The sequence below is a fragment of the Musa acuminata genome, chromosome BXJ2-11, assembly GCF_036884655.1.
Source record: "Musa acuminata AAA Group cultivar baxijiao chromosome BXJ2-11, Cavendish_Baxijiao_AAA, whole genome shotgun sequence".
NCBI lineage: Eukaryota > Viridiplantae > Streptophyta > Magnoliopsida > Zingiberales > Musaceae > Musa > Musa acuminata.
Window position 1 is genome coordinate 7,334,781 of NC_088348.1, and position 121,039 is coordinate 7,455,819.

At 38.5% G+C, this 121,039-nt stretch overlaps 12 protein-coding genes, 1 long non-coding RNA gene and 1 pseudogene across 20 annotated transcripts in view; 5 read left to right on the forward strand and 9 right to left on the reverse strand.

Moving 5' to 3' along the window:
• The window catches only part of LOC135627919 (transcription factor CSA-like), a 5,351-nt gene extending 1,299 nt beyond the window's left edge, over positions 1 to 4,052 (reverse strand). Inside the window, exons 1-6 of one of the 2 annotated variants that reach the window (XM_065134379.1) lie at positions 3,094 to 4,052; positions 2,783 to 2,884; positions 2,043 to 2,239; positions 731 to 1,935; positions 330 to 629; positions 1 to 15 (exon numbers count right to left, since the gene is read on the reverse strand). The exon at positions 1 to 15 is cut by the window's left edge and continues 1,299 nt beyond it. In XM_065134379.1, coding sequence (XP_064990451.1) covers positions 1 to 15; positions 330 to 629; positions 731 to 992 — 577 coding nt within the window. In that variant the 5' untranslated portion in view covers positions 993 to 1,935; positions 2,043 to 2,239; positions 2,783 to 2,884; positions 3,094 to 4,052. Of the gene's footprint in view, positions 16 to 329; positions 630 to 730; positions 1,936 to 2,042; positions 2,240 to 2,782; positions 2,885 to 3,020 lie in introns of both variants that reach the window. The other variant, XM_065134380.1, reaches the window with a different exon arrangement.
• Positions 4,053 to 9,775: 5,723 nt separating this feature from the next.
• On the reverse strand, positions 9,776 to 16,884 carry LOC135627918 (polypyrimidine tract-binding protein homolog 1-like). Of its 4 annotated transcripts, XM_065134376.1 has the most exons (12): positions 16,508 to 16,622; positions 15,861 to 15,875; positions 15,666 to 15,774; positions 15,399 to 15,456; positions 14,803 to 14,865; positions 14,652 to 14,725; positions 14,433 to 14,528; positions 13,605 to 13,662; positions 13,425 to 13,529; positions 13,269 to 13,350; positions 10,699 to 10,811; positions 9,776 to 10,309 (listed from the first exon to the last, which is right to left on the reverse strand). In XM_065134376.1, the coding sequence occupies exons 3-12, from the start codon at positions 15,689 to 15,691 to the stop codon at positions 9,911 to 9,913; spliced, it is 1,074 nt and encodes a 357-aa protein (XP_064990448.1). In that variant the 5' UTR covers positions 15,692 to 15,774; positions 15,861 to 15,875; positions 16,508 to 16,622; the 3' UTR covers positions 9,776 to 9,910. The 4 variants fall into 4 exon arrangements, with proteins under 4 accessions (XP_064990448.1, XP_064990446.1, XP_064990447.1 ...); XM_065134374.1 differs by lacking the exon at positions 15,399 to 15,456 and having other exon boundaries at positions 15,666 to 15,875; positions 16,508 to 16,884; XM_065134375.1 differs by lacking the exons at positions 15,861 to 15,875; positions 16,508 to 16,622 and having other exon boundaries at positions 15,666 to 15,830.
• Positions 16,885 to 26,932: 10,048 nt separating this feature from the next.
• LOC135627923 (proteasome subunit alpha type-5-like) lies at positions 26,933 to 32,564 on the forward strand (annotated as a pseudogene).
• Positions 32,565 to 33,062: 498 nt separating this feature from the next.
• Positions 33,063 to 39,222, reverse strand: LOC135627920 (alanine aminotransferase 2). Its single transcript, XM_065134381.1, has 15 exons — positions 38,674 to 39,222; positions 37,890 to 37,940; positions 37,021 to 37,071; positions 36,766 to 36,831; positions 36,630 to 36,691; positions 35,742 to 35,820; positions 35,557 to 35,661; positions 35,352 to 35,462; positions 34,954 to 35,091; positions 34,402 to 34,476; positions 34,119 to 34,239; positions 33,872 to 34,026; positions 33,711 to 33,785; positions 33,408 to 33,611; positions 33,063 to 33,327 (listed from the first exon to the last, which is right to left on the reverse strand). Exons 1-15 carry the CDS (start codon positions 38,830 to 38,832, stop codon positions 33,211 to 33,213), a joined length of 1,569 nt encoding a protein of 522 aa, XP_064990453.1. The 5' UTR covers positions 38,833 to 39,222; the 3' UTR covers positions 33,063 to 33,210.
• A 578-nt stretch (positions 39,223 to 39,800) lies between these two features.
• On the forward strand, positions 39,801 to 43,628 carry LOC135627922 (RING-H2 finger protein ATL3-like). The gene is made up of 2 exons (XM_065134383.1): positions 39,801 to 40,945; positions 42,768 to 43,628. Exon 1 carries the CDS (start codon positions 40,041 to 40,043, stop codon positions 40,530 to 40,532), a length of 492 nt encoding a protein of 163 aa, XP_064990455.1. The 5' UTR covers positions 39,801 to 40,040; the 3' UTR covers positions 40,533 to 40,945; positions 42,768 to 43,628.
• LOC135627921 (RING-H2 finger protein ATL3-like) lies at positions 43,277 to 45,864 on the reverse strand. The gene is made up of 2 exons (XM_065134382.1): positions 44,688 to 45,864; positions 43,277 to 43,416 (listed from the first exon to the last, which is right to left on the reverse strand). The coding sequence occupies exon 1, from the start codon at positions 45,518 to 45,520 to the stop codon at positions 44,732 to 44,734; it is 789 nt and encodes a 262-aa protein (XP_064990454.1). The 5' UTR covers positions 45,521 to 45,864; the 3' UTR covers positions 43,277 to 43,416; positions 44,688 to 44,731.
• Positions 45,865 to 46,575: 711 nt separating this feature from the next.
• LOC135626219 (uncharacterized) lies at positions 46,576 to 51,084 on the forward strand. Its single transcript, XM_065131381.1, has 5 exons — positions 46,576 to 46,982; positions 48,412 to 48,564; positions 48,641 to 48,782; positions 48,873 to 49,114; positions 50,552 to 51,084. The coding sequence occupies exons 1-5, from the start codon at positions 46,659 to 46,661 to the stop codon at positions 50,756 to 50,758; spliced, it is 1,068 nt and encodes a 355-aa protein (XP_064987453.1). The 5' UTR covers positions 46,576 to 46,658; the 3' UTR covers positions 50,759 to 51,084.
• Positions 51,085 to 51,454: 370 nt separating this feature from the next.
• LOC135626220 (uncharacterized) lies at positions 51,455 to 54,027 on the reverse strand. The gene is made up of 2 exons (XR_010492296.1): positions 53,829 to 54,027; positions 51,455 to 51,810 (listed from the first exon to the last, which is right to left on the reverse strand). It is a non-coding gene; the product is annotated as an uncharacterized LOC135626220 (long non-coding RNA).
• A 224-nt stretch (positions 54,028 to 54,251) lies between these two features.
• On the forward strand, positions 54,252 to 68,180 carry LOC135627378 (AT-rich interactive domain-containing protein 4-like). The gene is made up of 15 exons (XM_065133461.1): positions 54,252 to 55,231; positions 55,321 to 55,512; positions 56,245 to 56,298; positions 56,522 to 56,610; positions 56,688 to 56,964; positions 57,048 to 57,104; positions 57,865 to 57,896; positions 65,090 to 65,222; positions 65,299 to 65,472; positions 65,789 to 66,379; positions 66,455 to 66,592; positions 66,695 to 66,793; positions 67,255 to 67,355; positions 67,435 to 67,525; positions 67,725 to 68,180. Exons 1-15 carry the CDS (start codon positions 55,088 to 55,090, stop codon positions 67,812 to 67,814), a joined length of 2,262 nt encoding a protein of 753 aa, XP_064989533.1. The 5' UTR covers positions 54,252 to 55,087; the 3' UTR covers positions 67,815 to 68,180.
• Positions 68,181 to 70,771: 2,591 nt separating this feature from the next.
• On the forward strand, positions 70,772 to 81,951 carry LOC135627924 (protein PHYTOCHROME-DEPENDENT LATE-FLOWERING-like). Its single transcript, XM_065134384.1, has 12 exons — positions 70,772 to 71,095; positions 72,542 to 72,587; positions 72,673 to 72,737; positions 72,854 to 72,931; positions 73,996 to 74,076; positions 77,466 to 77,627; positions 77,707 to 77,805; positions 77,882 to 79,242; positions 79,576 to 79,796; positions 79,906 to 80,018; positions 80,104 to 80,142; positions 80,235 to 81,951. The coding sequence occupies exons 1-12, from the start codon at positions 70,967 to 70,969 to the stop codon at positions 81,663 to 81,665; spliced, it is 3,825 nt and encodes a 1,274-aa protein (XP_064990456.1). The 5' UTR covers positions 70,772 to 70,966; the 3' UTR covers positions 81,666 to 81,951.
• A 9,935-nt stretch (positions 81,952 to 91,886) lies between these two features.
• On the reverse strand, positions 91,887 to 95,985 carry LOC135627927 (20 kDa chaperonin, chloroplastic-like). 2 transcript variants are annotated; one of them, XM_065134387.1, is made up of 6 exons: positions 95,771 to 95,985; positions 95,343 to 95,585; positions 93,906 to 94,085; positions 93,219 to 93,374; positions 92,391 to 92,468; positions 91,887 to 92,213 (listed from the first exon to the last, which is right to left on the reverse strand). In XM_065134387.1, exons 2-6 carry the CDS (start codon positions 95,550 to 95,552, stop codon positions 92,034 to 92,036), a joined length of 804 nt encoding a protein of 267 aa, XP_064990459.1. In that variant the 5' UTR covers positions 95,553 to 95,585; positions 95,771 to 95,985; the 3' UTR covers positions 91,887 to 92,033. The 2 variants fall into 2 exon arrangements, with proteins under 2 accessions (XP_064990459.1, XP_064990460.1); XM_065134388.1 differs by having other exon boundaries at positions 95,720 to 95,924.
• Positions 95,986 to 96,397: 412 nt separating this feature from the next.
• LOC135627925 (oligouridylate-binding protein 1-like) lies at positions 96,398 to 104,513 on the reverse strand. Of its 2 annotated transcripts, none has more exons than XM_065134386.1 (12): positions 104,149 to 104,513; positions 103,117 to 103,178; positions 102,564 to 102,666; positions 100,883 to 100,959; positions 100,743 to 100,804; positions 100,558 to 100,645; positions 100,284 to 100,359; positions 100,168 to 100,198; positions 99,728 to 99,847; positions 99,294 to 99,376; positions 98,784 to 98,957; positions 96,398 to 96,897 (listed from the first exon to the last, which is right to left on the reverse strand). In XM_065134386.1, the coding sequence occupies exons 1-12, from the start codon at positions 104,281 to 104,283 to the stop codon at positions 96,619 to 96,621; spliced, it is 1,290 nt and encodes a 429-aa protein (XP_064990458.1). In that variant the 5' UTR covers positions 104,284 to 104,513; the 3' UTR covers positions 96,398 to 96,618. The 2 variants fall into 2 exon arrangements, with proteins under 2 accessions (XP_064990458.1, XP_064990457.1); XM_065134385.1 differs by having other exon boundaries at positions 99,294 to 99,379.
• Positions 104,514 to 105,623: 1,110 nt separating this feature from the next.
• LOC135627929 (protein TIFY 10a-like) lies at positions 105,624 to 107,571 on the reverse strand. The gene is made up of 5 exons (XM_065134391.1): positions 107,304 to 107,571; positions 106,849 to 106,984; positions 106,327 to 106,574; positions 106,158 to 106,215; positions 105,624 to 106,076 (listed from the first exon to the last, which is right to left on the reverse strand). The coding sequence occupies exons 1-5, from the start codon at positions 107,431 to 107,433 to the stop codon at positions 105,938 to 105,940; spliced, it is 711 nt and encodes a 236-aa protein (XP_064990463.1). The 5' UTR covers positions 107,434 to 107,571; the 3' UTR covers positions 105,624 to 105,937.
• Positions 107,572 to 108,546: 975 nt separating this feature from the next.
• Positions 108,547 to 116,949, reverse strand: LOC135627928 (probable polygalacturonase). Of its 2 annotated transcripts, XR_010492726.1 has the most exons (10): positions 116,843 to 116,949; positions 116,691 to 116,769; positions 112,966 to 113,203; positions 112,129 to 112,771; positions 111,772 to 111,892; positions 110,829 to 111,077; positions 110,135 to 110,288; positions 109,246 to 109,698; positions 108,922 to 109,065; positions 108,547 to 108,641 (listed from the first exon to the last, which is right to left on the reverse strand). XR_010492726.1 is itself a non-coding variant. In XM_065134390.1 (8 exons), exons 4-8 carry the CDS (start codon positions 112,549 to 112,551, stop codon positions 109,170 to 109,172), a joined length of 1,476 nt encoding a protein of 491 aa, XP_064990462.1. In that variant the 5' UTR covers positions 112,552 to 112,771; positions 112,966 to 113,203; positions 116,691 to 116,769; positions 116,843 to 116,948; the 3' UTR covers positions 109,103 to 109,169. The 2 variants fall into 2 exon arrangements, 1 of the variants encoding a protein (XP_064990462.1); XM_065134390.1 differs by lacking the exons at positions 108,547 to 108,641; positions 108,922 to 109,065 and having other exon boundaries at positions 109,103 to 109,698; positions 116,843 to 116,948.
• Positions 116,950 to 121,039: the final 4,090 nt, after the last annotated feature.

Genomic DNA, 121,039 nt, shown 5'->3' on the forward strand with positions numbered 1-121,039 from the left:
CATTGCTTCCTGCAACTGAGCCAACCAAACAAGGGAGAAGATTATTAGTACTAGCCAAAATGTTCTCCCAGCTGATATTGGAGTCACTTATATCATTTATCTTTTCTCTTCAAGAAAACTATACTTGATAGGAGTTGCTGGCTGAGAAGTGAAATCATGGGCATCTATCACTAAGAGAGAGAAAAAAAAAAAGGCATAGAAGCATCAGTTTCAGCTTCTCATTTCGAGCCAAGCATATCGATAGGACTTGGCTTCTCATCAATTATTCTCATCTTAAGACAAGGAAATGCTGATGTAGACGATGATGATAGTACTGAGACATAACTCACCTAAAAGGAAATCGTAAGACCCTTCCTCCCCACTGGTGTTCAGTGTGGCTTCCTCCATTCTTTTGAGCCTCCTCTTCCTGCAAGCACTTGACTGCTCCCTGTACTTTCTGGCCATGAGCACATGCCAATGGTTCTTCACGGCGTTGTCAGTTCTACCAGGGAAGAACCTGGCAATCATAGCCCATTTGTTCCCGTACAGTCTGTGAGCAGCCATCAGCTTCTCCTCCTCCTCCTCGCTGAAGGCCCTCCTGTTGATCCTGGGGTCCAACTGGTTGAACCACCTCAGCCGACAGCTCTTCCCTTGAGCCACACCAAGCAAGAAAAGCACAAAGCAGCAGATCAGCACAAGCCATCGCCATAGTTTTGACTAATGCGGAAAAGGCAACTTCCATGGAGCTTACCTGATCTACCATGTAACTTGGCAGCTATGAGCTTCCAGTTCTGGGGGCCATGGAGGGCTACCAGTTCTCTCAGCTTGCAGTCCTCTTCGGGTCTCCAGTGACTCCTAGCACAAAAGCTCGACTGACCACCGCCCTCATTTGCGGTCTCTCCCGATGCGTTGCCTTCTGCAGTGGCTTCAGCGTGGCTGTCACCCACTTCATGTGGTGAACGGCTATCCACCGCAGAAGAAGGATTCATGGAGAGAGAGCTCATGAACAGCATATAAGACTCAGCACAGCACGAGTGTTATATATAGGAGATGGTCACATTGGCTTCTCCACTGTCCCAACAGTTTTAGCAGTTACCTCCTCTTCAACGAGCTTGCAGACTCCGTGGCGCACGTGTGGATGTCCTACTACCGCACGCTCGAGTTGAAGGCCTGAATCCAGCTATATCGATACTTGTCTGTGTCTTCCTTGGAAGCGGTAGGTGTCTGGTAGTAGGAGCTCTGCAGAGGCCTACGCCCACATTTCTTGTCAATGGCACGGCCTGTCTCCTGTTTCAGAAAACCTCAACTGGGACAATATATTTGCACGCCAAATATTCATCCCAAGAAATTTACCGTCCCATGTGGTTCTCTCGTAAAGCTGACCTGTCTATCCACAGCAGCAGCAACAACGAGATGCATCTTTCTGCCAGAACAAATAATGGAAGGTACCCTGTGGAAGATAAGTATCGATCAGGTCCACTTCCATTCACCTTTCATGTTCTTTCCCTTGGTGCAAGCTCCATAAATGACATCTGTTGTATATGGATGATCAGGAGCTCCAATCATGTCCAGAAATTAAAAGGAGGCACCATTTCTTTCTCCTGCCCCTTTACCTTTGTTATATTGTGTACTTTGTTAGAAAAAGTCCCAAGTACCCACCAAGAAACTCGAATGCATCCTTTTCCTTCCAAAACCCTAGCAGTCACTTGTAAGTTGTCAATCCATGTGTGTTGCTTATCAAATGTAAAGCAACCTTGCAAACATTGTACTTGCTTGTTAGTAGTTAACAATATTCCCATCAGTGCAGCTTAGCCAAGAACTGGTGACATTTTCAACCATGGCCCAAGCAACAGCCTGCGTGACAATAACTTGACTCTTGATTCCAAATCCCTGCTTCTTCCTCTTCAGTTGCTTCAGTAACCTGGAGCACCAAGTTTTGCATTCTGGAGCCTAAAACTGTACATGGATTGTCAACAGTGGAAAGCATTGAAAGGTTGTACGGTGTCAATATATCCGGAAAGGAACACTACAACAATAGCCAGCTGAAGAAAACAAAAACTTACAGCTTAACAAGTCCATGATGGAGCATTGACTGTAGAATTATAGGAAGAAGACACAAATTTGTGGAAGGATTTTGGAGCTCGAGCAAACGAAGCCAAATGTACATCTGTTTAGGCTGCACAAACCTATGCCGAACAGTAAATGTACAAGGCTTCCATGCAGAAGTTGGCAAAACGTAGGCCACAGTTGATGGAGAAGCCTGCATTGCAGCATGCATGGGAGCACAAAAGATCATACATCCAGTAACAACCACAACACCAATTAAAATTCACTGTTACATCTCTGTTTTCTTTTTTTTTCAAAAAATAATAAAGAAGTGTAATCCTAAACAGAAAATGATCAGTTTCAAATACTTAGGACCACCTTCACAAGAATTTGAACTTCACAACATATTGTTTATCTGAATTTATCAGTTGTCTATTTGTTTTCTCTTCTTCGTCCATAACATTTTTTTATATCTGGGCATACTTCAGACCAAGGCTTTCATTTTCATGCATGCAAAATTGTCAGCCTTGGTGTTTAATGTGAAAATGCCTGATTCCAGCAGAACTTGTCACAAGCGATGTTTGAATTAATATCCAGCTAAGAAATGGAAATAGTGATGCAACTTCGCACAATCCACACCACTAATGTGTTAACAGTACAGTTGAATGCGTGGCCGAACAGGAGAAGAATAAGAATGGTCCAGGACTGACATATGAGGTGGAAGTGGCATGCATAGAAGATAACAACCGTGACAAACCTGTTCTTTTGGGTAGAATACTAATTCGTGTGAGCACCTCTCCATCAGTTATGCTTCCATGCTAACAAACTTTCAAGTAATGATGTTGTAGAGCATTATCACCTACCAAAAACCAAAATATAGAAGCACACATAAGGCCCAGTTAACAGCTTCTGCAATAATTTCACTCAAATCACTTCACTGCTCAAGTCCATAGCAAACTAATACTACTAGGGAAGCATGGTTTTAACAATCCTACCTGTGAGACTTGGCATCACCATCTTTTTAGCCCTGGATCAGATATAAACAGAAGGATGGGAAAAACGTCTCACCGTTTGAAGAACATCAACTGTGACAGCATATTGCATATTCTCTATGGATGCACGAAGCACATTACTCTCAGGCTCCTTCATTTTCGAGTCAGGACCAAGAACAGGCTGAAGATGAATAATCATTAGTTATGAAAACTGACCAGAAACATAATGTGGAAATTTTGAAATGTGGAAACAAACCTGTAAAGTACCCTCCATTGCAGAAGGATTCACAGGAAGGTAATCCGTGCATGATATTGTAAATTTTACAATCCACACCACTAATGTATTAACAGTTGTGTTTCCGTGCTAACATAACTGCACAGTTGCATCAGTATTTACAATATCTAGTATATCAAATTTTACAGTTGTAAATTTTTTTTATGAATATATGCTAAAGTTTTAAAACAAATACAAGATTAATACAATAAAAAAATTAAAGTTCAAAATACATAGAACAGAGTAAAAGTTCTGATTGCTAGCTGCAGACTTGGTCTGCCAAAACTACTGAACAGTCAGTGGCACCATGAATAACTAACGCGTTGTCGAGGAGCCTACAAAGCTCGAGGACAATTTTCTTTATCATTTTTTGTTCATTTGTAATTTACGAATATTGTTTCGTTGCAAGGTTCACACTTTTCATGTTTGATTCTTAACTATATAAAGAAATGAGGGATACATAACATTTTATCATTTTTACATTGGCGTGATATACTTTTTTCATTTGTTTATTTTTTTTATTTTATTTCCTTCGTACAATGTTGCAGCATAATAATGTGATTCAAAAGAGTGTTGAAGATGATTTATACCACCTCGTCGCAGTACATTTGTGCATCATATGTCTCGAGGACTTCGAACAAGGAGAAAAAGAATGTTACCATGCGGTCACCTCTACTACACGGACTATCAGCCCGAAGCTGCCCTACTTGTAGGTTCTACATGTAATATATGTGAAAGTTAATTAGATATTTTGGGCTAAAAGAATTAGATATAGAGACTGCATGTAATTCTTTTAACTATAAGAGATTACATGCAGTCTCTATATCTAATTCTTTTAATCGAAACATCTAATTAACTTTCATATATTTTACGTGAAGAACCTACAAGTAAGATAGTTTCAGGCTTCGACGACGTCCCACCACCTGCAAAAGCAGTCCATGTGATAGAGGTGACCACATGGTAACATTCTTATTTCTCCTTGTTCGAAGTCCTCGAAACATATGATGCACAAAGTACCCCGAGATAAGGTAGTATAAATCATCTGTTGCACTCCTCGAATCACATCATTATGCTACAACCATGCACGAAGGAAATAAAATTAAAAAAATTAAATAAATGAAAAAACTAAGAAAAAAAGTAAATCATGCCATTGTGAAAATGATAGAATGTTATGTATCACTTCTTTATTTATACAGTTATGAAACAAACATGAGAAATATGAACCTTGCAACAGAACAATATTTATAAATTATAAATAAATAAAAAATGATAAAAAAATTATCGTTGAGCTTTGCAGGCTCCTTAGCGACACGTCAGTTATTCATTGTGCCACTGACGACCCAATAACTTTGGTAGATCAAATCTACAACTAGCAATCACAATTTTCACTTTGTTCAATGTATTTTAGACTTTAATTTTTTATTGTGTCAATCTTTTATTTGTTTTAAAACTTTAGCATATATTCATGGAAAAATTTACAACTATAAAATTTGATATGATGCTAGATATCTTATAATCCATATAAGCACCTCTCCATCAGTTATGTTTCCATGCTAACAAGCTTTCAAGTAATGATGTAGTAGAGCATTACCAATTACCAAAAACCAAAATATAGAAGCACACATATGTCCTAGTAAACAGCTTCTGCAATAATTTCACTCTAATCACTTCACCGTTCAAGTCCATAGGCAATTAATACCACTAGGGAAGCATGGTCTTAGCAGTCCTATCTGCGACTTGGCTTCACCATCTTTTTAGCCCTGGACCAGATATATAGGTCTGGTGGACCTGAATGGAGACAGTTATTAGAAATCGTGGAACCAACCATATGGTTTTGTCTTTCACCTCCACAAAAGTGGTCTGGAATAGAGGATGAATGGGCTCTGACATGAAAGGACACAGGATCGAGAAGCTGCAGTGGCAGAAACATGACATTTATATAGGCTCATACTAACTGCCATGTGAATTGGAGGAACTGGTAAAGGATGAAAGCCCTAGACTTCCATGGAGAACCAAAGAAAAGTCAGTCCAAATTGTAGCATAAAAGCAGATGAATATATCCTTTGTACTCATGACATTGCAGTTGAGGCACCTCCACTAACCATGATGAGATCAGGGTGCAGATGATGAATCTGGTAATTCAGCCCAAAAGGTCCATGTAGAATCAGAGCAAAGTCAGTCTAAATTGTAGTACAAAAGTAGATGAACATATTCTTTGTACTCATGACACTACAGTTCAGATACCTTCACTAATCATGATGAGACCAGGGGTCCAGAAGCATAATCTGGTAATTCACTGAAACAACTCTCTAGTTGATGATATCAGAACATATTTCACTAACATCACTGGTTTGTCAGATGGTATGTATCCGGATCCCTAAAGATTCTTTAGGTTCCAGATTCAAATTCTCATTATGGAACCTCATGCGCCCATTGCTTCTTAACCCTTGTGACAGTTTCTTTTCCATCATCTAGGATCTAATCCATCATGTTGTGCCTTAAAAGAAAAAGGAAAGAAAATACATAAACACAATACAAACTTACATGGTTAGTATAAGCACATATATATGCTCTTATGTTGTATTTGATATGCTCATGCAAAGTTGCAAAAGTAAAATGTTATCAGTTAGCCAACTAATTCTTGAATTACAACAAAAATAACCAAAAACACATCTTTCGTCCATTTCTTTCCCTCTTACTATTTAGAAAGTCTAGAAACCTAGAGGGGAAAAAAAAATCACATCAGGCGGATTAACTACAAATACTCATGTACTTGGAAAACACCAACAAGCTTATGTTTCAAGCACCTGCAAAATAACAGTATAAGAAAGAAAAAGAAACATGCTAATGAAAGCTCAATATCAACATGCCCATTCACCATCCCAGCCAACTAAATGTCAATCAAACAATAAAGTGAGACTAGAATGCTCAGCAGCCCACGTGACTAGAAAGCTGGTTTAACATAATTTAGTGCAAACGAAAGCGAACACTTGTTAGGACCGTTTCGGCACTAAGAGGGGCGGGTGAATTAATGTTTTCGATAAAATCGTCAGTTTTGAAAAACTTTCGTTCGATGCAAAAATCGTATCGGAAATATGCTTGACTTGGAGTAAGTGAACTAAGCAATTAACTCAGAGAGTAATAGCAATGAAAAGCAGAATGTAAATACAAACCGAGTTTATAGTGGTTCGGTCGTCGTGACCTACGTCCACTCCCGATTCCTCTTCTGTCGAGGCCATCGACGTACACTAATGATCTTCTTTCAATTGGCAAAGACCAACTGCCCTCTTACAACTCTTTCTTCTTTTCACAGGTTTAGGAGATAACCTTTACAAGTCTCACACCTCCCTTAGAATAATTACAAAACTTAAGGAAGAGGAGGAAGACACTTAGCACTTTTTCAAGACTTTTACAACTCAAAATCTCAAGACTTTTGTTCTCAATTTCATGCATTGGCAAGCAGGAAAGTGTAGAGTATTTATAAGCTCCAAATGACTTCAAAATGGAGCTAAAAAGTGTTTCATCCTGGGTTTCCGGGGTACTGGCGATACCACCGCTAGTTCTGGGCGGTACCACCGCCTGCTCCCCTGACAACTGGCGCTACTACCGCTAGTCTGAGCGGTACGACCGCCTGACAAAGCCTCGAAGACTGGGCTCTGGCGGTACCACCGCCTGACGGTATTAATTGCCGACGGTACCACCGCCCAGACAAGTTCTGAGAGGCCGAGCCTCAGGCAGTTCCACCGCCTGACGTGGCTCCGGGTCACTGAATGGGCCAAACAGCAGGCTCAATTCAACCCTAATTCATGCCCAGTTGGCCCCTAATTGAGTTAATAGGGTTACACCCAAACCTACCTCAAATTAAGACCTAACTACGATGATTAAGACTTAAACAATAACAAAACAAGAAGCTAAGTTGTCCGGCACATCATTTGTTCATTCGAACTCTTGACGAACCTCCGACGCATCGTCTGAACCTTCGACGTATCGCCTGATCCATCGACATATTGACTCCCACAACATCCAATCATAATGCAACATCCGATTCTTCCGACTCGATGCTCGTTTTTTGACTCCAGCCCAACGTCTGATTCTTCTTACTTCAATTGTTTTGCCTTTTCATTATCGTGGTTAGTCCTGCATCATTTTTCTCAAAACATGGATTAGATCATAAACTCATCAATTGATTTCATCATCAAAATCCGAGATTCAACAACACCAAGACAAACTTGCAAAGCAAAATGAATAGAAATTTCCATAAAGAAATGTGACAAATGCATCCTCAAATTTGCTTGATTTTCCTTTTCCAAAGAATGCCATATATCTCCCTACATCATTTCCTGACTCTGTATCTAATTGTCCTTATGATCGTCCAAACATGCTGCGGAGTTTCAAACACCTTAGTGTCTCTCCTGGACATAAGTTTGCTAATATAGATGCCTAAGTTTATATATCTACTAACTTTCTTTTTAAACTCGATGTTAAAAGAAATTGTCATACTTACCTATGCTGAAAGCACTCTATATTGAGAATTTGAATTCATTAAAGAAGCCATGGTTGGGGTGACAAGATAACATAGTCATGAGCAAACATCAAAATGCACAATTAAAAGAACAAAAATGAGTCTAGGTTGCAGCTTAAATCTGAGGTACTCTTCAATTTGGTCTCTTGCATAGGAAGTGGTGTCAATTGATGATTCTAAAAACTACCAGAGGGCCTACCGATAGATGAGACAGAACCATCAGAGGCAGCAAAGTGATGGCTCTCAAGGGATTCACCTCTCTCTCTCTACTCCTGCTACTTGTACTATGCGATGAAGGAAATGATCCATTACATGCAATTCTACCATCACCATGAGACCCAAAAGAGACAATACTTGTGATCAGAAACCGAAGTCCCATCTTGTCAACAAGAGCAGCGAGAAGCTTGAGTTCGTTGGCAAAAATGGCTCGTTGGATTGAGGCCCTACATGCAATTACCTAAAAGGCCCCTCAGAAATCAATATTCTCTGCTTCTTGTCCATTTACAGCAAACAGAAGCAGAAGAGGGTGATATCAAAATAGCCTCTTGAAATTGCAACACGTAGAAATGAAGCAATCAAAACCCTCGATGTTGGCTGCTCTAACGCCAACACCAACAACTGCAGCTTAGCAACCAAAGAAATGGTGCAGTTTCCTGGATATATCCAAAATCAAGAAGAGAGGGACAAAGAATAATCCTAGACATACCCCGAAAGATTAATCTAGCATAAACAGGAACTCGAAACCAACCAAACAGATGAAAACGAAGACATTAACAGAAACCCCTTATGCCGATCTCGATTCTTTGAGTTCCCTAAGCTCTAACAAAAATTCAAAATCAAGTAATCTATACAAGTCCAGAAAACATCAAAATCAGTATATATATATATATATATGTATATATATATATATGTATATATATATATATGTATATATATATATATGTATATATATATATATGTATATATATATATATATACTTTTTTCCATTCTGAGGGGAAGAACTTACACAGGATGTCGACGGAGAGAATGGAGCAGTGAAGGAGTGAGACAGCGAACGGAATCGGAATTAGTAGGGGAACAGAAACGAATCGCGTGGGAGTATATAAACAGCGCCAGGTTCGGAATGGGATGGAGGGCAAAAGAAATATTCTTCCACTAATACCCTCCAAGGAAGGGTGAAATACCAGTAATATAATAATTTATGGTATAAAAATTAATAATTATTTGATAATAGATTTTGTTGTAAACAAAATTGATTAATTAATATCGTATTAAATGCGTCATTCAACTTCAAGACATTACTTCATAATAACGAATGTCATGGGGAGAGCATATGGTAAATTGCTTGAGGTGGATTTGAGGGTGAGGAGGCGCCATTTATTATTGATTAGAATAACTTTCTCTTTATCATCAACAACCGTATAATTGTGCAGTTTGCATCTCAACATTAATGTATGTGATTACCAGTGATCACATACAAACACCTGACCAAACACCAATTAAATTAGCGAGGATGCCGATAACACTTGCATCTCAACTTCATCATCAGCATTTCAAATATTTTTTACTAACCTTTCCCTAAACCCAAGTGTTTGATAAAGTAGAACGAAAAAGCGCTTGTCATTGAGCTAACAGCAATTAGTCAAGCTAACAGAGAAGTTACTAGGATGACCGTTGAGCTAATTTTGCAAGGGCATTAGTTCGTTTTTGGTGATGATTACCAGAATTTTTCAGTCATCGCGGGCGAACGCTCTGCGAGCAAGAAAGATATCAATCTAAACAACTCTTCCATCAGGAGAGAACATGGGGCGGCCATCTAACAAACAATTGGTTTCACTGGAGGAATTTGCACGACCTTGAACATGTTGTTCAAGCCATTTAATGTGTGCAATCTAAAGGACGTCCTCTTGCAAGAGGAACCAAACCACTGTGTACTATATATACCATTGCTGAAAACCACATTAAAAGATTTGGACCCATTTAGCTCAGAACAATCTAGTGCAATCAAATAACAAAGTTGCAGAATCTCCAAACAGTGGGTTGAGACAGCAGAACAAAATAGGGAGTGCCAGGGTGGATTTAACTGAGTAGCAAACTTAGAAATACCTAGGAGGATGTCCGATGAATGGTGCGCCCCTGGCCGCAGCAGGCCTTGGCTGAATACCATACTGGGGCATCTGTTGTGAAGCTTGGACATAACCAGCTGATGCAGTGGGACGGGCAGCTGAGGCTGGGTACGGTGCACCAGCAGATGGACCAAATGGCTGGCCGGGGAACGTCCCACCCATCGACGCATAGTTGGCCTTATTTGGATCCCAAGAAGGCATCTGTCTGTTTGGAAATGCCTGTTGCATGCCCACGTTGCTAACAAAGGTTCCTGCCACATGAGGATTAGCTTGCAAACCAGTGGAAACAATAGTCATGGAGGAACCTTGTGGCGCTGCAAGTATCCCTGTGTCAGCAACCGTGTAGTCCCTGCTCTTGTCACTATATGCCTGAAAGTAATGCACATAGAAAGTTCATGTTAACATTAGAGAAGAATAGAATATGAGATTATGTCGTATGGATTAATGGCGGAGAACAAAGGGTGTTTGCTGATGGTACAAAGATTAAATATGATAAATTGATTTTACAAGGAACCGAACATTCTATAAGCAATCTAGTTTGGAAGATACGACAAGTAACAAATAAAGAAACCATATTAATGTTTTCATATTTTGTTTCTGGACTTCCCAAAAGGAAATGAATAAATATTACACAAATGTCTCAATTTCCAAGTTTCTTGCTTGATAGAGCAAATTGAATGAAATAAGAGCCAAAGAGAGTCTTTAAATGATATCCTCAGTTTTTTACTCTATATAACCCATAAACATTATAGATGTACCTTCACGTTGAGATCCGTATGACGAGAGTATGACAGATGAAGCTTACAATAGCCACCATCATAAATGCAATGTCCCTCCAAAGCCTCTTTGGCAACTGTTGCAGTGGTCACATCTGATAAAAAATGAAAAGTGATATCAATTTCTCTAGCAGACAAATCCTTCTGCTATTTTCAGGAAGTCACAGCATTTAAGTGTTAAAGTGAAACTACATGCTTGATGTCCAAGGTGAATTCAAGCATAGAGAGAGAGGATGCAAGATTAGTACGGTTCATAAATAAAATCAGAAGCTAAACTAAAGATTACAAAAAGCACAAAGGTGAAATCAAACCTCGAGGGACGAGGACACCATAAGATGAATATGGTCCATATCTAGAATCAGAACATAAACTACGACATAAACAGAGCATAGTATCCAAAAGAAGGGAGAATTTTTAAAAAGGATATGGATGAATTAACCAACAAGCATGGTTATTTTTAATGTGATAATAACTTGGTAACTCATGCGATAGGGAAAAGTGATCCTATCTAGTGAGAAGAGAATGGGCAAACAAAAACTTCAAAACAATCATAGAAGACTTTTTTTCAACTATTGTTAATTGTCACATCCTTTCACAAAAGAACTAAGGAATTTCAGGTCCATTCATCTCCTACCATAGCTTCCTACGGCATCTTCCAGCTTATAGTGAACAACCACAAACTCCAAACTAGTTGTCTATAAGATAAGCTATCTTGACTGCATACACTCAGCAGGTTCCTGACATACATCTAAGTCATCACCATCTTCCACACAGTCGTAAACCATGAAAAGTGTTCCAACTCTATCCAATATGGGATTAGGCATCCTCAACCGACTCTATCCTCACCATTTGAGAGTCTAAGACCTCTTCGCTCCATCCATCTCAAACTCCCACAACCAGTATAATTAGCAAGAAAACGTCCTTTTTTTCATTTTTCTTTCCTGTTAAAATTGCCAGCAGCCTCTGCATCACATGCCCCGCTTTCTATATTTCAGTATTGACCCTATTTCCACCTCTACTCCAGCTCCTAAAGTATCCATTGCTGCACTACCCAATAGGTGCGAGAGGATGGTGATGGTTATTCCATATAAACTCCTACAAGATCAAAGGGCCAAAGGGCAAAAGAAACTAGACCATGTTTTGCCATATTTATCTGATCTGGATTACAAACAGACACAGTCAACTCAATTCTCGCCCAGATCAATAGATCACCAGAAAAATCATTCAAAGTCAGCCAGGAGAAACTAATTCAAACCATTCGAGCCCAAAATAGGTAATCATGGAGAGGCAAGAGAGAAGCAGCTACCAGTGTCATCAACAACCAGCAAAAGTGCAAGAACATAACAGAATTGAACATAAGTCCAGTGCCACCGCCACTGCACCCGGAGATGAGAAACAGCAAGGAGAGAAGACAAAGAGGGGGACATGGAAGTGACTTCTGTGACTTAAGCACAACTCCTTTGATTCTGTATTTTCAGATTTTTGACTATGCAATATTTCAAAAAAAAACACACATAAATTTGATGGGTAAGCAAAATATTTCAGGACATATTCTTTTATTATTTATAATTTACCTTTATGTTATAAGAAAAAGCAAGTTTTGCTTTTGTTATCTAAAATTTAGAACATGAACAAGTCCACTCGATCCCCATGGTCTCAAACGGCTCAAATCTTGCTTCATACCAGTCGAGAGCTCATAGGAAGTACAGGGAATATGAAGCTGATCCCAATCATAGGAACCTTTGATATGAAGAAAAAACAAGTAAACAAAACAGGTCTTCAAAGATAAAAACAGAAAAATTTGGAGCTGATGTTTCGAAGGCGAGAAAATTTGAAGTCAATTGAAAGAACTACTGAAGTATGCAGCACACTAGAGGAAGTAGAAATCCATAGTTTAGGAATTTTGAGAACGAAAAAAAAGAAAATTTTGAGAGACGATAAAAGGGAAAAAAGATATAGGTATTGGAAATCCAGAGGAGAATGGAGAGAAAGGCACATTAACCAAGAGAAAAATTATTCTTTTTTTCAATTCCCAACATCCAACCCTAACAAGGGCCACATAATAACAGTTCATATTATTCTATTCTCATTAGGACTCTTGAAAGAGAAAACATATTAGCATGAAAGGAAAATAACCAAAGAACACAGCCAATTACGGTGATATTAGAGAGTTCGAGCTTTGGCAGTCTAACAAGATTATGTTAAAGTGCCAATATTGAACCAAAATTTTCTTTTTTAGACTCTTGCAAGACTACTGGTAGGCCAATACAGGAAAATATGGATGAAAATAGAAACAAAATGGATGAAAGGGTTAGCTTAAGTCTAACACTTTGAACCTCGACTGCATCTGGTTCTAAGCCAGGGACAGTGGGGGAAATTGGAAATCATAAGGGGTAGTGGAAGTGAAGGCGCTGGAAAGAGGTGTACATTTTTTGTTTAAAGGTCCTGGTGCCAAACATCTCCTACATCTTTAAAATATAAAACCATTTAATAAAGGAACTTTCCTTTTGCAAAACTAAATAAGGGCATATAGTTCAGCAGAAACCTCCTACCTGGATACTGAATTAATGCCTGAGTTCCACCATTTTTCTCAAATATTGCAATTTTCTGGACAGTACCAAAAGCTGAAAACACCTGAATGAAAAGCTCGAGTAAACTTCGCATTGTTATTTGACACATAAAACAGAGCGATAGGAGAAATGTCTCACTGTGTGAAGAACATCAACTGTGACAGCATATTGCATATTCTCTATGGACGCAAGCAGCACATTACTCTCAGGCTCCTTCATTTTCCCGTCAGGACCAAGAACAGGCTGAAGATGAATAATCATTAGTTATGAAAACTCACCACAAACATAATGTGGAAATTTTGAAATGCGGAACCAAACCTGTAAAGTACCCTCGATTGCAGAAGGATTCACAGGAAGGTAAGGGTTAGTGAAATCCCTGCATGATATTATCTAGCATCAGATCAAATTTTACAATTGTAAATTTGTCCATGACTATACGCTAAAGTTTTAAAACAAATAAAAGATTAACACACTAAAAAGTTGAAGTCCAAAATACATAGAACAAAGTGAAAACTGCAAAATATAATATTTGATGGATTGATAAGAGCTTCATTTAGATAGCACGTCATAAAGATAAACGAAAATTACAACAACAATGACAAGCCATAATGTCCCAAAGATTTGTGACAATCTAAATAATGATGATGCAGGTAGGTACAACAGACTTCCAAGAATAAGCAGTGCACATCAATAGAAACAATCTAGGACTTCACATGATACAAATTGAGTGGGAAAGTAAATCACCATACAACTGTTTCAGTTAAGAGATTCCAGACCTCCATCAAACATAAATATATGCCATAAACTGCAAGAATGTGCCGAAGCCAACTGATATAGAACTTTTTAGCCTGATACTTACGATGGTGTTTCACATTGGCCATTGTCATCTAGCTGCTAAAGGTCACAATTAGGACTTTGTTATATAATTTGTCATATACTGTTAAGAAGTATGTCAAGTTAGAGAGACTAACAACAAAACTGTTTCAGATAACATACAAGACCTAACTTGCCTTTGTATTATGCTAAATCTAAATTAGTAAAACATAAACATCCAAGTCTACAAATATTACATGTCCATCATGGTCTAATGGGTCAAAAAAAACAACAAAACAAAAATTGTCCAGTGTGGTTGCGGCATGTAGATACCTGCTCCGATGGGACTGGAATTTGATATTTAAATCTGTATGTGCAGAAAAAGAAATCCGCAAGTGGCAAGATGTAACATGCTCTGGAAGCAAGTACCTGCAGTTCATGAAAACACAATATGCTCAGCAAAAAAGCGGGAATGGTGAGGAGAGAGTGTGACAGAGGGAGAGAATGTATTGCTTCTTCCAAATGTGTTCAACTGACAGAAACTGAGACAACCTTGGGATACTTCTTCCATCCAAGGCATTTCTAGCTTCTGAAGCAGTTGCTGCATCAGTGTACTGGATCAGAGCCTAAGAAAAAAAAGGGAAGCATAACAATGAGTTGCAGTCCTAAATTCATGTCCAGAATAGTGAGCAAAATACACTACCTGAAAACCAGCAGCCTTTTCAAAAGTAGCAATTTTGTGAACATATCCGAATGCAGAGAACACCTGAGAAAGAAGATGAATCAATACTCCTAGAAAATAAAGGAATGATGCTATGGTAATCAAATGACATCAGGTCAGATGGAAAATGAAGCGATCTCATTTGTAAGTGCAGAATGGCACCTGTGGCACAATGGCCTTCATCATGACTCCAGTGGCAACATATATGAGCAAATTTTTACTTAATGATATGAACATCATGCATGGACCAAATTATTACTCGCTGCTTCGACAAAAGAAAGACAAATATAACTATCCTCCTTATGCAGAATAATTAGCAAATTACATCATTAGTAGAAGAAAATCTTGATATCTAACAACATAAAAGAATCATATCAACCAATAAGAAAATATTAAAAGTTTTTGAGAAATCCTAGGGAGTGGAAGTTTAACCTCCAAAAACAGCTTCACACACAAGGTGAGTGTAACCTACAACTTAACGATGATGGGAAAAAGCAGTTAGAGATTAACATTCATCAAACAGTAAGATTCAGAGACTCATAACAAAATAGTCAAAAGAATGAGATAGTAAAACAAACATGGTATCTCTCCGAATGTAGATGCTGATAACGAGATATACTCCGTGTTAAAATGGACCTGGTAACCCATTCAGAGCATGTTACAAGAAGTCAAAGAAGTAAAACAAGATTAGCTTCGAGACATATCACATCAAAAAAAAAAATCCCCTATATCATTTCAACTTTAAGACCATCCAAATTACTAGAACTGCTTAAAGCGTACACAAATTTTTATCTTAAATGCAATGACAAGATTTTAAATTAAAAAAAGTAAGTCACTGGACTCACCAAATGAATAACTTCGATGCTGACATCACCAGCTTCCACGCCCTCTATGGTAACGAGCAAAACATTCCCAACAACCTCACCGGAGGCCTTGTTGTTTACAATTTCTTGCCTGTTTGAATATTGTATGTAAACAGTTTTGCCACGAACTTGTGCAGGTTCAGATGAAGATGCATAATATGAGATCATCGAGATTGCCTGATTAAGTTCCGCCTGAAAGAAGGTGTCAATAACCAGTTTGGGCTATCATGTTCCGAAGACAATGCAATATCTAAATGCTCTTTCTAACAAAGCAACAAATATGTGGAGGGGGAAAGGCAACAAGTACCACAAGAACGACAAGAACCTCATATAAACAGGTAATCTTTATCCTTCTTCTAGAAAAGGAGTGCGAAAACCAAATCAAGAAAAGGAAAACAAAAGCATAAGGAAGAAACTACATATATCTCCTATAATGAAATATGTTATTTCCTACCAAACCGAGTATAGAATGCTTTAGATCAGTTGGAGCTAAAAATGTCAACCAGGCCACTGCGATATCATAATCCCAAGTACAAAAAAGCATGATTATAGCCCACCAGAATATGGCAGCAAGAAAAAATTCTCAAGCATGTCTTGTGGTTCCAACTTTGGCTCATCCCCATCCTTTCGACAACCCATATACCGTGATAGCATTCGATATGATCCATCAAGCACACATCAATTCAGTATCAGAAACCCTTAAAAGCAATCTCAAGTTTGCGATATTCACCGAAACATCCAAGAAATGGATCCAAGAAGACCAGTTTGCGATCTTCACCAAAAGTCTCAAGAAACGCATCGAACAATCAGGCTCCGGCACTTACAAACTCAACAAAGGCCTGGTTGTGATTGGCGCCGACGTTGCATTTGGTGTTGACGATCTTGCCGAAGGGCTTGCAGAGCTCGACTAGTTCCTCCTCCGTGCACTCCCACGGCAGATTCCGGAGGTGGAGCACCTTCGACGGCGTCTGCGTGTACCGGAACTGCGGCTGCCCCGAGGAGGACATCTCCGAGCAAAAGGTTGCGGAGACGCCTCTCCGATCTGCCTCTACGACGATCAGATTTCGACGGACGTCAACACGAAATCGGAGAAATCGGCAGGATTTTCTTTGAGGAATGTCCAGCCAGGTTAGGGCAGGGATCGGGGAAGAAGAACCGATCGATAAAGATATCGAACCTGAGTCGGGGCTTTTATCTGTGTTGGGGGCGTAATCGCGAGTCCCGACTTATTTATCGGATGACGTTTTACCTGTCTCTTCTTACGAAGGTAGATAATTTAAGTGCAAATTTTCCAAATAAAAAATAAAATAAAAGAATTTATTGGAATAATAAGATTAAATATTTTATTTTTACAAATATAAAAAATCTCAATTTAATTTTTAAAAGTATAAAGATCTAACTAATTATAAGGATAATATGTAATTACGCATCATTTATAGCGTAACCAAAACTAAATCCTATATTTCACAAAGAAATATAGGTAGATAATTTAAGTGCAAATTTTCCAAATAAAAAAGAAAAATAAAAGATTTTATTGGAATAATAAGATTACATATTTTATTTTTACAAATATAAAAATCTCAATTTAATTTTTAAAAGTATAAAGATCTAACTAATTATAAGGATAATATGTAATTACGGATGATTTATAGCTTAACCAAAACTAAATCCTATATTTCACAAAGAAAGATTAATTTTTTGTTCCACGTTAATGTTTATGGTTGGTGTACGGGCCCCATTGGGCCTGCGGTAGCAGTAACCCGACATGCCCCCATTGATTCCTAAGATTAAGATTGGAACTTGATAATATGAACCTAATCACAAAAATCTTTCTTATTTAATTAGGATAGCATTATACATTAGGATTCCAAATCAAATCATCTATCTTATACAATACACTTCTTAACCCAAACTTGTCTTACATTTAAATCTCATATTCAAAATTATTTATTTATTTATTTATTTTTTCTACGATTCTCCTTTTTTTTTCTCTCTCTCAGTATTATTATTATTTTTCTATCTTCCTTGGTTCACTCCACCTCTCTTTGTCTAGGAATCATAAGGATACAAAGTTTAACTCGATAAAATTGATTATCCATCGTCACCGCACGTCGACTAATTATTATATTATATTTATTATCAAATTATATATTTATCTTTGATAATAGCTCAAAAGATATTTGTTGTTTTATTTTAGATTACCCAAAAAATGTCAACACATTTTACTTTCAAATTCATATTTTAAAACTATTGATTTAACTCAAAAGTACATTATTTTTGTTTAACCTTAATAGTTCCTAACATCTCTTTTTTGGCTTTTTAAATTACATTACAATACTCATTCTTAAATACTATCAACCAAAACATTAACATCCTAAAACTTTTGATTAATGAGATAATCATAGTTTGAGGGTGGAGGGGTAGAATCACTAAAAGTAAAACACATTGATCAAATCATCATAAGCATTCATAGGTTTGAAAAAGAATTTTAGGATATTGACATGTAAGAGGTAAGTCCAAAAGAAGGAGATCTCCACATCATCATTTGAAGATATAAAAAATAAAAGATTTGGATTCTTACATTGTTTACCTTTTTTAAAAAAAACACCTTAATAGTTCTCAACCTTCTTTGCTTGTAAAATTACTTGTGAATCATTGTTAAATATAATCAATCAAAAAATTAATATTCTAAAATTTTTGATTAATTAGATAATCATAATTTGAGGGTCAAAAGAGTATAATATTGATCACTATAAGTAAAATATATTGGTCAAGTAATTGTAAGCTATGTATTGATGAATTAAGTAAATCTAAGTTGAATCTATCGATGAATTAAGTAAATCTGAGTTGAGTATCAGATATCGATGATGAAATCAATTGATGAATTAATGATATAATCTATGCATTAAGAAAAGTGATGTAGGACTATTTACGATCGTGAAAATATAAAATAATCAAAGAAGAATTGAACGTTGGGTCGGAGTCAATGATTGGGCATCGGGTCAGAAGAATCGGGGGATACACCGAAAGTTCGAATGATGCGTTAGAAGCTCATCGGGAGTTCGTTGAAAGCTTGTTGGAACATCGTCGGGAGTGCGCCGGAAGTTTCGTCGGGATTTCGGATGAACAATTGACGTGCCAGACAACTAGGATTGCTTGCATTATAATTATTTAACCTTAATTATCATAGTTAGGCATTAATTTGAGTTAGTTTAAGGAGTAATCCTACTAACTTAATTAGGGGCTAACTAGGCCCGAATTAGGGCTGAATTGGGCCTGTTGTTTGACTCATTCAGTGACCCTTACTTGGCTCAAGTGGTAGCACCGCTTGAGGCTCGACCTCCCAGGCAATCTGGGTAGTGGTATCGCCAACAATTAATGTTACCAAGTGGTGGTACAGCTAGAGTCTAATCTCCGAGGCTTTATCAGGCGATCGTACTGCCCAAACTGGGCGGTAGTACCGCCAATACCTCGAAAACCTAGGATGAGACCATTTTGTCTTCAAATTTGAATCCATTTGGAGGCCTATAAATACTCCACTCCTCCCTACTCGGTTAGCACATCAACTGAAAACAAAAATTGAGGAAAACACTATTGTAATCTTGTGAGAATTCTCCTCTAGCTCTAAGTGTTAATTTCAACTTAAGAGAGGGGTGAGTGGCTCGTAAAGATTATCTCCTAAACCTGTGAAAAAGAAAAAAAGATTATAAAAGGGTAATTGATCTTCGTTCATTGAAAAAATATCGATAATGAATGTTGATGGCCTTGACAAAGGAGGAATCGAGAGTGGATATAGATCATGATGACTAAACTATTATAAAATTGGTGTGCCTTCTCTTCTTTGTCTTTTTCCTTTATATTGCTTATTGATTTGGCTACTCACTCCACTTCACACTTTCTCTAAGTTCAAACACATTTCTTTTACAATTTTATCGAAATGATTTTTCTAAATACTCTATATTTTTATATAAGTACTAATTCACCCCCCCTTTTAATGTCGATTTAATCCTAACAGTCAGTATCAAAGCCAAGTTTTTCTTATTTGGTTTAACACCCATGAGAAATAACTTTTACCGATAATCAAGAAGGTTTTTTTATCACTCGTCCTCCTATATTTAATGGGATATACTACACGTTTTGGAAAATTAGAATAATAATTTTATTGCTTTCTATGAATTTTAATTTATAGAACATTGTTGAAAGCGATTTTGAAAAGTCTTCCAAACCAATAAACGAATAGAATGATTTGAAGAAGAAGACTTTTTCTTTGAATGCTAAAGCGATGAACGCTTTGTTTTGTACTCTTAATAAAAATGAATTTAATCGGATTTTTATATACGAAAGTGTACACGAGATTTGACACGCACTCAAAAGCACACATGAAGGTATAAATAGGGTTAAAGAGTCAAAAATTTATCTTTTGGTTCATAGCTATGAGTTGTTTCATATGAAACCAAACAAGACTATTGGAGACATGTACACCCGTTTTACGAGTGTCATCAATGATCTAAAAGTTTTTGGTAAAATTTTTTCTAATTTTAAACTTATTAATAAAATACTAAGATCCTTTCTAAAAAGTTGAGATCCTAAAGTTATGGTAATACAAGAAGCAAAGGACGTGAACAATTTTTTGATCGAAAAACTTATTGGGTCTTTGATGACATATGAAATGATATGTATTGCATATGATGAACTTAAGAACAACCTTTTAAAGAATAAAAAGGACTTGACACTTAGAATCAAAGAAGACCACTTGAGAGAAAACTCAAGTGACGATGATAATGATGACTTAGCGCTTCTTACAAAATTTTTTTTTTAATTTTTAAAAAGGAACAAAATAAAACAATGATACTAAGGACAAAAGTGAACTAAAAAAAGATCAAATAATTTGCTATGAATGTAAAAAGCCAGGATACTTCAAAAATAAATATCCCAAAGTAAAGAAGAAACTATCAAAGAAAAAAAAACACTCAAAACTACTTGGGATAGTTGAAGTGCATCCTAAGGCAAGAGCCTACTAATAAATAAGAAGTTGTAAATTACACATTAATGATATTTAGTAATGAGGTATGTAATTCAAACAAATCTTCTTTATCTTATGATGAATTATTTAATACCTTTAATAATTTTAATTTAGATAGTAAAAAGTATAAACTATTAAAAAAAAGAGCATACTTCTCTTGTTAGTGAATTTGATAAATTAAAAAATGATGATAGTACGTTAACTCTTTCCACTAAGTGTGAAGAGATATATTCACTTAAGAAAGAAAATATTTTACTACAAGAAATATTAAAAAAAATTAATATAAGTAATAAATCTCTAACCATGATCCTTATTAATAATGATCATGTTCATAGAAAAGAAGAAATTGACTTTATGAGTAACACTAGCAAAAGCTAACTATCTTCGTTAAAGGACCTATATTACATGTTTCACCCGGAAATAAATATAATTTTTGTGGTAGATTTGGACATTATGTATATAGATGTTCATTTAAAAAGTATAATCTATATAAATTAGTTTGGGTTCCTAAAAGAGCCATGAATAACTTAATGCTAATAGTTAAGATAGGTAGATCTATTAACGAGAGACCCAAAGTCAAATAGGTACCTAAAAGAAACTCACATTTCTTATAGACATCTCTACAATCGAAAGCTAAGAGCAAAAATAAATTTTTGATAGTAGATGCTCAAGGCTTATAACCAGAGATCCAACACACTTCACAAAGCTCACTAATCAAAACAAAATAATTTTAATTGAAGATGATTTATATTCAATGAAATTATACTTAGATGATTTTATATTATGCATGAGGATTTGAAGTAATGATGATTTAAAATCTTATGTTTTAGAAATATATGTTATACTTTTGATCTTGATGATTTTTTGATAAATATTGTCTTTCGATTTTAAATGATGATGCATAGTTTTTGTATGGAATACTAGAGTATACTAGGTATCAAAATGAATTAAAGCTAAAGAACCTTACCTATTTTTAATCTTATAGGAAACTATCTATATTGCTTTCTTGGATTTCTCAAAAAGTAATTTTAATGATGAATTTGAATTTATTTTCATATAAGATGATATGTTGGTGTTTACAACTTCAGATGTACCATACATGAAATAATTTTCTTGATTCTCGAGAATATTTCTCTAAACAAATCTTGATTCTTTTACCTAATATTTTTTTAATTTATTTCTAAGTTTTTTATTAATTATTCTCCTATGATTTTTCCCTATATTGATTAAGGAAATGATTTAGCCAAATAAATCATAGGATATCACTAGACTTTTTGATGTTTTTGACTTGAATCGTATTATAAATTTTTTTATATTTATGATTTATATGTCTCATGATATGATTTAATCATTGATGTATAAGGATAGAAAATTATTAGCCTGCACATCTCAAAAGTACTGTGAAGCTTGTTCTTTCGATAAGTAAAAAGTGATTACTTGAATGTTAAATATAAGATGGGTATCATCCGCTTAAACACGGTTAAATGTTAGCTTGAATATTATTGATATTGACTTAAATGTTAAATGTTAGTACTACTGAAATGTTAAATATGGTTGTTGGATCGTTAAAAGCCAAATGTGGATGAAAAAAAAGGGAAAACTCTGATGTGTTGTACTCCTTGACATGTTGTACTCCTTAACCTTATATGATATACTTTTTAACGTTGCGTGCTTTTCAATATTATGATGTACTTCTTAATGATATTATAATACATGTAATTCTTTAAGAATTAGGCATGTAAAATCTTCCGAATGCATGAGTTCCCCTTATACATTTTTCAGATTTTTTGATTTTTAAAAATTAAGTTTTTCTTTTTAAATTGAGATAGTTTCCTATCATTCATTTTGTAATTTACAGAAGTAAAAAATTTATTCATAGACTTTTGGTATACTTGATCTTTTATAAGATCGATCATTTCTATATGAATCATTCCTCTTTTTATTTATAAAAGTAGAATCTTGATTCATGGACTTTCAATACTTATGACTTTCAATACAAAGGGGAGAAAGAAACTTGCTAGCAACTCAAGAAACCAAAAAATATTAGTTTGCACATCTAAAGAAGAATCAAAAGTGCTTGCACATCTAAAGAGAAGTGCTAACTTGCTCATTTCAAAAAGCAAGTTATTTTGCTATCTTACACATCTCAAAAGTTACTATTTTGATCAACTTCATTTGCTAGCTTGCATGTCCTAAAATAACTTAAAACTTAAGTACATTATCCAAATATTTATTGAATCTTTCTTCTTTTTATTGATGATAAAGGGGGAGAAATAATGAATATTTGATATCATGAAATGATTGATAATATCATGCCCAAAATAATATTAATTTTGGTATGAAGTAATAAATAGTTAAAATTTTAATATTTTAGTATCATGTATGTTATGCCTAAAATGATATTAATTTTGGTATCATACATGAAATGATGAATGATTTAGTATCATGTATGTTATGCCCAAAGTGATGTTAATTTATTTTTGGTATCATGCATAAAGTAATGATGAATTATAATATTTTAAAATTATGCATGTTACATTTTGATAATTTCAAACTATAATGATGCACAATGTATGAAATTTTAATATGATATATTGTATTTGATCACTATGATCAAAATTGTTTCACTTGAATTTAAAAATTATAATTTTTTTTAAAGATAAGTTTGGCTTATCTCAATATGACATATAGATAGGGAGAGTTAAGGTTAACTCCGTCATCAATTGGTTGCCATCATAAAAAAGGGAGAGATTGTTGAATCTCATATTTTGATGATGAAATCAATTGATGAATTAATGATCTAATTCATGTATTGAGAAAAGTGATACAGGACTAATTACGATCGTGAAAAAGCAAAATAATTAAAGAAGAATCGAATATTGGGTCGGAGTCAAAGATCGGGCATCGGGCCGAAAGAATCTGGGGATACGTCGAATGTTCAGATGATGCATCGAAAGCTCATCGGGAGTTCGCCGAAAGCTCGTCGGGATCTCGGATGAACAATTGACATGTCAGACATCTAAGATTGATTGCATTGTAATTGTTTAGCCTTAAATACTATAGTTAGGTATCAATTTGAGTTAGTTTAGGGAGCAATCATACTAACTCAATTAGGGACCAACTGGGCTCAAATTACAGTTAAATTGGGCATGTTGTTAGGCTCATTTAGTGACCCTTCGTTGGCCCAAGTGGCCGCTAGGGCTAGTAGTGGCATTGCCTGAGGCTCGGCCTCCCAAACAATCTGGGCGATGGTACCGTCCAGACTAGGCGATAGTACCGCTCAGACTAGGTGGTGGTACCGCTAGAGCCCAATCTCTCAGACTTTGTCAGACGATCATATCACCCAAATTAGGCGGTGGTACCACCTAGTTTCAGTCTACAAGCGGTGCTACCGCTAGTACCCAAAAATCCAAAATGAGATTGTTTTGTCTTCAATTTTGAATCCATTTGAGGCCTATAAATACTTCACTCGTCCCTGCTCGGTTAACACATCAACCAAGAATAAAAATTGAGAAAAAATTATTGTAATCTTGTGAGAACTCCTCTCCTCTAGCTTTAAGTAAGTATTGATTTTAGTATAAGTGAAAGGTGAGTGGCTTGTAAAGGTTATCTCTTAAACTTGTGAAAGAGAGAAAAGGATTATAAGAGAGTAGTTAATCTTTGTCCATTGAAAGAAGATCGATAATGAATACTGATGGCCTCGACAGAGGAGGAATCAGGAGTGGACGTAGGTCACGATAACCGAACCGTTGTAAAATTGGCGTGCCTTCTTTTTTTTTATATTTTTCCTTTATATTGCTTATAGATTTGGCTGCTCACTCCGCTTCACATTTTCTCTAAGTTCAAATACATTTTCGATATGATTTTATCGGAACGATTTTTCTAAATACTCGACATTTTTACCTAAACACTAACTCAACGATTTTTTTAAATACTCTTAGTGTCTATTTAGTTAACAAAGAGGTTTCAGAATATTAATATTCAAGAGATCTACTAAAAGAGGCGAGGATCCCTATATCATAATATATATTATTCTATAAAAGATATGAAAGAAAAATATTCAAATCCCTACCTTTCTCTATCACGGTAATACCCTAACATAGTCTTTTACTCTTTTTTTGTTTTAAGTCATGCTTTCAATTACAATGAAGGAAGAGTAGATGATGGATGAGAATATAAATAGAGGGGTGCTACGCCTTAAAGATCTCCCTCATAAATTTATCTTAATTATATATAATATACCATCTCTTCTTATAATCCCCCATAATTAAGATATATTACACTACCTCTCCTAAAAATCTCCTTCACGATCCTTTCTCATTAAAATATATTACATTACATCACTTAAAATCTCCCTCATGTTCCTCTTAGCTAATTAAATAATTTTTGATATTTTCAGTTTGTGAATATTATGAATTGGTTTAATTTCTTCAAAATTTGATGTTTCCATGTATTGTTTTGTCACATATAAGCTTATAAATTAGTCTGAAACTTATTTTGAAAGCTTGATCTAAAAAAACACTAAGATTTAGACCAATTTGCATTATTTTTGGTTATTCAAAAATAATGTAACTACCCCTATACATGGTCAAACAAATTAAAATTTCATAGAATGCTTTGAATTAGTCTGGACAGAAATATAATTTTATTATATTTTTAAGATTTGAATTAAATTTTTTTCTGATGTTTTTAGCTTGTGAATAGTCTATTTAAAAAAAAAAAAATCAAATTTTGACAAAATTTGATGCTTCCATACAATGCTTTGTAATATTTGGTTATCTAAATTGTATTATGAAAGTTTGGTCCAAAAATAATCAAGATTTAAACCTATGAATTGAATTGGGTCTGAACCTTATCAAAACAAGCCCAAAATTTCACCAAACCTATGAATTGGTCCTATTAGGATAAAAATATTTTTTTTTTCTATTTATGATATTTTAAATGATAATTTTATGATATTTATAGCTTGTGAATCATCTAAAAATTTTAAATTTCTCGATATTTTGGCAAAATTTGATGCTTTCATGAGGTTTCAATCATATTTGAAATTCTTGGTACAAAAACATCAAGATTTAGGTCTAATTATATTATTCTAAAAATATTTAAAAAATGACATAAATGAGTCTAAACCTGGTCAAAATAAGCTTAAAATTTTAGCAAACATTTGAATTGGTCGCAGGTAAATAAAAATATTTTTTTCCATTAAAATTTAATTTTCAGTATATTTTGGATAAATTTAACATTTAAGGATAAAAATTATTTTTAAAACCATCTTTAAAGGCTTAAAAATAAAAAAAATAATGGTCATATAGACATTTAAATGTATTTTGAATATTTAATAATTTTATGCTTTGCTTTGATTTTAAAAAAAATTATAAACATTGTTATTATATTATTTTTTACTTGGTAGTCAATAAGATTTTTTTTTAATTTATTATTTATATTTTTTGTTTACTTTTAATAATTTAAAATAATTATATATAATTTTTTTTATTAATATAAATTGATATACACTAATAAAATATTTATTTATTTATTTTAAATCAGTCTACGTTTTATGTGTTGGTTCAATGGATGTGATGCAAATTTTCAAGAGGAAGACAAAATGTGTTGAGGTTTATTTTTTGCCATTTCGAGAATTTGGAATTCTTTATGATTTTTCTTTTTTTTTTTAAAGAGGGCACTAACTGGAAATTTCACAAAATATAACATTTTTTTCTACCGAATTTTCCTGTTATTATGTGATGTTTTTTATCTATCCATTCTTACAAAAGATAACTTAAATACCCTTATAATGTTTAACATAGCAATATATATTTCCTAAATCCTCCATTTATATTTATATTAGTCAGTACATTATGCCAAGTCCGATCTTACTTCGACGAATGGCTTAAATCAAATGCTACTCACAAACGTAAATGTCAAATTTGCTCAATTCCACGAACATATGATTCATTTCGAGAGGGAATTTGAACTCAAAAAAGATCAATGTTAGATATCATGATCATAAATAATAATAACAAAAAAGACATCAATTATTATGTAATTACTATATATTAACAAAAAGAACTACTAACAAAATTGTTTCATATGAGAACAAAATAATGCTCAATCAATATGGCAAGTTAATTTTATGAAAAAATAAGCACGTGCAAGTCACGTTCGTTAAACGTTTACTTTGACTAAAATGCCCTCACCATTCATCAATTTCCCGTGGAACTCCTCGCTGCGGCCTCTGCCTTGCATCGCAAGAAGCTCGAGTCGCGAGCCTTTTATAGTCGCACCGGCGGACCCAAAGAACCCAACGAAGCGTCCGCCGTCGCTGCCCGCTCTTACTCTTGTTTCTTCCCGGCCCTCTCAGATCCGTTGAGATGTTCCTCACCAGGTGAGTCTCCTCTCCCTCGCTTGTCCTTCGAGCAGTTTTTTCCACTAGTAGTTGATCGATCGCTTGTTCCTTCTTTTCCCTTTCGGGGTTTTTGAATCGAAGGACCGAGTACGATCGAGGAGTCAACACCTTCTCCCCCGAGGGAAGGTTGTTCCAGGTCGAGTACGCCATCGAGGCCATCAAGGTTGGACCTAAATTCTTCTTCTGCTTTTCCTTTTGTCCTTCTTCCTGTCGTTCCTTTTGGGATCTCGGAGCCGATGGCTCCTGGATCTTGGGGGTGAGAGCTCCTGGGATGAAATGAGTTTGATTCTGATGGCAGTTGGGCTCGACCGCCATCGGGTTGAGGACGAAGGAAGGCGTTGTGCTCGCGGTGGAGAAGCGTGTGACATCGCCCTTGCTGGTTCGTTGATTACCCTTCATTTTTCGTTCGGGTGTTCCGCTATGGACTTCAGTAATTTCTCTTTGCTAATCGTTAATTTGTGTAACTAGGGTTTAAATGTGTGTAGGTTTTGGTTACTTTTCCTTGTTGAATAAGATTGACTTGCAACTTATGCGAATGTCTTGTTCAGATTAGTGCTCTTAGAACTATAAATATTAAGGTACTCTGCTTCCATGAATTTTCTTCTTTTTTTTTGTTATTTGATAAATTTCTTTCCTTAGAGGTGGCCGGTAGGAGCACAATAACTCTTTAGGTCCTGATCTCAGTTAGTGATGTAAGTCAACGGGCTCTTGGTTGGTAAAGCAACTTGGTCTTGCTTAGATCAAACCACAAGTGAAGACATTAAAGGGGTGAGGGGAAATGAAGTTCTAGTCCTTGAAGGCGCAAGGATGAGATAAATGGGTACTGTGAATATCATGCAGAGATTAGTCTCTGGTTTTCTGTGTTCTTGACTTGGAGGGACATCCTTCTTTATGGTGATTCGGCTGCAGGTTGGGGCAAAGCAAAGAAAGAGGTCATCGTGTCAAACATTACAGATGAGAGACATATGGGAGGGCAGGTGGGGAAGGGTGTTTTCAAGATACTGAAGAAAATGGATGTGTTGGGATTGTAAAGTTGAATTTGCAATTTTTTATTAATTGTCTAGACTATCTAGTTAGTAGGTGACTAAAACTTTGATATCTCTGCTCTGATATTGGTAAAAACCTGGCTTGTTCTCTCAGTATACAAGATACAAGTTGTTTTTTGGATCATAATGAAGAAAAAAAATCTAAATCATGTTTATAGACAAATAATATTAGGTCCAGTTTTGATATATCAAATTGGACCGGATTGATCTGATCAGTCAAACAATCTCTTGTTCCTAATTTCACTATCACAAAAATGGAATAATAATTATTTTGTCCATAAAAAATTAATGGTACAAAAATGAGGTAGAAATGAATTAATCGCTTAAGGTGTTATCCAGAGATGCTCGTTAGATGAGATGTGACTATTAAATAATCTGAACCCTAATGGTTGTGATTTGTTGCCTAAGAAAATTTTATTTGAAAAGACTTGAAAAGAGACTTAGTGGTTCCTACTTTGAATAGTGCTAGTTCCCTCAATGGAACTCGGTGGGGAGGGAAAACCATGTACCTGTGCACTAATGGTTGTGTTTTATTGCTTCTTGTTATTTTATGCTGGCAGTCAACCGATTCATTCTTTGCAGGACAGGAGTTATTTCTTCAACTATATTTTATTATGAATTGAAAGCTTAAAGTTGCTCTTTTCTGAAGCCTTGGCAAGAGAAATAGTTGTGATGTTGAGTTTCTTGAGTCATGATCTGTATAAGTTTTTAATTTCCTATTTTGCCCTCTCGGATCATGTACAGTTTACACAATGTTCGGTCTTGTATCTACTGTTATTCAAGCTCTTGCTTTTTTTAGTTTGTGATTTCGGGACAGTTGTCATCTTGGAAGTAACTAAAAGTGCCTAACAATGACAAGAACTCCAATTTGATGTATCCAACTTAGTGAGGAAATTAATTATTAACTACTGAGGCCCATTGGCTGATTTTAGTAGATCTGCTCTTTGTTGAAAAAATTCAAGGACCTAGATTCAAGCAGCAAGAAAGAATTTATTATAAACTACGATATTTATGACCTTTTGTTTTTTTTTACCATTGACCTTGTATCTTATTTTTAATCCATTTTACTTTGAAGGAACCAAGCAGTGTTGAGAAGATTATGGAGATTGATGAGCACATTGGTTGTGCAATGAGTGGATTGATAGCTGATGCACGGACTCTTGTAGAACATGCTCGTGTTGAAACTCAGGTCTCATTTTCTTCCCCCCTTTTTGATGGCATCTAAGGCACAGATGATATGACCTATTGTTACTGATTGAATGACTTTGTATTACCAGAATCACAGGTTTTCATATGGTGAGCCAATGACGGTCGAGTCAACTACCCAAGCACTGTGTGATCTTGCTCTTCGATTTGGTGAAGGAGATGAAGAATCCATGGTTGGCATCATTAATTCTTTTTCCACCAATTAATTTCCTAGCAGTCTTGATTTGGAGATGCAATATGTTTTTTTTTTTCCTGGCATTCCTGCTATGTTTCTGCAAGTGAAAACTTCTTGGGTTGACATAACCAGTTGAAATCACCTTTGAATTAAGTTTTCCTGCTAACCCAATTGAGAACCTGTCATGGCTGTCAATGTACTGTAAAGCAGCTTCTTATGCGGGCAGTCAATGTGCTATGCAATTTATAAGTCATAGGCATTCACTGGATTGGCACGTGTTTGATGATCATTTTAGCCTTCCCTATCTTTGTAGGTGCCCATTCAAGATAGTTGGTTGTCCCTTATTGCCTAACAAAGATTCCAATCATGTTTTTCTGTTGCTTGTTTGGTCCGCAATTGTGTACATCATGTACAGTACTTCTGGTGCACTCACTTGTTGGTCAAGTTTCTTTTCTTCTACAGGTGCTATGACACCTTGCAAGATTTAAAAGTCAGCTAACTCCCTGCTGGCAGGTAGTATGGGAGTGTCATATGATTTGGTGAAATATCTGGGTCTGTGGTGATATATATGCAGCTGCATATGTGGTTTGTTTTCAAACATTCTAAATCAAACATAATTGAGCACTGACAAAAATATATACTACTGACTACTGAGTTTATACAATCAGCACACAAACATATGTTAAGATCAAATTAAGAATTTATGGGATTCTACTCGTACTCATTTCAAAAGCTGTTTAAGTGATAAATTATAATAATTAATGTTATATTATAATGGATCACTTTGTTAGTATTAAATAGTAGTAATAGCAGACACAATAATAATTATGCAATGTTGTTCTTATGTAGGTGAGCATATGCAGTAATGCAACCAATTGAAACTATATAGGCCTCATGTGAGGTGGTAATATAATGGTATCTACTATCTACATATGTGGCCTTATAGATATGTTTCTAGAAATATTGATGAATGTCACTGTTGCTATTATCTTGTTATGCTAACCTGTATAAAAATTAATTTTAAACTTTGATAAGCTTTTAAAGCTGCTTAGTTTATGAAATAGCAGCTACACCCTCTTTATCAACTAGCTTTTTATTCATTACTAGGAGTCCCTGTCTAGGCTTACATGATGTTGAAGGTGTCAATATCTAGTTAGAGAGTTCTTTGTGTATCTGCAAACCTGTGTAAGTATATTTAATATTGTAGATAGTATACTCTTGTCATTTTATATCAACCAGCCAAACTTTGAACTGATACTAGTAAGCTTTTCTGCAGTCACGACCTTTGGAGTCTCTCTTCTGATTGCTGGTCATGATGAGAATGGACCCAGCTTGTAAGTTCATTTTACTTGTAAAGGTTTTGCAACGAAAGTTTTCATGAATGCTTGGAAAATGAGACCATCCTGTGTGGTTATTTTCTGACAATTTTTGTTCTATCTAGCAATAGAATTTATTCTTTAAACATTTTTGGCTTCTCATTATGTCTGTTGGTCTGTTAATAGTGACTAGCTGACATTTTCATTTATGTTAGAAATGCATGGCTCTTTATTCTTTATCTTTAGGAAACATGATAAATGCTCTATTACTCATAAATTTTCGCTTTGGGAGATACAATGGATATTTTGCAGTGGATTTCCTGCTGGTATTCAAATTAGGCTTCCATTCAATATGATGGCAACCACAAAATAATTCTGATCCAAGGGTGTTTTCTTGTTAAACATAAACAGAATAAGGATACCAGGAATTTGATCATGTCCTGTTTTACTCCACAATTTTTTTTCGACATCGAAATTCAACCAGAGAATGTGTATTTGAACTAAGGAAAGTTTCATAACTGGAAGTCTGAAATCAAGCAATTAGTTTTACATATAGCATGGAATATTGTCTGTTTAGGGGATCTACCTTTTATTCAAGGTGAGGGATGCCAATCAGCTCAGAGAAGCTTGATAGATTTACCCGTAAAGCGAAGTTGTTATGTAAGTAAGCTGATGTTTCTAACAAAAATAGTAATCTTTCAAATAGTGGTAGAATTAAATTTGATTATATCTAGAAAGAAGTTGACTTTAATCTGGACCTCCTATGGTTTGAGATGCTTTATTTTCCAAGAACAATCAAGTGGATAACTCAGAACAGATGCTCCATTAAAATTGCAAAAATCCATACGTGATTTGTTTTTGGGTGTAAGATATGGCTTATTTAGTTGCACAAGTTCCTTTTATTTATTTAATTTTATATTTAGTTTATATTAGGTGGGATGGTGTTACATGCATTTTTTTTCTATTCAGTGCTATTCCTTTGTCCAAATTCTGAAGATTATGCTTGTAGAAAGAACAGCTTGCCTGCCTTCTATGAATACTTGCAGTTGAACAAGGATTAGACCTGTATTAGGAGAGAGCTTTGAACTTGTCATGAATTGCAGGTACTACACAGATCCGTCTGGTACATTCTGGCAGTGTAATGCAAAAGCAATCGGGTCAGGATCCGAAGGAGCTGATAGCTCTCTACAAGAGCAGTACAACAAGGTATCAGAAATCAGATTTATCTATATCTAGTTTGGTTGACTATTTTTCAGACATTTACTAGCTAAGTGTAGCACATAATTTTTGTGTCTTGAGTTTGAATAACCTGTTTGTGCAGGACTTAACCCTTCAAGAAGCTGAAACTATTGCTCTTTCCATCTTGAAGCAAGTCATGGAGGAAAAGGTGCCCTATCTTTGGTGTTTTCTTTGGCTAATCTCTTTCCTTCATTACTTGATAATTCTTATGTACTAAAGATAATTTGCATGAACAGGTGACCCCAAACAACGTTGACATTGCAAAGGTTTCTCCGACTTATCATCTGTACACACCCTCTGAGGTTGAAGCTGTAATTGCTCGCTTATGAATGCGGTGCTTGTCATCCATACACACCTTCTGAGCTCGGGGTTGTCGATCACTTGCTTATGAATGTTTTGAATACTCTGTTAATTCTATTTAGCATTTAAACGATAACTTAGTCGGACCTCAACTCGAATTTTCTACTTTATCTTCTCTCTTATTTTCTAAACTGCCCAGCCATTCTGAGTTGGAACACATTGATCGGGAAAGATCAAAGCTAATTCTCGTGCTTAAGCAATTAAGCAGCATTTGTCTATTATACATAACACTAGAAGCTAGGAGTCATGTTTTGACTAGTAACGTTAATTCACTGCTCATGGTTTGTTATCTTTAGGATTTCACTGCTTAGCCAAATTTCATGCTCATACTTGGGGTCTCTTCGGCCTACTTTGAGGTATCATTTCGGTCTTGATTAAGTTCTTTATCTGGTTTATTATTTTCATTTTTTGCGCTCAACAATTGTTGACCGAGTCAACGGGAGTCTTCATTTTTAACTAGAAAAACTGTCGTCTATGGTTATGTGCTCTAGTGATGATAGATACTACCTATAGGAAAGAAAGATAGTTAGGGAATTTGATTTCTCTTCATCTAAATCCTAAATTATTTTTACCTGTCCTCTGATATCATTTGCATCTTACCTAAGAAATTCCGTAACATTTCATATTATTTAGTTTATGAGACCGAAAAGCACAAACATTCCAAGAACAAGAAGGATGTCTAGTTATTCTGCCTTGTTGCAGCACAAGAAAGCCATGGAATGGGATACTCTTACTTAGTTCTAGCGAGGTTAACCTTTAGCCACGGAACTCTTCCATGAAAGCTTCATGGAACGCCTTGAGCCGGGATATGATGGCGGGGATTTTGTCCTCCTGCGGCAGGATCGTGCATCTGACATGCCATGTTCCAGGAACCTATAAAAGAGAAGAAGACCAAGCTCAATGACACCCAAACGACAACTATTAAAGTCGAGCCGAGCTGGAAACAAGCTCACCTGCCCAAAGCCGGATCCAGGAACGACGACGATGCCGGTGGCGTCGAGAAGACGTCGAGCGTAGAATGCATCTGGTGCTGCATTAACTGCTTTGGCAGCTGCGATAGCCTTCTGCGGTAGGCGCAGGCGAGGAAAGAGATACATTGCGCCCTCTGCTTTGTTGCAGCTCACGCCCTCTAAGCTGTTGAATGCATCTTCCAATGCCTGTACTATAACACAGACGGAGAATAATCTTCAGAAACTTGAAACCAACAAGCTATTCTAACCAGGTTTGATAAGAACTAAGGATCAACACGATACGACCTTGGCACGTCTAGCTAGAGACGAAAGAATCCCATTTTTCTCCGCATTGAAAGATTCATATGATTCGTCTCCGACCTGCAGGCTCATCATCCAAGTCATTACGTATGATTGCAACCTTATAGCTGCCATAAACAAGATGGAAAGAAACTAAGAACACTCACCTTTGGTGGATTCATAACAAGACTGGCAAGGATTTGGCCGGAGATGTTGGAGCAAAGGTTTACGGATGCCACCTTGTAGATTTGTTCTCTCACTCCGGCATTAAAGCCAGTGACCTCCATGTACCCGCCCCTTTTTCCGCATTCTCCATAGTAACCTGATGCAGACAAAACAAAAGAGAGAGAAAGACAATTAGTCTTGAGAAAATACACTGAAGAATGTTCACTTGGAAAAAGAATACGTGCTTACCTTTAGAAACAGATTGAAATGATACCAAAGGGATCTCATCATCGCTATATCCCATGGATCTTGTGATCTTCTTGAAAGAGTTGAATTTCTTATCATCGACATATATATTTTCTTGATATACCTGCAACATTTTGGTGCATTGTGGCCAGGATCACTCCAATAAGGAAAATTTTATTTCTACAATCCCATCTGATACCTATTAAAATTCTGCCAAAACTTTATAAGAAAAGAACAGAATTCATGATAAGCGTGTAATGAAAATGATCTGCGACACTGAACTCACCTCATCTGCCAGAAGGACCAGCCCTTCATTCTTGCAAAAGTTGACTATCTCCCTTTGGTTTTCCTCTGCAAGAACCTGAAAACACCAGAAGATCTACTAAATGAAGAGATATATCTCAACAAAAACCTTTTCCTGATGGTACTACAAAGAGTAGTCCAAACAATCAGTAGAATAACCTAGTAAAAGTCCACCATTATCCAATGAAGAGCCTCAAGAAAAGATAAGAAATGATAATTTGGACAGTAGAGAAATTTGTGTTTGCTGTTACGGATTAGGGGATAAAAATTTGCATTTAGGGCAATGAGTCCTTGATCATGTCATTGCTGGTATAATCACAGAAACTTTCTTGGACCTCTGGCCAAAAGATAAAAGCATCATACTGTTATTAGCTTCACTGTTATTAGAATCATACAGTCTTTTTTAAATTTATTTCCTATGTTGTATGTGATATGAAATCTTTCACATGATGAGAAAAAGGAAAAAGTAAGATGCTACCCAAAAGGCATCCAGTAATGTTGCATGGTTTATAACAAAATATGAAGAGAAACAAACCTGTCCGGTGGGATTGCCTGGATTTATCACGACTAATGCCCTCACTGTGATCCCCTTGGATCGAGCATCTTCCAGTTGTTTCTTAAGCTCTGAAATCTCCAATCCCCATCCTGTTGATTCATCAAGGTAATACGGAACCTGACCATAGCAATTCTATCATTAACTAACTTTAACTAGATTACCAAAAATATAACTTGCTTCGAAAATATGAGTAATTACAAATTAAACTTTCTGACAAACATCAACAGGAATCTTATAGAGTTTGCATCACTCCATATTTGCCTATGAACCATAAAAATATAGCTTATTGAAGAAAAATTTTGGGAATGTGTTTTTCTTATCATTATAACATAGTAGAAAATATAGCAACTGATTCAAGACTATATGAATGAACATACAAGAGAGCCACCATGAAGGGCAATGGAAGCAGAATACAAAGGGTACTGAGGAATGGGGCACAAAATGCCGTCTTTCTCAGATCTTATTAACAACTGCATCATCATGTGCACCTGAAGTGAAAAAAAAAAGAGTAATCAGCATGAACAGCAATACCTCCCATCTTTATCATGTAAACAACTGAAAGATAAAAGCTCAAGCAAATACCGCAGGACTTGCTCCATCTGTTAGGAAAATATCATCTGGATTGGCAGGAAAACCATCCCGATCAGCAATTCCAGCAGCAATTGCATCTCGTAAACCTTTGATACCCTGTCTAATTAATAGTTCTTAGGACCATGCAGTGAATAGAGATGAGAATATTTCTGCAAGAAATAAAAGCATGTTCTTGCCTGACTATGGCTATATGCTCCTGTAGCCCTACCAGGAATCACATCTAAAATCTGCCATGCTCTTGCTATTGCATCAGCACTGCAGTAATGTAAATATTGCATTACGTAAATATTTTACCCATGTATCCGTACGTTAACTTAAAGCATACATCTAATGATCTGAGTTGTAAGTTGCATACCTAGGCAGAAAGCAAGTTTTACTTAATTAGTTAGTTTCCAACATGCATAGGAGGTAGGTAATAGATATCAGCCCCAGTATTTTAAAGCAGACTACCATACATAATGTTGACGCTAACAAGAACCTTAGCAAATTAGTGTTCTAGGAGAAGATTTTCTGACACGTGTAGTTCTTCAGAATTATGTGCATATCAGGTTGCACGACTTGGATATATGGTCGAATATATCCAGGAGAAGATTTTCTGACTTGTGTAGTTCAATATAAATAAAGCTGGAAATTTCATTGTGTTATACCATTGTAATAAGAGATACCTGTATTTACAAATTAGTAGAACCGGGAATTCTGCAAGATGCTACTCAAGTTGCTTGGAACAAAGAATAGCATGGTGTGAACTGTTATAGGCAGACTGACGTAAGGCAAACCACTAAAGCACTAATTTATGACTCCTGTGCACATTGAATGAACTGTTTGGAAAAAAGCAAAAAAATAATACTGCATTACTTCTGGCATAATGACTCCAGAGGGAAGTTTGTTCCATCTCAGAGAATATTCAATGGAAACAGAGACAAAATACAATAGCCATAGCCAAAGACTAAAGTTCTGGCATAGCATCGACAGCACATGACACACAAAAGGGAATGTTGCATTCCAGTGGACTTAGAATGATTTCGTAGAATATTAGTACATGCAAAAGTACTGTTCAAATATACCTGAACAAGGCGTGAGTTTCACTTTTGTCCAAAAGAGATGGATGGTCACACAGCGCAAGAACCTGAAATAGGAAAATTAAGTACCAGGGACAAACTAAAGCCAACTAAATTAGTCAAAAGAGTTGTGTACAAACACCTCACGGAAAAAGGTAACAGGCTGCTGACCAAGAGACTGAGGATTCCCAATATTGCAGTACAGTATCTGCCAATTCAATTTGGAAATTTCAACGATATTAAGAGAAAACAAATTAACAAGTACTAAACAAAAAATTAGAATAAGAATCACTCCATAACAATATAAATAGAAAAACATCAAATGTATTGGAGATTAAGATGAAATCATGCTGAATATTTATAAATGAATAACACGGGGACTGAAAATTATGCGCACCTCATCGAAGGGATGGGACCCTGGTTTGTCTTGCAGCTCCTGTTGTAAGCGCTGGAATTGGAACGAGAAACAGATACATCAGTTCTTTAGGCAATATAATTGCAGCAGATCAACATACTTCACGGATTATCATCTGCACCATGTCCTTGTCGAGATTCATCTTTAGAATTGAATATAATAGCAAATTGTCCTAGTATAAGTGTGTTCTGACCACCACAACATAAGAGAGAAATTTTGAAACCAATTTAAGCCACTTTGTCAAAAATAAATTATGCATCGTGTTTGCTACAAATATGCCAATATCACAAATCAACTCAAATGCCATTGTCCACCTTAGCTTGTTTTTAGAAGACCAAGCGGGTTATGGTCCTAGCTCAAGGAAAGTTTAATGTTTAGTCAGATAAAGGTCTAGTAGCATTACATGCAAAAGTGAACAACCCTACCGAAACAAGTATCATTTCTTTCTGCATATATAATTTAAAACGCCACTAATACGAGAGTTTAAAGAAACTAGAAGGTAATCATCAAGAATCTCCCATCAACAAATGATGGATGGTTGCACATACAACGTCATGTATAAGTTAATGACCTTCATCGTGACAAAATCTACTCAGGTATTATTAAATGGCAAGACATCGGAATGCATAGTTGTTTGCTAAAGTAGAAACAAAACAGGCATTCAGGAGGCCTTCGAAATGTCATCAAGCAACCGGAAGGAAGATATGGCAAAAGCTGTATGCTCGGTCGCCCAAATTCATCATACGATTACAGAAATGAGATAGCATAATACATACAACACTATCTTTTATTTATGACTAGGAAAAAAATAAGTGAAGATATGGAATGAACATCAAAGAGAAATGAAGTACCTGCGCATGGCTAACAATCTCACCACGAACAGCATACTCACATTTTAAAACCTGAAATAAAAGAAATATATGACTTGATTTATGTTACCGAGACACATACCACCTATTAAAAGTTGCAAACTGCAAAGTATAACCATCCAGAGAGCAAAAGGTATAGACAAATTTTAACATGGAGATTGCAAAATGTGTGGGCATTATCACATGAGTACATCTAAAGATAATAATAATAACCTGTAACTGCTGCTGCAGTTCGCACTCACATCAGTCAAAAACCAAAGAAAGAGAGATAATAAATAACCTGCTATTGCTACTGCAGTGGAACCAAAAATTTCTTAAACAACAGAAGGAATAGATTAATAAAATCCACCAAATGGGAAGCACAGATCACTTTCGCACTCGCATCAAACATCTGAAGAAACACCTACAGTTGTTGCGTATCACTTTTGAGTCGAGGAGTTGAACAGTAACACAGTGAACAGCCAGAAGCAACCAAAGAACGAGGTCCTGCCATACCACTTACAAGAGGAGGAGAATCTTGTGGGTGTTGGAGGGGGTGGAGGGCCTCATCAAACAGAAGAGTCCACTTAAGGGAATAGTCAAAGCTGACTCTTTTAGAACCACAATAACAAGCAGTTCACTCGAAAAATCATAACACAAAACCAACTTTACCTAACCAGCACGAAAACTGGGCGACGATCAAATTTTAGCTGCGAAATCGACGGATGAAGTGATCGAATCGACTCAAGAAGGCATCTTTACCGATCAAATCGACGAAATAACCAACCTTTGGGTTGATCGTGTCGACAGTGACAACACCAGCAGCGGGATCCATGGCGGCGGCGGCGGGGGGTGAAGAACAGAGGAAAGCAGAAGGCGGAGACCGCGAGGCGAGGAGCGAACCAAAGAGCAGCCTTTTCGCTCTCTCAGTGGCAAATCGACGCATTTTAAGGACTCCGCCCTCCGCACACTTGCCCTCCCTCCCGCTTGTAAGAGTCCCGCCCACAGAATAACCATCAAACCAAACAAAAAGGTGGCACCAAGAATTGTTTGATTTACCCGAGAGGATGAGCGTTCCAAGAACGCCCACAGAGTCTAAAGTGGTATCTTTACGCGAGAACAAACGGGCACGCCAAGTGTTGGCTAAAATGCCAACAAGTCCCGATACTTTAATTACCTGCACTGGTTCAGCTCTTTGTGCACTGTCTACCCAGCCCTAGATTTTGGGGCAAAAGCTACATGGCCAGTCTGCAACTCGAGTCGGTGATCTGCCTGCTCTGTAAACCTATCGCATTGGATCAACAATGCAGGTTGACGTTGGAGCTCTCCCCGGGTTATCTTCCAGCCCTAGATCGGCCCAAAGTTGCATGGACAATCTGCAATGATCTGCTTGCTTTGTAAACCTATCAGATTGGAGGAATCAATAATAGTAGATGTCTGTGGATTATTATTATTATTTGATCTTAAAATAAGTAATAATAGCAATCTATTGTTCATTCTTAGGAAGATCCAAATAATAAGTAGTAAAAGGAAAATAGGGTGTCATCTGCTGCTCATTTTCAGGGAGCTGCAACCAAACAGATGTTAGTGATGCTCACATAAACAAATGTCATCACAATCACCACCATGAAACTTTGCTGATGCTACAAAGACCATAGTTGTACCTGTTTGACCAACCCATCATGGAAGGAAGTGCATTAGCTCCACTTACCAAACAATGCCACTTCCAACCAATCTCTCTCCACATCACTATTTTCTTCCATTAAATTTCCTCTATTTCCTGCACAGTGTGAGGTACAAAGATGTCATTTCACTATATTAGATTTAATTATAGTTATAATATTAAAGTTATATTTATTCCAACTGATATTTATATTACTTGTCTTTGATACCTTTCTTCTAACGAATGATAGATTTATAGAAAATTAAAGAAAAATAATCTCTCTCTCTCTCTCTCTCTCTCTCTCTCTCTCGAGTGACAGTATATGAGACGACGACACACACGCAGGACTTGCACTTCCTCATATCATCCTCCTTCCATTGCTCTGCTGATTCTCTCAAAAAGAGACTGCTTTACTTGCCATTTCTGTCATTACTGAGCTCCTTCGAAACTACAATTTGCGCAGGAATCTTACGAGGAGAGTCACAAGACGGATGTCCGGAACAGAGCAGTCGACGGGAGGCGTTGGACGGTTGTCCCCGATGACGACCACCGGGATCATGGTCGCAGCGGTGGTCGCCTTCTTCGTGCTCTTTGTCCTCGCCTTCTTCCTGTACCTCCGCGCCAAGTGCTACTGGGGCGCCATCCCCGTCTCCGCTGGCACCCGCTTGGCCTCCTTCGCCGCCACGCGGCCGGGTGGCCTCGACGCTGCTGCCGTCGCGGCGCTTCCTTCGGTGGTGGTCTCCGCTGGGGCCTTGAAGGAGAGCCTGGAGTGCGCGGTCTGCATCTGCGAGCTGTCAGAGGGCGACGCCGCACGGTTGCTGCCCAAGTGCGGCCACGCCTTCCATCTCGAGTGCATCGACATGTGGTTCTGCTCCCACTCCACCTGCCCGCTCTGCCGGACCTCGGCGGAGCTCGTGAAGCCCGAGAGTGCTGTTCCCGGCGCTGAATCGGTTCCCGGCGATAGTCACTCCGTCGAACCGTAGCTGAATTCTGCGGCAAATGTGCTGTCTTACACGTCAGAGGGTCGGGTCGCCAGTGGAAGTTTCGGCGGACCGGAAGGGAGCTCGAGCACTTCTGGCTCTTCTTATGTGAGGTCAGAGGACGCATTGGTGACTGAGATGCCGAGGACAGCGGTGGATGGCTTCCAAACTCCGTGCTCGCCATTGCCTGTGGAGAGGACTCCTGAGGAAGAGATCAGGTCGCCGACAACACCAGCGTTGAGGTCATTGCGGAGGCTTCTGATCCGTGGTAGCAGGATGGCTGATGCTTCCTGTAGTCCTCGAAGATGTGATATCGAGCAGGGAAGACGTCCGCCGAGTCCTAAAACAGCGACGAGTTCATGAAAGGCGGCCTGATGCAGAAAAAGAGCGTTCTTCCCCCACTGGAACAACTGAAGGTTTAGCATCTAAATTTCCACTAGATTTGTACAGGATTTAGTGCATATTAAGTGTTTGCAGCTGAGGATTCTTTTCGTGTTTACTTTTGTATGTTGTTTTGTTTATTTACTTCAATCCATGTTGAAAGTTTAAAATTTGGGTTTTCTGCCTAACAAGATCTTTGCTATCTATTGCTCACTAATTCTATTTGTTCCTTCCTGCATCGTTACCGATCTTAGTTCTGCAATATTATTGAATCTTGTCGATTGTACACTGGGAAGATGAATTTGGTTCTCTTGCTCTGTTGTGGCTTTTGTGGATTGTTGACTGATCACTGTTCTTGCCCAGAATGCTCCTGAAATCTACAAAAGTCTAGCAGTCTTTGTTTCACTGCATCTTACAACCATCAAGTTCATGTTTCAACTTAGATATGGAATATGCTTCTGCAAAAATAGACTTAGATTTTTTATGTGTGTAAGCCAAATTATACTGCTGGGTTTGAATCAAACGTTAGTACTTGTTCGTGTTCTGATTTCTGGTGAATCCGAATTGCACGTCGCCGGGAATGCTAAAGGTCGATTTTGAACCAGGAGAGAATTGTTCTGATGCTCTAACTTGCATATGTAATTTATGTAAAAGCCATAGAATTAGTCCGAACTCTGTAGCTAATTTTTTTATCTCTGTGGAAATACATTGAACTACTGTTTGATAGTATAAATCAAACTAATCGAAATCGCAAACAAGAATGAAAGAGATAAGTAGCTTGAATGAGACTTGACAATCGGATAAGGAAGGCGAGAGGGATATGTAAGCAAGGGACCCTTCTTTCCTCATTACTGGTACTTCAATTGATCTGGATAATGGATAGGAACTGGAAGCATTCATTGCGAAATCAGCTCCTTTAGGAAAATGTGCATCCATCTTTTAGTTTTGCATCTGAGAGGTGTTTGGTCTTCAGAGATGACTGCTGCTTGATGTTAATTCTGAGACAACCGCCATTTAGCAAATGTAAACAGTTCTATCATAGTTAGCTCACTTATTCTCATTAGCATATTACATGATTTGATGTTGATCGGTTGCCGCGGATGGTTTCTGTCTGATGATTTTTCGCTTTCATGGCTGATGTTGCGTGAACCTAATTTCTGTAGTCATCCGTTGAGCAACCAATCTTCATCACCAGTTGTAGATACTGCTGCAGGTAGGAGGGAGGCTGGTGATGGCTTCTTCTATCGACAATGACTGTCGTCTTTGCTTCTTTGTTTGTAGCGAACCTCCTTATTCCTTTTTCCTATGAAATTCCTAGGATCTTTATGGGTGCAGCCCTTAGTAAAGGGTATGTGGCCGCGGTCTAACTGCTCTTTATCGCTCGTCGTAGTGGTCTTCGTATTTTCGACTCATTGTTCAGCTCTTGTCTTCGTTTATCCGATTGCAGCTTGTTTCGCTTCATCATTTTGTCTAATTCATTCAGCAGCTATCAGACTTGTATCATTTGGTTACATCAATTGTTCAGATTCTTTTTGCTCAACCGAGTCTGCTACAAGTTCTTGATTAGCGGCATTGCAAATTCTTGATTAGCTGCATTTTCACAATTGGCCACAAACATTTTTCCAACTTGTGCTTTTAAGATCTGATGCATGCTTATGCCTGATCTGGACAATGAACAAGCACCTTTTTCTTATCCAAACTGCTTTAGATCACAGATTGCTGTTCTCTTAAACCCTTAGCTTTCTGAATTAGCATGTTGTGTTCCAAAATTCTTGCTCCTTTTCCTCTTTCTAGAAATCTAATACATTCCAATTGTACTTGTGTATGAGCAACTGACATCATTGTTCTCGTGTGCAGATTCTCATATGTTTCTGAAGCTCTCTCAGATTCTTCTGTGCCAACGGGGGGATTAAGATGGAAGATGTATGTCCACTCTGAAGCAGAATCTGTTCCCACCTAAAAAAGGTGTTCCATTCTCTCCAAGATATCACTCTTGGAATATATCCAAAGTGAATGCTGAGGAATGTAGGTCCACTTGCAACACATGAGCTGGAGGACATATCCAGGGAAAAGAAAGATAAGAATTTGCTGTCTCCCGACAGTGACTGTTCTGTGTTGCAGAGAGAGAGAGAGAGGCACTCGAGCAGTGCAGAAGATTACAGTCTCTTGATGATAGAAACTTCACCATGCACCATGTGTATGGCAAGTTCATGAACTCCACAACCTTGCAGCAAAATATCTCCAGTGGAAGTAGACATCTCCAGAAAGACCAAAAACAAAGGACAAGCACAGAGCAGGGAAACATCTCTCGAGTGTCTTGTTGAAGCACAGAGCACAAGAACTGGTCCAGATCAAAAGAGGCTCCTCCCAAATTGGTGCCCACTGACAAAGATCTCTCTTTCAGTGGGCAACAGTCCATTCCCTCCCAGGGAACACTGCAAGATGGGCATGGAAGGCAGCTGCCCACCATTAAGTTCATTCTTGACCAAGGATTCGATTCATCTGACTGAAACCAGACGGGAAATTGTGTTAGTGTTTTCTAAGAAATTACAAATAGTTATTGCTTAATAATGAGACATTGAGGTTTCTGTAAGATCTGTGTTTATTTTACTTGAAGAAATAGTAGATGAGAGTTTCTACATTGCCTATGTTTTTAGTTAGGAATTAAGTGATCATCTGACATTTCTCATTTTCAAGGAGTGAAATCATTCTTTCATATGTGATTCGGCATGATTTCTAAATCTTATTCTTTCTATTTTTGTTAATTGGGTTGGAATTTTTTTTTTTGTTTTGAGTTTTTACACCAACAAATTGTCAGCTACAAAGAGAAAGAACATAAAATATTGTGAGTTGTTTTGGAAAAACACATCAATTTCCAATGTTTTGAATCACAGAAATAATCCATTCGACCTATTTATCCTAATCAAATTGATTATTTTTTTTCTAATATTCATAAGTAATTTTATGTTCTACAAATGGGATATATATATATATATATATATATATATATATATATATATATAATATAGTGAGAAAAAAAACTTGATGTATGTCACTTTAGTTAATCTTTATTAATTGACTTTTATTTTACTATTAGAGTGACATTAATATCCTTTACAAGTCCAAATAATGGTAAGAATTCTAAGAGTCCTTTATTTATATATATATATACATTAAATTATAAATAATAATTTATTTAACCATGAGATATATGTTATATACTACAATTTGTATGGGCAAATATGCTAATTTCTAAGTTTTTGCAAGGATAGATATGTAAAACTGTCTAAACTAAATTCTAAATGTGAAGAAAGAAATTACTATTTACAATCTTATTTAAATTTTTTTAATATTTCAAAACTATTTTTTCTAAATGAATGTAAATTATTTTTTTCTCTCTCTCTCGTGACGAGCAAAGTTTGGATAATAAATGAGTAATGTCATGACAACCCATGTCGATAATAAATGATATCATTTTCAACTGCACTTACAACAAGCATCGAGGGGTTATTATTTACGCGTCGATAACAAACGAAGAGATAATAATTATAATAGTAAAAAAATAATATTTTAACTGTAATTGTAAAAAAAAAAAACATTTATTATTTTTTAAAGCGATAGTAAAAGTAGAAAAAGTTCGTAAACAGTAAGCTTCGATGAACAATGAAACTCCAATTCAGAAATCTCAACGTGATTGAGCTAAATCAACAAAATAACACAAAAATCACATCAGAAATAATCATCTTCTCCACGAATTCCTTTCTATACAAATCTTACTGTATTCCATGTGCTAAATCTTCATCTGCGTCATTTTAGCTCATTCATGAACTCGGCGGCGGCTTGGGGACCGGAAGACATCCCTGCTCGACATCACCAGCCATCCTGCTTCCGCAGCTCAGAAGCCTTCGCAGCGATCTCAACGCTGCTGCCGTCGGCGACCTGAGGTCTTCCTCAGGGAGCCTACTCGGAGCTTGGAACCCATCCACTTCTCCCCTTGTTATCTCTATCGCCAATGCCCCCTCCAACCTGCTTGCAGAAGAGACTGAAGCAGAGCCCGAGCCTCCAACACTGGCCCGAGACAAATTCGCCGGGGAGTGAGACGATGACCCCCCCGCACGCGCATCGGAAGCAATGGCTGCGGTGCTGTTATCAGCGGTCTCGGGCTCGTGGAGCACGACCGGGCTCCGGCAGAGCGGACAGGTGGAGTGGGAGTAGAACCACATGTCGATGCACTCCCGGTGGAAGGCATGGTTGCATTTGGGCAGCAGGCGCGTGGCCTCGCCTTCCGCCAGCTTGCAGAGGCAGACGGCGCACTCCACGGCCTCCTCGAAGTCCTCGGGTCGGAACGACACCGACGGGAGCGCCTCGATGACGGCCGCATCGAGGCCGCGTTGCTGCGGGCCGGCGGCAGGCTCCGCGACGAAGACCAGGCGGGCGCGGCCGCGGCCGGAGACTGGGTTGGCGCCGTTCCACCGCTTGGCGTTGAGGTACAGAACGAACACAAAGATCAAGAGTATGAAGATGACGAGCACTGCTGCGACCATGAACCCGGTGGTCGTCGCCAGCGACAGCCCACCGACGACGGCCGTCGACTGCACCGTATCGGACATCGTGCTTCGTCTTCGATCGACGGAACAGGAGGAAGAAGCTTGTACGAATCAAGAAGAGACGAATGGGGGTCGTGAGGCTTGGCATAGTGTGGATAAGTAGGCAAAGGAGGAAGTAACCCAACCGGAGCATGTGGGTGTAGGTGGGAAGGTCTGACCTCGCAGTCGCGGCCGCCGCAAGGTACATGAACGGGAAAGCCGGTGGGCGATTTCCTGCTTGTCCTGTGTGCGGTCAATGAGACATGTGACGGTTGGTGTCCTTTGACCAACACCCTGTATCATCCGACATGTACATCTCTGACTCCAGAGTTCATACAGTGGCATCTGTGACTGGAAGAAGATGAGCACAAGCTCGTCAACTTCATCAAGCTTTTATGGTACTGACAAAATCGGAGAATGACTCCTTCGAGCTTCCAAGCTTCTTGGCTTGTTCTCCTCGATTCTGCAGAACCTGCCCTGATCAAATTGTGCACTTTATATTTCGAGCTTTTGATGATTGTGTTTCTTGATATTTGAAGTCATTATGAATATGCTCGAATATCATTTGTCATTGGATTAATAGTGATTGGACTATGTAAAAATAAATTATTATTTTTAAATTTTTTTATGAACGATATACTATCGATAATATATTTTAGAAGAATATTTACTACTTAAAATACATAATAATTTTCTTAAAATTATAATATCTAATCACATATAATTTTTTTCTCATAATTCAGGTGTGATTAGTGTGCCCAATTAGATAAGAATATTTCTTTTTATTTTTTTTTCAAGATGATCAGAATATCCCTTGTAAAAGTAAATTTGTTACTTTAAATCAAAATGAAATTATATATTATTTTTAAAAGAATATATTTTAAGCTTTTAGATGCAAGCAATTGTTTCTCTAATAGTCGATTCGGACATTTAAGATCCTCAATTTATGCCATTGTTGTTAATGTTAATCTAAAACGTTAGATTAATACATTTTTAATAACAGTTAAATTTATTTTGTTTGTATTTAAAATATAAAATATAGAAAATACATATATCATCGAATCAAAAGAGGAAAGGAAGAAGGGAGATTCGTTTCTTTCGTTGCGGAGGAGCAACTTCGAGACCAAACGCAGACGCTCCGACCTCCTCTCCCGACTCCATCATGGAGCCTAACCCTAAACCTAATCACGGGATCTCCGCCTACTACCAGACGCGGGCGGAGCACCACGCCATCATCAGCGGCGACTGGCTGTCACAGGCCCAGGCTGCGGCCGCCGCTGGTCACCCTCCCGAGGGACCGCCTGCCTCGGCCGCCGCCTCGAAGCCCTTCAGCGTCATCGATGAGTTCAACCACTGGCGTAGGAAGCCCGACCTCGCCGAGGCCGTCGCCGCCATCATGGCCCTCGTCGCCGGTATCCGCTCCAGCGACGCGACCACCATGATGGAGCTCGAGATTGAACTTAAGAAGGCGTCAGACGCGCTTAAGGTTCGACATCCGCCCCTCTCTTCAGTTTATGAACCATTTTTTTGGTTTCTTTTCACTATCTTTGGAGTTTCGCTACAAAATTTGGTCGGGATGGTTGATTTGATTCATAGAACTCTCGCCGGTTTTCGGATAATTATGATAACCGTTCGCTATATGTTAATGCTGATATATAATTCGCTTGTAAATGTGGAAGTGGGATCAGTGCTGATATATGATTCGCTTATAAGCCGTCCTGCTTTATGTTTTCTTCCTATTCACCCATTTTTGTACTTCTTTTGCTAGATTGTGCATGTCTGGAATTCTTGAATCGTATAATGAGTACCTGTTGGAACAATTTCTGATAGCCTAGTCATGACTTCCACGCAATCATGTGGAATTGAAAGGCCTACTTTAGATTTTGCTTTAGGTGTAAAATTACAATAAAAAGAGTAAATAAATGGCCGATCTATATAGTATTCACTATTCAGGACGCTATGAAAAAGATTGAAAACAGATTATCGAACAAGTAGATGCACCGCATTTGGTACCAGTTGACTCAGGCTCAAGTTCCATTTAGGTTTATATTTACTGTAGTTCATGTGTAGGGTTAGGTCATCTTAAGTCTATGATTAGGAAGTCATCCCACCATCTCTCTCGAATATATTCTTTTGTTTATTATTATGATGTGTAACAAGGTTCCTAGTTAGGAATGTAACGTGAAGAACTTTAGATGACAACCAACCATAAGGCACTTAAGATGTTACAGAATATTGTCCTTTATAATATTTGAGATATGCATGAAACTTCAAAGAATTTTTTCTATCAAGATTTAGCTCAAAATAAATTGAGGGTATTTACTACTAGAGATTGTAGTTGACTAAATTCTTTATCTAGGAAAAACCTTAGTTTAGACTAATTCATGGCCAAGGATTATATAGATGTTCATATAATCTGAGTACGAGATTAGTGGTGACAGTGATTTTGGATACCTGATCCAATAAGTTTAAGATTTGATGGAGGTAAAGTTAAGAATGTAGGAGTTGAACTTTGCCTGGTTCAGTTTTTCTTTTTTTTCTTTTTTGTTATTCTTGTGGCATCTTTTGTCATAATTTTATGGAGTCTTCCAAAATTGCTTTAGCAGTTAGCTTGCCATTTTTTTGGTTGATATTCTCGTAGCTTATTTTTTGCTTGTTCTTCCTAAAAGGATTACCAAAATTTCCAGATATGGAGCATGTATGTCGAGCAAGAAGCAGACATTTTTATGTACATATAAATACTCATGGTTTTAGAATGATAAATCAATGGACACAGATTTTTTTTTTCTGAGTAACTTGGCGACAAAATGCTTAATTTTCTTCTCACTTTGCCTAATTTAAATTGTAATTGTTGTTGGTTTCATTGCAGTATCTCTTGACATTGAATTTTACCAAACTACATGCTTATTTTACAGTCGTGGGACACAACTTCTATATCATTATCAGCTGGTTGTGATCTGTTCATGCGGTACGTAACCCGAACTTCCGCTCTTGAATATGATGACTTTCATGCTGCAAAGCTTCGGTTGATTGAGCGAGGGGAGAAATTTGGAGAGATTTCCTTGAAGGTACATGATTTCTATGTGTTGTCTTCTATTTTAATCCTTGCTCAGTTGAAGCTTAATTTGACATGAACCTTGCAAGGCACGCCGGACGATTGCAATGCTTGGTCAAGATTTTATATTTGATGGTTGCACAATTTTAGTTCATGGCTTTTCAAGAGTAGTCTTGGAAGTTCTGAAGCTGGCAGCATCAAATAGAAAACTCTTCAGAGTCTTTTGCACAGGTCCATCTCGAAGAAGCATTTTGACTATATGATTATTCACTGGAAGCCTTAACTTCAACAAAAGAAATTCACATGTTTGTTCTGTTTCAGAGGGAAGGCCGGATAAAACAGGATTAAGGTTATCGAAAGAACTTGCAACACTAGGAATTCCTGTTAAGCTTCTAATTGATTCAGCGGTGGCCTATGCAATGGATGAGGTTGACATGGTACTTGTTGGGGCTGATGGAGTTGTTGAAAGTGGTGGCATTATCAACATGATGGGAACATATCAAACTGCATTAGTTGCTCACAGCATGAACAAACCTGTTTATGTGGCTGCTGAAAGTTACAAGGTCTGTTTTTCATCTATATCAACTTTTTAATTTTTTTATGACCAGTAATTGCATACTTCAAGTTGAAACCAGGTCTTGGTTTTTTTCATATTTTGGTTTCCTGATTATACTAAATTGCTTTTGTCAAACAACTGTACGTTTTCCCACTATAATGTTGGATATAAGCAAGATAGAACGAACTATTCTGGAGTTAGAAATGGGATACCAAACATTTTATAATGTATGATGCTTATGTTGAGGACTAGATGGTCAAATTTGGAGCCATACTTGTGCTTTCCTAATTGTGTCATGTGTAAAAGCTCTAGTCATACCCCACGCTTTTCATGATCAAGGTACCAGGACAGTTTCAAATGTTGTACATAAATAATATGGATTTTCTTGAAGGTTATAATTGTGGATGTTTGTGAAGAATTTATGATATACGAATGTTCATCTTCCACTCCATGTTGGAGTGGACATCATTGGGATTTAGCTTGCGGTTGTCATTTTCCTGTGTATTACACAGGAATATAGGAAAATTTGTTTCTGTGGCTTTTATATATTATCGAATTTTCAATTGTTGTGTGAAGTCTTGAAGTTTCCTCCTGTGTTAGACCACTTATCTAGATTACTGGGTATGTTATGTTTCTTCATCTCTAAGTAATTAGCTTTATAAGGACGGTTTTTGGATAGCTCTGTTTTCATTCTCGTGGTTGTTAATTTCTTACAGATCTCAATGACAACAAAAGATCCATATAGTTGACCTCAGATAGTTGGGACTTACGGTTTTATTATTATTGTTGTTGATGATTGTTAATTTCTTAAAATGTTTTCAGGTTTTTTTTACTTTATAGTACAAGTGAAGAGCATTTAAGGAATATAATTGAGTAAAAGGAAAGATTATTGCATGCCTAGTGCAAACTAGCTTATGCTAAAAAATTTTGGCTTCGTAACTCCATTTAACTTCTGCTGTTGCAAATTACACGAAACTCTTATTCTAGTTAGTAGAAATTTATATTTATGTAAACCTACTGGTGTACTGGGATATGGGGTACTATAAACCAAGTTCTGTTCCCACCAACATAGGAGAGGAGTTGCTCCAATGTGGTACCTAATATGATAATTAAATGACCTTTTTATTTTCATTTCTATAATTTCAGACCACATGGTAGAAGGATCCATGTCTGTTTGTTCTAGTGATCATACAAAGACTTCCATTTTGTTGGAAAGCAAATAAGTAATTTCTCATGCTTCTTTTTTTTTTAATTTCCAAGTGACATTAATTACTCTTTTGAAGACTCTTAAGTGGTTATATTATTTAATCTTCTTTATTATTTAAAGGATGCCAATTAGTTTCTTTTCCCTCCTTTCTTGACATTAAATTAGAAATCGTGTTCTTCCAAGGTGACAAAAACATTGCTGAACTTTTTTTTTTTTTTTGGTTATGATGATGTGCAGTTTGCGCGGTTATATCCCTTGGATCAGAAGGACCTAGAACCTGCTCTGCGCCCGATAGAATTTGGTGTTCCCATCCCAGCAGGTGTTGAGATCGAAAAATCCGCAAGGGATTACACCCCACCTCAGTACCTTACGCTGCTTTTCACTGACCTCGGAGTTCTGACACCGTCTGTCGTGAGCGATGAACTTATTCAACTATACCTCTGACTTCTGCTCAATTGATTATTTGGTTGAGCTAAGCCTAAGCAATAATACTTCAAGCTGCTGAAGAAAAGGGCAAATCTACCTGTTCATCCTCCAATTAACTATAGTAACTTCACTGGGAATGCAGGTTTAAAGACTCCTATATGCTCTTTCTGAGCAAAAGGAGATTCACTGATTTTATAGTTCCAAGTTTTGAATTTTTGTTTTCTTCAGCATTCATGCCATTATGATAACTTGTTGCCTGTTGTGACTTCATGATGGTAGAAATTGAGAATAATTTGTGGAAATGCTTCTGAGAAATGCAAAACTAATTCTTTCTTGAAGCATTACATTAAATTGCCTGTATAGATGTTCCTCTCTCCCCTCAGAAGACACCTTCGAGGTCTTCAATTAGTCTCTGCATCCCTCTAAATTGGCAGCAACAAGGGCCCGTAGATGGACCAGACACAATGCCTTTGAAAGAAGGAATGTTGGACGGCGAAGCTCAAGGGGCGAGCGGCTCGTTCTAACTTCACATTCACGGTGGTGGACGCAAAGCTTAGATCAAAGGCTTCCCCAAAGAGATGTATGTCTGTCTGAGGAGATATTCCCCGTGAATACTGCTCCCCTCCTTTATACCTCACCATCTTCCTTAGGAGAGGGCATTATTGGAGTTCGATATCTCAGCGACACATGACACAGAAACAACACATGAAAGAGTTCAACTAAGTGGATCTTCAGAACCAATCTTCTTTTATCCAACTGATACAAGAGGAACATGTTGGAGTCTTTCGATAGAGGTACTATCTCTATGGAAAAATGTCTAACGAGCAATTGGTGAAAAGAATTTAAGCTCCATCCATTTCATCAGTAGCCAATGTCTCCAGAAGTTTGCAACAACATTGCTAGCCATCCAAGAAGGCAAAGATGAGTTCTGAGCTTGCTACATCTCCAAATTCAATGACAAGATTCTGATCCTCATCGCTTTATGGTCATCCATACTTTTTACCAACTGCTTAATATTACCATCATTCCTCTGGTTGATAGCCAAAAAGTCTTCGGTGAAGCTCCCAAACCTACTTCAAAGGGCGATACAAGACTTAGTAATTGAAGACCTCGTGTTGAGACAAAAAAAAAAGACAATTCTAAGAAGTGACATGAAAATAAATAGTCTTCTTGAGTTCAACCTCCATCATCTCTTGAGGCCCGGACATCTTGGCTGTATGCCCAAGGTTGGATCTTATTTTAAATTCAAAATATACTCACATCACTACTCACCAAGTTAACAACCGTCAGAATGATTGCACCCTCAAGGCGTTTGCATTCTTCGAAATGACTATATATTTAAGATGATCATATGCTTAAGTCAATTACATCCTAAAAAATAATTGTTATTTGAAACGAGCAAAGTCCATTGATCACATCTTCAAGAAGGTCATATCCTCATCGTGTCATTGAGTTGGTTGCATTGTTAAGTCAAGTTTGCCCTAAAGACTATTACACCATCAGAACAACTATGCTCTCAAAATGTTGCTTCCTTAAAATGATCACTTTCTCAAGTTATGCTCTTAAGTCGAATGCATCAAGTTGATCGTGCCTTTGAGATGCCTAAAAATCGGTCTCTCCTTCAAATCATCCTCAAATTAGTCCCAAGTTGATCACAACTTCGCATTAGCTAAGTGCCTTTATGTCGATATCAATAACTAAACCACAATAATCTAAGGTTACATAGAATCACTCGAACTTGTCTTCATATGATTTAAAAAAAATCTGAAGTATTCGATGTGATCAAAGTGTCCCCCTGAATGTGATATGTCGACATGGGACAAAAGAGATGTTGAAGAGCCTAAGGTAACTATAATGTAACTTTGCACATGCTAGATAAATAAGTATATGAAGTAATCTATACAACCAAACTTTTGCTTAGAAAAGAATGAAAAAATTAAAGTACCTAATATGTCTTAACCAAGCAAAACACTTCTATGCACTCGATACGTCCACTGAAGACATAAGCATCAAAACACTCGTGCATCCTAATTAGTCCAAACATCCCTTATGCCTAATATATTCATCCTGGATGAAGGTATTTAGAGTACCCTCTAATTATTTTTTATGTAAGCAATAATCGTCAAGATCCCAAAATAGATTTTGCACTTTGGCCAGGACAATCTTAATCTCAAAGTGCAATGTTTTCATTCCGAACTGACTAAATTCAATTCAAACGCTAAACACCGTAGGAGTTTTTTTCACTCGTAATAAACCAAGATTAATTTAACTATCAGAATGATCTTGTCAAATACACTCTAGCGTAATATTTTGAAAAAATTAACTGAAACAAGATATAGGAAGTTAGACACAAGCATTTTTTATTTTCCTATTTGTCTTGACTCCCACATCGCACCCCATTAAGAATAACTTCTTAACTCTTCTGTATGAGACAATAATCGAAAAAGATGATCAGATTACATAAATTTCATCATATTGGATTGATGATCAAAATTGATAATAACATGTGCATTCTACATTTCGACCCGACTAAATTCAATTCAAATGCTAAACACCTTATGACTAAATTCAATTAAACTGTTAAAATTATCTTGTCAAACACACCCCATTGTAATCATTTTGAGAAATTAACTAAAACACGATATAGGATTTTAGATATCCCGAGTGAACTTATGTCTCCGACTCCCGAATCGCATTTCTTTATAGGATTACTTTCTTAACTCTTTAAAGGATAATTAAAAAAATAAATAAATTTATCAATTTTACCGTATTGGGTTGATCATCAAAATTAATGATAATGGGTGCACTATACATGCATAGATCAAAAAGGCAAAGATCCTCTAACGAACATAAAACTAAAGTCCCCCCTTTGCCTCTAAGCCTCACATCTGCAGATCATCGACATTCAAAAAGAGGGATATTTACCTCTGGCTTATCTCACCCCTTGTCGGCTCCTAAGAGATACCGGTGTGGGGTTTTGGATGCAGTCCTCCACATGATTCAAAAAGGGGTTGGCAGGAGAAAACCAAGGATCTATTTTGGAATGATAATGAGAACTATTGAAAAGATTAAACCGGTATTGCCTCACCTCCTCTGTATCCAAGAGTGGCCATGGCGACGAGCATCTCCCGATTTCTCTACGCTAAATATCGCCCTTTCCACTTTGGCACTCCTTCCATGAATCTGATTCCTCTCGAGTGTCGAGAGGTCTCCCCACCCCACTATATTAACCGCAAGTCTTAAAGAAGGTCTCCTCCACATGACTGTGACCAATGTATCCAAACTAGATGTGTGGAATGATCCCTCGAGTCACCTTATTCCCTTTTAACGAACCGCCCATCTTATTTAATATGTAGGTTAAAGTAGTCTGTGTTTATGCGGATCGATTTGTCCCCATTTGGGGTATCTCGTTCGTTTAAATGTTTCCGGAGGGACAACTGAACCAATCCGAATCACGTGCTTGGCAGACCCCTCGTCGGAGCCAAGAACGCACCCGCGAACCAGGAAAACTTGTACGTCCATCGAGCAGGGATTCAAATCCCCCGCGTCGACGATCCAGGAATATGGAAGATCGAAGAGACACGAGGGAGAGCGGGTGGACGTCAAGGTTGATCATCACACACTAAAAATTCGCTTTTCTTCTTGCGTTTGGAACAGCGGTAGCGGAAGCAGGAGGTCATGAATCGGATCGGAAAAAGTAAGAAAAAGAAGAAGAAAAGAACCGGCATGGATCCAAACCGACGCCCGAGCGTAACAACGAACGAGGCCCATCTCGCGTACTCAAAAAAATCCCGCTGCCGACGCGCAAAAATCCCATATTTTCCGTTTCTGGTTAACCAATTTTTGGATTATTTGTTTGAATTTTTGTCCTTCCAACTTTGTTCGGTTTAGTTGGTCTCCGCGTTTGGGAGGCTACTTTGATTCCGATTCGGGCGTGGGTTTCTATATATGTACTTATGATGATCTTTAAAAGGAGGTCCGAGTCTGGTAGGTTTTGTTTCGTCATTTTTTTCGCTTTACTCTCCGGTTGCCCTTTTGTTGGTCGCCCATTTTTTCATCTGGGAATCTGGGGGCCCGTCAAATCCCTGGAACTTTTTGCTATTTCTGGTGGTCTCTGGAGACGATTGAGCGGAAAGTTGGGATTTTTGGCGGGGAATTTGCTTTGTTGATCAAAGAATTTAGGGTTTGTAGATTTTGTTTGGGTTTCTTGGATAAGAGAGTTGGAATAGAACCGGTGCTTCTCCGTTTATCCCACATTCGGGTTCGATTGGAAGTGGGTGCAGAAGGTATTGGTTTTGAGAGGAAGCTGAGGTAGCTCGGTTGCTATGCATTTGATGACATAAAAGAATGATGCATCAAACTCACGGTTTCTCGAAGCAAACTTGTAGACTCGTTGCTGTCTTATGTGGGAAATTTACTGGCAAAAGAAATGAGGTAAAACGACAGCATCCATATCCCTTTCCTGAGCTTGTTTCATCAGGTCGCCTTGAGGTTGGTATTTTCTTTGAAGTTCATGTTATGGTGTTCTTTAAGTTCTATACCATTGATTTTGTTCACTGATTGATTGTGTTCCGGTGCAGGTTCATACACTTGTTAATCCATCAGTGGATAGTTTCCGTGAAGCTCAGAAGTCACTGAAGCCGAATATCTTGTACTTTCAAGGGTCTCAGCTTGAGAATGAGGAAGAAATAGGCACACTTGTTTGGGGGGACCTTGATGTGTCCAAGCCCGATATGTTCAGTGCCCTTGTTGATCCTCCATTACCGACAACAGTAAGCAATATAATTATCCAAACTGATATTCAGTTTCATTTATCTGTATTACATGTGTGTTTTGAATTGAGCATTAAAGTTTCTGAAAACGCTACATCAGTATCAGGAGAACACTGCAGCAAACTGAATAAGTCAATATTTTCCCTTGTGTAAATCATTCTCTCTCTTGCATACTTCATAACCATTCATTGAAAATTGATTTTTTGGAAGTGATTATCGGACATCTAGTGTTGTTAAAAAGCCGCAGTTTGGGCCATACTTTTGTTGTTAGATGCTTCAAAGTGTAGCCTAGGATTTAGTTGCTCTGTGCCTCATGTGCACATTCATCCGCTGGACTGGTGCTTCCTATGCGATCCACCTTGGTGCCATCCAGCATTGTGCTTGTGCTGGGCATGTGCTGTGGTTTTCTGTAGAGTGCTTCTGTATGTGTATTGTGTGGCATATTCTGTTGTGGGTATAATTGCTATCATCTTTTAAAGCTGATGAAAATATCTTCTATTTGGCTGCATTTTATCTGATTTGTACTGATAAAGGAGGTATTTATTTAAATATTTATTTTTGTTTTCCATGTTGTGGAAGATGTTTCATTTGTTTAATGATATGATCAAAATGTAGTCTCAATTTGTTTTATCTTTTTCTCATAATACAAGTGATACTTGTTTGTTTTCTGATGAACATTAATTAATTTTTATCCTGTATGTGTTCATGTCTGACTTGTGATGATGGACGCAGGTTTATCTGGAGGTCCCCAATGGTGAAAAAATCGCACAAGCACTACACTCAAAGGTGGATGCTATAAAAAAATTATACAATTGCATTCATGTTCTTTTGATTGGTGCTATTGAAACCTTGACTTCTGCGATTAAGGAACATGCACTACTTATGTTTCTGTATCTGCTCACTTATTAAATAGTCCATCATTTATTTTCTAATGCTTTATGTTTTAAGAGCTGATCCAATAGTGTCTACATGTGGATGAAATACTGATTTTAGGATTCTTGATTGTCAGGGGACTCCATATGTGATATACTGGAAGAATGCAGTCTCATCTTACACAGCTTCTCATTTCCGCCAGGCATTGCTGTCTGTTTTACAAAGGTATAATTTTGTGCTTCCACTTCTCTCTTTGAGTAACGAAACTTGCTGAATGTCATGGTTGAGCATTTTCTGTGCAGTTCATGTAGCCACACATGGGATGCTTTCCAACTTGCTCATGCATCTTTCCGCTTGTACTGTGTACGAAATAACTATGTTCTCCCAGATAATGGGCAAAAAGAAAGCAGCAATCATGGGCCACAGCTACTGGGAGATGCTCCTAAAATAAATATTGTTCTTCCAGATAGAGCTGCAGAGGAGGGTGAAGAAACCTCATCCGATTCTCTTCCTGTGACAAAAATTAATGATGGTGATGTGGATATGAGGTTGCTCATTTGCGGATTACCTCGCACGCTGGTGAGTAGGGGCCTTTTATTTCTAGAAGTAATATTTGTGTCCCAGGTGTTCCACAGTTTTAACGTTGTAACCACTCTTTTCAGGATGCATGTTTACTGGGTTCTTTGGAAGACGGCATTAATGCCCTTTTAAACATTGAAGTAAGTATCGTGAATCAACGACTTCTTTTTTCTTTTCCTAATGCTTAATATGTCTAAGCTTCTTGACAAATGATAACTGGTTTTATCTTTAAATGGATGATTTCCTTTGACAAGAACCACAAAAGTTCAGCTAAACCTAGTTGCAATATGCTAATTAGCTTTTGCTTTCTCCAGGTTTGCCACCTTTGTGATTTCATTCCTTTCCTTTCTCGCTCGAATCGTGGTGAATATTAACATCATTAGGTGCAAAATTTTAACAAGACAAGTCTGTATTTTTAGTTGAAGTGAGAAAAAACAACTTGGGAGGATATTTCCAAGAGCTAATTTACTGTTTTTCCCATCAACTTATTGTTCTCAGATGACCGAGTTATTTCACAAAGTTAACCAATTTTTATCAGTAGTTAAAAAAAAAACAGTTTTCACAATTTTACAAAACCTTAGCAATTGTAAGAAGATGTTATTTTTCACTTTATGCACTGCACTTAAAAAAAATTAAGTTATGGATGTCTTTTTTAATCAAAACATTCTTGATATCCTAGAAGCCTTGCATTTACAATCATGAATTCTAGATTATACATTCTTAGAAGCATTTTTGTGCATCTAGATTCTATTGGGACCTTCAGACCTAAATAGACATATATTAAGAGGCATTCCTACTAGCCTTATCACCTTATCTTCAATAATCAAGTATTTAAATTAGTTGTTTAAATAATAAATTCTCTGCTATCATTTAGCTAACATTATCTTATTGTTGCCTCAGATTCGTGGGAGTAAACTTAATAATCGAATGAGGTATGTCAACTATCCCCATACTTATTTTTATGAATCATTATTATTGTATGCTTGATGGTAGTGTAACATTAAGGTTGTTCCATTGTGGCCTTGCTCCCGTGGGTTTGAAAAGTGAAAATGACCTCCCTACATACTTAGGCCCAAGGTTTGTTGAACTTGCTGGTTTGGTATCTATTGGTACACAAACCAGCCCAAACCTGGCATTGCCGTCTAGTATTCTATATATAGTATATATTTTCTTTAACTAGGGTTAAGGACGGGGATGCAACTCATGCTTGCAAAGAGACTTGATGACCAATGCTCACACGTCTGCTCATCTTCCATCATGCACCGCCCACCACGTGCTGCCCACCGGCCACCACCTGTTCTGATATACCTTCTTTCCTCCATGCCACCTCCTTTTCTTTCCTTCTTCTTTCTCTTCTTCCTTCTTCCTCTTCCTTTTCCCTCCCCTAAACGGTTCGTGATATTTTTTTGGCATACCGACACACGATATGCTGGAATGGATCGGAACCATACCGATTTAGCCATGGATTGACACAGGTCTTGTTATACCCTGCTCTAGCCTTACTTGAATCTCGAGAAGATTATAAGTGCATGAAACATAAAATTTTGCACGAAGCAGTAATGTTCAATTACTGCATTTCTTCAAACATTTTATACATCTCTTACAACAATGTTCAATTACCATACCTACCTTCACCTTGAATAATCATGAAGCAGTAATGTTCAATTACTGCATTTCCTTAAACATTTTATACATCTCTTACAATAATGTTCAATTACCAAACCTACCTTCACCTCAAACATTTATCATGCTAGCTTCAAACAATATCTTTAGGATGTTTTTTTTAGCACAAATGCCTAATAAAAAATAAGACTAGTTCAAAAGAAAGCACATAACAATACATTAAACCGATACGTTTCAATTACAAAAGTCCATGTTATGCAGAGTATAATACCAATGAAAAGGATTAACAAGATAATAAGGATATTTTCATATAGAAAAGAAAATTTGCTCATAATAACTGATTTATGTCTATTGTATGTTTATCATATATTGATGCAAAACAAAAATTATCATATCTATGAAAGTTATCTTTGCATTTGCTTAAATCACACTTCCACAACACATATTGTATTATAAATATCTATGTTGCATGTCATATAGTAATATCAATTGAAAAAGAGCAAATCATATTTAATACATGCTTAAATTCTATATTGATGCATCTTATTTTTCTTCATTTTCTTTTCATGTCATTATTATAGTTTGTATATATTCTACTCTACTTAGATAGGAAAATAGAATAATTATGCAACTTAGATATGTACTAAACTCGAAGGAACAAGTCTCACCTTGTGGACAACATTCAACAATCTCAATAGGTTTAAAACTATCTTATGTATCGGGTCATGGATTTACCACTTGACAATATAGATTTTAGTTGTCTGACATGTCAAGGATTTAAACTCAATCTGGGTTTAGCTTCAAGGTTCGTCGCAAGTATGATGTTGAAGATATAAAGAATCCAACGGGTGATCATGTTAAAATTACATTAGGATGTACTTAGTAAGGGTCGTATCACTCCCCTTTATTATTTGTCTCCCATTGTGTTTCGACATACTGACACGGACTTAGCTGGTTTTGCCTAAGTCGTGCGGCACCCTTGCGCGTCCGTCCGCAAATGTCAGCCTCCCCGAAGCCTCCCATTGTCCCTTAGGACCAACAAAAGAGAGAACGGGTTAAAGAGAACGCCTCAAACGGGATCCACAAGCAAACATGTCCGAAAAACACTTCATAGACAAAGCAAATTACAAACAGACTTTACAAGCTCTGAACAGTGGCACAACAAAGGGTAAAATGGTCCATTACAGACCGAAAAGCTCTCGCACGTGTCTACATGACACAACCTTTATTTACAAGCCTAAAGAGGCCACCAACCCAACTAAAATGGGACTATTAAGCCTTCGGCCGCCCCTTTACATGTTGTACAAGGCATGAACATGCCAATAGACACGGACAGATATAAGCATTACATCAAACACCTTGTTTAGAAATTTGTCCGTGACATTCTCCCCCACTTATCCCTTCGACGTCCTCGTCGAAGCCTTTGTGAACACTGCAACTCTTCGCCTTTGCTGAGTCTTCAATCTTCTGCTCTAGCTACAATGCGCCTCCTGGTTCCCAACTGCTCTCCGCTGCTGTTTCTGAGTAGTCGAACCTTTGATCCGCCATGCTGCTTCAACTCGCCAATGACTCTGACTCTGGTGTGGGGTTGGCTGAGTTGTATTGATCCTCGTTGATTCCTGCGGATCCACCAAATGAAGGAAAAGACCATTCTTACTGCGCCAGTTTCTCAAAATTTCCACATGCTGCTTGAACTGGGTGGATGCTTGTTGGAGCTTTAACGAGCATCGCCTCACAAACTTCTGAAGTTTTGGGTCCTTCCTCCACAAAATCTGCTCATTGACTCTTCTTTCAGTTAGTTGTCACATCCAAGTAGGTTCGCATCACTTCCGCTTTCGATTGGCATTTCGTTGGGAAATGAAGCGGACAATCTACTCTCAGTAGCACTGATCACCGTTGGTGAGGATTTGACAACTATTGTCTTCCATTATCTTCGAAGGGTCTTTGAACTTGTGCAGAGCTCCTCTGCTGGATAGATAAGAGAACTGGGGTACTCGGTTTCGCCCATTCTCTTAAGAGTTAAGAAGGCAAAGGTTACTTGACTTCGCCCGCCTCCTCGAGGTTGTACTTCATGCATCGAGCTGGTTACTGGCCTTCGCCTGCTCTTTGCTCACACTTCTGAAGCACTTGAAGTGTTTGCACTCCTTGCGTTAAGTTAGCTACTGTGATTCACCTTCTCAATGCCATTGAACTTCTGGAATGCAGGAAGTTTTCACCCCAACTTGGAGTAATTCTCTGATAGATGAGGTCGCCTCTGGGATTATACCGTCTTCTCCATCAACCCTGCCGCCTACTCCACTGAGTAGCAAAGGTACAGCACCACGTACTGCTTGCTTCGTTCCTTGGTCGTGCACTCTTGTATGACCCGAAGTCCTTCACTTACGGCTATCTTGATGAGAAACTTGTTGACACCGGTCTTACGAAGTTTCTTGGCCTCTGCCCTTCAGCCTTGTCTCGGTACTTGGAGATTGCCTCTGCATGCTCCACCTCCTCGGCCCCTTTCACGACCAAGCGCTCTCCCTCCGTGAGAGCAAGGGATCAATGACTTTGACGGAAGTTCCGCCTCTGCGGTACCATGGCGCTGCCATGCTCATGGCCCTACTATCCGTCACCTCGCATCTACATCCCTTTTCTTCACAATCAGTAGATATGCCTTCGTGACACTCCTCTGAGTCCACCTCCATTCTCACTGATTGCTTGATTTTGGGTAGCTAAGTCCCTCTGGACTTGTCGTCGCTTCCTCGCCCCTTTCGACCTCCTGCTTCAACACCTCTGTGTTCTCCAAGCAGTCTGTTTGGTCGATGGGAAGATAGACTACAACTCCCATGCATGGCCTCTGCCATCACATTGTAGGGTTTGCACCGATTCTGTTCTCCTTAGCTTCCTTGGTAGCAACGTTCGCTTACTCGACCTTGTCCTCTGACTTGTCGGGCTCCCTTAAGCGAATATGAGCTCTGGAGCAGTCCAACTCTCCAGCTGCTTCGATCATACCTCTGCATGATCAAGTCCCTCTCATGGGACTCACTGGTACTTGCATTCGAACTTTTCCCTTGGTGGAACCCAGCCCCCATATGCTGATGACCAAGGTTTTCATCCGATGCAAAATTCGGTGCACGCCCGGAAGACCCGCCTCTGCGGTACCATGGCCTTCACTCCTTGAATCCATAGCCCTTCTTGCCGTCGTGTTGTTCACCAAAGCGGAGCTCCCAGTAGCTCCCGATCATACCTCCATATGATCTAGTCCCTCCCGGGACAGTGTCGTGTGTGTCGCATTGCCACGAACTGTTCCACCATGATCCGCTGCACCATGTCGCCTCCTGGTGACATCTCCATTGCATTCTGATCCTTGTGGAATAAACTCGAATTGTGAACCCTCCATGTGTGGCCTCTGCCAATACATCGCAAGGTCTCCTCCACCTTCGATTTTGTTCGCTCCTTTGGCAATCGACCTTCATCCACCCACTCTTGGGTCACACCTAGATGAAGCACCACTCTAGGACAGTCCGTCGCCTAGTAGCTCCCGAAGTCCCCCGACTTCGCTGCAATTAGTGCACCATTGTCTGGATCCTGGGCCTCTGCCCCAACCAGCACAATCTCCGCTGCGCACCGCTTCCCTCATGGCAACTTGAATGGCAACACTGTGGCATATTCTTCAAGAGTACCCGCCTCCGCGTCCTCTTGCCCCGTGCTAAGGCCTTCTGAACCCAACTTCGCCTTCGCAAATTGAGTCGCCTTAGTTCCTCCATCAAATGCTCCTCCGAGATAAGGTGCATGTGCCCCGAAGCTCCCTTCGTCTTTGGCACCATGCAAGATGAGTCCGCTCTGTCAGAATGAAGGACCCATGGAACAGCATGATTCTACTCCTGTCTCTGCAAGAGTTCATGTCCTTGACCTCTGTCTAGGGAAAGCACTGTGCCTCTGCTCCATGTTCCAACTTCTATGCTGGCTCCCTTCATGCGGCTTGGGTACTTCGCCAAGTTACACCCAAGTTGCTCCGCTCCTCGTTTTTTGCATTGAGTCGATGGTGGCCCTCGTGCCCACCATTCCACGGGTCAGCCCTCCCTTGAGTCCGATCTCCATATCGACTCCAAGTGTGCCTCCATTTGAGTTGCTTTGGATTGCTCCCCCACTTAATCTCGCAATGCATCCACCAATGCATTCTCTCAAGCGAGATCATGCGACGACTCCTCGCCGCTTGCTCAGTCCATTGAGCTTCGTGGAGTTGTTGTTTGTGATGTACTCCTCCTCAACATGTGAAGTCCGTCTCACATGATTCTCCCTCTGGAGTGCCGAGACTTATCCCTCCTGGATAACTGTCCCGTTGGAGCAACATCTCTCTTCGTTTCGGAGACCACCATCCCCTTGGACTACTCCGATCTGCTGAACAAACTGTGCATTGTTCTGCCTCTTGCAAACGCACTTGCTAGATTGCGCCTCCACGTCAATACAGCCACCGCTGCACCCCTCCAGGCCTAGCAACATGCTGAACTCGTTGCACACTTCAGCCTCCTCCGGACGTATCCTTCGCATGCCGAAGAGAAAGTTTCAATGATCCATGGCGCCGAGTCTCGGTCGCCTTGGGATGGCCACGAACAATCCATCGTCCGCATACAAGCCCATGCATGAGTACCGAATTCTTCGAGTTAGCAATTCCCCTCACCTCTGTGAGCTTTGCACAACTCTTTCGGTCGCTGAGCAACTCATTCCACTTTGCATGGTCTCGTCCTTTTGCCAAGCGCCTCGCTTGCCTTGAGCACCATCAAGTAAAGTTGTCAACGTTGAGCCGTAGCTCAAACTCAGCCATCCCAACCTTTGTGCGCTCCAGATTCTTCCAAGCTTGCCTGTTCTCGTGGTGCCTCTTGCGCGAAGGGTTGACCATTCCTCTGAATGCCAATCTCAGATGCCCGCTCCTCTGAGCGACTCTTTTCCCTACATCTCCATGCCCGTTTTCCCTCAAACGGTCGCGCATGTGCTGACTGCCCTCAACGCAGCCCCGCTAGGTCCCCCACGTTTGCATGTCAAGTGTTTCTATGAGTGCTTGTCCCGCTCTGATACCATATGACACGGACTTAGCTGGTTTTGCCTAAGTCGTGCGGCACCCTTGCGCGTCCGTCCGCAAAGGTCAGCCTCCCCGAAGCCTCCCATTGTCCCTTAGGACCAACAAAAGAGAGAACGAGTTAAAGAGAACGCCTCAAACGGGATCCACAAGCAAACATGTCCGAAAAACACTTCATAGACAAAGCAAATTACAAACAGACTTTACAAGCTCTGAACAGTGGCACAACAAAGGGTAAAATGGTCCATTACAGACCGAAAAGCTCTCGCACGTGTCTACATGACACAACCTTTATTTACAAGCCTAAAGAGGCCACCAACCCAACTAAAATGGGACTATTAAGCCTTCGGCCGCCCCTTTACATGTTGTACAAGGCATGAACATGCCAATAGACACGGACAGATATAAGCATTACATCAAACACCTTGTTTAGAAATTTGTCCGTGACAATACGGGGGGTTGAGGCATGATATTATACTTAAAAAGCAAACTGACCATGTAACCTATTATGAGTATATTTGGCATGTGGATCGGTTTTGATATTATCAAATGATACTTCATGGTCGGATTTCACCGCATCTTCGTTGGGAGACACTTCATTAGTCAAACTCGATCGCGAGGTCATCAAATGATACTTCATGACTAGATTTGATTGCATCATTGTCGGGAGACTCGGTCATGTCATTGTCAGATGATGCTTTATGGTTGAATTCGATCGTATCACTGTCGGGAGATGCATCATGATCGGATTTGGTCGCGTCGTCATTAGATGATGATTCATGATTGGATTCGGTTATATTGTTGTCGGGAGATGTTTAATTGATTGCATCATTGTCGGGAAACACCTTATAGCCAGATTCGACTGTCTCATTAAAGGATGATACTGCATGGTTGAATTCGGCCACATCACTATTGGGAGACGCTTCCTGGCCAACCTTGGTCGTGTTGTCATCGGATGATAATTCATATGCACCCTTTGTTGTTAAACAGGTTGTGTGGTGGGCATGATTGTTCATATCTGCTCGTGCGATCTATTGTCTATTATTTTAGTGGGTGTGGTACAACACCGTCACCAGACTTTCTGATAGGTCTTAGTGCATTACCTCTTTTGATATATATGCTTTGAGAGGATTGACATCAAGTCGAAGCTGATTGCAGTCAACTCTTCCGTGGAACTTTGATCCATGGGATGGAAAAGGCTTGGATGATATGGAGTCCTGTGCCATTAGTGGGGATGATCCTAGGTTGTGTGGGGACTTGCTATGCGATGCCTTTTGCAATGACTTAACTGTTTTGTGAGAACAGAAGAGGGAATGAACATTTTTACTTGGATCATGACAATGAAATTTTTAAGCAATTGTTGGTCATATCTAATAATTTTTCTTTGTATTTGAATGACATTACTTTGCTACAACAACTGATGGATTGTGACAAAATGCCTGACAGTGTCGCACCTCCTCTTCAAGATGGGCCACTTTCTGATGCTGTTGTTACCATGCGATGTGATCTCACAACTTGTAGTTCCACACACACTTCCATCTTAGTATCTGATAGTGTGCAGTCATGTCTTAATGATCAGGTAAAACCTTAGCATGATTATGTGCCTGTGAAATTGTTAGACTTTTGTATCTAAGACACTTTCTCTTAATTTGCAGGTATTGGAAAACCACATAAAAAATGAACTTATTGAGAAGAGTCAGCTAGTTCATGCTATTCCAGATTGTGACCAAAACAAACCACCTCTGTACGAGTCTCTGCCTTCAGTTTCTGTTGCTTGTGGGGCTTCTGCATTTGAAGTCCGGATGAAGGTTCCATCTTGGGCTGTTCAGGTTAATATCCAATTTATTTATGTCCCCAAACATAGATCTGTAAGTTTGGTGATCAGTTATAAAATGATGATTTGCTGCAAACTTTAGTTCTATCTGGAGCTGAAATATGCTTACTTTCTGTTCCTATGATTATTGCATGTGCAAGCTTCTCTTGGTTCTGTTTTTTTTTTATCAATTTCAAAAGCGTCTATCTGAAATGGTAAAAGAAAATAATATTTCATGAACCTTTGGCTTTTTCTCATGGTCCTATTTGCTGAATGCAATATATGCATGTTAGCACATGATGACTGCATGTCTGATGAAGCCTGTGGTACAGGTTTTGAAACAGCTAGCATCTGAAGTCTCCTATCGCAGCTTGGTCACTCTTGGCATTGCGAGTATACAGGGTATTCCAGTTGCTTCTTTTGAGAAAGAAGATGCTGATCGCCTTCTTTTCTTATGGAATAGACAAGGGAAAGAAATTATCTTCCGACATGAATTGTCTTCTCTGCCTCCTTTGTCTTCATCTGTTGTTACAAAGAGGTCCAAAACTTTTTCCGAAGCTAAACCTATTGCCTGTAGCCAAACCATGAAGGAAAATGGGATTTTTCTTAATGATGTTGAGGATGCCAAGAAGGAAGTTGTTTCATGTGAAGTAATTCACATACTCTCATTTTCTGGTCGGAAAAGATTGAAGGTTGCTACAATGAAGCCTGTTCCATGCTCTCGACAGCGGATGTTGCCCTTAGGCATTCAGGATGATGTGCCGACTGCATCTTCCAAAAAGAATAACACTGTCCGTGTTCCTTTGACACCTAGAACATCGATGTCAAGTTCTTTTCGTCCAAAACAGAAGATTGTACCTCAGAATCCTCTGCCACTGAAGAAACATGGATGTAATAGATCTTCGATTCAAGTTTGCTCTGAAGTAAGTATATGCTACATGTTTGGGCCCAAATGGGGTTGCATATCCTATCTTATCTCCCTTTTCATTGTAATCCAGGTAGAGTTTCTTGAGGATGTTATGCAGTTTCTGGTTCTTAGAGGACATAATCGGCTTGTTCCCCAAGGAGGAATATCCAAGTTTCCCGATGCTGTACTCAACGCAAAGCGCCTGGATCTGTTCAACTTGTATAGACAGGTCCGTTTGATTTTTTTCCCAAAACACCACATTTTTGTGTTGGTCATATGCCTTCCTACATGAGAATCTCAAATTATGCTTCATGGATATCCCCTTCTGCAGGTAGTTTCAAGGGGAGGCTTCTATGTTGGGAATGGCATAAACTGGAAAGGCCAGATTTTCTCAAAGATGCAAAACTATACAGCTTCAAATAAAATGACTGTAAGTTATTATTTTCTTTTAATTAACTAGTTAATGTTGCTATAGGTTGCAAGAGGAGTGGATTGTAGCTGTTAGAAATTTACAATTATCACAAGATACAAGCCAGTGCTTTGGGCACTATCATAACATACTTATCACAGCAATTATTGGCCTAAGTGCAGTTCCTTCCATTTATGTATAAGATTAGAATGAAACATGGTTTCGCCTTCTATTAGTTATGCTTTCAACCTGGAATACCAATTTTATGGAAAATAATCGTCATTCCATAATGTAATTAAAATATAGTTCAGTTTATAACACTAAGGCTGGTTGTCTTACAAACTGATACTTATGCACTTATGGCTGGGTTATGACTTGTTATCGTCCTAAATTTCAAATTTATTCCTGGACTTGTATTATATTGAAACTGTGCATACATGAACTAACTAAATTTCCATTTTTTGTCCTATGGCTAACTCCAGGGTGTTGGAAATACATTAAAAAAACATTATGAAATGTATCTTTTGGAATATGAACTAGCACACAATGACGTAGACGGAGAATGTTGCTTGTTGTGTCGTAGGTAAGCAAGCGCTAATTTTCTTACCGCACTGTGTTCTGCTCCAAAATCTTGACATTGTGGTACCCTGATTCTTCTACAGTAGTGCTCCTGGTGATTGGGTGAGCTGTGGCTCCTGCAGCGAATGGGCTCACCTTGGCTGTGATCGACGTCAGGGTCTTGCTACTTTTAAGGTTCTTCTTCCTACGTCTACAACCTAATATCACATGATGCATTAATGGTAGAAGACTTCAAAATCATGCGTCATTGCTTTGTTTCTTCATGACAAGTAGTTTTTGGTCTCTTAGACTTAAGAGTTTGATCACCATTAGATCAGTATCATGACCATGAAATCTCACATGTAGCTTGTGCTTTTCTGTGTTTCTGTGGCAGGATTATGCAAAGACAGATGGGTTGGAATATATCTGCCCAAATTGTAGTGTAAATAACAGGAAGATGAAGTCCCAGAAGGTGGCAAAGTGATTTTCCGATCCCTTAACTCTTCCACGGCACATATATTTTTTTTTTCCTTTTTTTTCTTTTGCAAGAGGGGAGCCCCAGTTTTATCAGGGGTTATAACATGTATTAATTCCTAGTGGTGTTTGCCTAAGGCTAGGAGTCTGATATATAGATAAAATACATAGGGGAAATGCAAAAAGGCAGTAGTTTCACCTCTTTGCTGATGAACATCAACTTCTTTTTTCTTATCATTTTTTCATTAGATGCAGTTTCAGATCAAGTTAAATGTCTTTTGGACAAAGATGTGACAGAAATGGAAGGAAACTATTTTCCTTCAATTTTATTGTGGAAAGACCCTGTTTATCCTGTTGCTGCTAATAAAAAATTTAAATATTTCTTAATTACCATATTAAATTCGATGTGGAGTAAACTTCTTAGAACAAGATGAGCAACATTTTTTTTCCCTTAAAAAGGATAGTCACACATAGTTTTGGGAATGTAAAATGTGTTTTATTAGTGGTTGTTTTGTACTTTTCTTTTTAGATTACATGAGGAATGATTTCAACCAGTCAAGTTAGCATTGACCTGGATTATTTCTCTTTGATTTGTTCTTGACTTCAAGGCATTTGGATCATGGGTTCAAATTTCCTTGTTTTACAGCTTTTGTATAGACAGATCATGTGTATGATTCGAAATAAATAAAAAATAAAAATTATGATATTATGTATCATTTGTATTGCAGAAATAAGAATGTTGAGATAAAAAAATATTTTTATTTATAAATAATTAGATAAAATAAGATTAAATCTATTTAAGATGATATATATATATATATATATATTGATATATATCGATACGATGAAATAAATATTATTAATGGTCTGAAAAGAGATAAAGAGACATAAATACAAATTTAAATACTATTAAGATACCTAAATATAAACCTTTATAGAATATAATTTTGTAAAAAATCTAAGTAACTGGGCATAAACAATTATGACTATAATGTTTGTTTTTATTTTATATTTATATATAAAAATATATTTTAATATCGATAAAAGATTCATGTGATCGATCCTATAAATAGATTTATATCTCAAGGGTTAGGTCATAAGGACTTGCCTGGGTCTTGTTCTATGGTATCATCATGTAGTAAACATCAGGAGATAAATAAAGGAAAAATTAAAATGTCACTACTTTCTACTTGCACACCTTTTTATCATCTCTCTATGGTCAATACCTACCAAATCATCTCTCTATGGTCAATACATACCAATAGTAGAAGTCAACAGCTTCCCAATGCTTATCCCCCATCATTTTCTTTTCCGCCAATAATATATTATTGGTAAATAATAATTGTGATTTGGATCTCATTTAAATCTTTCTCATGTCATTCCATCATACACTTCAAATCTTCATCTTAATCCACTTCACTTTACAACCATCCTTACTCTTTTCTTTATTTATTTTTAAATATTTTTAAATTATTCGAAATATAAATTTTTTTTCTTCCTCCTCTTTTTCTTCTTCTTTCTCCTCGTCTCGTAAGAGGATGGTATCAAGAAGGTGCACGAATAGGGTTGGACGATGTCAAGTGACGAGCAATATCAATAACAAATAAAGAGATAATAAGCAACATTCCTATGTTAAGTATCGATAATATAGTAAGCAAAGAGATATTCAAGGAAACGTACGAGTGATGTACACATTGGATTGAATTAGTGATGATGATATTAGCAAGGAGCGATGTTAGTGAGGATGAAATAAGGGATTATGAGAAAAAAAATTTAAAATCTATATTAGTGAGATTGTAAGTAATAAAATAATATTATATTATTTTTTAAAGTTATTGATAGCAAGAGGATTGTCACTTAGTAAAAAAAAAAAAGTAAATAGTAGTAGGCTTTTTTGGAAAAAAAAAATATATATACAGCTTAAGTGTATGAATTTTATGATGTTATTAAAATTAGCTTTGATGACTTTTATGCATTTATTAGAGTTTAAGTGGCACAATTGGTGCTAACAAAATATATAAAATGTCTGAAATAATGGTCATATTCATCCCACAGTCGAAAAATGTTACTTAGGTTCATTCATCACATGCATTTTTAACCCTATACATTTATATTTGGCATGTAGTTAATTAGTTAACTTTGATAATAATGCCCTATGCCAATAATGACTTTTTGAAGTATTTATATATTTGATAATTTTAATTCAAATTAGTAATGGTAACTATAGTCAGCAGTGATTGTCCTTAGTTTTATTGGATGGATATTAATGGAAGGGATATATTTTGAATAATAATAATAATAATAATAATAATATTAGGATATATAATTTTACAAAAATAAATAAGCTATATTCATACTTTTTGGCAATAAAAAAAAAAAAATTTAGCCTATACTCTTTAAAATTCTACTATGGTCATTCTTTCTCTTGGTCCAATTCAATATATTAAGAATTGGTAAATTAGAAAAAAATTCTATATGCCATAAAAAAAAACACAATCCAAGTATTTGTTTTAGAATAATATTTAAGTATATAAAAATAAATTTTAAATTTTAAATAAAATTGAAATTTCAAATATTTTATTTATTATTAATATAATTTTTTTTATAAAAAAAAGTCTGTACTGTCTGGAATTTGCTGAACCAAAATATTATTCTAAAATGCTATTAATATATATAATAAATACAATGAAAAATAAATCGATTAGATCGATCCATAAGGTATATAATCAGGTAATATTTTAGTTATTTTATTAGAAGATATTTTAGATATTATGATAAATAGGAACGTTCTAAGAGGTGTTTTTTTCTTGAAATTTATCCAAAAAAGAAAAGGAATTCGGCCACTATAATTTGTGTTTATGGATTGGACTTGGGCCGTTCTTTTGGGCCACATCCATAGCCTTGTGAGACTAGTTGGTTCTCTCTCAGACTATTCCATACCTCTATTCGGAGGCCAGCAGCCGAAGAAGGTAAAGGGAAGAGCTTTACATCAGGAGGGGAAGGACAAGGCTCTTGTTGATGCCAATCGAGAATAGCTCTTTGGGGCTTAGGGTTCTTGTAGGATTTCCTATCGCCAACTTTTGGCCGGACTGCGGATCCATGGCCCGCTAGAGAAGGGAGCGGCGGCGGCGGCGGCGGAGGAGGAGGAGGAGCAGGGGGGAGATGGGGGTGTCCTTCAAGGTCTCGAAGACCGGGAAGCGGTTCCGTCCGAAGCCGACGCTGGTGCAGGAAGAGACCGGCCTATCGGGAGAGAGCTCTCGTGTTCTCGTTCGTACTGGGTCGAAGCGCGAGGTTCGGCTCCTCCTTCCTTTGAATCTCCTGCTTGTCTTGCGTTTTTCGTCGGTATATTCGCGTGGATTAGCTTATCGTTGGTTGAGACTGGGCGATTCATGGTTCTTGGTTTGCTTTGAGGGTCTTTTTTTTTGGAGAAAAGACGGGTTTTTGGCTGCTCTTCGTTGTAATATTTGCTGCTTTCGTGTTTCTGTGCCTGGTAGCCGCTTGGATTTTGCAGTCCTTTTGTACGTTTTCTGGTTCTGACCAACCCTACAAGACTTCGAATCGGGGGTACCTGTGATCGCGATCTGGCCCGAGTTTGTTGTTTTATCGATGGTTATGACTTGATGTATCGCGAGTTTGAGATCCATCCTCAGATACGACGATTTTCTGGGCTGGCTTACGCCTGGTTGCGCGCATACAAAACCCTTCTTTTTTTCTTTTCTCTTTTTTGATTTAAGTTCTGTTATCTGGAGTTACATAGTTGCTCTTTTTAACATCCTGGCCTTGGTGTTGAGAAGTTGCTATATCTCGAGTTTGAGATCCATTTTCATATACGACGATTTTCTTGTATGGCGTACTGTTCTGCGCATATAAAATATTCTCTTTCTTTTTCTTACTCTTTTTTTGGCTATATATTGTTCTCTTTTCTGTTATCTGGAGTTGAATAGTCTTTTTTTTTTCGATTCTGCCCTTTTAACATCCTTGAGAGAGAAATCAAATTCTGGAAGTTTTCAGACTGGTTTAAAGAAAGAGAGAAAGCTTTTACTTTCATATCTGGCCTTTTGCATGCTTTCAGCTTGTTCATTATTCAGTTCATCAAAATCTTAGACCAAACTTGGAGCAGTATCTTTTTTTCTATTTTTAACTAAACTTCCTGTTGCTGACAGCAACACGCCCGATTTAGCTCCAACACTAAGCAAACCAGATTACTGAGAGTTTAAATCAAATCGAGTTTGCTTTTTTTTTTTTCTTTCCTTTCATTAATCAGAGAAATCCTTCACTTTCTAAGGTCTCCAATCATATTTATCAGTCATATTTATTGAAGTTTCATACTTATTATTATTATACTTAACTTTTTCTTGATCTACTTCTTTCTTACTCTCTGTTAGTTGTCTAAAACTTACTGATGTTGAGCATTTGGTTTAATTGTGATATCAAAACAAACTTTGTGGCACTCTGCTCTATATTAATGACTCATCTGAAGTTGTTTTGTTTTGCTTATTTGTGATGACACATGCTTTAGTTGTGTACCAGAGTCATTCGGTCTTGTTAATATTAAACATGCTCATTTATTGAGGCACCTAATGTTCTATTGACCTTTTGTAATTGTATACATTTTCCAGCATATTAAATGACTGCTTTTTTGCCAATGATATTACTTTTATATGGCATTGCTGCTTCTGGAAAGCAATCTTATATCTTTATTACTCTTTTTTCCCCCTAAAATATCCTATATTGTAGGTTGATATCCCTGAGGCTGTAAATGGTGTTGATCATCTATTGCCAGGTAATTTTGATTAGTAGTTATTGACCATTAACACAAAATTTATCAGTTGTAATAAGCTATTTCATTTGTTTGAATACTGTGGCAGAGCATGAGGTCTCTTTTACCTTGAACCTTTTTCCGAAGGGATATTCCATTGGGAAACCTACTGAGGTTTGTTAAAATTAGAAAGCAAACATAATCTAGATCTCCGTGTGTTTATTTTCCATTTGTCCTTGTTGCATCTTTTATTACAGTTTTAATATCCCAACTTAATTTCCAATTTTCAGGTAGAGAATGGTCAAACTCTACTTCAGGATGTGAAGTCGTTGCATCCATATGACAGGGCATCAGAGAGCCTTTTTTCTGTAAGTATAAATTCTGCAAATACGAAGTCCTTTTTGTGCAGTTCCATTTGTGTGCTTACCCTTCTTTCTTTTTTAATTAACTGAAGCTTTATTTTGGGCTGCTTTACTGCTACAATAAAATCTCTTATGAACAACCCTAGCTGCTTGTCTTGATCCATGTGCTGCAATTGACTTGGTAAATATTTCAACATGGTATTAAAAAATGCATTAATATTATCCAAATCAGTATGGTAATGATGTGAGATATTCAGTTTTGCAATCTTTGACATTGATGGTATGACCAAAGGCTACTCTGTTCTTAGCTTAGCTATAAGGAATTAGGTTGCCCGGGCTTGGGCTTGGCTAAATAATTTTGTCTAGCTTGTAACTTTATAATCTGTATAAAAAGTTCGTTCGATGCAAAGCCTGAATCTCTAGTTCCAGTTTCTGTGAATTCTAGAATCTGTACAATCCTGGCAAATGACATGGGCCATTCTTTAGACTAAAATGAAGCAAGCATCTAGGTTTAGGCTGCAGATGAGTATGTATGCTGAAGATATCTGTGGGTATCTACATGTTGATGTTTATTTGCATACAGTATGCTGTTGCTTTTTCTTTAAAATTTGATTCACGAATTGTTTATCAACAAGTAGTTAGTTTTTGCGTCTAATTTTTACTGACATTTGATTGAAAAAAAATTGACAGCTCTCTCACAGTCAAAACTGTGCTACACCTAACCTAACACTGACAAAACATAATGTAAAAAATTGAGGATTTAAATGTGATGCTGTAATGTGGTTTAGAAAAGCATCTTTATTTCAACATACAAAAAGCTCACTCCGTTCTTTACTTCTAAAGATGAGATGTCATGATTACCCAACGTCAATTTCATCCCGATTAAATGCAGCACAAGATTTCCTTGTGTTGTATGATAAAGATGCAGCCAATCTTTACTCAAATTCTATGCTTGTTTTTGCTTATTTTCTTTGTTTGAGACATCTGAAATAGTCCATTATCATATCCTCTTTCATCTTGATTAACATTGATTCCACTTACCTTTTTTATTATGTGTGTTGTTCTTGGAGGCAATTGAGTCAGGTTGGTTACCAGGAGACATTCTTGATGATATACCTAGCAAGTACTTTGATGGGACCATTGTCTGTGAGGTAAGCAATTCCTGATTTTACTATGTTTAACACTCATTTGTACATTGTGGTACTTGCAATGTAATTGATTTTGGTGGTTTTTCAAAAAGTTTGTTTGTTTTCTTTATGGTTGCCTTCTGTTTGTGATCATTACATATGGTATGTTGACTTTAGAATTGACTAGATCCATTATCATTATTGTAAGTGTGGTTGACAAAGTGATGGATCAAGTTTGTCTGTATGCATACACTTTAATTTCATGTACTCGAGGGGACTGCCTCTTTCATACCCCATCTGATGTGCTGGTTGTTTTGCGTTTACTATGTGTTTTTTCTTTTAATTATGAGTTGGCCAAGGGTTGAAGTTTGGTCTAAAATGATTGGCGCTTGGCAATGGGAACTTTGGCAAAGTTTTGCATTTCCTATTGTGAAACCGATCACTTCTACTGGTCAGATGGTTAAGCTCAACACGGCAGTTGGCCCTTTTTTATCTTTAAACTCTGGGATTAAGCTTTTTTTATATTTTTATGCTTACAATGAGAAATCAAGTAAATTGATTTATTATGGTTGACTTTCATATTACAAGGATTTATAAGGTTAACTTTTTACCTAAAGAATTATAATTTACTTATTTGTCTTGTCATGGTGACATTTGCTGTATTTGAATTTGACTTATCATTTCTTAAGGACAAACATGGATCTGCATATTCAATTTTATTTGAAACTGACCTATGATATCTTAAGGACAACATGTGATAAATTTCTAAACTTGGAACCAAGATAAAAAGCTCATTATTTAGCATATCATCATAATACTACTCTGAACAGTGTGGTGCTAGCTATAACTAAAATCTGAACAACTTTCTACAGTATATGACAGATTTATATGACTTGTTGGCATCATGATCTCATCCTCCATGGATGCTGCTAATCCCAAGAGAAGTTAAAACTAAGCATGAAAGAGGTCACTCAAAAGAAAAGGAGAAGAAACTGTTGGGAATGATCTCTTTCTTATTGGTTTCGGTTTTAGCACAGTGTAGACATCCAACATTTTTTAAACTTTGGGGGGCTCTAGAAAAAGGGAATTTGACAAGCTTTATCATAGTGAGCATCTTGATGTCACATTCAAGCAATGAACCAACAGAACAAAACCTGGTTTTCAAGCATCTACATTTATGAAAACTTAGGATATTGTGTTTTCTTGCAAATATTTTATCAACACGAAGTCCATAGTTTGAATGTCTTCACACACACACACATGTTTTTTGTAGATTCTCTTTTGTAATTTTGGCCTAAAAGTTGCAACCACTTGTTAGTGTCCCAAAGCAACTGATTTGTGACTCAAAATGTTCTGTTATTTGTTTTCTACAAGTTAACATAAATTCATATTTGTCGTTTTCTTTTTGTTTCTCTTTTTGTGGCTCCCTATACCCTTCTTAATTTTTAAAACTCCTGTTTGACAAATGAAACTCTGGGATTAAGCTTTTTTTATATTTTTATGCTTACAATGAGAAATCAAGTAAATTGATTTATTATGGTTGACTTTCGTATTACAAGGATTTATAAGGTTAACTTTTTACCTAAAGAATTATAATTTACTTATTTGTCTTGTCATGGTGACATTTGCTGTATTTGAATTTGACTTATCATTTCTTAAGGACAAACATGGATCTGCATATTCAATTTTATTTGAAACTGACCTATGATATCTTAAGGACAACATGTGATAAATTTCTAAACTTGGAACCAAGATAAAAAGCTCATTATTTAGCATATCATCATAATACTACTCTGAACAGTGTGGTGCTAGCTATAACTAAAATCTGAACAACTTTCTACAGTATATGACAGATTTATATGACTTGTTGGCATCATGATCTCATCCTCCATGGATGCTGCTAATCCCAAGAGAAGTTAAAACTAAGCATGAAAGAGGTCACTCAAAAGAAAAGGAGAAGAAACTGTTGGGAATGATCTCTTTCTTATTGGTTTCGGTTTTAGCACAGTGTAGACATCCAACATTTTTTAAACTTTGGGGGGCTCTAGAAAAAGGGAATTTGACAAGCTTTATCATAGTGAGCATCTTGATGTCACATTCAAGCAATGAACCAACAGAACAAAACCTGGTTTTCAAGCATCTACATTTATGAAAACTTAGGATATTGTGTTTTCTTGCAAATATTTTATCAACACGAAGTCCATAGTTTGAATGTCTTCACACACACACACATGTTTTTTGTAGATTCTCTTTTGTAATTTTGGCCTAAAAGTTGCAACCACTTGTTAGTGTCCCAAAGCAACTGATTTGTGACTCAAAATGTTCTGTTATTTGTTTTCTACAAGTTAACATAAATTCATATTTGTCGTTTTCTTTTTGTTTCTCTTTTTGTGGCTCCCTATACCCTTCTTAATTTTTAAAACTCCTGTTTGACAAATGAAACCTATATTTCAATGTCGGGCCAAATTTGAAACTAGAATAATGCTGTATACTGTATATTTGATTAATGGTATTTGACCTATCATTAAAGTGACTATATCTTGTCTAATCCTCTTGTGTCATGACCCGGTCTGATGAGATAATTGATCTATCAACTTTGTTTTGCCTAAGCCATTGGTCAAGATATTTAAGTTGAAGTTGATAGTAGTATCCCATCAGACCTTTATAAGTCAATCTTAATCTTGCTCACTTCTGATATGAAACTGACTGGGGTGTTACACCTTGACCTTGCTAAGCTTGTGGAACCTAGATCTGCATAACTACAAAGTATATAAAAGATAATTTGAATGGAACTTGATTACTTCTCTATGGAACATATCCACCTAGGAGGCAGCTCATGGCTTAAACAATTTTAGTTGGTATTATGACTGAACCTTATCTGTTTTAATGGTTAGCAGTAGGTGACATGATAACATGTAATTTGAGAAGGTTGCCTTCAACCCTGGTTTCATAAGGCCAGGTTTGGTTAGAAAATCACCTTATTGCTATTAATTTACAACTGTTGTCCTTAACTGTTGAAGTCATAATATTGCAAACACATTTATTTGGTTGCTTCTTTGAGTTTGTTATGGCTCCTAGTGAACTGTCAGGTTTTAGAAGCAAATTACACCTAATACATGTGATGCATCGGTGCCTACTGTGGCTAATGGATTGGGTAATTCTCAATTATTCATGAGTCATGTGGTGAACAATTACCTGACTGGGATGGATAGAAGAAAATCTGTGCTTTGTAAACTTTTAGTAATTTTAAAATGCTTTTGGAGAATAACAAACATAAACATGATCACTGTCAAGCCTGTTTCCTTAATTTTAAGTTTCTTTAGAAAAATAAATCAACAAAATTAAATTATTGCAAATGTGCCCTATGTAGCATCTGCCTGATTTTGTATAAAGACAGTTATTACTCTATGCAGGTACGGGACTATAGAAATTGCACATCTGAACAAGGAACTGTTATTTCGGCTTCCAATGTGGTTCCAATTTTACATAAAGTGCGATTAAGGATGTCACTGGAAAATGTTGTTAAGGACATGCCTTTAATAGCTGATGATTCTTGGACGTATAGTGACCTCATGGTGAGCATGCCATTTTTTGTATCGTCAAAGAGAACATTCTCAGTACTGAGTCATGAACTGATATTGTTTTGTTTCACAGGAAGTGGAGGCACGAATTTTGAAAGTTATACAACCACGTCTTTGTTTAGACCCTACTCCAATGTTGGACAGACTTTGTAAAGACTCTAGTGCTAGTAAGGTATTTTGAGTTAATTAAAGATCACTTCAGCTATGTGACACAGGTTACTTATGTTTCCTCAAATTTCTTTTTGCAGCTTAATCTTGGTATTGGTAAAAGGAGGAGATTGCAACAAGTTTCTGAAGTGACTATTACTAACAGTATCGAAAATTCTGAAAAGAATACCTGCATTGATAGGATACCCATGAATGCTAACTGTGTAGCAGGAGGTCCAGGAACCCAAATAACCAATGCATCACTTCAACAAGTTTATGAGAACATTCCCATGCAACATGGATCAAGTGGGATTCCATCTTTCAGACCTAACACTTATGGACAGGAAGTCATCAGAGCTGCCTTGCCGTTGCCTTCCCAGTCCAAGCTTCAACCAGCTATCAACTCAGCTACTGTTGCACATGATCATGCATCTGGACTTCCAGGCAGTTTTTCTGGGGTTAATGCAAAAATGTCATCATCTCAGAACATGATGAGCTCTTATACTGACACCATCGGAAGTAATTCTCCTGTTTCCATGAAGCGGGAGAATCCAGATGCCCAGTTGACATCTATGGCAGCAGCCATGAAGAGACAAAAGCAGACACCAATAGGACTAGATGGCATTCAGCAGCAGCAGCAAACAGGCCCTCAATTGGTTGGACTGGCAGGTACAGATATGCAATGGAAAAACCAACTTTTACAGTCACAGCTAGACATAAAGGGGATTCAGTACTCTTCTACTTTGGCTGGTCAAAGATATCCTTCTTCCGCGATAAATAATGTACCTAATCGTGAGCAGGGAACATCTTTTTACTTTAATCAACAAGGTATGAGATTTGGTGCTAAGGAAGAACAGACAGATAGGCAAGAACTTGAGAGATCTAAAGATGCTCTGGACTCAGATAACAGTGCTCTTGATCTGCAACAGTCACGAGCACATTTGCTGCAGCACTCATCTATGAGAAACCATCCTCCAACTGCTGTCCAGTGGACGAATGCACGACCAGTACCTGAGAAGGACATGGGAAAGGATGATGCACTTCAAAGGAGGAAATCAGTGCCCAGTCCACGAGTCTCTTCTGGGCCCATGGTTCAGTCGCCAGTGTCATCAAGATCGGGAGAGATCTCTAGTGGTTCCGTAGGTGGGCAGTTTGGTGGTGTCGCAACAGCTTCTGCTATGGGAGTGCAAAAGGATAAGTTAGCAGCAAATACTAATGCTGCAATTGGTGCCCCTTCTGTGACTTCTAGTCCCAGTGATTCTGTGCGACAACACCAGACCTCAGGGACTGGTAAACGCAAACAAAATTCAAAGACACCAGCTGTGAGTGCAGTTGGATCTCCTGCCAGTGTTAATAATGTGAACTTTCCACTGATTGCTAACAGCCCGTCAATTGGGACTGCACCTGTGGGAGATCAAGTCATTCTTGAGAGATTTGCAAAAATTGATGCGGTAGCCCAGAGGTATGTTTATAATTTGTAGTGATTATTTTTCTTGTTTTTCACACTGCATTTATCGTGGTATTTAATTCAAATATTTGGTTCTGTTTTAATTTCTGCAGTTTGTGTCTTATCTTTTTCCATGCTAATATTTCAACAGACTGTATATATATAGTTTAGGAGCACATGTGAGAAAACATTGGACATATGTACGGAATCATTTCTTCAATAGTTTCCACAAGTGCCACTGTAGATATTAGGAACATCATTTCAGAACGTTTTGGATTTACATGAGTGAGTGACAATGTTGATGTCAGTAAATTGGTCATTGCTAATTTGTTCTGCTTTTGGCATCAGATACCAACTCAATATCAAGAAGAACACAGTCGATGAATATCCTGCAAGGGAACCAGTACAGTATTCAACTCAGCAACTTGCATTTTATCTCTCTGACTCATTCAATTGTGAAGATTTCACAGACCAAATAAAACCCATGTCGAAGTCTCTAATTGGTGGAACAATCAATACTTATAAGGCCAGAACAATGAACTTCTTGCGCAGTGAACGGCTGTATCAAGGTTTACCTTGCTTAAACCTAGCTTCCTGGAAGCTAAAAACCAACAAGCTATTCTAAGCTGACAACTGGTTTTTATAGTTTGCTGATTTGGAATACTTTATTCTTTCTAGTTCCTATGAGGTTGACGATGACTGAGAAGCCCTTTGATGGCACGGTATCAATGCAGTATGGATGTGTGGATGATTCTGATAGTCATGATTACCATCTGACCTTGTCCACAACTGTGAGTTCCCTTCTGCTGGGTCCAATTTCATACATATTTGACTTGAACTATTTCATCATATCTTATATATTGCTACTTGTATCAGCACCATGCAGATTTGCTTGCAGCACAGTTTGCTATACTGGTAAGTATTCCAAGCAAGACCTAGATGTTGAATATCTGATTTTCAAGTCAATCAACCCAGATTATCAAACTCCTGAGTTTCTTTTTATTTAGATGGACCGTGATGGATATCAGAAAACTGACGATCAAATCCGACCTGTACCGATCCGCATGGTTGCTCCTCCAAGTAATTTGGCCCCAGTTTCAGGAATAATGTCAGATGGCACTGCATCTGAAATGAAACAAGCAGAACTAGCTACAGGTCAGCCACTGCAAGTAGCTGCCCCAGCTGTTGCCAATGGTGTGGGACCTATCAATTCTTCCCAAAACCCTTCAACCAATCCAAGAATGCTGACATCTGCAAACAACAGCCAGGCACTGGCGATATCACAAGGTTATATCCCAGGCGCTGCTATGCCTGCTAGGATACAGCAGGTCGATCAATCTTTGCTTCAACAGCAGCAACAGCAACAGCAGCTGCAGCAGAATACACAATCACAATTGCAACAACAGCAACAACTTTCAGTCAGTCATGTTCAGAGGTCATCTCCACTGCTCACGACAAATCCAATCTCTCAGATAATGGGTCAGGCGTCAAATCTGCAGATGAACACTAATCAGATGGTAAACAGCAAGCCGACTCCTCTGCAGCTACAGATGCTGCAGCAGCAGGCACAGCAACAGCAACAACAGCAGCCACAGCTTGCAAGGAAGGTGATGATGGGGCTTAATCCAAATATTAGCATGGGACACAGTGTGATGAGTATCGGTGGCCTGAGCAATGTCATAGGCATGGGTGGTGTCCGCGGCATATCTTCCCCCATGGGGCCTATTTCAGGCTTGGGCAACATTAGTCCCCACCAGATGAACCTTGCATCTGCATCCAATTTCAGTCCTGGTCCCCGCTCAAGTTCTCTTTCACCTGCCCAAGCTGCTGCCGCTGCAATGGCAACAAAGCTGAGGATGGCACAAAGTAGAGGTCTGTATGGTCAGTCTGGAATTACTGGTATGGCAGGAAATACCAACCAGATGCATCCAGGTTCGCCGGGCCTGTCTATGCTGGGTGCACTGAACCGAGCAAATATGAGCCAGCGGGGTGCAATGTCACCTATGGGTCCTCCTAAAATACCTGGAACCAACTTTTACCTGAATCCTCAGCAGCAGCAACATCTGCAACAGCACCTTCAGCAGCAACAGCTACAGCAGCAGCAACAACAGCAGCAGCAGCAGCAAATGCAGCAGCAGATAAGCTCTCCATTGCAGCAGCCTCAGGTTGGTTCTCCACCAATGGTGGGTTCCCCAACAGCCATGGTGATGCAGCACCAGCAGATCAGTCCCCAACAGATCGGCCAACAGACTGCAATGAGTCCCCAACAGTTGAGCTCCGGTGCATTGCAGCACATGAATAATAGTGGTAATCCTGCAGCTGCACCGGCGAGTCCGCAGTTGAGCTCCCAGACCCATGGCTCTGTTGGTAGCATCACAAGCTCCCCCATGGAGCAGCTGCAAGGTGCAAATAAGGCCGCTTCAGCCGGCAATGTATGAGTTCGTTCAGATAGGAGTGTACCCATGATTGATTAATCTTCCTACATATTGCATAGAGAGATGGTGTTGGCAGGGATCAACGATTCAACTGTTAACAGCTTCAATAAGCGATTGGAATCTCTTCAAACTGCATGTAAATAGCTTGTCTAGTGTATCACGGGTTCATGTATGCTGTGAATTCATTGGACGAATTGGGAAGAAACAATGATGCCTGCTCTGTATATTAAATTATGCTTTGTGACACTCCGTTATATTTTGCCTATAAAGATATTGGTTTGAGTTGCAACTTCCATTTCCAATGGAGTTTTCCATCGTGTGAGAAGGGGTGATAACCTATAACATAGGTTTACCTCTTTATAGAGGGGTTGTTGTTTCAACCCTTACCAAACATGTCTAAACATGACAGTAATAGTTGTGTATTATGGTTATCAAACTCCAATTGTTTGGAGTGTTAAAAGAAACATTTGAAGTATCCTTAGAATCAATCCCCTTAAAAAAAGATTTTTTTGTTTTTGAAAAATCAGCTCATATGGTAGTTTAAATATGGTATTATTCAAAGTCTATTTTAAGTTTTTTTTTATTTCATTTAATTATGTATAATATTTCTATTTCAGTTATCAAAAGCAAATTCTCTCTATTTCATTCCTATTATCCTTATTCACTATATTATTCATTATATATGCATATTATGTTTTTAAGAAAAATATTCTTTGTTGGAGTTCGATGTTCGGAGCCCAAATGTTCGTAAACGGATGTTGCACATCCGTCAAAAGAATCCGACCCGTTTTCTCTCTATATATTTGGTGTCGTCGGCCTTTCCCCCCACTTTCTTCTCGAACAGTAACGTCAGATCGGGAGCGGCGGTGGTAACCGTCGCCGAGGCGGGGTCTGATATCGGGCCTCTGCGTCTCCTGGATCCATCGCGTCAGGAGTTCCTCCCTTGCCTTGGAGGCGCCTTTCTTGGGCGAGCGCGGCCTCTCGTCCCTCCTCAGGCTGCGGAAGGCGTAGGCCCAATGACCTTTCCCCCTCTGCCGCCTCTGGTACTATGCGATCGAGCATACCCCGTTTCTTTAATATTTTCTTCTTTCGATGTCTTCTTTACGGTGTGTTTTCCTTTAGTTTCTTGGATGAACACTCGCATCTCGATGTCTTTGTTTGAACTTGTTGTGGTTGGCGTCCAACAAGCCTTGACGTTCTTGATTTGTTTGTTGGCAACGGTTGACGAGATTTAGGTTTGCAATTAGTTAGTGCACATGGAGATTTGGGTTCGAGATTGGGAGTTATGTGGCATATCTTCAACATTCGAGCATGTTACCAAGAATGGCATATCTTCACCATTATCTTCAGCATGTTACAAAGAAGAAATAATGGTGCGGTGAGCGTGGACTACAGACCACGCTTAAATAATGGAATATCCGCACCCTCCCTCTTTCACTAGACTTGGCAACTAGAATATCCGCACCCTCCGGTACTAATTCATGATCCTCCCTCTTTCACTAGTCTTGCTAGTTGCGGATATTCCATTGCCAACTAGAATAGCGCATAACTAGAATAGCGCATAAATAATGGTGCGGTAACTAGAATAGCGCATAAATAAGTAGCGGAACTTCCAGAAATTTGTAAGAAATGATAAGCACAAAGAACTAGTGAAAGCTTAAAATGCTTACAAAAGACTGGATAGAGACTCTTAATTTCCTCAAGTAGAACTCTGGTTTTTCGACCGTGTTCTGCAAGAGACTGAACTAGGAAATATATAGAGGGAGAGGTGAGAACCGGGTACTCATTGGGCCCCATCGTATTCTTATCCTTTCACCTGATATATTTCTAACTCTTCTTAGTGGCAAAGGAAAGCAGATTCCTTTGTACCATTACTACGAGTGGCTCCCCGAGGCTCAACTCGTCTTTACTTGGTGGCAAAGGAAAGCAGATTCCTTCATACCATTATTAGTGACACTACGAGTGGCTCCCCGAGGCTCAACTCGTCTTTTCTTGGCGGCAAAGAAAAGTAGATACGCTCCAGCTATTGTAGGGGTCCGCCATGCTCCTAAAGGCTGAAGCCGGTTGTCCTTTGTGAAACATCTTTTGTTAACGCCAAAGCTCTTTCCAGCTGTTGTTATTGCTGGAGGACAACTGGTAACCAGTCTTTGTACCAGTTGTCTTTTCCTCCACTCCTTTTTTGATACTCTCTTGTCTTCATTGAGTGGATGTCCCTGAATTGCTGAAGTGCCTCACATGCTTGTCGGGCGGCTTCCTTTTGAATTGCTCCGAGTCTTCTTTCCGCGAGTCCCATCTCATTGAGTGGGAGTCCTCCTGGCCTTTGCATTCTGGATTTGAGCTTATCCAGTTCTTGTTGGTATTGTGTGAGGAGGTCACCTGGTTTATTAGTTGACTCAGGTGCATTGTTGCCCTTGGATTCGGCTGGGCTTGAACCTCTTGGGTGGCTTCTGTTAGTAGGAGTATCTGTTCGTTCGACCATCCTGAAATCAAAATATTTATTAGTCGGGATAAAGAGTCGGCTAGAATATTACTGGTCCCTTCGATGTGCTCAAATTTGACTTCCACGCCGCTTCCGGTAATGTAGTCCACAAATGCCATCCACTTGACCCTTGAGGGTTTGTTTTGGGCAGACTTGTTGAAGAAGCTTATTATTGCTTGACAGTCCGTTCTGATGATGATCTCCTTTTTATCAAAAAAATAAATTTTTAACGCCTCTAGAGTTTTCATAACGGCATGCATTTCAGCGTGTATGGTGGACTTGATTGGACTATATTTTCCACTAGCGTAGGCACATATTTTTTCCGTATTTCTGGGGTCATGTTTTTGTTTTTTCCATTTACAGATTCCTCCCCATCATTCCATGCATCCGTCTGTTTCAAGTAGTATGAAACAGTCTTCTGGGGGTACCTCTAGATCTGGGAGATTTTGTACCAGGTTTTTGATGTCTCTAATTAATTTCCAATCCTGTTCGTTTAGCCTTTTCTCTCCGGTTGGGCTTGTTTTTTAATATAACGGGCCTAAAAGCCTGCCCAGGTTGGGTATATAGTTTCTTGCATAGTTTAGGATTCCTAACCACGATCTGAGGCCTTTCTTTGTAGTGAGATCTTCTTCTTGATAGCCAATGATCCTTTTGATAATATGGGGTTGTAGCTTGATTCTAGAATTTCCCAAAACTGCCCCGAGAAATTCAATTTCTCTTACCGCAATTTTCATTTTTGAAGGGCTTAAGACTAAGCCGTTCTCCTGGCATATCTCCAACATTCGAGCTAAGTGCTGTGCATGGTCTTTTTCATTCTCTGAGAAGACCAGAATATCGTCAATATATACTGCAATGAAATGTCCTGTGCCCATGAAGCAGGTGTCCATTTTCCTTTGAAACACGGCCGGGGCGTTTTTGAGACCAAAGGGCATTGCCAGCCATTCATATAGTCCTTCGGGGACCCAAAATGCGGTCCATTCTATAGAATCCGGGTGCATAGCAACCTGGTGAAAGCCAGATTTTAAATCAAATTTTGAGTAAATTTTACTATTGCTGACCTTCTTAAGGATGGTGTTGATGCCGGGAAGGCTGTATTGATCTTTTTCTGTGATGTCATTAAGCCTCCTGTAGTTGAAAACCATCCTCTCTTTTCCTTTCTTTTCAATTCCTGTTATGGGGTCAATAGTAGTTCCAGAATTGACAATTATGGCAGTAGTTTGGTGCTTACTTTTGCTTGGCCTGATGACCCCAATGTCCAATAACGCTTTCACATGCCTGGAGAAAGCCTCTTTTGCCTGTGGTGTTAGGTGTTTCAGTGGTTTGTCTTCTACCACAAAATCTTGGTTTTTTATCTCCAGTTTGTAAGTTATTTTTTTCTTTCCCCAATGTTTTAGGGGATCCTCCCCTATGTATCCTTGGGCTTTCAGTTGGTCCAATAGGCCTCTGAACTTGGCCGTTATATATTTGTCGCTTTGCTGAGCTTCTGCTGAATAAAATACTGCCTCTTGGATCTGGATATAATTATCTTCCTCTAGGTCCAATTCTTCTATTGCTGCGGCTGTTGGGATGTAAGGCAGGGTGTTGATAGTTGTTAGGTTTTTATAAAAAGTAACCATGTTACCTTCAATCCTAACTCCTCCTTGCATTGCCCTGATAAAGTTGCATCCGATTATCATCTGGATGTTGTCTCCTAATTCTATTGCGAAGGCATAAGTATAGGGGATTCTGAAGGTATTATCCCCTATTGTCATCTTACCTTCCTTTAATTTCTTGTTCGCAGTCGTCTTCGAGGAAATTCCGCTGAAATGTACTGTGTAGGGATTTGCCTCCATTGCATCATCTAGTGCAGCGTTCTCGTCTATGCAGCAGGTTGTTGCTCCAGTATCTAATATAGCATTAACTTCGAATCGCGGAATGTTTAGTATTTCTATTTGTACCTTCATGTTGAACATCATATTTTTGGCCTTTCTTGGGCCGCTTGCCTCTTTTGTTTTTACTGATAGGACCTTCTGGGTTTCTTCCGCCAATAGAACGAATGCTTCTTCAGTTTCTTCTTTGTTTTTTAATTCCAGTATTTCTCTTTGTAAGTCAGCCCTTTCCAGTCTTAGTCTTTCGACCTCCATGGCTTCTTGCTCAAGCTAGCTGTATTTTTCTTTCCATTCCTGTACTTCCTGTTGCAGGCGTAGGTTTTCTTGTGCTGTGGTAATTGCTTGGATATGCATTTCTTTAAGTTCCTTGGTCTTTTCCTGATTCTAAGGCCATTTTAAGTTTCCTAATCTCTGCTTCACAATGGTTAATATAATCTTGCTATTGTTGAAGGAGATTTCTTGGTTCGTACCTGACTGGTTCTTCTTGTGCTACAGGAGTGCTTTTGTCAAAGTAATACATGCTGCACATCCCACATTGAGGTGATTTTACACAAGGGGCAGTGCCTCCTGTGTCTTCTTTGAGAGACTCGTTTGCAGCAGTTGCACTTTTCTAGGTTTGCTGGTAGGTCCCCGTTGATTTCCCACACATGGTGGCATTCTGCTTGGGTCTGGGAGACTTGGACCCTTGCTTTGTAGCCTGACTCGGGTCCTATCCACCAGGTCCTGCTATCTTCAATTAGTGCAAAAAAATTTTGAGTAAAAGAGTGGATACCATATTCTAGGTTTTCAACGTCTTCTCCTTCAGATATGGAGTAGATGGCATCACTCTGGTTTTCTCCTTCCTGTACTGATAGAATCTCGTAGTCTTCAGGAAGCTCAAATTGTTCAAACATCGCTACCCTTTTGATATTCTTTTTATCATTTGGGCATTCCCTTGCGAAATGTCCTTCTTCGCCACACAGGTAGCATTTGCACCTTTTATTTCTAATTAGGTGCTTTCTCTTCTCAATCCTGGCATGTGATGAGTGGGGTTTACCTTTATAAGTAGTGGATCTTCGTACCCCAAATTTCCTTTCCAGTTTATTGTAGTATCCTGGGATTGGCATCTCACTGCAGAAAGATAAGTCTTTTAATGCCCTTTTGAATGCAGCATCTTTGCATTCTGCTTCTAAGTATTTGTAGGAGAAAAGAATTCTTGGGATGACCCCTATCGTATTTCCCCTGTATTTAGCTTCGAACGCTCCCTTTATCTTTCTTCCCAGCTCTCCAGGCATCTTTGACCATAATTTTTCCGAGAGCTCTAGGCTTGTGAATAACCGTCCTGTCTTGGATGCAAGCCTTATATAATCATTTAGGAATTGTATAATGTATTTCAGGTTAGTGCAGGATAACCTTTCGAGGTCTCTGTATGCTTCTTCTTGGGCGGTTGTTGATCCCTGAAATGGATCTTCTAAAATAAATATTGTTCTTAGTTCCTCTCGTGCCATCAGCGTTGGCTATCAGAAGTTGGTATTCCTCTGGATACGCCATTCGCCATTGTATCAAGGCTAATTTTTCAGATTCGCCTAGTAGGTTTTCAATAAATTCCATTTTAGCCTGTGGGTCAGTAAATCCTTGAAGGGAAACCAAATTCTTTGTGATAGATTCCCACCTCATGAATACCTCGTCGAACATTCCCAACTGGGATGGGATTATGAACATGGCTCCTTGTTCCTGGAAGGCTGATGGAAGGTTCCAAATTTCTGAAAAATCTTTTGCTTTGAACCTTGGTTGCCTTGTGTAGCCTTCAAAGGTTGGTCTTTGGCTTGTAGACTCAACATTTACTGCTGGGGGGTAATTTGCTGGCCCCATGGTAGTATCTGTCGGTGGTCTGTAGTTTGAGACAGCGGAGGATGAGTATATCTGCTGAGATAGTCTTGCTAGTTGCGAATATTCCATTGCCAAGTCTTCCTCCAGGCTTGCTGCTACTACTTCTTCTTTGAATTTTTGGGGGTATGGTAGTTCCCGTTCCCCACCACCTTATGAAACGTGATTATCCTGAAACCAATAGTTAAGGTTATCACGTAATTCCTCTATTTCACCTTCGCTATTGTCGGATAGTTGGATTTTGACAGCAATTGTTTGGCTTCGGATTTCCTCTTCATCGCTGAATGTTTCGTCATCAGCGGTGTTGTAACTGATCCGGCTTGACGTGGATGCTGCTTTGTAGTTGTCGAAACTTATGGATATTCTTCCATCTATCAGATTGCGGCTTCTCACTTCAGATGGCTGCATTGGTATTGAGACCTGGGTCGGTCGAATTACCCAGTCTCTGCCATGTATTTCTGTTGTGGAGTACCTTCTTCCGAGGAGAGCCCGGACGCCATGGCTTATTAGGTAGTCCACCACCCCTGAAACCTCATAAACAAAGGCGACATTCGGGGTATTTGAAAGTCGCCCTACCATCCCTCGGGTGACGAGCAAATTAGCTTCACCATTCCGCCATGTGTCATATCCTCTGGTAAGGATTGAGAGTTGAATATTGCGGTAAAAGTCCCCTATTGTCATCATGATGTCGGGGATTACGTAGACCAGCTGACTCCCTCGAGTCAAGTCTACTTCCATGGTGGCAATGATGGACCGATCATCCATCCATCTATTGTCCCTAAACACTAGTAGCGCTAGTGTTCCTTCTTCCTGTCGATGCAGGGTTTGCAGCCGTACTTGTAGTATTCCTAGGTGGACATACTGCATTCTACTCCTCTGAAGCCTTTCGTAACTTTCCTCCATGATGAAGGATCTATCCTCTTGGTTGTTTGTAACCAGCATGGCTTCTTCAGACCTGTGAACATATACCCTGTGATGGATATCGTCCCTTCTTGAGTGGTATAGCACCTCAGCTGGTGCTATAGTAGATCTTTCACGCATAGATAACCTCAGTTGTGCCTGAGGGTCTATTTGTTGTTCTAGGATCTGTTGGGTGGAGATTGAACCTCCAAATAATCTTTGTCCTACTCGCCTTGTTGCTTGGCGAGCGTTAAAGATCCTGCGTTGATTTCTCCTGTAATCTCGGATTTGGTCTTCGATCAAGGGGGCAGATGTGGAGACTTCCTGAGTCCTGGTTGTCATTTCTGAACTTGTTTCAGGATCTGTATAGGATCTTTGAACACCAAAATTTTTCCTTTGGCCTCTTTAGGTCTTTCTGAGGGACCTAGGCTTAAATTGGAGAGCTTTGTTATCAGATCTTCTGGGATGCTCTGGGGTGGTCCTGTCTTAGCTTGCTGAAGCTCCCTTATGTTTTGTAGTTCCGTTCGTATCCCTTTTATATCCTCCGCGATTTGTGTGAGGAGTTGGATTTGTGTGTTGTGCTGTTTAATTATAGCTGCTTGGTGGCTAAGGGTCCCCAGGTAATCGTTTGTTTTGAGAAATCCTAAGGATGGGGGATCGATAGGCTCTGTGGCTTTGAGGGCTTCTTTGTAGGATTCGGTGTTTTTGGAGAACAGATAGTTCATCCAAAAATTTGCTTTTCTATCCTTGATAGAAGTTGTTCAACCCTCTGCAGCTTTTGATTTAAGCTTTGAGTTAGTCGAAGAGCTTCTTCTTCCACAAGTTTTGGTTGCTCGGAAATCTCTGCAACCAAATTTCGCACTTCTTGTTTCGTGAGAGGTCTATTTTCCGAGAGTAAGGCAGTGAGGGTTTTTATGGAGTGCTTGAGTCCTTTGATTTCTCTTTCTAGACTATGATTTTTCTCAATAATGGCCTTGAAAATTTTCAAATGGACTCTACTAGACAGGCAGATTCTGTCGTAGATAACCGAAAGATTATGGGCTAGTTCTTTTCTTGTAGGATTTATGGTTTTAGCAAGATCAAGGTAGTCAAGCTTAGAGGTATGGGAATTAGCATACCATTGTTGTATAGCTTCTTCCCATCTATCAGACATCTATTTCAAACTAGGGGATCATGAGCCTTTCTTCCCTGTTCTTTTTGTTTCGTTGCTTCACCTTTTCAGTGTGCTTACGGGTCTCCTTGCCCTTTTGACACCTTACGTCTATTAGCAATTTCACACTTGGAACAGAAAGTACTAATTCATGACCCTCCCTCTTTCTATAGTCCCAATCCCCAAGCTCTGATATCAGTAACTAGAATAGCGCAAAAATAATGGTATGAGAGCGATTTTTAGGAGATATAGGTTCTTGACCTTCCCTTTTTTATTATGATTTTTTAGATTTTGGGATTTTAATGTGTAGAAGTTGTTGGATCATGTTTAGTATTATTTCTTATTTTCAGAAATTTTATGAGTTATTTAGATATAAAAAATATGATGTCTATGCGTGATCCTAGCATGAAAAATGTAATTTACAGATTAAATAATAGATTTTATCAAAGTTATACAGTAGATTAACATGGTTTTCTTGTTTTAAAATTCGGGTCTATTGATTTATGAGAATTTTTAATTTATGAAAAATGATTTGCAATCTAATAATCAATATTCTGATTTAGATGTTTAATCATAGTTTTCTGATATTGGTATATGTTATGGATTGTTATTTTTGTTGATTTTTAATTTTTGTTGAAAAAATATATTCGATTAAATTCAACTTAGTTAGATGAAATATATATAAAAGGATATGCATACCATGTCTCTTTTCAATATTGGTCAATGTAAAGACAATTCATCACCTGAGGTCGAATCCCACTCTTGTTACTTAAATTCTTTATTAAAAAAAAAGAGAAAGAATGCATATCCATGACTTGAAATGAATTATTATCTTTTTCAGTCACATTTAGGTCACCAACTGTACGAGGTATGCAAAATCAAGGGACTTGAGTTGAGATCAACTACTTGTTTACAGCTTGAGAAACTATAACAAAGTTTGTGCTTTATGGTAGATTTCTTACAGCTTTTCCTTTTCATGCTTGTCACAATCATTTGTTTCATCTTGCACAACTTGCTCCTCTTTCCTATGCTTTTCAGCAATTCACATATTCTTCCTTCCTTTGGGGAGTTCCTATCATTTCAGTCAACAGCCAGTGAGCATTAGATCCATGGTGTCAAAAATTTTCTGACTTGACGTTGGCCTTGAGAATGCAAATGTTATGATAGATTTTTGGGTTTTTTTTGACAAAGGGGATTTTTGGGTTTCTTTTGACAAAGGGCCTTGAGAATGCAAATCTTCTGGGGGCACATCCCTTCGTTGCAGCCTCTACTCAAAACAGGTTTATGTTCGCCAATTTTGAAGCAAGAAAGCGTTTTAAAGACCCCTTCTGAATTTTGATAACCGTTGGATAAAAATAAAAAAAAAAAAATCTGCACCAGTAAAAATGTTTGGGTAGTTTAAAGCACCGCACCCTATCCAATTCTATCCAATTCTATCTTGTTTTGCGTCCTATATAAGTGCCTATGGGTATTTCTTACCCCTGGTTTGGTTACTGGCTCCCGTGTCTGCGTTGTGGTTGGTGCTACACTGGGGGCCACATCGGATCTTCGCGCAGTGGGTCTGCGCAGGCTGCGTGACAATCCCACATCCTGGATTCTGCTCATCGCGGTCTCCCTTATGCGGCTGCCGTGCAACAAAGCGGTGGGAACGACCTTCGATTCTCCTCGACGATCTTGGGTGGGTCAATTCGATTTTCTTTTTAAGACAACGCTTTGACACCCTACTGCCGTCGGCAAGTCTCCGTGATTACCCATTTTTTGAAGGCTACCTCGGCACTCACTTCCATGCCGTAGGCAAGAACACTGATGAGACGAGCTTTGAATCAATTGACATCAATCTTTCGAGGCGTGCGGTACCGACGAGCTTCGATCGTTTCCAGGGGGGCGATACAACGCCTGACTAATAGTCTCGGATTCTGCTCACCGCCGATGGTGAGAATGAGAAAGCATGTTCGTCCACGTGTTCTAATCAGGTGAGCGATGTTGAGAATAACCTGCACACAGTCATTACAGATTTGCCATGTACCAACAGAATAATGACTACAAAATTTTACAGGCTCCCCACGAAGAAGAATTGATAGATACCAAAAATACCCATGTAGAGTTGGTTAGGAGGCAGCTAGGACGGCCATCACATCGGACGCCTTCAAAACAATGTAATCAGCACCGTCAGCACCCTTGAACTCGCTTCCTGCATATTTGGAGTACATGACAGTGCTCCCCGGGATGATCTTCAATGCCCTTCTATTGCCCTCCTGATCCAACGGCCCAGGGCCAACCGCAATCACCTATTATTACATTCAGGGCAAACACACGAGGTAACAGCATTTTTAGTAGGTACGACATGCACTAAATAATCCCTCCAATAAACTCCGACATATTTCTACATGCAATAGTGTCATCAGAAAAAAAAAAAAAATGTAGCATCCTAATGATATGCCTTTTTCTTGAAGTGGAAATCTCACCGTCCCAATGGAAGGCTTGTCTTTTGTGGCCTCAGTCAATAGTAAGCCACCTCCGGTCTTCTCTTCAGCTTCTGCAACCTAAGATAGAAAAAAAGAAAGACATGTTGATCACTAATAGCACAAGGATTTCCGCAAACTAATCTCGATCATAGTTCCGATATTATTCAAATAGCTTGAGAGCAATGATGGTGTATTCCAACTATCGGTGTATCAGCATCAAAACAGAAGAGGGGATCGATCCCACAGTGAAATGTCCCTATATATTATTGTGAGATGATTGTAAGAAAATCCAGAGCAAGGTCATGCAAGTGTTACGAGAGTATTTTTACCAGAGTCTTAAATTGGGAGTAAAAAAGAATGAAAAACAAAGAAAGACAATGAAGAAAAGTTCAAGAAAAATATCATGCCACAGTTGCTAATTCTTTTAAATTCAGTTTCCAAAACATTGTGGATGAGGTTCAACAATCTTCCCGCAAAGATAGGCTTGTACTTCAAGTTTCAAGCAACATTGGCATCAACAATTAGGGGAACCAAACACCTTTACCAGCTTTATCTCACATAAGTAATCCAATCTGAGTATATGTCATGGAATGAAACTCTCATGTGAAGGTCAGATCGCATGGCATTTGAACCTAGAAGCCCCAGATACCAGGTTGCCCTTCTTACAGTCACTAGTAAGTTGCTCAATAAGTTAAGCAGTAATTTCAAGATGCTGCATTGGGAAAGAGGGAAAAGAGAGGAAGGGTTTTTTTTTTTTGAAGTATACCACGGTCGGGATTGGACTGCAAGCAAAAACTGTATCCACCAGAAATAAGTCTTGCAACAAACCTTGATTAGAACTCGGTCGTTAAGTGGCTTGAGGTCCTTAATATCATCAGTATCAAGAATACCCATGATGTCATCTTCCTTCAACAAAAGATGCTTAGAACCATTGAATTCAAGCTCTGTTCCTGCATACTTTGAGTAGATGACCTGTTTACCAACCTACAACCAAATAAACACTGGGCGTCATCAAACCTGAGGAACAAGATGGTATGCTAAAGACAAATTATAGGTACGAGGAAAGATCGGGTATCCGATTACACTATTTTAACTAGTAAAACAACAAACTAACACCCTCAAGTATCCAACTACAACAATAAACTATCGAGAAACTAGTGTAAATGAACTTAGATAAAAGAAACATATACAAGTCGAAGCAAGATAGACTGTTGAATAATACAAAATTTAATCTTTTAATCTTGTAATATGGGCCCTTGTTTTCCAAATCCAGATTGTGAATACACAGAATGCAAATGCATTCGTGTAAAAATATCACTCTTTCTGAAAGTCTAATGTTGGAGACCTCTGAGTGGAAAATCTTCCAAGAAGACACGAGAACTAGTACAACATTAAGAACAGGATATTTTTGTTACTAAGATGTACATTGCGACTCTTGCCGAAACTCACAGGAATGGATACATACAATGGCCTTGAGTGAAATGGAAACAACAAATTGTCAAGCAAAAGAGATACCTCGACACTGATGTTTATTTCCTTCTTCCCAATTGTTTTGCCTTCTCCAACGGCAACAATTTCACCCCCTTGAGGTTTTGACTGGGCAGTCGTTGGAAGCAGTATGCCTCCACTGGTTTTCTCCTCTGACGACTTGATCTTAACTAGCACCCTATCACCCAATGGCTTGATGGATGAATACTGCAACAACCATGAAATCCAATGAAGGGTCTTAAAGAGTAAAAAACATATCATTCGTTCACAAAAGGTGCATTTAGTCCTGCTTGATGACTTATCAGTTCAGAGACATAAATCAACAAGAATGCGAAGGCTTGAAGAAGGGTAGCTAATGCACCTGCAAGGCGCTTACCACCTGAATTGCATATAAGAAGCATATAGCAAATGGCATTTTGTGTGGTGGACAAAGACATGGACACAAATACTTTAGAGATCGCATATGAGGTTTGCATGCAAACCAATCCAGTGTCCAATATTCCAAAAAAAAGTGCTCCCATTAACTTCCAGAAACAAGAAAATAAGAAATACAGAGAGACCTATAAAAAACATAACCATACTCTCTTCAACTTTAGTAAGTGAAATAATAATCAAATAGATACTGAGGTTAACTTATATTGGTAACCTGCAATCGATACAACCACAATAATTGATTCCCAGGATTGTCAGCCTGGTGATGGCAATAACAAAGGACTAAGTTCTTACGAATATTAACACCTCATCGATTTTAAAAGACAACAGATGGCTAAAAGTTAGAAAAAAGCAACAGAATTGACTGACGGTTGAGTGACATTACTGAATTGACTTCCCCCGGGAACACTACACTACACGGGGAGAATGATGATGGATTATTAATAAGCAAGAGGCTCCTACAAAATTCAATATTTGTCGGTCTTACCCTACAAGCATAGAGATTTTTTGTTGTGATTTGAACCCTGATTACCTAAGACACAAGGAGAAACTTTACGGTTGTACCAAGTATAGCTTTTCCTTCATGGATTAAGGAAAATGTGCAAAAGCTCAATTCGCCTTTGCCATTCCATAAGTATCTTTCTCCTTTAATATTGCAAGAATCTCTACGATCAAAATGAATTAGAAACAGAAAGGTTTTCCTTCATCATCAAGCCCATGCTACACCGTAAGGAAGATATTTCTCATATGATACACAATGATCCCCAGAATTGGTGTTCTTAAGCAAGACAAATGTGGCCCCTACATTATGAGACGTACCATAAAAACAATAACATTTAAAATTTCTTAAAAGACAAGTAATATATTCATGAACAAACAAACCTTCCAATACTAACTACCATAGGGGAGATCCAAATAAAGACCAATTGCAATCTCTGATGCCAGCTCAGTCGTCATTAAGAGTCACCGTTCATCTAAATGCCCAACAACCCCACCCCAACGCCAGAACCTAAAAGATCAGATTTTGTATACCTTGGGAGCGATAACAGTGGCAGCCTTGACAACGACGAGGGAAGGAAGGCTCCTCCGCTTGAGCCCCAAACCAAGGGTTCCAACCGAAGAAGAAGAAGAAGAAGAATAAGAGGAGGAGGTCCGGGTGGCCGGTGGCGCGAGGCGAAGGCCTTCGAAAGAAGGTAAGCTCCTGGCTCCTACTCCGCATCCGAATGGCTGCAGCGCCGCCATCAGTCCACCGACAAATGCCCACCAGAAAGCAACCTGAAGCAAGCGAAACAAGATTTAAAAAAAGAAAAAAAAAAATCAAAACCCTTCCAACAATACTCTTCTAGCGAATGAAAAAGCAGTAAGCAAAGAAATCGAATTAAACCATGAAAAAGAGAAGGAATCGAAACCTTGAAAGAATTTTTCAACAAAGAAAGCCAAAAAAGAATCTCAGAACATACGATCGTAGAGGGCGGCGAGAGGAGCGGGAGACCGAAACCCTAGAACGAGCGAGCGGGGAGCCGGCGGTGTTTTATCGTAGAAGCAAAGATTGTGTGTGGTATGGACTGAGGGTCATGTAACAAAACGGTTCCTTCACCGAAGAGGGGAGCGACCGACCGCGGAGGGGTCCGGCTGTGTGTGTCTTGTAATGCGACACACAAGTTCCGCCCCGGGACCAAGGCACGCACGCGATCGAGTCTATGAGAGGATTCTAGAACGTGGGTAGCAACATCAAATAATGTTTTCACAAGTAAACAAAAATATATTTAAAAAAAAGCGATTTATTTTTCCGACACCATAATATTCATTTGATTCAAGCATTCCATAATTGCATATAATAATAAATACATCAGAGAACTCACTCATTCAGCAATAACACAGAAGAAGCATTGAATCAAATTTGACATATGCGTACCTAATCCTTCGTTCTCGTCGTCGTGGGAGGCTTCGACACGATAATACTCACACGCATGTTAACGCAATCCTCGAACCGACGGAGTGGGTATGTTAAAATAAGAGATTGCCTTCTCAGAATGCCCCATCAGAAATCCAACGAAACAACTAGAACGATGTATAAGAAGACAATATAGAACGCAAGAATCCCAGGAAGTCTTATCATGACTTCACCAACAACATTCATGTGTACATAATTTTGCATTGATACAATCATAAACGCAGATGATATGGGCGGCACAAACCAGATCGAGAAATAATTTAAGCCAGAGTACAGGAGAAAATTTTAAGAACCATAAAACAGAAAAGCTTCAAGATGCTCAGTGACTCGACATGTATTGGATACCACCGACTGCTAGTAATACATGAACTGCTGTGCTGCATTAACGTTTTGAAACCCACCGTCGTAGATGGCTTGGCTGGCACCTGCGCCCATCCCCATTGCCGCTTGCTTCAGAGCTTGCTGACTCTGGGCATACATCAATGCCTCGCTGGCAGTCATCTTGCCCAACAATGAAGCACGATCATAACTTAAGAGGTCTGTTGCAGTGAGTCCAGAGAATGAAGCAGAGGCAGGCGGGGGCAGTGGCGTAGAGGCAGTTCCTGGTGGAGTTGGTTTGCTGCCCCAAGAACACTGAAACACAAACCGAAAAATGCACTAGATATACAGTAGAAATATAGAACCTACTTTGTGTATAGTAGTGGTAAATCTACACAAAATGAATGCAGCACAAAGAAACTACAAAGAAAAGTTTCACTTCAATTATATGTCACTACAATGACATAAGTAGAACGCGACTTCTAATAGTCATAAAAAGAGGTTGAATCCATAGAACAACAGCAACCAAAATTACAGCATCAACAGTTAACTTCTTTGAGGCGGCAAGTGAAAGTTTCAATTATTGCACGTGTACCAATTTCTTGTAGATTTGTTGATGTATGAGACCATTGAGCCTACAAAGCACAAACACCTCAATGTTTGCCATGTCCATGTCGAACACCCACACATTGTCAGATACTTGAAAACACATTAGGACGCTTGTATCTGCAGTTAAACATGTTAGCATATGATATAAATGGACTGTATCATCTATTGAAGACCTCAAGACATCAAATTATGGGAATATGTATGTAAATGGGACACTCTTCTGCACACTAAAATTTTGTATCCATGCCTGGAAAATTCTTGTAAGCATTTACAATTAAGGTGATTGGTAGCCGTCTTTTGAATAAATATACATATGATACCGATAGGTTGCTTTAATTTCTACAAAGTATAAAATAATAACATATGAAACATTTACATATATTTATTGTCATGTTCATGTCATCTTCTCTCCTAGTTTTTATAATATTTGCAATAGTATATGTTCCATGTTCCGTGGAGGAATGGTGAACCAACTCGAACTGGAATTCAGAGAAGCAGTAAGTAGCAATTTTTTCTTCATTCATACAAATAATAGTTCAAGTTTCAAAAAGAACTCAAAACTCAAAGATACCTCAGAAAATATGATGAGCATAACTCAAAATATTATAAATAACAACATCCACTTAGCACATTATAGCTTCCAGTAGATAAAGTGCAATGTAAATCTTACAAACATTAAGATCAAAATCAACATTCATAGACTAAACAAGATATGCGCAAAAAAAAAAAAAAGGTAAACTGAATAAAATACAAATTACATAATATCTAGTAAAAATAGAAGAGTAGACCCAGTTGAGGACTTCTGTAACTTGGAAAAAATAGGAGTGGTCTAGGTTTTCACCGAGATGCAAGAGAATTTTTGCCACTCGTTTATAGTATAATTTAATAACTCATAATCACACTAGTTAATTTGGCCAACTTTTACAACTTTGTTGTATCCAATCTCATTGTGTCTCATCACTGCTCTAGCAGAAGTTCTCCAGCCCATGAGTGTTAATTAATCTAGGAGTGAGGATATATCTGTCAAGTGCTATCCCTGCCATTCAAGGGATCTTGACACAGTTTACTGCAGACCAAGCTAGATGCCTGTATTGGGTTCTTCTCCTAAACGAAACTAGGTAAGAAAATTGCTCAGGTTTGCAGAAGAAGATTAACGCAGCTTCTCTCAACCAAAGCTTGATTCAAACTAAAATAAACAATGAAAACTAGTCTTGCCAAACCAACCAAACCAATATGTTGAACAGAAGAAACAACAATTATTACAACTTAATGTCAAAATTTTGGAACATTCAAGGTCCCGATGCTAGCAACATCATATATACATATATATATATATATATATGAGCAAAACTTTAAATCTCATAATGGGGGGTCAGTTTTAATAGACCTATCAAACCATTATGATACCAGTCTACTAGATGGCACACCTAGATGAACAAGATAATCAGAAGTTCAAAACATTCAAAAATGAATGTTCCACTGGAATAGAGCTATATACGTTGATGCTACTACTTGGTCAGGCCGGTAAATACATACACAACCAATATTTAAAATCTAATTTCAGAGTAAATTAAACCAGATAATTCGACTACCTTGATTGGCTTTCCACAAAGAATTCGACCATTCCCCATTTGGATAGCCAAAGCAGCTTCAGAATGATTACTGTATCTCACAAAACCAAATCCCTTGTCACGTTGTATGCGGACTTCTTCTATCACTCCAGCACCAAGGGAATGGAAATGGCGGTGGAGATCAAGTTGAGTCACCTGCATTTTTACACTTTGATGACTCAGAACAGAAAAGATAACCTCCCCAAAAGTAAGACCACAAAAACAATGATATATGCAACTTATAAAGCCAATTAAGATGTGATCAAACAAATACGACAAACTCTCAACATTGACTAAACACATTAAAACAAAGTGCAACGATATCCATCAATAAATCAGTATAAGCTTTGTAACATGCTTCATATCAAAAAAGATACTAAAACTGGAACATGTAAAACAGATAATGGAAAGGGACAAGTGATCTCTGTTCATGCAACAACAACAAGAAAGGGGGAGAGAGAGAGAGAGAGAGAGAGAGAGAGAGACGCTTGCCTCGTGAGCAAGGTTACCCACATAGACAGTTGTGAATTGTGGGTTACTCTCTGGGCCATCATCGTTTGTGTTCTCTTGCCCATCTTCTACATAAAAGAAATAATTTAGTACGTAAAAATTCAAATGTCATGCTAGATTCCAGCATATGCTTCTTAATTACTCAGCTAAACAATGATCATATAACTAAAATTCTCAGACAGGTAATTATCATTAACTTGAAAAGAAAAAGTGGCTTCTTGTTTTACAAAGTATAAGATGTCTCATATGGACATAAAACAAAGAAGTTACAACTGAACAAACAACTAATATTCAATAGACTAGAAAACAACGATTAGGATGCATTTGTCCACAATAGGTATATAATGTTGATACCCATTATCAAACAATAAGATATCATTCAAATGCAATTGCACCAGTTCAAAAGTGTCACCCACCAGCAGATGCATTTGCTAGATCCACCACACTCTTGGAATCTGAATTTTGTTTGTCTTCACTAGCATTAGCTCCCTTGGTAGCCCAGTTACAACGGATCTGCCGACTGCCAAGCCACTTGCCTACACAATGTCAGGATAATACTGTTCAGAACAAGTTTTCAACTTTAGAACTAGAACTTGAAGACAGATGATGATCACAAGGTTAAATTATAGTGCTCTTATTTTAAGAAGCACATGGTTAAATGCACATCGAATAGTTTTGCCTCATTAATCTAAAGACCACGTGTATCATGAGCAATGAGCATCAGCTACAAGCTTCAAGTTGCTGAATTTTTAGCAACCAGTAGACATAAGCCTGACCATCAAGCCAGCAGCCTAAGGCAACTTCATCAATACCTTACTAAAAGTGTAATGCTAGAAATAACCAAAGACCAACATACCAGTTAAGTCATTTATCGCACTTTGAGCATCCTGCCAAAGAAATAGTCAGAAACAAAAAGTGGTCAAGAATTGTACACCGGAAACCCTAAATCTGATTATCAACTGGTCAACTGACCTGTTGATTCCTGAAAGAAACAAAACCAAAGCCTCTTGAACGCCCAGTTTTTTGGTCCCACATGACCCTCGCATCTCTATAAAAAGACACCGGTCTAGGTGAAATCAAAGATATAGAAACACTTTTTCCGAATAAACATCAGGGAGGAGGTAACTCACTAATTATCTCCATATATACACCACAAAGATCATCAAAATAAATCAAAATAAACTAATTATCTCCATATATTCAGACACAATGCACGATATAAAACAAATACGTCATGAAGGCTTACGAGCAGCTTGGATACACAGAAAAGCAGGCAAATAAGGTGGCATCTGTAACTTCAGGGCTAAGATCACCAACAAAGATGTTGTAATGGCCTGTAAAGATGCCAAATAACAAATCATCCAGAAGTCAGTGACTTCCATATCTGCATTGGAACATAATCTTTGTAAAGGAAATGATCTGAAATTGAACCTGATGTGTCCTCTCTTTGCCCACTGGCATATGCCCAATTAACTTTAATGGGTTGGCCAAACCTGCATACTCACATGGTATAGTCATGGCAAACCCTACTAAAAAAATGACAGACAATAAAACTAAATTATCCAACTCACAGCTGCCTCCCATTCAGTGCTATGATTGCAAGTGCAGCTGATCGGCGGTCATAATAATCAACAAAGCCAAAGGATGACTGCAAAATCAAAACAAAATGACAAAAGTAAATCACACTTCAACTTTAACTTGATAGAACATGAATTCAAAGTGTACCGTAATGCACAGAACACATTATGCAATGTCATAAAGGAGGTATCATGCTAGTGTAACAATCATGCAAGCCAGACCATATTGCACTGCACATGCAATAGCCACACTTCAATATCAATGTATAAACTTTAAAGGCTTGTGGCATCTGATCATATCATGCCTTTAAGTGACAGGCATGGGCACAATATGAATGGCAATTCCAAGTGGGTAGTATCAAGCAAATAGCTTGTTACATACGAAGTTGCCAAACCCAGGTACTAACATCTCTTGCAGCTTAAGTGATGCAGGAGCAATTTGGTTTATATTTTATTTGAATAAATTTTATTAGTAGAGATATTTTGCATATGTCATAAGTTGTCAAATGACAACATCTACTCAAGGCAAAGAAAAAGGAAACAAATGCAGAAAAGAGTGTAAGAAATCAAATTCGTTATTGATTGAAGATTGCAAATCTTGATGAAAGATTTTAAAGATTCATCTCTACGAATATGGAAGTCTATCAATTAATTTTTCTTATTTCTATAATCTTTTTTTTTATTCAACTTGAGCATATAAAAAGGGGCTAGAACATTGTAATGCATGAATTAGAGATTCAATGAATCGTATTTTTGTCCCACCTGGTGTGTGAGCAATGTGATGCCACAATTATGTTTCCGATGATATGATTCCATCGTCCACATGTCATATGTGCGAAGATGCGAAGCCTTCATCTTGGGAGTTCACTCTTTGAGCCAGAGCGAGTCTAGTAGTTATCCATTTGTTTTCCCACTATTTTTCAGTTATTATCTTTCTATTCTTCTCTTTTGGTTCCTCTATTATCAATAAAAAAATCCATTACTACTCGTCCTACATCACTAAGCACCTGGTCTCATGCCTCTGATGCAAGGCACACTTAAAATTACAATCAATTTTAATGTAACTGCATTAAATTCAGTGCTGCTGAAAAAATTGAAGCTACTTATGCAATATTTCTCAATTTGCATGCTGTCATACATATGATGGTATAATCTTGAAGGAATTTGATAGCCTGAAGCAAACAATTCCCAGCACTACAGCTATTGGAACTACTTGCATTGTAGGCCACATAATTGGTTGCCACAACGAAGGTGAAGTGGGATACTTAGCATACAACATTAGCAAAACAAATCCTGAAGTTCAAACCAGGACAACAGTTATAGAGCAAGTAACAAACATCACACAGCCAGAACTAGAACTGGTCATCCAGAATAAAGGCCAAAGGGTTGAATCACAAGAGCATTTTTTTTTCCAACAAAGAAGATTTTAGCAATCACTGTTCATAAGATGGCTCAGGAGAAATTTCTCATAGTAGTTTGCAGCATAATACCAACGTTTCATGATTAATTAGTGCATATTGCTTCTTCCAAATGTTGAGGGGTACTTTGATACCAACACGACAACAATAATGCGTAATCCAACCATTATTCTAAAATACAAAAACTAGAGTATTACGAATCAAATATCCAAGCGCTTCCACAACAGAACTGTGTGGAAATAAGAAAGGAAACTGACCTTCTCTTTCCTAATGAGCTTGCATCCTTCAACAAGGCCCGTACTTTGGAAAACCTCTTGAAGAAGAGCCTCAGTAACCTGAAGATGAACATTGCCTACATACCTGCATTTATACATAGAGAACAATGCATGAAAAAAATTATATTATAATCATCATTTAAAGCTAAAAACTGTGAAAACACATTCTCAACATCCTCAGTGAACATTAATGATTGCAGCGATTCAAGAACTCTTGCAGTCTAATTCACATATTATTGTAAAAACACCCTTTCAGTAGGAAGCAAGGTTTTCTTTCCGAAAGATGACTGAAAAAAAGAATGAAATAAAATGAGTCTTGCAGTTGCAAAAAGTGCCATCTATTGGAGAAGGTACAAATAACGATGATTATAAAATCTACAAAAACCAGCATCACACTTGCAAAAGAAAAAGTATTTAAACAACGAACAAGCAATAAGACAGAACCCCCCAATACACATTGTAGAAAGAGAATGTATATAATGATGCAGGAAATGAAAAGCAAAGCAAATGAAGCAAATGTTCTAACAATACTCACACACTGCGACATGTGCTTGGATCAAATCCAGGAGGCAGATTCCCACTTAGGACAGGCTCTATCTGCAAAATATAAGTGTGAATAAACTGTGTAGACAAACCAAAAGAAAAGAACATAAAAGCCCATAGATGCTAAGAAAGAGTTCTTTCTTATATATATATATATATATATATAAAGCCATACTGTGATAAGTGCAAAAAAAAGAAAAACAGTCAGGAGTCCTAAAAAGCATCTAAAAATGCTCTCCCCTAAGTTTCAACATCAGAAAAAAAAAACATGCTTTCCAAATACAATAAAAATGGACATGAAAAGCTAAAATAAGATTTAAGTTCGAAAACAAGTCTTGGATGCTTGAAACCCCCCAGACAGGTGGGACCATCAACTAAACCTAGTAGAACGACAAATTTTGAAGTAGCTTTAACGTTGCCGTTACAAGGACTCCTCCCTCGGCATTGCCACGACAATTGAAATAAAAATAATAACAATATTACAAAATCACAGCTTAGCAGATTTCAGAAAAACAAAAACGGAGTTTTAATATTCATCCTCCATGTGGAAAGAAATACTCGGAAAAGAATTGCCCCAAAAAAGAACGGTATGAAAGCAGCAGATATCCAATCTTGATAAAGAGATTGGTGATAGAAGTATGACACCAGACTAACCACTGCAAAGTTCAATCCACACCCATGAAAGACGGCCATGAAGCAACAAGGTATAATAATAAAACACAGCGCTGGAGATTAAACATTCCTGAAACCCAAATTAAGGTTCCAGAGAGAAGTACTAGAAGTAGAGCTAATGAGAAAACGACAGTGCAAAATAACCCACAAGAACCCTAATTTTCAGAACGCCAAATAGAACCGCCTCCAAGAACCCGCAAAAGAGGGAACAACAAATAATGCGAACAAAGGACTCCCCGAAACTCGTAGTTCGAGTCAAGAAATCCCTAATTTCGCGACACGACGCGAGACTCCCCGACCTCCAGCATAAAGGAAACACTATCCACCGGCGAAAGGGGGGAGGGAGGAGGACCTGAGGGGCGGCCAAGAGGCCGGGGTGGGGGTAAAGGGACTGTTGCTGTTGCTGCTGCTGCTGCTGCTGTTGCTGCTGGAGGAGGAGGGCTTGCTGCATCAAAGCCTGCTGCTGCTTCAGCCTCTGCTGCTGCATCGTTCCTTGCCCTAGGGTTGTCCTCCGGTACCAATCCGATTCGTGATCGATCGAATCGAGATGAAAAAAAAAAAATCGGAAAAAGAAGAAGAAGAAGAAGAAGAAGAAGAAGAAAAAAAAGAAAGCCCTCGAAGTCGAGGGAGAAAAATAGATGAAGAGGAGGAAAGGAAGAGAGCGATAGGGCTCGGGAAAAGGAAGAGGGAGAGAGAGAGAAGGGCTTCGCAGGCGAGTATTTAATGGGAGGAAGGTAAACATATCGAGATTTCAGTAAGTTGCCCACCGTCCTTCCTCGTGACTCGTGTCGTGTCTCATCGCACATAGTGACAGAGGATGGGCACGATCGATGTTTCCGCAAGCTGAGATCGCTCCGCCTCGTAGCATTTGTCGCGTTCCAAAATCAATCCCGGCCGAACCGATACCTAATAATTTCCGGGTTGGGTTGGGTTGGGTTGGGCTAAATCATACTTATTCAACCAACATGAAAATTTAATATAATTACATCAAATTAAGTTTAATGTTTCAATATTAATACCTGAATTGATCGATAATTAAAATCTTAATAATCTCATATCATTATACTTTGCTACATGCATTTACTTGTCATATCCAACACAAAAAAAAATGGATCGAGAAACTCCAGGTTATGAATTATAAGAAGGCTAAACAACTTTCAGATTTCTGACTTGTTCATCATTTTGGCACTTCATTGCAGAATCATTTGCATCAGCAGATTCTTCTTCTCACCGAGTGGCTGACTTGTGGGCAGCTAAGGTTGACCCCAACCGTGCAGTGGTCAACTCCAATGACAAGTTTGTGATGAACAAGGTGATGATTCAAAGAGAAGTTTCCCCATTCTACTTCATGTTTTCTTGATTCCCTCACCAAATCTTTCCATATAGGTCATGAATTCCCAGTCAATCTGCTATGATGGAAGCCTCATCAGACACATGCTTGACTCTTCTGCATCGTGAGGCAATTTTGTTTAGTATTAGATGGAGATAATAATGGAGTTTAGGTGGTCCTCTTCATAGAATATGAGGAGACCCACCAAGTAGAAGAGGGGAATCCAGGCACATGCACCAAACATGAACACTTCATTGAACCTGTCACCTGCTAATTTTCTCTCAAAAGTTCAACACAAATAATGTTATAGACCACCCATTCATACAAATTGTTAGTGAAAACAATCTTTGTAAGAGTAATTTGATGCTCACTCTTCAAACAGAATTCATTTTTTCTCCCCTGCTTCAGAGAAATTCTGGTAATTTACAATAGATGGCTAAAGCCGACAATCAACAGAGAAAACAGTAGGATTGTGTTTCCACAGTTTGAAGAGATAATTCCATTCAACAGCCACAATTTATTTCAGCTTGCATTAGAGAACACCGTTCAAGGAAGAGAACAACATTTCCAGCTACTGGGATTTGAAACCTGTTCAAATCACAAAAATAGATGTATATACAGAATGTTTCTTTCTTTGCTTTCTGTCCTGGAGCAACGAGCTCCAGTTCAAGAAAGAAGAATTCTGTAATCTAAGCGATCAGTGACAACATCCATGAATCTAGTTTGGAAAAAGGAAGCAAGTTCCTCAAAAAGGAAGTGATCAAAGCTTGTGATTGAATAATTCGCTTCGGGCGGAGAAGCATCCAGGATTCTATCTGTTATACTCAGAGCTTGGACTGAGGCTGGGAATGGAGAATCGAGGACCCAAGCCGAGCCATGATTTGTTGTCCTCTCGATTAATCCCCAATTCGGGAGAGGCAGACACTTGATATGGTGATCTTGCATTGATCCTGAAATTTATTTAGAGGTTAACCGATCAAATTTGAAATATTTCCTTTTCTCTGGTAAATCATGAGGCAAGAATTACCTACCGATCCTTTCTCTTCTCGAGGAACCGTTGGAGTGAAGCTTTTCTAGCAATAGGAAGATCTGCAGTTCAACAAAGCGACAACATCAATGCGTTGTAAATTTATGAACTTGCTATCTATCTTAGAACGGATCAAACTCTGGCTTGGACAACAACAAAGACGGATTCATTACCAGGAAGATTAGGCTGTGCTGATCTCGACATGTGGACCTGGGGAACCAGTGAATTGTTGGCAGTGATGGGCACCAAGGTCGAAGTTTGATAGGAGACGGAGACGGATCTTGAGCTCACAGAGTTTTGTGATGTTGAGTTTCCCTTGGTTGCTAGCTGCATCAGATCCTTGGCCTTCTCGGCTGGGAAATTGTCAAACACCAACACCTTCCCTCCATAGAAGATGGTAAGTTGGCCTCTTGCTGCCTCCCTGCAGTAGTAGAAGCAGCCACATAAATGATCAGGTCACCTTCAAATTTCTCGTCATGGTTGATGCCCAGATTGCATTTCCTCCGGTGACAGATGACGAACAACCAACATCAAGATGATTTTTTTTTGTGTTCTACGATCTAAAGCATTTAATCTTGTGCGCTTATACATAATATCAAAGAAAGATTAAATGGTGGATCGAATCGACGTAGGGCATTTTGTCAAAAGCAAAGGGTTTTCTTTGAGTGGGAGGAGTTCGGAGGAAAAGATGAGACCTTGCATCCTCCGACACAGCGGGGCCAAGATCAACACTCTGGGGGAACAGCTCCTTGGCGCCGTCCTCTCCCCGGCAGAGGTCCGCCCCAGGGATCACGCTCATGGTGGTCGGAGGCCGAACCGATTCCGATTTGCCTGAAAAATCGGATAAATATATCAAAAGAACGGAAAATTACTTCGATTTGGAACGCTGGGAAAAAGAAAGCTGAGATCATTGGCAGATTTCTCGAGAAAAACCCAAAAATCCTGAAGACGAACAAAGGAAAACCAAGATTCCTTTTTTCCGGGAATTTCTCGTTTCAACAGAAAAGAACGATCAGCGCGAAAAGGATCGATATTTACGAAGAAACCGAGTTGGGCCATCTCAATCACATACGTCCTCGATCCGACGAAACATACGAAATTAAAGCAGGAATCCCCAAAATTTCAATGAAGAAACCCCGCAAGCTCTCACCTATAGCGGCGTCTTGGGCGATCCCGAGTCCAAGGTCGGCGATGCTGCCCTTCTCCTTGATGTACTGGCTCAGGAGAGTGCAGGTCACCGCGAAGTTGGTCCTCCCCTGCTTCCGCCCCGCCTCGGCCATGACTCCTCGTTCCACAGTCGAAGCAATCGATGATCCACGATCACCCTTCTGCTCCGGAAACAGGCACGGATTCGCCGATCACCTTCTCCGCCCTTTCCACCCTCACGATCCAACCCAGTTGGGGTCGCCGGCCATCCTTCCCTCGTCCGCCTTTGTTTATAGTGCGGCATTAGAGCACGTGATTCTCGCGCAGCGGCGAGAAATATAAAAAAAAAATGATATTTACATAGAAAACAACTTTGCATTTATATCCCGCTGAAGTCACCGATCTCCGTAAAACGTCCCTCGAAAGTTCATCTTTACATATACACCCCGTAAAGATCCAAAATTTGTACATCCTTTCTAGAAAGTATAATCGATGTTTTATGTTCTTTAATATCAAGTAAATATAAACCCCGTATTCCATTAGTAAGTTAAATAATATTATTTGTATAGTAGTAGCAAAGAAACCCCCATTACTAAGATTTATTTAGTTTTATATTTGATGATTCAAAATTTTGCAAGGATAGCTACATGTATAAATCAAAACGAATTTATCTATAAAAAAAAAAGAAGTGGCAATGGAAGCACGAGGTGGGTATGGGTGGGCCCTACACAGAAAGAAGGAATATATTAGTATGGGAAAGAAAAGAGTTATCTATTATTAGTATGGGATGGGGGTGGGTTGGAAGGGAAGGGAAGGGAAGCGAAGAGAAACGTGGAGAACGTGGGTTTTTGGGGGGAGGGAAAAGCGCGTGGGAATCTTGAGGCGCGCCGTCCGCGCTTCCAACGGCGAATGATGCAATCAGGGGCGGCCAGATGGGGAGGGGACAGGGTAATTAATTGGAGGCACAGCTGGTGAGCAGCGTGACATCGGCGGGGACAGGCTGGAGGCAGTACTGTTAATACAACAATATAAGATATATAAAAGATTAAAAAAGAATAATAATTAATTGGAACCCTGTTATCTTAAGTTGGATACACAATAATAATAAAAAAAGAATCTTATCCACTTTTGGGAAGATATTGTAGCTGAAAGTTTCTCGAGACAAACACAAAAAAATGAAAGAAGGAAATTGGCAGGCAGCATAAAATGAAAAAGATCTCCAAGAGATAAGGGGTACCAGCAAAGTGTGTGGCGTACGTGTAGGTTCCAGGAATGGAAGAAGGAAATGACTTGTGGGTGGATTAGATTTGACGCCCAAATCCAAGCTGCACACCTGCAAAATCTGACAAAAAAAACATCACACATGGAGAGTCATGACCACACCTTTATATAATAAATCTTTTTCATGATGAATGTTCACTACAGCTTGCAAATGCAAATGCAAATGCAAATTCTTCTCTTATCCCTTTTGATCACATCAGAGTATCCTTGAATTGCTTCTCATGAATAAACTGGCTCAAAATTTATGTTTGAATATACATTTTTTTTAAATGTGCATTGAAAATCTATTATATATAGTTTAAATTTAAATTAATATTTGATACATTTTTGTTATTGCTCACCTGCAAAATCAAATTCCAAAGAGAAATATGATAGCATCATATGATGTCGATGATGTTATTAAGCCCATAAATCAGCAAAAAGAACTCACGACATTTGCATGAGCTCATTTGTACAGATTAATAACTTCTTCACCTCACAGGCAGCTGATGAAAACATGAAGATCACCATTACATCAGGAAGTCAAAAAAGATTGGATGCCGTAATTAAGAGGAATGAGCCAAGCCTAGTATTTATCAAAAACACAACTCTATATCTCATAATCTGTGTCGGTAACATTTTGTTGTATTATTGAACGCTTAACTAACCGTCCATTCTCATCGTACCGGTCAAGGCTGTCACATGGTGCTGGGAAGATTGGACCGACCGCATATCCCTCTACATAAGAGCAACGGAAAGTTCGCTTCTTTTTGTAGGAAAGACCCACCTGTATATCCTGGAAGCTGATGCCTCTCACAAGAATCTCCTTACTGCCTTGGATCTGGACTGGAATGCGGACATTATTACCATAAACTCCACGGAAGGTCAAGTTCCTGATTGTCGGAATGGCTTTGGGATCAAAGCCATCATCAGGGTGCTCATTGTAGTCGGTCTTGATCACGATACCAGCACTCAGATTATTGAAGGTTAGGTTGCTATAGGAGATGTTGTGAATGTATCCACCCCTCCCAGGAGCAGTCTTGATCCTCACACCACGCCGTGAGTCCCAAACAAGGATGTTTTCAAACTTGATATTCGAGATGCCACCAGACATCTCACTTCCTATTGATACTCCAGCACTGCAAGGTGCGGTAGGAGATAAGTAGTCAAACCAATTAGTCTCAGTGCAATCAGTAAATCATAAACAAAAGCATAATATGTGTGTGCTAGGTTTATGCTGTGGGTAAGATTAAATGAGGTCAAGTAATTATGAAACTTCAGTTTAGGTAGCTCGTAGATCATATTGTTTATTGACCATAATTCATAAACCCAGTCACCGTTAAAAAGTAGATATCCACGAATAAACATCAAAATGATACATCCCACACCCCTTCAGGGATGATAATATGTCATAGCATTAAGATTCCAGATTTCTCTAACAACACACATGGTACATTAGCTTTTTTTCTTATGTTTTGGTAAGTTTCATTGGCGAACTGTGTTGCATATGAAGTCAACAAGCAACAGTTAATGCATACACGACTAACTAGTAGAGTGGCATGCAAAATGGCTTACCTCATCTTGGAGCGTAGAACAACATTCTTAACTAATATGTTTGTTGATGGTCGTCCATAGGCAATTCCATACCGGTCCCAACCACTCTTAATTGCTATTCCATCATCACCTACAGAAATGTAACTGTTCTCTATTACCATGTCCTCACATGAATCTGCATAGACAGTCCACCACAATCAGAAGCTACAAGTTGTACGTGGGATGCATGTCCAACGTAAGAAAAAATATCTATCTACGTTGCTAAGAGTTAAAACCTGCGGTATCTCGAAACTGAAAGACATTAAATAGTTAACTGAAGAGAGTATTACAGCAGCCTACAGAGTATATAGAATAAGGGACAATTTTAAAATAACTTAAATGTTGAATTTAAAGCAAAATTTTAGGTTCCGTCACGAGCTTATACTATGCTATCATTTAACTAAATATAGCTATTAGGGAGACAACATTAAGGTGAAAGGGATTAAAAATTTAAATGACAATGTAGTGGGGTAAATTGACTTGACTTACTGCACTCAGTATAACAAATCCTAAATTTTTGGTCCATAATACATATATTGAACTGAGATGCAGTTGAGAAACGAATGAAGGTAAAGAATTAGGAACTCATAGATCATATATCCAGCTGAGATGCATGTTTTTTAAAAATAATAACAAAATTAGAATGAACATATTAAAAGCTTAGGAAGGAAGTTACCAGGATCTATGCCATCTGTGTTTGGAGCATCGTAAAGGGGGGCCATAATTGTTACATTTGAAATAGTAACATTCCTGCAGTCATAGGGATGTAGTGTCCAAAAAGGAGAATCTTGTAAAGTTATATTAGAAATTACAATATCTCTGGACCACATAAGCTGCACAAGAGGTCCTCTGGTGTGTTCCAGAAGTCCTTGACGATATCTTCGCCACCATGTTTGACCTTGTCCATTTATGGTACCGTTATATCCTGAAAACACCTAAAAGAATGCATCAACCAAAGAAAGCTAACAAGACGCTCAATAACTAAAAGGAAAAGTTTGATTTGGTATGGGGTGAACAAAGGGAAGCAGAAGCAATTAAAAACTTATGCTAATAAGAAATTAACTGAAATATGATAGGTTAATCTGTTTCTTTTCTTTTTTATCCATATTTGAAAGTAGACCATAAGCACATAAAAACTCTTTTTTTTTTTAACTTTTGTTTGCCTGCAAGTAAGGCAAAGCTACTTGATAAGTAATTGGAGGACTATCCAATGGTGTCCCCTTTGCTCCCTCACCTCTCGGATTGCTCGTCTTATCCACAGGTAAGCAAGGCAGGCGATGGGTAGAAAATATGAAACAAGAAAGAAAAAACAAATGGTCTGATCTAGTCACTCATTTAACAAAAGGAAAAAAAGTGCAGGAAAACTTATCTATACCATTCATTCATCTGTACTCCAGTCACTCAGATTTTGTATTGCAGTGGCCATGCACTAATAAAGACCTCTCGAGCTATAAATTTAATTTGAGTGATTACATAAAAGATCAATACTCTCCTCACTCTCAATGACCAGGTTACCTGAACCCAAACAAAAATCAAGATGTATTTACTTATTGCTCTAACTGTAATAAAAGGATAGAAGATGTATCAGTTAAAAGGTACAACATATCAAATTGATTGACCTGTTATAACCACATCCCGAAGATTTTGTCCATGAATCAGACTTCCGTATCGAGGCCCTTTCAATTCCCTCCCTTGTCCATATGATGGCAGTGGAGGCATTAAGGTCCAATGCTTATAATCCTGTCAGAGAGCAAAAATGAACCTAATTAAAGTTAATGAAGGTTCCAGAGATGCCTATTTTATGCTCTGCGAAAGGATTTAACAGATGTTGATGTTTTATTCCTTCCAAATTATGAAGGGAGAGGCAGTGAAGCAGCTGACGTGAACTATGAAGGCAGCAACAACATAAACAAAGAAGGTAAAGAGAGGCATCATAATTCGAGGGAAAGAGAAGAGGAATTGAAGTGTTCTCTCACCTCAATCCCCATAATCACGGCCCCTTCGGCGAGGAACAGCGTCATGTGGCTAGTTAGATTAAAGGGACCAGTGAGCCACATTCCCGGTGGTACGTTGAGCTGCCCGCCGCCGCTTCCCCCAAACTCCATGATGGCCTCCACCGCTTTCTCAAATGCCTGGGTGTTCAATGTGACACCATCCCCGACTCCCCCAAAATCCGACAGATTGAAGACCGTAGGCCGGAGCCGGGGGCACGGCCTCGGCGGCGGCGCCCGCCGCCGCAATAACCCGAGGCGGCCGACGGCGCCGCTCTGCCACACGACGACCGCGGAGAACAGCACGGTCCACAGCACCGCAAGGAGGGTACGATGCGACAGGAGAGCCACGAGGAGTCGCCGCCGGTAGCGGTGAAGGTGGCGGAGCCTGGCGTCCTGGGAGAGCATCTCCGATTCTCTACAGGAGTCGGCGAGGCTTGCATCGACCGGGAGGTCTCCGCGAGAGGAATCGGATGGGGAAGACGGGTGGAGGCAGGATACGAGGGCTCGGGAGAATAATTAGAGGAGGAGGGATAAGGGTTTCACCAACCCCGTTCCAAAATTGCGGGACTTGGACTTGGACTGCCTTGGGGGGAGTGTGATGGAGCAAAAGAGAATGTTCTGAAATCTATGGAAAAGAAATAAACAAATAAATAAATATATTCATGCCCTTACCCAAGAAAAACAAAACAAAACAAAACAAAACAAAACAAAATCATTCGAACAAGAGATCGAACGGTCAAGATGTTATTGTTTTGGAGATCGACGGTCAAGAACTAATGGCATTGTGAATTACAATGAGAAAGAGAAATGAAGGCACACCTAATTTTCAACTTTATCATCAGAACTAGCGGAGGAAGAAGGGAAGAGAAAGATGCTTTCCATGGCCACTCTGATACATCTGCATTAGAAGAAGGGAATGACATGCTTTAAGCACACCAAAATGGTAATGAACATGAACTAGAGAAGGTGGAGCTTGCAACCAGTCCAGATAAAGGAACTCCATTCTTTTTCTCACACAACCTTTCAGATCCATTGCATCTCTTTCCACTTGCTGAGCCTGTTGAAAGGACATAAAAATCTTGTCATGGAGACATAATTTTTTTTCCAGTAAATGATGAAGCATGCTACTTCCATCTTCAAGAATGTAACATGATTATAAACCACTAGCCAATCGTATCATAATTATCTTGACCATATTAGCTGGACCCTGGATAACTGAGCCTGAAAAGAATTTGCCATGCAAAAACAAGTCACAAAAGATGATTTTTTGAGCTCCACTAGAAATGCTCCATGACTGTAATCTGTTAATTCTTATGATGTTTCCTAGTAGAAATGCTTCTCATTTACTCTCTCGAGGTTAATTTTATGCCCTTTAACTCTATTTATGCCAAGCTTTGCTCCCTACTATGACGTTGCCAACATACTTGACCCTCCCATAATGTGAAACAGACCTCAGATGGCATGGAATATTATGGCTTGTGCTTGTGCTTGTTCTTGTACATATCAGTGGCCACTGAAAGCTAGTTTCATTCAATTAGTAATGCAGTTCACAATTGAGAAAGTTAAGCATAAGTGTCTCCACACGTTTATGCAAAAATTAATGCAAGCAAATTTATGGTTAATGGTTAGGGCTAGAAAAGTCGTATCAACGATAATGTTAATGCATCCATCCTTCTGTGTAAGAAATAGCAGCTATGCTGTTACAGCATGCACAGAAGACGTTTGGAGAAACGGATAGGGAAAAAAAATATATGAAAGCAGTGATAAGAGAAATAATAAATTGGTAGTGGATGGAGGTCACCGACCATCAAATCTAAAATTTCATTCAACTAATATTTCGTACTACATCGCTGCCTCAACTTCTATCAACAGTGTGCTATAATTTAAGGGACCTGAATGACATGATGAGCCAAACAGAGCTAAAACACAAGGCTTCTCTTTTTGGCATAAGATCATAAGTAACATCTATATTTTCCGAGAGTGAATTCACAATCACTTTACGCTTTCCTAATTGAGCCCCTACCTTAAGTAGGATGCGATCATCAATTTTAGGGAAATGGGCCTTTGAAATCACTACCAAGAAAAAGGGCAGCTCAGTCCACATGACACATGCCAATGCAGGGGCCTTATCCTTGTAAGCACATTGGTTTCCATCACTTGAAGATATAAAATCAAGTAACCTAAAAAATTAATGATAGGAAAAGTTGGAGGTAGAGCATCATGACACTCGAAGGAAAAGACTAGCATACCAGGCTCAACCTATATGGTAATTTGGAACCAATCTATATTAATTTGGACTCGAGTATTTAGACCCCAAACCAAGGTTCGTAATATCGTACCGTACCGATATTTCGATCTGGGCTCGGTACTGGTACGGTACGGTATACCGAGCGATACACCCAGGTGTACCGAGTATTGTAGCACTGCTATAGTGCTACAGTACTCTCGGACCGGTAACAGTCGGTTCGCGTACCGACAACCTGTCGGACCGGTACATACCGCCTGTACCGAGCGGTACGACTCGGTACGACAGACCCTGCCCCAAACCCTCTCCTACTTGACCACAAAATTCTTCAATGTGGCAAGACTCTTGAGTTACAAGATGAAAACAATCTGATAAAAAGGCATGTAAGAACAAGAATAAGACAAAGATACAAATCTAATGACAAGTATGGCAAAGGCATCTAGAAGTAGCATATATGTAACCTTAATAATGCCTCTAAAAACATGTACATGAGCAGATGATAAAATTTGTTTTAACTAAGTAAAAGCACTCACCCTTCTAATCTCTTCAACCGAGTCATTTATTGGATCGATCGGAAGATTCTCCCCTTCCAAATCCTTTTGGATTTTGAGCAGTATATAAAGAAACAAAGTGGCATCAAGCCATCAAAAAACCAACATGTTAACAATTAAGTATTAAATGAGACAACCGTACCAATTCTCCTACTAAGACGATATTATCCCCACGGATCACATATAGACCTAGAGGAACATCACAGTACAGATCTCCTACAATTACTTGCTCACAAGCACCTTCAACAACCACACTTGCTGTAAACAATAGACTACTACTATTAAACACCTCATATTGTGAGAGTATATGCAATCCAGTTTACAAAGAAAGGATAGATGATCACCAAATTTGTCGAAAGAGCGAAGAATCCCCGTAATCTTTTGCCCATCAAGTAATAACACAAGAAGAATCTCAAACGACAATCAGAAACCTGCTTCTAGTCCAAGAATTCCAACTGTTTGAAACAGATTATCAGATAACTTGGAGAGGACAATATAATGGATGCTTGCTTAACAACAGATGAATAAGATGGAATACACTAAAAAGAAAAAGAAACGAAGGTGCTATTGGATTGCCTGTCTTATCAGAAAGATGCAGGAAAATACTCCAAGCAACACAATCACTCTCCCTTAAGAAAAAAAAAAAAAAAAAAGATCACTCTTTTTAAGTTAGTAGAAGAACAAATAAATATATACTGTCATGGACTTAGCTGGTTTTGCCTAAGTCGTGCGGCACCTTTGCATGTCCGCCCGCAAAGGTCAACCTCCCCGAAGCCTCCCATGGTCCCTTAGAACCTACAAAAGAGAAAACGGGTTAGAGAAAACGCCTCACTCGGGATCCACAAGCAAACATTTCTGAAAACATTTCATAGACAATACAAATTACAAACATACTTTACAAGCTCTGAACAGTTGCACAACAAAGGGTCAAAATGGTCCATTATAGACTGAAAATCTCTCACAAGTGTTCATAATACACAACCTTTATTTACAAGCCTAAAGCGGTCACCAAACCCAACTAAAATGGGACTATTAAACCTTCGGTCGTCCCTCTACATGTTGTGCAAAGCATGAACATACCAAAAGACATGGACATACATAAGCATTACATCAAACATCCTGTTTAGAAATTTATCCGTGACAATACGGCCACCTCCTTTTGTAGGGTCCTCTTTTACCGTAGTAAATCCACCTGGTGATTGTAAATATCTAATTCGAGATTGCACAACACCCTTTAATGAATGTCTGTTACTAAGTTTATTTATCCGAACCACAACAATAAAGGATACTTTGAAGGTCCATTTTAGTGTGGATAAAAGTGACCAATAACCACTTAGTAAAAGACCATATAATATACCGATAAGGCATCGAAACCTACTCTCAATGACTAAATTTTCACAAGAAAGATGGCAAACAAGATCAATCCACAATGTATCTAAAAAGGATATTTCTGAAGCATAAAAATCTTTGGATATAAATAATAAAATTAAAGTAACCACAGGAAAACATGAAACCTAAGGGCAATGTCGTTAGATACAAGGAAACTGGAACTTGCAACCTCAGAACGAATGATCAAATAGAACAGATGTAAATAAAGAAGGTTCAAGATTTCAAACCTAATAAACAATCAAGCATTAAGAATTTGCCTCTATCTGTTCATCAAAACTAATTATAAATTTTCAACAATAAGACAAACCGGCTAAATTCAGCTCAAGAGAGGAAGACAAAGGAGGTAATAGCAAGCTCACCATCGAGGTAGCTTGCAAGAGAGATCGAAAAGACATCTTCCGGTCGAGCCCACGACATCGCGCTCCAAACCTCTTCGGCCTGTTAAAAATTCGGCGATAAATCCCCCAAAATAGCATTGAGAGTACAAATTTCAAATTCTACACGGACTCACCACCCCCAGCTACGTCTCTACCTAAATCTCCTTCGAGAAAGAGAAACGCAATGCTTCATTCAGAGCCCTAGCCCGATCGCCACCGAGAGCAGCCACCAGTACCGGCCAAACTGCTCCCAGATCGAGAAGTAAAGATCAAGTTCAAGAACAATTGTCGGAAAAACCTGTTAAAAGCGGAATAATTCTTTCCTCTTTGTGTATCAAAATAGGTTCCTCATCAAAATATCAATTTGATATCCAAATGAAAATATCAACCAACACAACATAAACAATAGAGCAAAAATTAATCACACAGTGAGACCAAATCTTTTAACGTGGAAAACCCAACGTGGGAAAAACCACGGGACCGTAATCCACCTGAAACTTCCACTATCAATAATGAAAACATGTTTACAGTAGATCTTCTCTAGAATAACTAGAGGATCAGAATAACATCAAGATCATAGATCTTGCTCAAGAATAGCATATCTTCATCATATAGGTATACGATGGATCTCCTCAAAAGAGAATTCTAGGTCTCACAAAGTGGATATCACAGGAAAGTACCTTAGAGAGGGTAAATTATAGATCAACACCGTTAGGATTGTAGAGTTTACTGTAAGGATTCTCCACATAAAATTTGGGTCGAAATTGACAACGTTTAACAATAGATCGTCAAGCAGAAAACTCAGAAACCTAATCTTTCTTTCTCTATTTCTCTCTTCTCTGCACGGCGCCGCACGCTGCACGCTGCAATCTCTCTGCGCACCTAATTTTGCCGTTTCTCTCTTGATTTCTTTGATTTGGGCTCATGGCCCAAATTTGTCAAAGCCCACATATGGGCTGGATCTAACAATTCTCCCCCTTCAGCTCATATGGTGGGTTGTATCAAGCCCGCTTTTCGCCTACATGCTTCAAGCTTCTCCTTAGGCAAAGACTTTGTCAACATATCTGATCCATTCTCATTAGTATGCACTTTTTCCAACTGTAATTCTTTCATCTCAAACACATCATGAATCCAGTGATATCTCACATCAATATGCTTAGATTTAGAATGGTATGTTGAATTCTTGGAGAGGTGAATGGCGCTCTGACTATCATAGTAAATAGTATATACTTCCTGTTTCAAGCCCAATTCCTGTAGAAACTTTTTCATCCATAAAGTTTCCTTACAGGCTTCAGTAATTGTTATGTATTCTGCTTCTGTGGTTGATAGAGCAATACACTTCTGTAACTTAGACTTCCAAGAGACAGCTCCTCCTACAAATGTCATCAAGAATCCCGAAGTGGACTTCCTGGAAACAGTATCACCTGTCATGTCTGCATCTGTGTAGCCTTCTAACACAGGTTCATCACTGCCAAAACATAAACACAACCTGGAAGTACCTCTTAGATATCTTAATATCCATTTCACTGCTGCCCAATGTTCCTTTCCAGGATTAGAGAGAAATCGGCTGACAACTCCAACTGCATGAGCTATATCTGGCCTAGTACAAACCATAGCATACATCAAACTGCCTACTGCAGATGAGTAAGGCACTCTAGACATTTCTTCTTTTTCTTTCTCACTTGTAGGACATTGTTTCGAACTCAGCTTGAAATGACCTACAAGTGGAGAACAAACTGCTTTGGCTTTACTCATATTGAATCTTTCAAGAACCTTTTCAATGTAAGTCTCCTGAGATAGCCAAATCTTTCTTTTCTTCCTATCACGAAGAATCTTCATGCCAAGTATTTGTTTCACCGATCCTAAGTCTTTCATGGCAAAAGACTTACTTAGCTCTCTTTTAAGCTTTCCAATTTTTCCAACATCATGGCCAACAATCAGCATATCATCAACATATAGCAGTAAAATAATAAAATCATCATCTGAAAATTTCTTCATAAATACACAATGATCAGATGTGGTTCTATCATACCCTTGGCTCATCATAAAGGAATCAAACTTCTTGTACCACTGTCTAGGTGCCTGTTTGAGTCCATATAAGTTTTTCTTAAGCTTACATACCAGATTTTCTTTTCCCTTGACTTTGAAACCTTCTGGTCGCTCCATGTAAATTTCTTCTTCTAAGTCACCATGAAGAAATGTTGTTTTTACATCAAGTTGCTCAACTTCTAAATTCAAGCGGGCAACCAAACCAAGAACAACTCGGATAGAGGATATTTTCACAACCAGAGAAAATATTTCTTCAAAGTCAATACCTTTCTTCTGACTGAATCCTTTCACAACTAGTCGTGCCTTGTATCTCTGTTGTGAGCTATTGCTTTCAGTCTTCAATTTGTAAACCCACTTATTCTTGAGAGCTTTCTTCTCTTTAGGCAACCTTACCAAGTCATAGGTGTGGTTCTCAAGCAGGGATCTCATCTCTTCTTGCATGTCTTTAACCCACTCATTCTTATTCTCATGTAGAATAGCTTCTTGGTAAGTTTCTGGCTCTCCCCCGTCAGTAAGCATAACATACTCATGTGGAGGATATCTGGTAGAGGGTTGTCGCTCTCTAGTGGATCTTCTCAATGGAATCTCAACTAGTGGTGGAGGTAGCTGTTCAGTTGGTTCAGCATCATCAACTGTAGGTGTATCATCACTGGTATTCTCATCACAATCTTCTTGTTCATCTCCCCCATGATCATCATGAACTACAGGTGAAGGAATTGGACCCAAACTCCAAGGAATATAAACAGAGGTTTTTGGCTTCTCAATATTATCACCATTATCAAACAATTGATCTTCAAGAAACACAACATCTCTGCTTCTAATAATCTTCTTGTTCACTGGATCCCATAATCTGTACCCAAACTCTTCATGACCATATCCCAAGAAGATACATACTTTTGCTTTACTATCAAGCTTGGACCTCTCATCTTTGGGAATATGAACAAATGCTTTACACCCAAAGACTCTCAAATGATTATAAGATATATATTTTCCTCTCCATACTCTCTCTGGAACATCACCTTGCAGAGGAACTGATAGAGAAAGATTTATCAGGTCAACTGTAGTTCTAATAGCCTCCCCCCAAAATGACTTTGGTAACTTGGCGTGAGAAAGCATACACCTAATCCTTTCTTCAATGGTTCTGTTCATCCTTTCTACCACACCGTTCTGCTGAGGAGTTTTAGGAACTGTTTTCTTAAGCCTGATACCATGGAACCTGCTATAATTCTCAAAAGGACCCCTATATTCGCCACCATTATCTGATCGAATACACTTTAGTTTTCTGCCAGTTTCTCTTTCAACACTAACATGAAACTCCTTGAAAGCATCGAGTACCTGGTCTTTAGATTTCAAAGCAAAAGCCCACACTTTTCTAGATTGGTCATCAATAAAAGTAACAAAATAAAGAGCACCTCCAAGAGTTCTAGTTTGCATAGTACAAACATCAATATGAACTAAATCAATAACATATGATCTTCTAGATGATGGATATGTCTGAAATGCAACTCTATGTGTTTTTCCAGCTAAGCAATGATCACAAGATTTAAGAGATGTACCTTGCAACTCTGGTAAGAACTGCTTTCTAGCAAGAGTTTGAAGTCCCTTCTCACTGATATGTCCAAGCCTCTTATACTTTCACCTTTTTGAATTGCATTAATCTCTCCTTTGTGTAGCTTAGCTTTTGTGTAGCTTAGCTTCCATGACATAAAAAGAGTTAATCTTCTTTCCTTTTGCCACAATTAGAGAACCTTTAGTGAGTTTCCATTTACTTTCACCAAAATAATGTGCAAAGCCCTCATCATCAAGTCTACCTATAGATATCAAGTTAAGACGAATATCTAGAACATGCCTTACATCTTTGAGTATCAATTTGCTCCCAATACTGGTCTCCAAGCAAATATCTCCAATACCCATAATCTTAGATGTACCATTGTTTCCTATTCTGACATTATCAAAATCACCAGCAGTGTAAGATCTAAAGAAATCACCATGAGAAGTGACATGAAATGAAGCACTAGAGTCAATTACCCAATTACTGTCCTGAGCTACAAGGCTAACACAACCTTCATCACAGACAATAGTGATATTACCTTCAGCAGCAATTGTATTAGTCTTTTTCTCATTTTTCTTCATTTCATTCTGTTCTCGCTTCCAAAACCTACACTCTTTCTTCATGTGACCTAGCCTGTTACAGTGCAAACATTTGATATCTCTTCTAGACTTGGATCTTCCTCTATATCCATGTGGGTTTCTGCTATGACTTCTTTCACGTCTTTCTTGTT

Excerpts from the sequence above, each read along its gene's own strand:
- LOC135627918 (XM_065134374.1), bottom strand. The coding sequence starts at position 16,690 with ATGTCCTCCTCGGGGCAGCCGCAGTTCCGGTACACGCAGACGCCGTCG. Across the intron at positions 13,663-14,432 it reads TTCCAGTCCCATCGGAGCAG|GGATTTCACTAACCCTTACC; the intron begins GTATCTACATGC and ends AATATCATGCAG. Across the intron at positions 13,351-13,424 it reads CAGTTGATGTTCTTCACACA|GTGTTTTCAGCTTTTGGTAC; the intron begins GTGAGACATTTC and ends CTTTTCATTCAG.
- LOC135627920 (XM_065134381.1), bottom strand. The coding sequence starts at position 38,832 with ATGCGTCGATTTGCCACTGAGAGAGCGAAAAGGCTGCTCTTTGGTTCG. Across the intron at positions 35,821-36,629 it reads GAAACTCACGCCTTGTTCAG|TGCTGATGCAATAGCAAGAG; the intron begins GTATATTTGAAC and ends ACATTACTGCAG. Across the intron at positions 35,662-35,741 it reads GAGCATATAGCCATAGTCAG|GGTATCAAAGGTTTACGAGA; the intron begins GCAAGAACATGC and ends TTAATTAGACAG.
- LOC135627922 (XM_065134383.1), top strand. The coding sequence starts at position 40,041 with ATGTCCGGAACAGAGCAGTCGACGGGAGGCGTTGGACGGTTGTCCCCG.
- LOC135627921 (XM_065134382.1), bottom strand. The coding sequence starts at position 45,520 with ATGTCCGATACGGTGCAGTCGACGGCCGTCGTCGGTGGGCTGTCGCTG.
- LOC135626219 (XM_065131381.1), top strand. The coding sequence starts at position 46,659 with ATGGAGCCTAACCCTAAACCTAATCACGGGATCTCCGCCTACTACCAG. Across the intron at positions 46,983-48,411 it reads AGGCGTCAGACGCGCTTAAG|TCGTGGGACACAACTTCTAT; the intron begins GTTCGACATCCG and ends CTTATTTTACAG. Across the intron at positions 48,565-48,640 it reads TTGGAGAGATTTCCTTGAAG|GCACGCCGGACGATTGCAAT; the intron begins GTACATGATTTC and ends GAACCTTGCAAG.
- LOC135627378 (XM_065133461.1), top strand. The coding sequence starts at position 55,088 with ATGATGCATCAAACTCACGGTTTCTCGAAGCAAACTTGTAGACTCGTT. Across the intron at positions 56,299-56,521 it reads CACAAGCACTACACTCAAAG|GGGACTCCATATGTGATATA; the intron begins GTGGATGCTATA and ends CTTGATTGTCAG. Across the intron at positions 57,105-57,864 it reads ATGCCCTTTTAAACATTGAA|ATTCGTGGGAGTAAACTTAA; the intron begins GTAAGTATCGTG and ends TTGTTGCCTCAG.
- LOC135627924 (XM_065134384.1), top strand. The coding sequence starts at position 70,967 with ATGGGGGTGTCCTTCAAGGTCTCGAAGACCGGGAAGCGGTTCCGTCCG. Across the intron at positions 77,806-77,881 it reads AAGACTCTAGTGCTAGTAAG|CTTAATCTTGGTATTGGTAA; the intron begins GTATTTTGAGTT and ends TTCTTTTTGCAG. Across the intron at positions 79,797-79,905 it reads CAGTGAACGGCTGTATCAAG|TTCCTATGAGGTTGACGATG; the intron begins GTTTACCTTGCT and ends TATTCTTTCTAG.
- LOC135627927 (XM_065134387.1), bottom strand. The coding sequence starts at position 95,552 with ATGGCGGCGCTGCAGCCATTCGGATGCGGAGTAGGAGCCAGGAGCTTA. Across the intron at positions 94,086-95,342 it reads CCACTGTTATCGCTCCCAAG|TATTCATCCATCAAGCCATT; the intron begins GTATACAAAATC and ends TGGTTGTTGCAG. Across the intron at positions 93,375-93,905 it reads AAATAAACATCAGTGTCGAG|GTTGGTAAACAGGTCATCTA; the intron begins GTATCTCTTTTG and ends ATTTGGTTGTAG.
- LOC135627925 (XM_065134385.1), bottom strand. The coding sequence starts at position 104,283 with ATGCAGCAGCAGAGGCTGAAGCAGCAGCAGGCTTTGATGCAGCAAGCC. Across the intron at positions 102,667-103,116 it reads CCAAGCACATGTCGCAGTGT|GTATGTAGGCAATGTTCATC; the intron begins GTGAGTATTGTT and ends GTATAAATGCAG. Across the intron at positions 96,898-98,783 it reads TTTGTGGAAAGCCAATCAAG|TGTTCTTGGGGCAGCAAACC; the intron begins GTAGTCGAATTA and ends TTTGTGTTTCAG.
- LOC135627929 (XM_065134391.1), bottom strand. The coding sequence starts at position 107,433 with ATGGCCGAGGCGGGGCGGAAGCAGGGGAGGACCAACTTCGCGGTGACC. Across the intron at positions 106,985-107,303 it reads CGCCCAAGACGCCGCTATAG|GCAAATCGGAATCGGTTCGG; the intron begins GTGAGAGCTTGC and ends CCGATTTTTCAG. Across the intron at positions 106,216-106,326 it reads AGCACAGCCTAATCTTCCTG|ATCTTCCTATTGCTAGAAAA; the intron begins GTAATGAATCCG and ends GTTGAACTGCAG.
- LOC135627928 (XM_065134390.1), bottom strand. The coding sequence starts at position 112,551 with ATGCTCTCCCAGGACGCCAGGCTCCGCCACCTTCACCGCTACCGGCGG. Across the intron at positions 111,893-112,128 it reads CCGTGATTATGGGGATTGAG|GATTATAAGCATTGGACCTT; the intron begins GTGAGAGAACAC and ends GCTCTCTGACAG. Across the intron at positions 111,078-111,771 it reads TCGGGATGTGGTTATAACAG|GATATAACGGTACCATAAAT; the intron begins GTCAATCAATTT and ends AGGTGTTTTCAG.